This window comes from Cricetulus griseus (assembly GCF_003668045.3).
Source record: "Cricetulus griseus strain 17A/GY chromosome 1 unlocalized genomic scaffold, alternate assembly CriGri-PICRH-1.0 chr1_0, whole genome shotgun sequence".
Taxonomy (NCBI): domain Eukaryota; kingdom Metazoa; phylum Chordata; class Mammalia; order Rodentia; family Cricetidae; genus Cricetulus; species Cricetulus griseus.
This window is the reverse complement of record NW_023276806.1, coordinates 259,724,061-259,866,377: the sequence shown is the minus strand read 5'-3', so window position 1 is coordinate 259,866,377 and position 142,317 is coordinate 259,724,061. Positions and strand designations below refer to the sequence as shown.

The 142,317-nt window shown below is 49.1% G+C and overlaps 3 protein-coding genes across 8 annotated transcripts in view; 1 reads left to right on the top strand and 2 right to left on the bottom strand.

The window, feature by feature from the left end:
- Ndufv3 (NADH:ubiquinone oxidoreductase subunit V3) overlaps positions 1 to 9,219 on the bottom strand; it is a 10,200-nt gene extending 981 nt beyond the window's left edge. The window contains exons 1-3 of one of the 2 annotated variants that reach the window (XM_027394383.2): positions 9,066 to 9,219; positions 7,777 to 7,897; positions 1,616 to 2,710 (exon numbers count right to left, since the gene is read on the bottom strand). In XM_027394383.2, the coding sequence (XP_027250184.1) occupies positions 1,616 to 2,710; positions 7,777 to 7,897; positions 9,066 to 9,113 (1,264 nt within the window). In that variant the 5' untranslated portion in view covers positions 9,114 to 9,219. The remainder of the gene's footprint in view (positions 1 to 1,615; positions 2,711 to 7,776; positions 7,898 to 9,065) is intronic. The other variant, XM_027394384.2, reaches the window with a different exon arrangement.
- Positions 9,220 to 19,995: 10,776 nt separating this feature from the next.
- Positions 19,996 to 36,673, top strand: Wdr4 (WD repeat domain 4). 5 transcript variants are annotated; one of them, XM_027394386.2, is made up of 11 exons: positions 19,996 to 20,154; positions 21,567 to 21,635; positions 22,250 to 22,341; positions 28,986 to 29,158; positions 29,702 to 29,814; positions 31,565 to 31,625; positions 32,112 to 32,210; positions 32,952 to 33,016; positions 33,746 to 33,929; positions 34,508 to 34,577; positions 35,888 to 36,673. In XM_027394386.2, the coding sequence occupies exons 1-11, from the start codon at positions 20,066 to 20,068 to the stop codon at positions 36,076 to 36,078; spliced, it is 1,206 nt and encodes a 401-aa protein (XP_027250187.1). In that variant the 5' UTR covers positions 19,996 to 20,065; the 3' UTR covers positions 36,079 to 36,673. The 5 variants fall into 5 exon arrangements, with proteins under 5 accessions (XP_027250187.1, XP_027250186.1, XP_027250189.1 ...); XM_027394385.2 differs by having other exon boundaries at positions 22,250 to 22,393; positions 29,002 to 29,158; XM_027394388.2 differs by lacking the exon at positions 19,996 to 20,154 and adding an exon at positions 20,316 to 20,427 and having other exon boundaries at positions 29,002 to 29,158.
- Positions 36,674 to 57,193: 20,520 nt separating this feature from the next.
- Positions 57,194 to 121,553, bottom strand: Pde9a (phosphodiesterase 9A). Its single transcript, XM_035451713.1, has 18 exons — positions 118,414 to 121,553; positions 116,142 to 116,219; positions 112,663 to 112,706; positions 88,145 to 88,199; positions 87,442 to 87,512; positions 82,013 to 82,097; positions 77,499 to 77,577; positions 76,128 to 76,202; positions 73,100 to 73,186; positions 72,094 to 72,198; positions 71,824 to 71,906; positions 70,440 to 70,596; positions 66,752 to 66,865; positions 63,341 to 63,445; positions 62,258 to 62,386; positions 60,697 to 60,792; positions 59,174 to 59,291; positions 57,194 to 57,416 (listed from the first exon to the last, which is right to left on the bottom strand). The coding sequence occupies exons 1-17, from the start codon at positions 118,548 to 118,550 to the stop codon at positions 59,190 to 59,192; spliced, it is 1,602 nt and encodes a 533-aa protein (XP_035307604.1). The 5' UTR covers positions 118,551 to 121,553; the 3' UTR covers positions 57,194 to 57,416; positions 59,174 to 59,189.
- Positions 121,554 to 142,317: the final 20,764 nt, after the last annotated feature.

Sequence of the window (142,317 nt, the reverse complement as noted above, 5' to 3'; positions counted from 1 at the left end):
TTCGAAGTGTGGGACTGAAGCAAAAGGACATGGCTCTTCTGCAGCACAAATACAACAAAACAGGAGATGAGACAAAGCCAGCAAGGGCCACAGGACAAGGTCTGGGCTAAGACTTCCTAACATTCTGGAATCAAGTCAGTAGAGCTGCCTCAGTTTCTAGTCACGCTGCACAAAAAACACCAAAAAACAAAACAAAACAAAAAACCACCCCGACAACATAAATATATATGTGTCTGTTCCAAATCCAAAAGCTAATTCTCATTATTTAATTTAGGAAGGAAGGAAGGAAGGAAGGAAGGAAGGAAGGATAGATGGATGAATGGATGTCTTATAGAGCTGGCCTCTTCTGAACCTTGGCAAGCTGATCTTCAGCGTGGTGAAGGCGTTACCTTCAAAGCCATGGATTACATAGTCATTATAGGGGAGGCAGCAACAGATGGCGCTGGGGGATTATAAACTATCCAAGCAGCTCACCTGGAAGCAAGGAACATCGGGCAAGGACCACTTTGTGAGCTTTAGCTGCCAGCAAAAAGGGTTTGGGTGGGGGGTTGGGGGGGTAGCAAGTTTGCTTCTGCAGTGCTGGAAACTGAACCTAGGCCCTTACTCACTGACTAAGCACCACACTAAGTTATATTGGCAGCTCTGGGAGGACTTGTTCCCTCCAGAAACAACCTAGAAATCCTGGGTTTGAGGCACTCCTCTCCAGTTGAGATCAAATCTGAAAACTGCAACAGAAAGGCAGGTCCTGAGGTCTCAGGAAGTCTGGCGAGCACTGGTACCTGGCACATTAGTGAAAGAAGGGAGACGGAGACGGCAGAACACATAAATGCTGTCAGCATCCTGGAAGAGCAATAGTTAGCGCACAAGGTGATGCACATTAGGCAAGGGAGGGCTCCAAATGACATGCAGGTGCAGGAAGAAGGCCTTGTTAGCGATGCTCCATCTTAAGAAACTCTCCAGAACTGCAGATTCTAAAAATCAAAGAATTCCTGTTTCCCAATGAGCTGCCCATAGGATGTCATACGTGTGCAAGACCACGGCAGTATGTCAGGAGTATACCCCTCTTGAATAACTCATCAGAAACTCACTGTAGAAGGTTAAACAGCCCATTGTGTTGCATCTGTGAAAAGTCTATGGCTGCCTACCTGCTAACACTTGCTTCACTTCACTGTGCACAGAGCTGCTAAGGCGCCTCTCTAGTTCAGCCCACCCAACAGCTATCTCTGCCAAGAGTGACTGCTGCTCCTGACCCATGCAAGTTCTACAGAAGACTGATTTCCACTCAGCAGGATGTTGGGCAAGTTCATAAACTATGGTGCCTGGGCATCCTCCAAGGCTAAGTGTGGTGATGCTAGACTACCAGTTTCCATAAATTACACTGCCTAAGAAATAGTTAAACAAGATGAAGTGGTGCACATCTGCACCCAGCACCTGGGAGTTGAAGGCAGAGTGCAAAGCCAGAGTCAGCTACGGAGCAAGTTTGAAAGATAAAATAGATAAAAATAACAGATATTCCTTTCTAAGCACACAGAAACTCCGGGGGGGGGGCGGGGAGGTCCCTTAGAATCTATACACCCTAAAGGACAAGCAGAGTCTAAACCAAGACAAGGTGTACCCTGTGTGTCGTCTGGGGCTTCCTGGGGTGGGCCTGCATCAGTGGGCGGGGCTTCACCGACTGCCTCCTGGAACCTCCCCTCCAGCTGTGGTCCTGCTCTCTCTTCAAGGGTATCTTGCTTCTCAACAGGAACTGTCTTCGAATATCTCACTGGTTTCTGGTCTTCCAAGGTCTCCCCCTTGGCCTTTGAGCATCCTTCTGGCACCTGCTTCTCCAGGTTTTCTTTTCCGACCAGGACCTGGGGAGCAGCTGCCTTCCATTCAGGCTCTGGCTCTTTTGGTTCCGGATGTCTGGCTTTGGCCCGGGATGTGGCAGCTGGCAGCTGTTCTCCTGCACTGGCCTCTGTTGTTCTGGGTGTGGGCACTGGACCACCAGTGAGCCGTGCAGATGGGTGGATGGGTAAGATTCCTTCAGCTTCAAATGGCTTTGGGCTTTCCTTCCTTGTCTTACTCGGCCTCGGTTTCCCCTGTGGGAGTTCTTCCTTTGAGTTTGTTCCCAACATCCCACTGGATTGTGATCTGGATGTCATGGGCTTGGATCTGGTTTCTTTGCTGTCCTCTACAGGCTTGGTGACAGCCCCTTTCTTCTTTGGCTGCTGGGATCGCTCTGGGTAGGTGACATCTGTGCGCGGCTTTTGCACCTTGGCTTTCTCTTTTGCAGGTACTGTGATTTTAGGGGCTCTGGGACCAGAGGCCTCTGGTTTGTAAAGCCCTGCCTTGCCTTTGCTCGCCACTTGGGGATCAATGTTTGAGTCATGTCCCTCCCCGTCAGAGTCTGAATCTGAGGAGGTGGATGAGGAAGATGATGAGGATGAACCATTTGTCTCTTTCTGCACATGCTGCTGAGCCTCTGATACAGAACCCTGTCCTTGGGGTGGAGATGGAACTTTCTGAGGAAACTCTACCAAAGTCTTTGTTGACCAACGCTTCGGAAGCCCTTCATCTGTGAGTGGCAGGCTGCCACCAGGGTGTGGGCCGGCTACAGCCCTACCCGTGCTCTCCACTGCTGTGTAAGAACTGGGTGGAGATGTACTTTTGGACAGTGCCGCTGCTGTGTGGGTGGCTAGGAGCTTGCCCCTCTCTGCTCCCACCACATCTGGGAAATGGCACAAAGAGGAACATTTATTATTTAATGAACAACCCAAAGCCATAGACATTGCATTGCATACCAGCGTGTCATGATGTTGTCCAGGTAACTGACCCAAGGTAGGGTTCCAGGAACCTCCCCACATGTTGGGTTAGCAGTAGGAGTGGGCAGACTTGACTCTGACCAAACTCCTTAAGTAGGGGCCTTACTCACCAACAAGAGCCACAAACCGATTCCAGTTCTCACACACACGACTTCCCAGGTGACAATCTTAAAACCATCTCACTCCAATTTAAGACAGCTAAACTCTAATGCAAATATTTTCAGTTCTCCAAAGGTATAATTTCTTGAAGCACTAAGACCACTCAAGTATGTGGTGCTTTCTAATATTAAAAAGTTCAGAGTTTGACCTTTCTAAACAAAAAAGCAGCAGAGGTGCAGGCAAGTCTGTCTGGAGTGTGGGTAAGTGCACCCCTGTGAGGAGGAGTGTGGTGAAGGGAGTGGCAACAGCTTTTCAAGTAAAGTTGCCCTAAAAAGGAAGAAAAGTCCTCAAAATCCCACAGGTCACATGGGGATTTCCTCAGCCAAGAAAACAAGTTTTGCAAAGCCAGAAAGTCCAAAATAATTTAATACTATACCTATCACTGGAAACAGATGTAAAACTACAGAAAAAGCAGGACAAATTCTAACAGAAAAAAAAAAAAACTTACATTTCATAGTCATTTATGAAAGAACAAACAAACAAACAAAACCACATCCATTGGAGCTAATTTCATTCAGTTTGCTCAAGTGTCAATCTTTCTAACCATAGGGATCAGAAGAAAAGCACAGGGCAAGCTATTAATATAGGAAATTACCTCCGCACCTGAATGGAACCAAACATTCTCCAGATAAACAAATCTACCAAGTTCTTCAGACAGGGCCACATCTAGGCTAAAACTGCCTGTTTCCTCCTCTGTGGTAGAACCAGGACCCCCTTACCCATCTCATCACGGTGGTACCCTCACAAGAGTAGGACCAAAGGAAGGTGAAGTCTCCAAGCCAGAGAAAGTGTGACAGGGCTGTGAAAGGAAATGACCAAAACCGGAGCAGTGGGTGACAGCTGAAATCAGCCCTGTTCATAGACAGCCTATGTCTGTCTTGGCCCTGGCCACCTAGAGTAGGGACTGACAGTGTGACCCAAAGAACACACAGTTCCAGGCCATGCTTTCAGCAGAGCATGGAAGCACATACTTGCTCTCACCGAGCTTCAACAGCACAGCTCAGAATTCCCAATGGCCACACAGATGATTTCCTGACTCCTAGACCAGCTAGCCCACTTACCTACACCACTGGTATTTTTCTGAGCTTGCCTTTTACAAATAGGAGATGACCTTAGGGCTGGGGTGTGGCTCAGCTGGCATAGTGCTAGCTCAACATGCACAAGGTCCAGGGTTCTAACCCAGCACTCCAATAAAGCAGGGGTGGTGGTACATGACTGTGATCTAGGATTCTGGAGATAGAGGCAGGGGGATCATAGGTTCAAGATCACCCTCAGCTACAAAGCAAGCTTGAAGCTAGCCTGGTCTACACAAGGCTCTGTCTCAATGTAAAACTAAAAAATTAATAAAGCTCTCAGATGGCCAGTTTTGAACAGAAAAATAATGGACTAACTCTTTCAAAATATGTTAAGGACTTGGGGAGTTTGTTTTTATGCGCTTGATTGGGCCCAGGGGCTCAGGCACACTAGGCAAACTGCCACTGAGCAATACTCTCCTTAGCCCTTGGAGATTTTGAAAATTGTAATGAGTTATAAAACTACACTATTGGGGCTGAGGTGTAGCTCAGTGAGATGGCATGTGCTGGGCACACGCAAGGCCCTGAGTTCAATCCATAGCTTCCCACCTCCCAATACAGACACAGACAGACAGTCACACACACACACACACACACACACACACACACACACACACACACAGAGAGAGAGAGAGACAGAGACAGAGAAGAAAATTGTACATTACAGCTATTTACCTACAAAAACAGAAAGAGCATTCCAGATCTGCTTAACAAGGAGATTGTGCACTGTATGGAATGAAAAGGCCTGAACAGTTTCTCTTCTCATTGGCCACAGGAAGAAGTCCGAGAAAGGCTAAAGGATGCAGGGACTGGTTTTGCTTTAGGTGGAGGGTCAGTTTACGGCCTGCCCAACCCAGCCCTGGCCTCATCTTCGAGCCTCAGAGGGAAGCCTGTCTGTCACATGGACCTACAGTTGCCACCAATAACCAGCATCCATACCACGTCTGCATGTACCAGTGCGATAGATGACAGAAGGTGAACGTGCCGTCCGAGAAGCACACTTGGTGTGTGGACACGGGAGGCGGCACCCTCTCGTGGCTATCTAGCCAGGGACTGGCTTTCCCCAACAAACCGCCTGACAGGACACCTGCTGCCCTCAGACTCCTCCTGCAGGCTCCTCTCAGAGCACAGAAGGGGCCATGCAGGGGCTTCTAGTTCTACAGAGACCACAGCAGCCTACACACGGCCAGGGCTCCAAATACAAACAGCGCCTATCAGTTCTACCTGCTGCTGCCCCATCTTCGTGAAAGACCCAGGTCAAGTTTCTGGATCTCTTTTCTGTTTGGCTGAAAATGAAGAACACCATCTTCAAGCTTTCAGCCAAAGAAAAGAGGGCTGCTGTGCATTAGCGGGGCTGGAGAGACAGCCTGGCAGTTAAGAGTACCCAATTCAGTTTCCTGTGCCCGTGTTGGGTGGCTCACAACAGCTGGGAACTCCAGCTCTAGGGGATCCAATGCCTGCTCTGCCCTCTGTGGGTGCTGCACTCACACACACATATCCACACAATGACACACATACATATCCACATAAATAAATGAGTGTGTCTATAAATAATAAAAGGAATTAGCTACCCTAAAATGCTCCTATGTAGTGTCGATGGTTTATAAAACTAAACCGGGAAACAAGGCACACTTACTTACAAAGGTACTTTAAACATGGCTGGTAGAGTGAAGTCACCCAGATTTTGTAGGTTTAGGATTATGTGTGTGCAAAGACTTAAAAAAAAAAAAAATGATGCAGGAGAATCCAGATTTTCCCCCCAAAGTAAGACAGTACAGTGATTAGAATACAGACAGTGGCCAGAAATGTCAGAGTACAAAGCAGATTTAACTGGTGCACAGACAGACAGACAGACATATACACACACACTCACCACATCTCCATCAGCCCCCACAGCACCTAGGGAGGTGGCAAAGCTGCGGGCTCAGATGGCTGCAGAGCCAGTTGCAGGATCTCCATGGGAATCCAAGTTTCCCTTCCCAAACCTTCCCAGGACAACAACACTTCTACTTGCACAAACACTTATCTTACATAGAGGGTTCTTGGGTCCTAAAACCCATTAGTCTAAAATCGTGTATCTAGAAAATAGGGTTATAGACATAACTTAGAACTCCATTGGAGAAGAGGACATAGTTCTGAAATCCAAGACACTCAGCAGTAAGTGGTCATAAGCATTCCAGGGTATGAAAAGCCCTGGATTGAAATCTACAGCATGCAAAAATAAACAAAAGACCATGCCACATGTGGTCCACGACTTAACATTCTTGCTGCAGACGTTTCTTAGGAATACTGGGATTCTATGCTTTCTTGTTTTAAATAGTCCTCATGTTTAAGGTTTCTATTTTTCAATGTATCTAAATGGGAAAAAAAAAAGTACTGTATTTTAAAACCAGGCAGGTTTGGGCAGAACTGAATCATGTCCTTCTGGAATTCAGGCCAGGACACCTTTGCCACATCTCTGGGAGCTGTGGAGCCAGTGGAGACTTGGGGGATGGATGTGTGTGGAGAGCTTGAAAGACTATGGACAGGCACTCTCTAAAAGCACAAACATTTAACACCAGCTGATGGTCAGTATTTGGATGAGGAGAAAACAAAGGAATCTGTATTGCTTCACAAGTGTAAGTCAAGGAAATGCTGTTTTAGTGGAACTAAGACCAAACTTATTTAGTACTCCACCATCCAAGATGAAGATGGAAGATTTGCCAAAGGGCAGTTTTGCATAGTCCTTCAAGGGCTGATCAGAGCTTCGTGAACTAAGAAACTAAATTCAATGGTTCTAGTTCGTGATCCATCATCAAAAATGGGCAAGGCATAGGAAATAAAATTATCCTCAGAAGAGAAGCATTTAAAACGCACCACACTTCTGCTTGCCTGGTGTGAGGCTACCCTACACTGGCATTCAGAGAGTGGAAAAGGTTAAAACTTGTGACAGAAATCAAAATGATTTGGAAAAGAGCTGGAAACCGACCAGGCACCAGTTGAATGCAGTACAACAGAAATGCTGGCTCCTAATTCCCTCCCTGAGGTCCTAATCATGTCCCCCAGATGGTGATGGGCACACCAGGAAAACCTCACTAGTCTTGGGGAGACAGGGAAAGCCAGAAACCAGGGATAGGAAAGTAGGGCAGGGGTCTCACTACTTCACCCAAGCATGAAACCCTGAGAGCCCCAGAAATGCCGGTGCCCTCTGCTCTCCCTGCTGAGCAGTTTTCAGAAAGCACCATGCTCCATCTAGAGCAGTGGTTCTCAACATGTGGGTCATGACCATCAGAAAACACAGATTTTTACATTAGGTTTCATAACAGTAGCAAAATTACAGTCATGAAATAGCAACAAGAATAATTTTATGATTGAGGAAACTGTATTAAAGGGTCGAAGCATTAGAAAAGTTGAGAACCACTGATCCAGAGCAAGAGAGTCAAAGACTTTGATACCACTGATGTGTTGCTGATCTTAGATTATAATATGGAAGATTAAGAACCTTAGGTTAAACTGGGCGTTGGTGGTGAATGCCTTTAATCTCAGCACTCGGGAGGCAGAGGCAGGCGAATCTCTGTGAGTTCAAGGCCACCCTGGTCTCCAGAGTGAGTTCCAGGGCAGCCTACAAAGCAATACAGAGAAACCCTGTCTCAAAGAAAAAGGAAAAGAAAAAAAGAATCTTAGGTTATATGGCTGGTCAAACTCATTTCATGCTAATGACTGCATTCTTTGCCCCTCTGAGAACATCTTTAAAATCTCACCTTTTGGTGCACTTTGCTCCTTGGGACTTGACTGTATCCCCCCTTCACTCTTCTTTGACTCTGTAGAGAGGAGCACGGTAGAAGACAGTTCTCGGAACACCCTTGCCTCCAGGAACACAGCCTGGGGAGAGTCAACAGGAAGGATACTCACCTTGATGACAGCCCATATAATGTGAGTGCTATATATTAATATTCATGAGGCACATTTATTACAATGTTCATAACACGTGGGAAGTATGAAAGGCACAAAAAGAAAAAAAGCTGCAAGAAAAATAAACCCAAGTTCCAGGGCAACCACCATTAGCATCTAGGTAAAGGAAAACATCTTCATTTCCTTATTCTCTGCAAAAATTTCCCAAAATGGAAACTTAGAAACATTTTATTAAAAATACTTTGCCAGCTTCTTTATACAAAGCTTCAGGGGATCTTGGTGAAGAGCCTGGTCTAGCAGAAACCAGGGGGTAAGAGGCAGATGAGAGGCAGGTGCTGCTGGGAGAAGTCCTAGTTGCCACTTGTCCTGCAAAGTCCCGGTTAGGAAGAACTGTACTGACATCGGGGAGAGGAGGGAGGTGCTGGCCTCTGGGCCTCTGTCATCGCCTAGACATCTAGCTGCACCCCTCTCTCACCGCCAGGATCCTGGACTCAAGGCCCAGCTGGCCCTCGGTCCAGTTTATTCCACCGCTTATTTTGATACTCCATAAAATACTATGTTTCTTTTTGCAAAATTATCTCTTTACACTTAGTAACACTATCTGCTAGTAAATACAATGTAAATAGTTGCTTCAGAAATGTTATAAGGTAAATTTCCCAGGCAACCACTAAGGCGTGTGCTAGATCCTAGGATGCTTCACGGCGGGCCCAGAAAAGAACGAGAAAACTTCTATTTATATTTGATTCTCCGTGTGTGTACACATTACGTGTACCGTTACACGCTGGGAACAAGATGCCCGCAGGAGTAATTAAACAGTGCCCATCTGACAGCGGGAACCCTGTCAGTTGTATTTTATTTTGCTGTGAGCACTTCCTGCTTTGGGGCCGGTCCAGCGACCGCTCTAGGCTCCATCCCCAGAACCCAACCCCAACAAATCCCAACACTGGTTTTGCAGAGAAAGCCAGGTTTAGTTTTCAAAAGAGCGGAAGAGCCTCAGCTTGGCTCTTGCTTTGAGAAAGACCTTCTCTCCAGGTCAGGTGAGCACAGGCCCTGGGACCCCTCGCCGTGACAGCAAGCCCACGGGTCCAGGTGAGGGTCAGGCTACGGACCGGGGAGGTCGCACCGGTTCGCCCTTTACCTTCAGCGCCGGGATTCGTCCTCCCCGAAGCAGGAGGGGGACCGCCATGGCACAGACGCAGCTCGCCGAGGTCGCACCGAGGTTCGTGACCTGCGCGCGCACACGCACCACTCGAGGCTCCGCCCTGCGTTCACGTTCGCCAATCGCAGGCCAGGGCGGGCACAGGCGTCTGAGCGCGCATTTCCGGAGGACACCCCTGAAGGAGTTCACCAATCCCGGGTGGGAGCGCGCGGGGTCCGCCCCCGAGCAGGCCGCTGGGAATCCGGATCCTCAGTCTAGGGCTTGCCCACCTTGTCCTGATCTCAGCCTAAACTCTGCAGCCTGCCAAAGTTGGACAACTGGAGTCATGCTCTTAGCGTTTCTGTTTCGACTTGAGAGTCTTCTGTGTTTGCTGAGGTTTTGTTTTGTTTTTTGATTTTTCGAGACAGGGCTTCTCTGTGTAGCCCTTGCTGTCCTGCAACTTGCGTTGTAGACCAGGGTGGCCTCGAACTCACTGAGATCTGTCTGTCTCAACCTCCCAAGTGCTGGGGTTAAAGGCATGCGCCACCACTGCCCAGCTTGGTGAGGTTTTTGTGAGCTTGTTGTTTGTTGGAGATACAGCTCGGTGGCAGTACGTTTGCCCCTTAGGGGCGTGGCCTTGTAAAAACAAATCAGAAGCTGGGCATAGTGGTAAGCACCTTCCATCCCAGCAGTAGGCTAGTTCAAAGCCAGCCTGTACTTTATAGATCAACTTTAAGAATTATAATCAGCCGGGCGGTGGTGGCACACGCCTTTAATCCCAGCACTCGGGAGGCAGAGGCAGGTGGATCTCTGTGAGTTCGAGGCCAGCCTGGTCTACAGAGCGAGTTCCAAGACAGCCTCCAAAGCTACCGAGAAACCCTGTCTCGAAAAAAACCAAAACCAAAAAAGAAAGAAAGAAAGAAAGGAAAGAAAGAAAGAAAAGAATTATAACCAACAGATTAACTCTTCGTTAATGAAGGCAGAACACTGCCTCCCCTCAGTAACCTCACCAGTTGGGGGCCAAGCCTTTCACACGCAAGGCTTTACAAATAACCTTCATATCACAGGAATAGCTGTGGAATATGGTTATTGGTTAAAACTTTCTCCTTCCGGTTGTTGATTGATGCCCCCTCACACATGGTGCCCAGTGCACTGTTAAGTATTTCAGGCAGACGAATGCATCCACACCTCCAGTTTCCATGAAGGAAAACTTCTTTTCACAAGCTGTTAGACTTTGGGTGATAATGGAAGGGTTCAGGACACTAAAATTAATTATTGGAGGGAAAGGGTTTATTAGATCTATTAATGTCATGTATGGGCAGACGGGAGGCAACAGCGTGGTGGGAGGTCTGAGCATCGTTCAGGTCCTCTGGAGACTGAGGGCGTGGCCAGGTCTCTGAAGGGTGAAGCCAGTCGGTGTGGGAGCCTCGGGGAACGAGAGAGACTTTTGTGAGATGGGGAGATTGCTACAGATACTGTGGGCCGTGCAGAAACTAGATTCTAATGTTACACCTTACAGTATCCTTTGAGATCGACTGGAAACTGGCTTCTGAACAACATCTGGAAACTCATTCAGGTGACAGGATAAACTGGCAGAGTCACAAGTCCCCTAACCTTGGCAGAGCACAGGAAGGCAGAAAGAACAAATGCAGATCTAGACAACAATGAGGATACAACCAGTTGCCTCTAAAGGAAGAAGAGGCAAACATCGTGCTAACAGAAGAACTATCCCTGTTCACCCAACTCTGGTCTTCAGGGGACCTTCTCATTCAACTTCCTGATGTGAGCTTACTTTACAGGAGAGTAAATACAATCAGAAGGGAACAGGTCCTACCTGTCTTTTGGGCTACTGGAACTGGAATTGTAAGATCATGGGACCCAGAGCCTCCACTTCTCACAGCCAACCAGTTAGACATTGGAGGAACTGGGGGACTCAAGAACAAACAAAAGGGAAGACTCCCCAGTGGGAGGGTTGCATGCATTTGTCCCCCATGAGGGCTCATGAGTTGGAAGCTCATGGTCTCCAGGATGGTGATGCGGGAATAGAACCAGTAAGGGTGGAGCCCGTGGGAAGTAATTAATCCTAAGGGGTGCAGCTTTTGCTAGGAACTAATAGGTCTTCCCCCACCCCATAATAGGTTTCTCCGCTGATGCAGTAAGCCAAATCAAGCCAAATTGAAAAAGTTTGACAGGTATATTTGAGCAGAGCAACTGCTGGGCAGGTTCTGTGGTCCCAGAGACTGATGCCAGAGAAGTTGTGCCCCGAACTAAAGCACAGAGACTTTATAGGTTGTAGGGGAAGGGGTGATGCTGTGTCCACCACAAGCTGAGTTTGCTCCCAAGTATGGTCAAAAGCTGAGCTTTTAGGTGGGGCATTGGGATGCTGGTGGCAACAGGGAAAGAAGTTGCAATTGTCACCAAGAATGCAGAACTGGGCTTTTTGACTCCTTTTCTTTGTTTGGAGACTCTCTGAGTGGGTGGGGTTTGGAGGTGGGAGAGGGAGGGAGAGGTGAGGCTTTCTGGATTGTGCAGGGGCAAGCTGGAGGTGCCAAACCGAACTGGAATTAATGTTGCTCATGTGGAAACCTGGCAGTTCTCTTAGGAGTGGTGTTTTGGGAGTGATATGACTTGGTTGATTTGTGTTTCTTTGAGACAAGGTCTCCCTGTGTAGCCCAGACTGACCTTGAACTCACTCTCCTCCTGACTCTGACTTCCTTGTGTTGGGTTATAGTCATGATGTCAGGCTTGAGATGGCTTTGTACAGGAGCAAGCCTGGCTCTTCTTGCCCTGTGTTTCATCAGGTGGTCTCTCCTCCTATCTGAGGAGCCAGCACCATGTTGTCTGGATTTTAACCTTGACACTAGACTAAAGAAATTTTTCCCCTTTCTCATGTGTGTTCATACCTTGAGTGTCATTCCTCTGAATGAAGTCCACTTTGTTTTGCCAGACAGAATGTCTCATTAGCCTGAAACTTGCTACATCTGCTAGTCTGGTTGGCTAGCAAGCCCCAGGGATCTGCTTGTCTCTCTCTCCTGAACATGGATTTAGAAACGTGTGCCATCATGCCTGCCTTTTTAATGTGGGTTCCTGGGGATCAAATGCAGATCCTCATTCTTTCAAGGCAAGCCTTTTATTGACTGAACTATCTCCCTAGCCTAATAGGATTATGATTATGATGATTATGATAATTATGATTATGATTATTATTTTGATTTTTTTTTGGAGACAGGGTTCCTCTTCATTGCCCTGACTGTCCTGGAACTTGCTTTGTACACCAGACTGATCTCAAACTCAGAGATCTGCCTGCCTCTGTCTCCCAAGTGCTGGGATTAAAGGTGTGTGCCACCACTGCCCAGCCCATTATTTTCTTTATAAGCTACTCACAACTATTTTGTTACAGCAACAGCAAATGGACTAATGCAGACAGGGTGTAGCTACAAACCAGGTTGTTAGTGGAGGGGATAGGTAGCTGGGGGTGAGTGTAGGGGAGAAAGAACAAGAGTGGGTGGTGGGGAGCTTTGGGGATATTTTGTGTGGAGGGAACATGAGTGCAATATGGTTGTTTCCTCAGGGCTGGACATGAGCCCTGCTTGGAATTAGAGTAGATGAAGCTCCATGGAGCTTCCTCACAAGTCTGGACCATTGGCATTTCCTCCTAGAGGGAGCATGAGGCTCATGAGGCCTCCCTCAAGACTATGGAAGAGGTAAAGAATTCATTAGGGGTGGGAGTTTTGAGTGACGCAGCTCTTTGTGAGTCCTCCAAGGGAGATGGATGTGCTTGGTGGTAAGGCTGCCTGTGAGGTGTTCAGAGGACTTCCAATTAGTGTAGATGCCTCTAGTCATGCTCTGTAAACAGCCAAAAATAAATTCATTGGTTCACCAGACTGGACTTGGATGTATGAAGAATTCCTGGAAGGCCGCTGTCTGCAGAGGCTGAGTGACTAGTTAGAACTGCACTAACTAGTGGTGAGGTTGGAATGTTGCAGGGCCAGAGCCTGATTACACTTTACCTTGGGCTATCTTTAGCCTCCTAAGTAGTCATTTCTTGTGTTCCTCTGTGTGTGACCTAACATACTGACAAATAGATAAAATCCTTGGGATGTATTAACTTAACCAAACCTCCTTCTCCACTAATCAAAGGGCTAAGAGTTATGAGGTGGCAGCTCAGACTTCCAGCTGAGATTTCTCCACATTGCTGAAACTGCCATTCAACATCCCCACCAATGTATTTAAGTGGTGCCTTGGTTTGTAATTCCTCTTTGTTCTGTTACCATAAAAACTTCATGAAACCGCTTCCACATTGGAATATGGAACCTAAATCTGTGCTCGCTCAGAACAAATGATCTCTCATTCTCCTTGAGATGAAAGTTGGAGTGGTTTATTTATTTGTGGAACAGATTGAATCCTTTGGTCTGTCAGTGCCCTCTCCATCAGGCTTGCATAAATGTTTCATATCTTTGGGAAAGATCACACGATGGGGATTGTGACTGGAAAAGTTACAGTGCAGTGTCTATACATCAGTGCTTAAGCCTATCAGGGACAGAACCTATCAGGAAGCTTACACAGCACAGTGGGGGAAGCCAGAACCTAAATAGCATTTGGTCAAAGAGGGGGAAAAGGCTGAGTTTTGTGGCTCACACCTTTAATCTCAGCACTTGTTGGAGGCAGAGGCAGTCAGATCTCCATGAGTTCAAGAGAAACCTGGTCTATATAGTAAGACCCTGCCACAAAAATAAAAAACAAAAACAAAACAAAACAACAACAAAATAACTGTTGGGTGGTGGTGCACACCTTTAATTCCAGCACTTGAGAGGCAGAGGATCTCGAGTTTGAGGCTGATCTGGTATACAGAGTGAGTTCCAGAACAGCCAGGGCTATTATACAGAACACACAATACCAGAAGTACAGGTGGGGGAGTGTGGCAGAGGGTTGGGGGACAAGTACAAGATATAAATTTTTAAAGGTTTATTTATTTATCTTGGGTTTTTGTTTGTTTGTTTTGTGAGACAGAGGCTCTCTTTGTAGCCCTGGTTATCCTAGAACTCATGACCAGGGTGCCCATGAACTCACAGAGATCCACCTGCCTCTGCCTTCCAAGTGCTAGGATTAAAGGTGTGCCCCACCACACCTGGCTAAGATTTAGGTTTTTTTATTATTATTATTTTCTGTTATGTATACAAGAACGCTTCTGTGTGTGTTTGTACATGTGTGTGCAGTGCCTGTGTAGACCAGAAGAGGATGCTGGGTCACAGATCTTCCTGGAACTGGAGTTACAGGTAATTGTAATCCCATAGAGGTCAATGTTGGTGCTGGAAACCAAAGTTGGGTCCTCTCAAAGTGCAGAATGCATGAACGCCTACCCCCACCCCCTCCAGCCATCTCTCTAGCTCTGCAAGAAGTAAAGTTTAAAGTGCTGCTGAACCTGAAGTAGAAGCCAGATCAAGATTTCAGGAGATTCTGGAGGGACCATTGCTCTGACATGTCCCAGTCAGCAAAGTGCTGTGGCCTAGATTGTGCTGGTGGCTGAGGCTGCTCCTCTGTTCTTAGCTCTATCCAAGGTTCCACAGCACGTGTCCTCTACCTCTAGAAAGCAGCAACTAGCAGCTTTAGACCAGGGTTGGGGATGGGGTGCTGGTGGTGGCTGTCATTTTTCTATAGGTCACACAGAATTCTGTCTCCTAAAGGTTAATTAAACTCTATTTGAAGAATACTGGGGGTGAGCCGGGCATTGGTGGCGCACGCCTTTAATCCCAGTACTCGGAAGGCAGAGGCAGGCGAGTCTCTGTGAGTTCGAGGCCAGCCTGGTCTACTGAGTGAGTGCCAGGATAGGCTCCAAAGCTATACAGAGAAACCCTGTCTTGAAAAGAATACTGGGAGTGGGGGGGGGGTGGATTATTTTTGTCCATAGTCTGACACTTAACTCCTATTTTCTGTTGTTGAAATGCATGACCGAACACTGGATAATTCATAAAGAACAAAGGTTCATTTGGTTTAAGGTTCTGGAGGCTTGGAGTCTAAGGTGGACTGTATTTGCTGACGGCCTTCATGAGGTAGGGGACAATCTGCAGAGGTTTTAGGCAGTGCAGAGCATCACATGACTGGATGGGGCCCATCCAACCTGGCCTTCCTAACAGACCCACTCCTGAGATAGCTCTTTGGCCTGTTGATGATGGATGGATGATCTGTCCCCTGTGACCTAGTTACTTCTTAACTATCCCATCTGGCCTGATTACTTAATACCTCAAAGTGGAGACTGGATTCTTTTTTTCATATGAAGACTAATTATTTAGCAGGGAAGACGGCTCCGTGGGTAAGGGCACTTGCTATGTAGTCATGAGGACCTGAGTTTGAGTCTCCAGCATGCATGTAAAATGCACACACAAAAAGAAGAGTTATTTAGGGGTTGGAGAGATGCTCAGTGGTTAAGAGCACTGGCTGCACTTCCAGAGGACCCGGGTTCAATTCCCAGCAATCACATGGCAGCTCACAGCTGTCTGAAACTCCAGTTCCTGTGGATCTGACACCTTCACACCAATACAAATAAAATAAAGTTAAAATAAATTTTAAAATGCCCTCTTCTAGTGTGCAGACATACATGAAGACAAAGCACTTGTATACATAAAATACATGAATAAATAAATCTTCAAAAAATATTTATTTTTGAGACAAGGTCTCTCTACATAGCCCTGGCTGTCCTGCAACTCACGATGTAGACTAGGATGGCTTTCAACTCACAGAAATCTGCTTGCCTCTGCCTTTTGAGGGCTAGGATTAGAGGTGTGTGCCACCACACTAGGTTGTGATTTCTTTCTTTCTTTCTTTCTTTCTTTCTTTCTTTCTTTCTTTTTTTGTTTGTTTGGTTTTTCGAGACAGGGTTTCCCTGTGTCTTTGGAGGCTGTCCTGGAACTAGCTCTTGTAGACCAGGCTGGTCTCGAACTCACAGAGATCCGCCTGCCTCTGCCTTCCAAGTGCTGGGATTAAAGGCATGCGCCACCACCGCCTGGTGGTTGTGATTTCTTTATTTTTGTTTTATGTGAATGGGTGTGTGGCCTGAATGTATGCCCATGAACCATGTGCATACATTACCCCCCAAAGCCAGAAAAGGGCGATAGATCCCCTGGAACTGGAGTTGCAGATAATTGTGAGCCACCATGTGGATCCTGGGAATTGCACCTGGATTCTCTGAAAGAGCAGCTCTTAACCCCTGTGCCTCTTAACCCACAATGAACTTCAATGTGAATTTTGGCGGGGACATTTAAGGACAGTGCACCATGATGGAAGTGCTGAAGAGATTCACCACAGCAGGAAGCCACCATCTCCTCTGGGATGGAGATTAGGTGGCACTGCAAAGCCTGAGTGGGGTCACATGTGGGACCACATGGGCTTGTCCAACAGTGGTGAGTGCTGTTCAGGAGAACACATTTTTTTGTCTGGGTGTTCTGGAGAAACTCATCTGGCACAGTGTCGGGAGCCGAGAAAAATTCCATTAGAGGATTTCTCAGGGTCCAAACCTCTGGAGCTCAGGAGCTCTGTCTGCATTATATTGTGGACACTAGCTGATTTGCTGTTGAATGGCATAGCCTCAGTGGAGAATGTCCCACAGAACTAAGCATTTGAATAGGCCTGCACCTGGGCAGAGGGCCAAGTCTACGTGGGTAGAGACTGTTTGGGGGTTTCTGTTGAGAGGGCCTAGAGAGAGAGGTTCGGGGAATAGTCTCTGCTGAAGGGACCAGCTTCCCTTTTGGCAGCCATAACAGCCGAACACGTGCTTCTATGACCTTGTCCCAGACACTAGAAAGTTAGATGCCTGCCTGGTGACAAGGAACCAATCGGAAGTTAGCTGGTGGCGCTATGCTTTAGGACCCTGGGTGTGCTTTACGGACAAAGCACAGCAATGACGTAGAGAGCATAGCAACCACCCTGGGAGGGCCTATGGGCCATAACAACCAGTTGACCAATCAACACAGGGCAAGCCCTCTAAGCCTGGAGGCACACCAATCGTGAGCCTGTGCGTACCCCTAGACACTCCCCTTACGCTGCCCTATAAAGATCTGTACGCAGCGGCTTCGAACCGTCTTTTCTAGCCATCTGCCATGGCGGGTGGGTAAAAGACCCGAACTAACATGGGGTTAGCTCGTTAAATTACAATAAAGCCTCGTGCAGTTTGCAGCAAGCTCTCGAATCCGCCTGGTGATTGGGGTGACCGAGAACGTGGCCTGGGACCCTGGATACTTGAGTTTTTGGGGGTCTAACACTGCTATCACTGGATAATGGTTAGAAAGCAGTTGAGGAAAATCCTAGAATAAATGGCAGTTCGCAGCATGGAACTGAGAGCTCTCCAAAGATGACAAGATGCCTGTGTCTGGTCTTTATCACCATTGGGTTACTAGGAATTTCCAAGTCCATGCTCCCCCACTCAGGCCGGACCTCGTGACTTCTGTGGTTTGGGGCTGAGAAAGGCCGGGCCACAACAGCACAGAGCTGACCTGAAGACCTAGGTAGCCTGCAATGGCCCCTCCCTCTGCAAGGGCAGATGGCTACATTCCAGGACAGCTGGCAATGTCTGCTAGCAAGTCCCATGAGATAGTGAGAAACATGGTGAGAATCAGAAAAACTGCTGGGTGAAAGAGCAATTTGCAAAAATACAAACTGCATCTCTAGACAGCAGGAACAAATACCAAATATAATTTTAAAAGATCTCATTATGTGAGCAAAACCCCATATATTTTGGTAAGGGTATATTTAAATATTTCGTCTATGCCTTTAAAGGATAATGTCAGATAATACTATAAGAGAAGCTATTAGAGGAAGAGAAAAGGTGTTTCTACACACTATAAACATGCTAATTTTCTTTTCTTTTTTTTAAACATGCTAATTTTCTTCCAAACAGTTTAATACATTCAATTATTTCCTAATTAGTATCCCAGCAGGGTCCAGGGGGGAATTTGACAATTTAATTGTAGCAATTATTTGAAAGTGGGGGGAAGAAACCTAAGTAGTTAGCAGTGAGGGGGGAGGGGGAGAGGAGGTGTAGGAGGAAGAAGAAAGAGGGCGGAGGGGGAGACACAGAGGCAAAGTGAATTGCCTAGTAAATTCTAAAACTGAACCTGGCCAGGTGGTGGTGTGTTACAGGATTTTGATCTGTTTAGCCAATGGCTTTTGGGGCAGCAAGCATGGTCTTGTCCGCCTTCAATCCCAGCACTCTGGAGGCAGAGGCAGGCAGATCTCTGTGAGTTTGAGGCCAGCCTAGTCTACAGAGTGGATTCCAGGACAGCCTCCAAAGCCACAGAGAAACCCTGTCTCGAAAAACCAACACAAACAAACAAACAAAAGCCCCCAAAACAACAACAAACAAAACAACAAAAACTGAACCTGCTGCCAGAGTGATTATTTCTGGGTAGCATTTGCTCAGGGATTTGAAATTTGGCAACAGCACATAACAGGAACCCGGAGGAAGCCAAATTTGTTATTTGTGTGTGTGCTCGTGATTCACTCATTGCTGCTAGTACACATGGGTATGGAACCATCTACTAGATTATGGGTCATATGACTTCTCAGAGCCATATTCTTGAAGAAAGTTGACCACCCCCTCACTTCCAGAAGCCATCAATTGCCAGTAACTTCCCAGCTATGTTTAAATTGGAGCCCACCTATTTTTTGGGGGGGCATTAATACTGAATAACCTTCCAGGAACCTGGACTTAAGCACCACCAACGGGTGCAAGATAAAATGGGTAGTTTAACAGGAACAGAGGCCTCTGGGCTCCAGATTTCCCAAGGGCAGGAAGGGGGAAAGTCACTCAAAGGGCTCTTTCATCAAAGTAGCCAAGAAAGTTCTGGAAAAGGAGAGGCACCTAAGAGGGTAGATCTCAGGCCCAGTCAAGGCATAACCTGCTCCAATGGATACTAAAAACTCTGCCCAGTGAGCTTCAGAATTGTGATCGACCAAAGATCCTGTCATGTGTGGGTCCCTCCCCCGAGTCACATGTTAGGTTTTGAGTAAGCTGTTACATAAATGGACATGCTTGTGCCTTTCCACATTGTCAGCACTGTGCAGAAGGGCTTGATGACAGGTGGGTTTTTGTTTTTTTGACAGGTGTGTTCTGTGGTACCTTAGCATTAGGTACAACTTTCTCTTTAGGGCCCAGACAAAGGGCTTGCATTATTTATTGGTGTTTGATAAGCTCAGGATTTTGATTCACCCCTGATTTAACTTATTTAGTTTGTAGGTGGTGATTTAATTTGCACAAGTGATTTTTATCAGTCTCTGCTCTGCATTAGAGTTGGTGAGTGTTTACTTGCACAAGTAAAATGAAGAGTCACTCTGTCTGAGGGAAAAATGGAGCTTTATAAAATGGACTCGCTCGGGGATCCGCACAGCGTTAAGACGGCAATTCTACACAGCATTAGTGACTGATTTTGCTGCGAGTCACAGACTAGGATGTGATGGGGGTCGATAAACCATCTTTTTAGGAGCTGCCTCGGGGGCCCACATCCAACCAGTAAGATAGCACCGCATTCTGGGCCTTTTAGAGCCACTGGGACGGGACGAGTCTTTTGTGGACCTGGGGAGGCACACCATTAAACACGTTTAGACAGGGGGGATCGAGGCGACTTTGTCGTACACGAAGAGGGTGCGTAGCACAGTTCCAGCGGCCTTGCCTGAATTGAGACAGACTGGGCCTGGCCATCCAGCACTGACGCCATTCGGCAGCTTTTTACCGGCACCCTCTGGGTACCAGGCTCCGTCCAAGAGGAAGCCCTAGAACTTAGAAGCACCGAACCTGACGGACCAGAAAGCCAGTCAATAGGAAAGGTGCATGGGGAGGACCCAGCTCTGGAGCAGCAGCACCCTCGGGTACTCAGAAACAAAGGCGACCACTCCCTGTGCGCATGCTCCAAGCCGGCTCGCCCATGGCGCGGCGCTGAGTGACGTCACTGGCGGGCGCCAGCAGGGAGGGCGCGGTGCGTCGCACGTGTGCGGAGGCCGCGGGCGGGCCCATGGCGAGCTCCGCGGGGCTGGCGCTGTGCGGCCAAACGCTCGTGGTGCGGGGCGGCAGCAGGTTCCTGGCCATCTCCACTACAAGCAGGTAAGAGGCCCGGGCCGGTGGCGGGGCCTCACCGCGGGGCCTCACCGCCGCTGTCCCGAATGAGGCCTCCTCCTCCTCCTCCCTGTTCCCCGACCTCGGAGTCCCCACGACCTGCACGGCGGGTCTGGGGCGCACGCTCCGTTGGGGTGGAGTCCGGGCACTTCCGGACTTTGCGGCGCCTGCGCGTCGTGGGGAGGGCCGAGTCACGTGCGTGTCGCGGAGGCCAGACTTGGGGTCTGGGTGCTCCAGACTGACCTGCCCGGAACCTCACTGGTGAGCCTGGTGTATTGCGAACTCTGCTGGCTCTCACCGAGCACAGGCGTGCTTCCCGCCCCTTGTCTGTGTCCAGCAACCCGGCTCTAGCTGCTGTGCGGGGTTTTTAGGTTTATACCCCGACACCTCCCAGTCCCAGGATGCACGCAGAGCCTGAAGCGGGCATCTCCCTCTTAGTCCTTCCCAATAGTGGTTTTGCTTTACGTTATTCCCGTAGTGGTGGGTCAAGGGATGCTTGACTCAAGTGAATGGTGGAGCAAGTAGTGACCCAGGAACCGAAGGACTTAGTGGCAGTCCGTTTTGGCTTCTTTTCCTTTTCCCATTTAGTTTCCGTACTCTGACATTTGAAGATTAGGAATGTTCCTCAGTTTGTGTCGTCGAGGGACTGCTATTGGCCAGCAAGGTTTCAGACTTGGAAAATGACTTTTCTTTCTGCAGCTCAGTGTTTAATTGGAAAAGTCTTTGGTGCGGCTGTCAATAGTACAAGGTGCTTTAAACCGGGCCAGAGCACCCAAGGGAGCTTAGGTTCTAATAGGGAGAGTGGGCGATTCCTATATGAGTAGGTGCCTGAGGCTTGTGGGGGCTTTCTCCCCAGCAGGTGAGACATGCTTCTGAACCATGTAAGGACAGCCTCGACTGTTTTAAATTTGCGAGCAGAGCTCAGTTGAAAATAACATCAGAACATGGGCTGGAGAGATGCCTCAGTGGTTAAGAGCACTGATTACTCTTCCAGAGGTCCCGAGTTCAATTCCCAGCAACCACAAGGTGGCTCACAGCCATCTATAATGAGATCTGGTGCCCTCTTCTGATGTGCAGGCATATATGGGGGCAGATTGTTGTGTACATAATAAATAAATCTTAAAAAAAATAACATCAGAATATAATCTCTTAGAATCAACAGTTTGGTGCCTGGAAGAGTCCACTGATTCCAGGTGTGCCCCACTGTGCCAGGTGGAACTGATTTAGAACAGAAACATGCTGGCTGTTCATGATACAGCCTATTAGGGGGTTAAGCAGATGACAATTCTTGGCTCTTCTGTCCTGGAGAAGGCCCCAATTCAATGATGATGAAATGTCCTAGAGTGACAAGAAGCAGTTCTGTGTGTTGATAAGCTCTCATTCTGGTTTCTTCCCTATAGTGACGATGACTGCGTCTTCACATACGACTGCAGTGCTGCGGAGAAAAAGTCAGTGCCAGGAGATAAAGGGTGAGATGGTGGGGAATCGTGCTCACTTGTGGTTTGAATGGTGAGACCAGTAAGCCGAGGCAGGAATTTCTAGTTGTGGGGCGAGGCTAAGTTCCATCTCAGAAAGAAACATGGAAATAATTTTAAGGGCCTTCCCAAATACTTTTAGTGTCCTTAGTAACCATTTTTTGTCACTGGTCCCTTAAATTAATAAGGAGCATATCAAATGCATTGAGAGCAGGTGTGGGGAATTAACTAATTGAAAGGGACACAGCAGTGTGTGATTGTTTTGAGTGGTAGCTTGGTCTTGTGACTCAGTTTGTTAGCGATATTATTGGTCCCTGCTTCTAGCCTTGGATTAGTCCATATCTAGGAGGGTTAGGCCATGTGATTGCTGAGAGTGCTTCCAGCGCACACTGGATGTTAGTGTGTTTGCAGAGGGCTCCTGTTGGTTTAGGTTTCACGCTTGTAAAATCAGAGCTGTTCTCTGAACTTCCCCTTAAGTTTCGTCACTATGCTTTGGCTACATGACCTGCTTGACCAAGCGTCTTCTGCCTTCCCTGTGTTAGAATGGACAAGCTTGGCAACTCAGGTGAGGCCTAACTGTTTTCCTTTCTTCCTCTGCCCTTCTTCAGGGAGGACGGACAGCCCATCGACAAGGGGAGTGACACGATTCTGGCGTCCACCTTCTCCAAGTCTGGCAGCTATTTTGCTTTAACTGATGACAGTAAGCGTCTGATTCTTTTCCGTACAAAACCATGGCAATGTCTGAGTGTCAGGTATGAAATGCTAACATTGAGTCATTAAGATGTCCTATGCACTCCTTGTCCTTGCATGTCATACATCAGCAGTGGTGACAGGGACCATTGTAATAGCAGCTAACATGAAGTGCCAGCTATGTGTGAGACACTGATTTCAGAGCTGTACATGCACTAACTGACTGAATCCTAATAGCACGGGAGGGTGGCCTGGCCCTGCTCCTCCACATGGGGTGGCGTAGGGTTAAGTAGCCGTTTCAGGACATGGAGCTGGGAAAGGCAGAGCCAGGCTGTGTAGCTGCTCCTCTGGCTGCAGTGTCAGTACCCTGTATGCCATATGTCTTCCTGCATTCCCCGTTGCTGTGGCCTCATATACCTGACAGGATTAGGACTGTTAGCTCACACTCAAGATGCCAGGGCTTTGGATAAGTGGCAGTGGCTGTTGCACATTTGTAAGCTAGGTGGTGGGCTACATCCTTTTGTGTCTGAGGAGAAGATAAAAGACGAGGTAGGTGTAGGGTGAGACAACTGGGCAGGACTGCAGGTGGGTATTCTAGTCATTTCTCCCAATAGGTACATAAATACGCTGCATCACTTACTCTTCCTCTCAAACTGTAACTGTCATTTCTGAAGGCAAGGTTCAGGGAGAGAAATGGGCCTGTGGTTATGGGGGAAGTTACGGTGGTGATGTTGAGGAGGCGGCTGTGAATCTGTGTTTCTGGAGATGCTGTTTTTCTCAGTGCCACCTTGTCCTCGAGAGTGGAGGTGGGTGTCACTGTGGACAGGATTGCATTTTGTTGGCTCGAACAACCTTGTAATACAGATGCTTTGGGGTTCCTGAGCCCGAGTCTTCTGCGGCAGTAGCACATGGAGTGAAGTCAGCCGGGCCTTACTTTTCCTGTGGCCCCCAAAACCCCTCTCCCACGCTCCCCTCGACCCAGCTGCTAGTGGAGCTGTGCTTGATTTTATCCATCAGTTTTCTAGTTGCTGTTTCAGATTCCCCAACAGAAGCAACTTAAGGAAGGAGGGTTTATTCTGGCTGGCTTTTCGGGGATGTGCCGTCATGACAGGCATGGTGCTGGTAATGTCAGGGGTGTGTTGATTGGGACAGGGAAGGCATGTGGGCAGAGTTCATAGTGTTGTTCACTCACCTGCTGGTATGTTAGGATTCGGAAAGCAGGGATGGATAGTCTCTCGAGGTCTGCCCTGGGGCCTTATGTTTGCCAGCTAGGCCCTCTCTTAAAGGTTCCATGGCTTCCAGAGCCACACCATTGCTATGGATAAAGTGCTCAAGCAGAGGAGCCTGAGGGGACCTGTGTGTTCATCCCGTCAGGTAAACTGCGGTAGCAGTGTTTGATTGAACTATTGGTATTCAGGGACTTCAGCTGAACATTTAGATTTTTAGTTCGTCCTATTTTCTAAGAGGTGAGTAAAAAACCAGCATTCTAGGTGGCATCAAAAGCAAGAACATTCCGGTGGTGGTGGTGGCGGCGGCGGCGGCGCACACCTTTAATTCCAGCACTTGGGAGGCAGAGGCAGGTGGATCTCTGAGTTCAAGACCAGCTTGGTCTACAGAGTGAGTTCAGGACAGCCAGGTCTACACAGAGAAACTGTCTTGAAAAACCAACCAACCAACCCCCCAAAATACCCCCCCTCCAAGCAAAAAACAAGAACACCCATTCTGCCCTTTTCCCATCGGCTTAAAAATAGAAGCCTACATCACTGCCTATCTTAGGATGGCAGTGTGTGTGTGCTTTTGCTTCTCAGATGGATAATAGATGTGCACTGTTTAGAAACAGAGCAGAACAAATTAAACAAAAGGACACTCATGGACCAGGCTTCCTCAGGCCCTCCCACAGAGGGATGATTCACCAGCAGGAAGTTGTCTGTCTTTTTTAAAATTTACTTATTTGTGTGTGTACATATATATATATGTATGTATGTATGTATGTATGTGTATGTATGTATGTATGTATGTATGTATGTAGGCAGATGTACACACACACACATATATACACACTTGGGTAGTTTGTCCTTCTACCATGGGATCCTGGGTTAGAAGTCAGGTCATCTGGCTTGGCAGCAAGTGTCTTTATCCTGGAACCCACTTAAGGCTGACATAGAGGGCATGCATCTGTAATCACAGCCCTCCAGCAAGCCAACCTGGTATACACAGTGGCAAACAATAGGAGATCCTGTTCAAACAAAGTGAAGAAGGCCAGGAGTGCTACCAGAGCTTGTCCTCTGACCTTCACATGTGTGCTGTGGCACACACATGCTTATATTCACACACAGGAACCCACACATATGCACATAAGATTTTTAAAAGAATGTGATGGTGACTCTCCTGTAGAGTAAAGGCTCTGGTTGTACAGATGTAGGCATGAGAATCACCTGATCACCATGACAGCACAGGTTCTAATGTGCCAGCCTTGGTTGGGATGGTCTGCCATGTGTTTGTTAGGTGCTGTGACTAGAGCCTGGTGCTCAGCATGTGTTCCACTGCTGGCCCCCAGTGTGCGATCCATTCAGATAAGCTTACTTGGTTATAGTGCTTCTGGGCTGTGTGGACTGCACGTGGAGCAGGAGATGTAAGCTTGGAGAGCTCTCTGACCTTCCCTTTAGATCCTGCATCAGGCCAACAGCACAGCTAGGGGACATGACAAGGAGACTCTGGTGCCTTCAAGGATAAAGGTGTGTGGAAGAATGCTATCTATGGCTTAGAAGGTAGCATCTGGAAGTGCAGGTTCTGAGAGCTGCTGTGCTGTATAGAGCTCCACTGGTTGGGCTCACAGTAATGTTATCCTGCTTTAAAAATGTCTCTTAGGGCTAGTGTGTGCCTCACTGGCATGTGTAAGGCATTAGATCTCATCTCCAGCCTGTGTAAGAATCTTTTTGAAAATGCTGTTTTTATTTTTACCTGTATGTGTGTGTGTCTGCTTGTCTGTCTGAACAATGAGTATGTGAGTGGTACCTGAAGAGGCCAAAAGAGAAAGTTAGACCCATTGGAACTGGAGTTAGAAATGGTTGTGGGCTACCATGTGGATGCTGGGAACCCAGGTCCTTTGCATGAGCAGCCAGTGTCTCTAATAGCAGAACTGTTTTCCATGTTTGCATGTGTTTTCTCATGCAGTATTCTCAGATCTTTAATTCTGATAGAAAGATCTCTATCCATTCTGCACACTGCCTTTGGAATTTGAGTTCATGCAGTTAGTGGGGCAAGGTAAAGTCCTTACTTTTTCTGTCTGGTGGGAGGTCTGACAGCAGGGTTTGTGGGGTAAGAGAGTAGGGGAGGTTGGTATGTCCAGGGTGGCAGGAGGTATGTGGGAGTGGGGGTTGCTCACTCCCCTTCACACTGGAGGCTGCCACACTCCACGGTCTGGTGGTTTTTTTACTTTGTGGACAGAGATCTTGGGATCTGATGCACCTGCTCCCTTGAGGAACACCACCTTTTATACCTGTGACATGCAACCTGGTTCCAGCAGTTGCCTGTATTGGACTTTGTGTATATCACATACCACTGGGACCCCAGGCTTCTCTGGGACTCCCTGGCTGAGACCAGCTTGGAGACTGTCCAGCTGCTGCCTTCATTTTTTTTTTTTTTTTTTTTTTTTAGAGACAGGGTTTCTCTGTGTAGCTCTGGCTGTCCTGGAACTTATCTGTAGACGAGGCTGGCATCAAACTCATAGATCGCCTGCCTCTGCCTCCAGTCTTAATGTGGAAGAATTAATGTGGATGGCCCTGAATCCTTTTCAGATGTAGTTCAGAGTAGTAGGGCCACAGAAACCACCACTTGGGTGGGTTACCGGGTCCTTATTGGCCTTTTGTGCTGGAGGTCATGGTTGCCAGCTAACTGCGAAGGGACAGATGGCACCTTTTAGCTTTGACGTGTGGTGTTATGAATGAGAAATCTTGAATGTGAAGTCGCACTGTTCCGGAAAGTGTTCTGCAGAAAGCAGTAGCAGCTCACAGAGAGTGGCTGAGTCTGCTCTGCTGTAGGCTGCCTGCCAGGGATGTGAATTTGGTAGAGCTTCCGCCAGACAGCTGTGGGACCCTTGATCCCTGGCAGGACCTGAGCAGTGTGGCTCTGAAGGCTGGCTTGGGACAGTGACCTATGTAAATGGGAGCTTCCAGGTTCAGCAGTGAGATGCTTTGGCAGAGACCAGCTTGTTCCCCCTTCTCTGGAACCCACCAGAGAGGAGAGTGCTCATGTTCTGTGGGGGTCAGTGGGGCTACTGCCTCAGTTCCTGGAGTGACCTGCCCTGCACACTGTCCGGTCTGGTGACCTGACATGGGCCCTGATTCCAAAATTGCTACCCACATCTCACACCTTCCCAGAGCTGCCTCTATGGTACAGTCCCAGGCTGGTGTTAACAGCATGGACATTCCTGCCTGGAGCTGAGTAGCAGCCATGGGCATGGGAAGACTCATACAGGAATCTGGTTCAGGGATTTTAGGATCCTGGAGTCCTCGTGGTTTGTTGGTGGTTTGTCTTGACCGCTGGGCAGAGCTTGTGCTTGGCACAGTTGCTCATTGAGTTCATTAGCACAGTCTCAGCTGCCAGGCGGCTCAGGCCATTTGTTTTGAGTCATTGGCCCCAGAGCCTAATTGCCTTTGTCTTGTTCTCCATTGCTCCCCTCTGGAGCAGCCACTGTGCAGCTGCACTGCTGAGAGGAGGAGCAGGGTGCAGCCACATCTTCCCTTTCTTCTTGTCTATGTGGAGCACTGCCCTCATGTTTCAGGTTCTGTTTCAGACCCACATATGGCCAACCTTCTGCTGTGCGTGTGTTGGTGCTGTTCTGCCCCAGCAGTGGCTCGGGAGAGCAGGGCTGCTGTGATGAGGGTCCTGGCACTGCAGAGTGTTAGGGTGTGTGTCCTAGAGAGTAAGTGGCGGGTGCAGAAGGATATGGTATACAGTTATGGGGTGGGGGTTTGGGTGCCCTCTCCTGGTATGGGAGAGGAGGAAACTAACCACTGCCACTTAACTGAATCAGCTTACAGATGGCATTTACTGTGGGACCTGGGCCAAGGATTGCTGTGAATCAGTTGAATTTGACAGACTTCGGTAGTCTAGGTGTCTGCCATGCTGTCCCTGTACCTTCTACCTGGGATGCAGGTTGGCCCATGGCTACCCTGTATTGCCTGTGGCCCACATTCTTCTGGGTATGAGGGGAGCGACAGTCTGATGGTACTTGGGAGCTTCCTGCCTCTAGGCACAGGCCTAGCAGCAGAGTCACAGGTGGTGGGATGGGTCAGGTAGAGCCAGATGGTGCTGCTGGCTGGGAAGACTCAAAGACTGGACTCTAGAGAGCATATGCTTTGTAGTATAGCTGGCCCTTGTCTCCTTCATCTGAGCAACAAAGGTTCTGGGGAAGGGCCGATTTCCTCAGCATTTTATCATGGGCCTTTCAAATGTACAATAAAACTGGGGTGTTTTCTATTAAGTACTCACAAGACCAGGCCTGGAACTTCAGTCCTCCTTCCTCAGCCTCCTGGGTGCTGGGATTACAATGTGTGTCATCATGCCTGCCTGTCTTTTTACTTTTACAGTTTAGTTTTGTTTTTGAGACAGTTTTTCTGTGTAGCCCTGGCTGTCCTGAAACTCACTAACCTCAAACTTAGAGATCTACCTGCTTCTGCCTCCAGAGTGCTAGGATTAAAGGTGTGCGCCACTCAGGTGGATCTCTGTGAGTTCGAGACCAGCCTGGTCTACAAGAGCTAGTTCCAGGACAGCCTCTAAAGCCACAGAGAAACCCTGCCTCAAAAAAACCAACAAAAAAAAAGTTGTGTTCCACCATGTCTCTGTGTCTGTCTTTTTGTTTTTATGTTTTTTTCCTGAGGGAGGATTATAGTATAGTTTAATAGGTTAAAAGCATTGGCTTTCTTTCGGTTCCTTTGTGCTGCTTTATGTTTGTGGCACCACCTTCTGCAGTGCAAGATACTGATTCTGCACGTACAATAGGTGCTTCCAACCTGGAACAGGTTGTGCCAGCTCTTCCTGAATTAGAGTTACTTTTAGGTTAAAAATGCATTGACTAGGATCTGGAGTGATGGCTCGGTGGGTTAAGAGCACTGGCTGCTGTTCCAGAGGACCTGGGTTTGATTCTCAGAACCCACATGGTGACTCACAACAGTCTGTTACTCTAGTAACAGGAGATCTGACGCCCTCTTCTGGCCTTTGCAGGCACCACGAATGTATGTGCACAGACATACATGCAAGTAAAAAAATTCATACACATAATAATAAAATGAAATCTATTTAATTTTTACAAAAATTATAATTTCACATATCAATCCCTTTCCCTCTTCCTCCCTCCCCCAATAAAATGAAATCTTAGATAAATGCATTGACCACCCCAGAGTGGAGCATCTGAGACTAGCCTCATCTTTGAAATGTGATCAGAATCACAGCTGAGCAAAGCTATGTAAGAGAAGGCCTTACACAGTTTGGTTGGTTACTTGGAGTCGGTGATTACTAAAAGTGAGAGCTGGGTGTAGGGATACACCTTTGTGCTATGGTAAAGTCAGAGTATTTTACGTCTAACTATTTTAAGTCGGGGACTGTCTCTCTGGCTGGAGGGCCTGTGTGGACTTGGGACACTAACCAGCTCAGCTCTCTGGTTCTGCAGGACTGTGGTGCGGAGGTGCACTGCCCTGGTTTTCACAGCCTCAGAAGATCAGGTCTTGGTGGCGGACAAATCTGGAGATGTCTACTCCTTCTCGGTGCTGGAGCCTGATGGATGTGGCAAGTTGGAACTTGGGCACCTCTCCATGCTGCTAGATGTGGTATGTGGGGGACACACAACACTGTCTGCTCAGCCAGGGCTTAAGAGGGGGCAAAGTGGGGGCAGGGACAGAGAGAGAGGAAACACGGGGCTCTTCCAGAGCAGCAGACTGTAGAATAGCATTGGCAGGTGAAGTGGGGTCCACTTTTCCCTTCCTAGGATTCAGCCAGGGCCCTAGCTTCCAGTCTGTAGAATGGGACAGACTGAGGTGGGGTAAGATCAAGGGCTGTGTGCAGTGTGCTGGGTGCAGTGCCTAGCTTGGCTTGGCTGCCGCTGTACAGTGGAGGATGGGGGGAGTGCAGCAGGTATGCCTGGGTGGCATTGGAGTTTGGTCTCAGTGTATAGAAGTGTGGCTCTGGCTCTCATTGAAGCTGGAGACCCTCCACAGTAGGGGACACTCCCTCCGTCCCCTGCCAGCTCCCATTGCTCTTCCAAGCTGCACTGCAGCTCCTCGAGAGAGTCCTTCAAAATCCAAGCGTTCTTGTGGTACTTTGCAAGGCCATCCAGTGAGTGGCTCTCCTTCTACTGACCCCTGGTGATGTAGGCTGTGAGTCCTGATGACCAGTTTGTGCTCACTGCGGACCGGGATGAGAAGATCCGGGTCAGCTGGGCTGCTGCTCCGCACAGCATCGAGGCTTTCTGCTTGGGACACACAGAGTAAGTGCAATCCTGTTTCCTCCTCAGTCAGGGAAGTCTAATGGATGAGGGTGGGTCAGGGCCCTGATAGCATGCAGCCCCTACTAGTCTACCAACAGCTAAGAGCTGCTTAGGCTCGGAAGGCCCTGCCAGGCCTGTGGTTCCCCCAGGTGTGACAGCTGCAGGGCTGTCGGCCATGTGAAGCAGTTGCTTTGAGCTTACCTCCTGGGCTGTTGCTCCTCAGCCCAGCTGAAAGTAGTCAGGAGACTGAGGAGCGTCCTTTAGCCACTTGGGCTGTTGGGAGTTAAGTGACTGGGTCCCCAGGTTCGTCTCCGCCTGAGCTCTGCTAGCAGGTGGCTCTAGATGAGAGGCATTGACGAATAGGGTGCTGTTCAGAAGGGAAAGGGCGTTATTGTAGATGGTGGAGAACCTGAAGGACTTCAGTTCTGAGCTGGCTCTGGTTTCTTGAGTGGGATGCAGAAGTTCGCCTTGGAGAGAAGGCTGGTGTCACTCAGCTTGTACCTTGCCATAGCTTAGTTGGCTTCCATCCTCCAGGGCTTGAGTGTTTGTTACCCTCAGTCATGTCCTCATCACTGTGTCTCGGTCACTCGATGAATTCTGAGCCTCGGCCCGGCTGGCACACACTCCTGGCTCAGGATCTTGACACGTGCTGATTCATGGGACAGGAGGGTGTGTGGGAGGCAGCCCTCTGCTCCTGTTCCCTACTTTCTTCTGGATGCTGCCTGCTTCCTTGGGGGGAGGGGGAAAGCTCCTCCTCCACCCTCTGCAGGAATCTGTCACTTGAATACTGTGACTTCAGTAAGAACTGGTCCTATTAGCCTTTTGGGTTTCTGCAGGGCCAGAGATGGAAGGAATTTTTTTTTTTTTTTTTTTTTTTTTTTTTGGTTTTTCGAGACAGGGTTTCTCTGTGTAGCTTTGAAGCCTATCCTGGCAAGAAGGAACCCTTCTGTGGCCTTTTCTATGATGGTTGTTCAGGCTTATGGAGACTAGTTCCCACTTACCTGCTGAAAACTTGGGGTGACTTGGGCCTGTAGAGTCCTCACAGGTTATTCCTCTTAGATGGCCTAAGACTAGAACTAAGCACCCTAAGAGATGGCAACTGTTGGTCAAAGACCAGCTGCAGAACAGGCCTGGGTCAGGGTGGTGGGGATGAAGGGAGCCATCGGGCCAACATATTGTACGAGTCCTGGGTCTTGTGAATGATACCTTGAGGTCTCTATAAAGAGCTGGTACAAGAGCAGTCTTGCTGCCTGGCAGGTGCTCCAGACATGTTTATGGCCAGAAGGACTGCAGGGTAGGTGTGGAAATTCCTGGAGAGCCAGCTTGCTCAGGTGCACTTCTGGTAGGGGTGGCGGAGTGGTTGTCGCTGTACTGTACAGTTAGAGGCCACGGAGCTAGGCTGAGATAGCTGGATCTTCAGGCGGGTTCCTTGGGACGCTAGTACTAGACTGGCTACATAGAGTGTAGCAGACCTTAGGGTCTGCTTTGACTGAAGTGTGCTCTTCCTCCTCCCTGTGCTGACCTTGAGTGTAGGCATCTTGGGTGGATGCAGGTGTGTGGGGCTGCATGTCCCTACAGTGCTCCAGCAGAACTGGGCCCTGCCACCCTTGGTCCAGATGTAATGTTGGGGCCTCGAAAGTGCCCAGCCGTGTTCTCAGACCTATGGGTCAGGTCTGCAGGATTTTCCTTTTCTGAGCAGGGTGAGGGACTCCCTCCTGTGTTCCTGGTGACTTATCTCCACTCCCCACAGGTTTGTGAGCCGCATCTTGGTTGTGCCCAGTCATCCTGAGCTGCTGCTTTCCTCCTCTGGGGTAAGTGTTGTGCTTGCTGGAGTGGTCACTGCTGGGCAGAAGACAGTAACCACCTCTTGTCCCCAGCGAGGGTGCCAAGTATTTCAGTGGGTGGCCGCTAGAGGGAGCTTCTTTCTGGCTCTTAGAGAGTGGCCACTTTCTTCATGGCTGTGTATATGGTTTGTGTGTGCATGGGTGTTCACTTGCCTGGTCCGGGCACAGCAGGCATTGTAAGTGGATTAACAGGGGAGTCTGGCCATCTTGGTGCCTTTGTCCGCTGTGCCATGGGCCGTGTGTCTTGGTTGGCCTGTCTTCTCGGAGGCTTTTCTAGGTGCTCCATGACATAATTGGTTAGCTCTCAGATATAAGGGAGCCCTAGATGTCAGTGGGGGCACTGGCCACACCCAGCCATGCCCTGTGTTTCCACTCCCCTCCCTTCCCACAGCCTTTTTTGCTTCTGGGACAGGCCTCTTGAGCCCACATGCTAACTCATCTGTGTGTGCACAGGATGGTACCTTGAGACTTTGGGAGTACAGGAGTGGCTGCCAGCTGCAGTGTTGTGACCTGGCTAGCCTTCGGGAGCCTGCAGACCATCAAGACCACAAGGTAACTTCATGCTTGCCTCTGGGGAAGTCATCTGTGAGAAACATTCTCAGTTTCTCACAGAAACATGTCAGTGTCTGATTTCTTCCTGTGCGGGAGAAACACACAGGATTTGTAGTTTTGAAGATGCCTGATCACCTGTTGGAAAATAATTCACATCTCTCAGAGAGGCCTCCGGGCACACATGGGCATGAGAAAATGATGTTGGCCGAGAGCCTTGCCTGTGCTTTGTCAGTGTGGACAGCGGGGGAGGACCCCCCCCCCAGCATTCTCTGTGCTCGTGGAGTGCCTCTCTTGGCACCTGCTGTACCCATGCTTCCTCTGGCAGCAGGGATGTTCCCAGATTTCTCAGCTATCTGTCTTAAAATTGGGTGGCATGGTGTCTGCCCTCTGCCAGGACAATGAGCAACAGGTGTTGTTTTCACACATCATGAAATTTGGGACTTACAGAAGCTGCTTCTGGGAAGCATGGAAGCCCACAGGACAGTTACCTGATTACAGTCCCTCTTGCCACATGTCCCTGCTTTCCTGACTATTCTGTTGCTTTGGCTGTGGGTCACACACACACTTCTGTCGTGTGAGGACAGGGACATTAGCTGCTATCCTCCTCCTCCTACTGATTCCAGAATGTTGTTGTGTCCTCTGTGCCCTGCTTTGGCATTATGAGGGATTTGTGATGCCTGTGTTCTTCCCCTATGGTGACCAGCCAGCAGAGCCTGGTTAAATAGCTGCTTTTTCTTGCAGGGGTTGGCTGCATCCAGGATTGCATTCTGGGGACAAGAGAGCTGCGTAGTGCTTCTGTGTGAGTGGTAAGACAGCAGGCTTCACTGGCAGCGGCCTGTGGCTGTGTCTTCTGTTAACTCCGCTGATTACTCTTCAGGGAGGGGGCTGGGGCCCTCTAATTAAGTAGAGGCATCTTCTACTTAATTGGTTTTGAAGTGTAGTTGCAGGAGATTCCATAGGCCAATTCCACTCAGAACTGATCTTGCTGGAATATGCCCAAGAGTTAGCACCATCTGGCAGATTGAGGGGCAAGGTGTAATTGAGGGGTTCTTTCTGCCCTTTCTCAATACCAGGGTAGATCTCTGGTGCTCTGCATTTTCTCCTAAGATAGCTCCTAGCTCTCCTTATGAATGAGAATATAGGTTTGGAGAAGAGAGAGAAGCTCCTCAGAGGCTGACCTCTTTACCAGTGGTTCTCGACCTTCCTAATGCTACTTCATAACTACAGTTTTGTTACTGTTATAAATCATTATGTAAAGAAACATGTGTTTTGAAAGGGTCCTTTGAACCCCAAAGGGGTCATTGGTCTATACACTTAGGGTGGGGTGGCCGTTTCACTTTGTCCTGTATTGGTTAGTTCTTGGGGTAGGATTCAAGACAGCAAACAAATACCATCTCACAGGGTTTGGGTGATTCATTTGGCTTCTGGCTCAGGGTCCAGGGTGGTAGAAGCAGGCCTGGTGCTAAGCTGTGTTGTATGGAATGCCTCCATGGGCCTGCGGTTGCAGTGGTGACCAGTCTCTCTCTCCTGCAAAGCGTTCCTGTGGTCTTCATCTTCCAGCTTGATGCCAGCAAACAGCAGCTGGTGTTCAGACAGCAGCTGACTTTCCCTCATCGAGTGTGGGATATCGTCTTTGAGGATTCGCAGGGGCTGTGGGTTCTGCAGGACTGTCGTGACGCTCCCCTAGTGCTCTGGAGGCCTGTGGGTGGTCAGTGGCAGGTGAGTATGTGCAGCATCGCCGTGTACCGAGCCTGTTGTTCTGATGGGGTGGGGTGGAGGTGGAGGTGTGGCAGGGTTTGGCAGGTGGATAGCTGTGGTTCCCTTACAATCCTGAACCTCAGATTGATCACATCTAGGTCCTGAGGCAGCTGGGACTGGAGGCCTCATGTAGGGAAGTGACCTGGGTGCTCGTCAGCATGTCCGGGCCCTGGTTTGGGCAGTTTTTCCTGTGTGCAGGGGTGTTCATTTGCCTGACACCCCATCCCATACTGGTGAAGCCAGCACTAGGCCTGATGAGGGCTGCTCTTCTGTTGTGCAGGGACTTTGCTGAGTACTGATGCGATGGCGCAGTGTGGGGACATCCTTGCCAATCGCATGAGGCTGTGGGTGAGAGGGGACAGCACCAGGAGCTCCTAGTCAGCTTCGGCTTCCTGTGCTGAGCTGCTGGGGCTGAAGGCTTTTATCTGACTAGCCTTAAGAGATAGTGAGCCTGTGCCTTAGGATGGGCCCTGCTAGGTCTCTGCCTGCCATCTCTGGGCTCTGGTTTGGTCCTGACCCTGCTTACTTGTCACTTGCAGGCTGTTCCTGAAGGTGCTGTGTCCAGGAGACTCTGCAGCCATCTTCGTGAGAGCTGGGCCATGCTAGAAGGTGAGAACTGTTAGTCTGTGGTACAGAGACGACATAGCAGAATGTGCAGGTGCAGGAAGGTGTGTCTACAGGCCACCAGCGTGTGTTGCTGCTGCAAGTGCAGTGAGAAGCAAGTGAGGACTTGGGGCCCTGTGTCCTGGTTGGTGTGGAGCTTGCAGGTGACCACTGTTGGATTTACTGGACAGAGAATGGTCATCCAGGCAGGAGCACCCAGACCTGGTCTTTTATGAAACAATTACTCAGAAAAAAAAAAAATTGTGCAAAACCAATTCTCTGTAGAAGTTAGGGTTCCTAAAGTCTACAGGATCTGATTTGAAACTTGCTTTCAGGGGTGTTTGCCCTCTGAAGCCTGCAGGCTCACTCGCCACAGAGCAGTCTGGTGGGGCACTTTCTTAGTTGAGATTTCCTTCTTTCAGAATGACTCCAGCTAGTGTTGAGTGGACATAAAAGTAGCCAGGACAAAGTAAGGAAGGGTTTGCATCTTCTGGCCCAGACTAAATCTGCATCAGTCCTTTGGGTGGACCTGGGCTGCTCACCCTAGGAACTCCTGACTAGCTTTTTAAGTGTAATCGTTATGTGTCTCAGACAACCTCTTCAGAATCTTTTCCCATGTGGGATGAAACTCAGATTGTCAGGTGGTGGCTGGTGCCTTCCTGCTGAACCATTTGCTGGCTTCCCACTGCTCAGTCTGGTTCTGTTGAGGGTTACCTGGTGTAGACTCAGGCCAAAGCCTGGCTTTGCTTCTGAGATAGTGCACACACAGTTGGGGGCACGTGAGCATAGGGCAGGGAGGGGGACCATGCTACCCTGAGCAGTGGCCTTGGCTGCGAGAGGTCAGGGACCCACACCCGGCACAGGGCCACTGTCTCTGGCGTGTGCCTCACCAGAGGGAGACTGGCTGAGAGGCTGTGCCAGTACACATCAGATTAACAATAGAGGAAGTCTGCTGCCTGCTGTCACTACCCAGAGCCATACGCACTGCTGTGGTTCCTGTGGGTGCTGTAGGGTGCCTACCTGCTGTTGACTGACACTGGCTGGTCTCAGGTTCCCCTTGGGCAGGCTCTGTCCCTGTTCAGTCGATGGTTGGACAGGATGTCAGCCAAGACCTTGTCCCTCCTTCCACCTCTACTCTTTCCCTTCACCACAGTCTGTGGGCCAGCCTGAATATGGATTCCAGGTGGTAAGGTCACATGAGCCTCAAGGTCTGTGAGGTGTCAGGAAGTTAGAATTCCCAAGGCCATACTGTGAGAGGAAATATGTTGGACCATGTTCCAAGTCACTTCACCTGGCATCTCTTGTCCTTGTCACAGGCTCTGTGGGTGCAGATGATGGCTTCCGCAGTCTTTACAAGGCCACCTTTGACAACATGACCTCTTACCTGAAGAAGAAAGAAGAGAGACTACAGCAGCAGCTGAAGAAGAAGCGACAAAGGAGCCCCCTCCCACAGTCCCCAGAACAGACCAAAAAGGCATGCTCCGAGCAGTCAGCCCTTGGTTGCTGACCCTGAGCTTGGCAGCAGCTCTCAGCCCTGAGGCCTCATGGGCCACTCTCCCTCCTCCCTCCTGCCTGGTTCATCCACAAGGAGAGAGGGAGGTCATGGCAGCTCAGTCCCCACTACTAGCTCCACAACTGTCTTTGTCACGGAGGACAGCCTCCCGCTTACCTGCCTCCCAGTGGCAGGAAGGACGTGGTGTGTTAGCCTAGCTAATGATTCTGCATAGCGCTGTGGAAGCACCTTCACATTGAAGGATACACTGACCTGCAGCACCACATACATCTGTCTGTCTGCCCGCAGATCGTCTCTAGGAGTCCTGCGAGCAGGACCTGTGTCCACGCCATTGGTGTGCACAGAATGGCTCACATGGAGCTGCTTGCTGTTGCTCTGTACTCACGAAGCCACACATGGTGAGGGCCTCAGTCTCAAGCAGGCCTGGCATCGGTGCTGGAGCAGGCCTGCTACAGGGCACACGTATAAAGATGTGACCTTGGCCAGACCTTGATGTCCAGGGAATGACTGGTGATGGGGTCCATCGCTTTGAACTCTGCACACTGCAGAACACAAACACAGAATCAATAAAGACAAACTTTGCATAGCTTTCTGCATCAGCGGCCTCCAAAGCTCACCCCCCCCCGCCCCCCGCCAGGGTTCTCTGTAGTTTTGTAGACCAGGCTGGCCTTGAACTCAGAGATTAGTCTACCTCTTTCTCCCTAGTACTGGGATTAAAGGTGTGCCCCACCACCAACCAGCTCCAAAGCTGGTCTTAAGACTCAGCATGAGTTTGCTGTTCAGATGACACGGCTCATGATGGTTAGAGAGAGGTGTCACAGCTCTCTCTACTACTTTCTATCCTGTGTCCCAGACCAGCTCCAGTAGAAACAGTCCTGAGCTGGGGGATGCTTGGTGAGTAAGAGCAGCTGTGAAGACAGAAGACCTCCACCCCACATGACTATGGCACTTCCACTGGACACACCCAGACACAGATCACTGGGGCCAGGGACAATTGCAGATGTAATGGTGTCGCTGTGGAGTAGGAAAGTCCTGAACGCCACGACCTTAGGGAGAGAAGTGGAGCACGGTAACAGAACATGCCATCAACTGTTACTGCTGCTTGGCTCTGTGACACATCAGAGCCATAAGGAAACAGTCACCAGGCTCCCCAGTCTCATCTCTTTGACACAAGGACTCCCCATCACTCTATGTGGCTGTTTCAGAGCCTACAAGGCACACCAGGGACCTTGGATGTCTCTCAGCAGCATACCTGTTGGGTCTAGGAACACAGCAGCTGAGAGCGCACATCTCCATCCACAAGTGGGAGGCAGAGAGCCCACTGGGAGTGACACAAGCCTTTTGAACCCTCAAAGCCCACACCCAATGACACCTCCAACAAGACCACATGTCTTAGTCCTTCCCAAGCATTTCTTCTACCAGGGACCAAGTATTCAAAGGTGAGCCTGTGGGGGCATTCTCATTCAAACCACAGCACAGTCTATTCGTTTGTCAGTTCTGACCTGGTGTCTGTACTCCCCCACCCGTTAGAATTTTTCTTCATTCCTTACTTCCACACTCGTTTCTATGGCATGCTTGAGAGGTGTTCCTTGTACTTTGCCCCACCTGTTGTTGATTAAATACATGTGGTGGTATTCATAGTTCTATTTTCATTATAATGGAAGGTCGTGTGAGCATAGCTGAAGTTCATGTGGAATGTACATGCTAGAGTTTCACCTCTTGGACTCACATATGTGCAGACACGTGTCCTCAGGAATAGGGCACATGCCAGCTGCTGAGACGCCACATCCCCTTGCCCCACTACCTATTCACACTGGTGGCGGGACTGACTTCCGATTACTCTCCGAAGCCTGAGATGTACACATGGCACAGCTTGGCTGCTCCACCTATGAAAACACTAGACTACTCTATCCACAGGCACTGGCTGGTTTAAAATGGCGGCTAATAGGGCCGGGCATTGGTGGCTCGAGCCTTTAATCCCAGCACTTGGGAGCACAGAGGCAGGCGGATCTCTGAGTTCGAGACCAGCCTGGTCTACAAGAGCTAGTTCCAGAACAGCCTTTAAGCTACAGAGAAAGCCTGTCTCAAAAAACAAATAATGTTGGCCAGTAAGAAAGATCTGTTGTGAGTATCCAAGTTCCTCCTGTTGGTCCACAGGGAAGACTTTCTGTGGACTGCAGAATTATCCATCAGTGTCTGCAGGAGATTGATTCCAGCGCTTCCATGACAGCAAGACACCCAATTCTGTAGATGCTGAAGTCTCTTGTATAAGTCGCCGTGCCATCTCTCTACACCCTGACCTTGCTTTTGATGCTCAGTGTGAGAATTCTTCATCCAATCCCAGATCCTGGAGATTTTTCTCTGGTTTCATTTCTCCTGTAACTCCACAGTCCCCTCTGATCATATGGCTGTGTGAGCTGAGCCTCTGCTGTCATGACTTTGGACATCCCATTGTTGAATGGCTTCTGTAGCTCCTCTTTCCTTAGATACAGTTCTAGATTGGGAGTTGACAGTCACTTCTTTCCTCAGGCTTCACTACCTTGCTTCTGGCCTGTAGGTGTCATCTCTCCTGACTTTGTTCTCTCAGTGTCTCCGCCCTCAGCTCCTGGGCACCAGTCCTGCTGTGCTGTTACCCTGGAGACTGCCCCTCAAGGTTTGTCCTTTCTTGCAAGCACAGTGCTGAGCTCTGCCACTAGGAGGAACTAGAGGCACGCCAGGGATGAGGGGGCTCCAGCTCCCAAGTGCTACCTTTTCTGGACTTCTGTGGTATATGTTTGCCTGCATGTGGGGACATTCAGTGACACTCTTCTACGGTCAAGCAGCACCTAGTCGGTGGCTTCCTGGTGACTTTTACAGCTTTCAGTAGGGAATGGTTCCAGTGTGGACCTTAGTTGCCAGCACTTTGACAACCCACTGTGCTGTGTGACATGGTCACTTCCAGCAAACAGGATCGACATCTTAGACACAGTAGGTGCTCAGGCTACTCAGCATCCAGGGTCTTTGTGCCTGTCACCTGCCCCGTGGTGGTGGCTACCGATGAAAATACACACAATTGGGAACTGGAGAGACGGCTCAGCAGTTAAGAGCACTGCCTGTTCTTCCAAAGGCTCTGAGTTCAAGTCACAGCAACCACATGATGTCTCACAACCATATGTAATGAGATCTGCTGCCCTCTTCTGGCCTACAGGCATACATGCAGGCAGAACTCTATACATAATAATAATAATAAAAAAAAAGAATACACAGTTTCTACTGGGCACAGGGAGGACTCTCCCTTGCAGCTTTTTGAGGCTTTTTTTTTTAAATCTTTAAATTATTTGTTTTTTATGATTGTGTATGCATTTGTGTGTTTGTTCTATTTGGGGCTTCTTGATTGTTGAACTTAACTTTTGTGTGTGTGTGTGTGTGTGTGTGTGTGTGTGTGTGTGTGTGTGTGTGTGACAAATGGGACATCCCCAGCTCCTACCCTCTTCTGCAGTTCTGACTCTGGTGTGACTAGCTTGGCCTGCTGGAGCCCAGGTCGCTGCTCTCTGCTCGTCTTCAGGCTTCTTCCCTGCCCTGCTTAGGCTTGGGCAGATCTCAGTTGATTAAATCTTCCCTGTGGTGTCCAAAATGCTGATGCTTAAGGTCAAGGATTCTCTTTATTTCGGTTTTCGCCCAAGCCTCCCGTTTCTCTGACAGTCGTAATCTTATGCTTTAAATTCATCCACGGGCGCCAGGGTGCGCACAGGCTTCTGCCTGCTCTGTTACCTGTGTCTTTTCTACATCTGGTTCTGGAGATTGGTTGCATGTGTTCAGGTGTGCTTGTGCGTGTACATGCATGTGTGTTACTGTGCACATGTTGGAGGTCAGAGGACAGTGCGTAGGAACTGCTTCTCTCCTTCCACTGTGTGAAGTGGAAGTCAGACATGGCAGTCAGACTTTCCCCACTGAGCCATCTATTGCCCTGACCAGTTTATCCTGTGCTTAGGGGACACCTTTTCCTGGGACAAGAATGTTGCAGGTTGGGGGGACACCGAGTGTGTCCTTGCTCACGTGAGCATCATTCTGTTCCTTCTGAGGATGTTTTGTTCTTCCTTCCATACAGGGCTGTGCCTGTGGGTTTATCTGACCTTCACAATCATGAGGTGGGACCAAGGTAGGGCTGAGTCTATTTCTCAGGTGTGGCTGCACTGGGTTCCCGTTCAATGTCCCATGTGCCCAGAGCCTTATCCCTGTTCAATGTTCTGTGTGACCAGAGCATGGTCCCTGTTCAATGTTCTGTGTGCCCAGAGCATGACCACAAAGTTCTAGGGAAACCAGAGTGGCTCCCAGTTTGGTGTGAGGTGTAGGCTGTGAATCTTTCCTTCTCAAAAGTTGCTCTTTCTGGAGTCAGGGTTTCGTAGCTGGGTTTGGTATTTAGACATAGACCTGAGAGGACACCGCCCACCATTGCCTTACCTCCATATCCGTCTCCCTGTAGGTGCTCTGCCTGTCTAGGAGATTCTGTCCTTGGGGTCATTGCTCTGTCAGGGCTCCTTCTTGGGGTGTTGCAGTCAGAATTGCTTCCAGGTATACAGCCTAGAGGCTGTGCTCTTTAGGGTTGGGACAAGGCTTGCACTGTTGGTTCTCCTGTAGGAATGCAAAAGGGTCATTCTAGGCCACATTGCTCCATCCTAACCAGTCAGGGGATAGCCTGTGATCTTGAATTTGAATTTTCACTCACTCTGGGCTGTTTCCTTTGAATTCCTGGGGGGACCCCTTTTGCTCTATTGTTCATGAGTTGTTTTGTCTAAGTCTGAAGGCTCATTTGAAGGTGACTTTTTAATGAATTGCTGCCCCCAATTTTAACTTTTGATTTTAAATGTTTTTGTTTTGAAAACTGCTAGCACTTCACCCATCAAACCTCCCAGAACTGCCACACCTTTTTTAATTTTTAAGGTTTTTTTTTGTTTTTTTTTTTTGGTTTTGATTTTGGTTTTTTAATACACGGTTTCTCTGTGTAACAGTCCTGGCTGTCCTGGAACCCACTTTGTATACCATGCCAGCCTCGAACTAACAGAGATCCACCTGCTTCTGCCTCCCAAATGCTGGGGCTAAAGGCTTATACCACTATGACCCGCCCCCAGAGCTGCTTTTAATGCAGATATTTACAGTCACATTGTCAGCATTTGCTCTTGGTTTCTCAGAACGACATTATGAAAGCTAGCTCCTACCACTCTTGCTTTAAAGTGGCCTGTTGGTAAGCAGAGGACCAGAATGAGGGATCCATGCTGGGAATACCTAGAGAAGGATGGAAGGGAGGATCAGGTTTTCACAGTGGCATCCTGTGAAAGCCACTGAGCACATGCATGTTTTCCAACCTGTGAAATGAAAGCCAAGTGGCTCTCAGTGGCTCACTGTAAGCTTTGTCAGTTTTTGAAGCAGAAAATTAGAAGCCCTACATTGCAATTACGATTTCTGGCTAGAGTCACAGAGAAGAAGTAAAAATGGAAAAGTGGGTTCCTTAGACACAGTGCTCAGTGGGAAGAGGGAAATGCTGGAGGCGGGGGAGCTGGGAGCCAGAGCAAAGCTCTGCCAGGATAGGACACTGGGGATGCGCTTCCCAGAGAGTCCCCGTGGGTCAGCTTGGGCAAGGACAATGGCGGAGGTAAGAACTCTGGGAGTCTCTGGGATTAGATTTATTTATCATATATACAGTGTTCTGCCTACATGTATCCCTGCAGGCCAGAAGAGGGCACCAGATCTCATTATAGATGGTTGTGAGCTACCATGTGGTTGCTGGGGGATTGAACTGGGGACCTCTGGAAGAGCAACCAGTGCTCTTAACCTCTAAGCCATCTCTCTAGCTCCTTAGCCTGCTTTCTCATAGAACCCAGGCTCAGCTGCTCAGGGGTGGCACTGCTCCGCTCACTGGAACACACTTGCTTTTACACCAGTGAGGCACTGGTTGATTCCCAAATAAAAGCCATTTTAGAACTGGGGTGTGGCTCAGTGGCAGTCAGTGTGCGCTGTGCATAACACAAGGCCTGGATTCCCCATCTCCAGATCTACAGGCTACATGTGTCATATTCTGTCTGTTGATCATGTGCACATGACAAATAGCAGGACACACTTTGTGGGCAACCTGACCATCCCAGGTGCACTTGGCCTGGGATAGCAGACCCACAGGGCAGCCCTCTTCCAGGCCCAAGTCCAGGAGGAGAGGTTACTCCCTGTCATTGGCAGTAGGCTCTGCCCCTCCTTCCGAGAACTGGAGCCTTGCTCTTGTCCTAGGAATAAAGGTTGGAGACTCTTCCTCAGCAGCCAGGACACAGAACTTGAAGGGCTTGTGCTTGCCCAGTGGCCACTGGTCTCTTCTGGCACACTCACATGACCAAAAAAGACTCTCTGGTCACCATCCCTGTCACTTGTCAGCAGCCGGGAAGGCTCCTGCCCAGTGGGTCAAGTTCCCTTTATGTGTGTGTTGTGGTGTATGTTTGTGTGTTTATGTGGTGGAGGAGGGTGGGGGGGTTCTTCTCAACCGCCCAGCAAATGACCTTTAAGAATGGTTTAATGTTTAGCAGAATCTTCCTCATCTGTCCATACTGTAACCACTGTGCTCTCTGACAAAGATTCTTTTCTTGGCCAAACTTTAGTTAGGCTCGTGAGCCTTCTCCTAGGCCCCACTGGTGAACGTCTTTTTAAATCCACTTAGCAAGAACTCTAAGTTGGTTTATCAAGAACTCCCCACCCTCAGATCTGACCCCTAATTTCTTTCCTTTTGTGGTGTGTGTGTGTGTGTGTGTGTGTGTGTGTGTGTGTGTGTGTGTGTGTCCCCAGGGGGTGGGTAGTGGCAGGGTCTTCTGTAGCCTAGGCAGCTCTCTATTTTTTTTTGTAGCTGAGGCTAGCCTTTAACTCCTGATCCTTTTGCATCCACAGCACAAGTGCTAGAATTACAGGTGTATGCCTCTACACTTAGCCTGATTGCTATTAATTTCTGAGGCATTCCTTGTCCTCTTTGTCCTCAGGAGGTATCTGGTGACCCTGCCTGTCAGAAGCCAGCCTTGGCGACCCTCCCCCATGCCTAGCTAGCCGCCAGCCAGTCTAGCATCCCACCCCTCAGGTTCCGGGACCTGGCCTGAGAAGCAATTAATACTCATTCCTCCCCCCACCTCCTTTTCTCTGCTTCCTCCTTTCTCTTTAAAAAGCCCCTTGGTTTCAATAAAGTTAGACCTTGACAATGATCCTGCTTGGTCTGGCTCTTCTTTCCCGCCCATTATATTCAGGCTTGATCCACCTTGGACTCACGAATTACCGGAGCCCCTCTGGATGGGGCAGGTGGCGCCAAACGTGCGGCCCAAGGTACGGATTCTTCGCCGAATGGAGACCCCCACCCCCAAGGAAACCTCGGTAGTGCACACTGACAAGGAAGTTCTGCTCGCTGGATTGCGACGGACGCTGGTCTGGGAAAAGCTCTCACCACTCATGAGTGACTGATTCCCTGGTAAGTCACCCCTCATTCCGTTCGATAATATGGGCCAAAAATTGTCTAAGGAAGTCAAATTCATTAGGGATTTTAAGACTTCTTTTTGGGAAAGAGGAGTTCGAGTAAAATGTAAGGACTTGATTCAGTTTTTTGCCTTTTTGTCAAAAACATGTCCATGGGTCATTTTAGAAAGCCCAGATATTCATCCCCTAACTTGGGAAAAAGTCGGACAGGATCTTAATAGATTACTCAAAGAAAAGGGACTTGAGGCAATTCCCTCACAGACTTTTAGTTATTGGACTCTTATTAACTCCCCTGGCTCTGTTCACCTTACTTCTGCAATTAAAAACTTTCTCGAGCCCCTCTCTTGCGCTCATTCTCTTGTTTCTGACTGCCCCATAGACAAACCTCCATCTTCTCCCTGTCCTTCGATCTCCATCCCTATGCCCCCTGAAGAGACCCAAAAGCCCCTGTCACATCTTACAGACAAACCTCCGTTAAAACCTTCCCATAATCTTTATCCCTCTTTACAGGGCCTCGAGCCTCATTCCCCTAAAAATCTTAAAAATTACCCTATTTTTAATTTAAACCCCAAACCAGAAACTGACCACCTAAGTCACTCAGACAAGGAGGATCTAAAAGAAGGGGCAGCTGATTATTACAACCCCAACTGGCCTCCCTTCGCGGGCTTTACTGCCCCTACAGGACCTCCACCCTATGCCTCGGCTCCCCTTCTCCCATCTTCCACAGAGGCCTTAATTCAAGCTAAAAAACATCTCACCCAACAGATATCAGAACTTAAAGAGGTCTTACAATTACAGCAGGAGTTGTCACAACTCTCCCTAGAACTCACATCCCTCCAGACCACAGTTGGCTGATCAATCTTCGGATTCCCCACTCAGCCCATTACAGCCCCTAAAACCTCCCTTCCACCAGGCACCAGTCCAAAAATCTCCAAATCCACTAAGCTGGCCTTTCCTGTCCTAATCGCCAGGGCCCCAGATACACACCATCCTCCTCTGACCAAGACCCCTCCTCTACTCATACAACTAGAGAGGAGGACGAGGAGGAAAACTCAGAGGATAAAATTTATGAGAGGGATAGGGATGACTCTGAGTCAGATAATGAGGACCAAGATAAACAAACAGAAATAACCAAAAAAAAAACCTTTAAAAAATTAAAATTTAAAGCCCTTAAGAAACTTAATTCAGGTCAAAAATTACAGTCCCACTGCATCTTTCATCCTTGCCTTGCTAGAGGCCCTCTCAGGAGAGGGATACCTCACCCCAGCCGAATGGCACCGTGTTGCACAGGCAGTCCTTAGCCACGGGCAATACTTATCTTGGAAATCTAAATTTTATGACCATTGCTGAGACCTAGCGACCAAAAACCAACAAAGACCCTCCACCCAAAAATGGACCCTTGATAAACTCACTGGCCAAGGAAAATTTCTCTCTGAGAATCTCCAGATTAAGCTTCCCATAGGTCTCTTAGGACAAACCTCTCAGGCTGCTACTGGTGCTTGGTGGGCTCTCCCAGGCAGAGGGTCCATGTTTACACCCCTCACCAAGATCATTCAGGGAGCTAATGAACCTTATACAGAATTTGTAGGGAGGCTTACAGAGGCCGCAGAACGGGTTTTGGGCACAGAAGAAACTGACAACAGACTCCTTAAACAACTAGCTTTCGAGAACGCTAACAGCATCTGCCTCAATATCCTCAGAGGCATCTTTAAAAACAAGTCCCTTGAGGAAATGATTCGGGCATGCAATGATGTTGACCCCTTTTCTCATAAACTCTCACATAGCATTTCCCAGGGGGTCACTATGGCTATTGGTGCAGCTCTACAAACAACAGGTAACAACAGAGCTTGCTTTAAATGCCACCAAACCGGACATTTTGCTAAACAATGTTCCCCAAAAATGACACCCCAACCTTCAGAGGGCATCCCGACACCTCGATCCCAAGAGGGCATCTAGACCCCTGCCCCTTCACCCCTGCCAAAAATTAAAATATATACATGTGACTATTGACACTTACAGTGGTTTCATTTACGCCACGTTCCAGGCGGGCGAGGCCACCAAAAATGTCATAAATCATGTTCTTTCCTGCCTAATGGCCCTACCCCAATCCAAGACTATTAAAACAGATAACGGCCCTGGATATACCAGTCTAGCCTTCAAGCAATTTTGTTCTCATTTAAATATCAGTCATATTACTGGTATTCCCTACAACCCCCAGGGCCAGGGGATTGTTGAAAGAGCTCACCAAACACTTAAAAACATGCTATTTAAACTATATTTGGGAGGAGGAATTTTATACCCCACTAAAGGCAATCATAAGAACCATCAACGGCTCAAAATTATGCTCAAGCCTAATGGAAAGATCCCCTAACTCACAAATGGCACGGACCAGATCCGGTCCTCATTTGGGGAAAAGGACATGCATGTATTTTTGATACTCAGGCCAATAATGCTAGATGGTTGCCTGAACGCCTTTTAAAACTATATAATCCACCCAGGGAAGCCCCTGAGAAGTCTTCTAATTCTGTTTAATTTTAGATAAAAGATGCTGTCTTTCAGGCTACTTGCGTGTTTCCCACCTTTGATTGCCGCTGCTGCAAGCCCTTATCAGATCTACAACTACACCTGGGTGATCATCAACCAAGCCGGTGACGTTGCCAATGCCTCTACATACATTGGACCTCAGCCCTCTTATTCCCCCCTGATAGTAGATCTTTGTGCCTTGGCTAGGGGAGCCAACCCTCTCTGGGGAACTCACTCCCATTTTATGCCACAACCTAGACCTGTTAATACCTCCACTCGGTATGCAACCACCCCTAATTGCTATAATCTGTTCACTAGAACTTATCTTTCAAGGGCACCTATATACATCTGTCCTGGGTCTCACAGAGATCGCTCTCTAGAGGCTCGCTGTGGATTTGAGAATGATCACTTCTGTGCCTCTTGGGGGTGTGAGACCACCGGGGATACATACTGGAAACCTTCTTCCAGCTGGGACCTTATTACAGTTAAGAAACTAGACCACCCCCCCCACCACACCCCCATTCCAACAACTTAATTCAGGGCCAGCCCACTTTAACTCCCGCTGTGGATCCCATTGGTGTAACCCCATACAAATTACCTTTACCGATAAGGGGAAAGCATCCTCCCTTTGGCAAGGGAGAGGTGCCCAATGGGGACTTTGCCTCTATATTTCAGGCCGTGACATTGGCCTTACCTTTAAGATCCAGTTGCTAAAAAACCTTCCTTTCACGGAGAAGGTAGCCATTGGACCCAACCCAGAGTTACATCCCAATAAGGGCACTAAGGGCAAACTTCCTCCACAGATACCCCCTGCTACTAGCTCTGTAGCCCATCCCCCTATTGTGTTTCAGCCAATCATCCCTCTGGGCCCTCCCTCCTCCGCTGACCTTATACTTTCACTAGTTAATTCTACGGTTCAGGCCATCCACCAGGCCAACCAGTCCCTCATAGAGGACTGTTGGGTCGGCTACTCTTCCACCCCTCCCTTTTATGAGGGCATTGCAGGTTTTTGGGATCTACACCCCACTAACGATACCTCCTCCCTACGCTGGAATCCAACTGATGGCCAAGGACTAACACTTGGACAAGTGTCAGGTTTAGGCCTATGCCTTCTTGGGACAGATATGCTTCCCCCAACCCCCCTTTCTCAAACTTGCAATCAAACCCTTATAGTTAATTCCTCTTTTCTTTATATCTCAACTTTTAATAATTCTTATCTCGCCTGCTCCTCAGGATTAACCACCTACATTGTTACCTCGATATTTTTGTCTAAAAGAGATTATTGTGTCCTGGTTCAACTATTGCCCCGCCTGGCCATCCATGATCCAGACACCTTTTTGAATTTCTGGGACTGAGGCGCTGCCCTCCAGTCCAGACCCAAAAGGGAGCCCATTACTGCTATCACCTTGGCTGTTATCTTAGGCCTGGGAGCCACAGGAGCAAGAACCGGCATAGCCTCGTTAGTCACCTCCAATAAACAATACACACAATTAAGCACAACTATAAATAAAGACATACAGGAACTACAGAGAGGACTAAAAAATCTCAAAGATTCTGTTGTCTCCCTCTCTGAAGTTGTATTACAAAACAGGAGAGGCCTCGACCTCCTTTTCCTACAGCAGGGGGGCCTATGTGCTGCCCTTAAGGAGGAATGCTGCTTCTACTCAGATAAGATAGGCCTAGTCGAAGATAGCCTAAAAAAGGTTCAGGATAGCATAGAAGAACGTAAGAGACTAAGAGAATAAGCTGAATCTTGGTACGAAAATTGGTTCTCCACCTCTCCATGGCTTTCCACCCTGTCACCTTCCATCCTTGGTCCTATGGTTGGGTTTTTCATTTTAATCTCCTTCGGGCCCTGGTCTTTTCAAAAACTAACCAGATTCATTAAGTCTCAGATTGATGCCATCCTCGAAAAACTGGTTTTGGTCCACTACCATTACCTGGAGGCATTAGATTCTGAGCTGCCTGATGACAATAAAAACCCCCACAGTCCTAAAAGACTGGATTTTTCAGGCCTTGAACATCGAACCTCCCGATTTCCTTGGCCTTGGAGCCGTCTGTGATGGGAATATCGTGGTGCCACAAGTCAGATGCCGAACCTTCCCAATGGCTGTAGCGTCCTCCATGACGGGTTTAGCGTGAGACTGACCCCCAGATGCCCACTCCAAAGCACTCCCGAGCTGCTAGCCTTATGAAGGGTCATCGGAGTGCTGGGAACAGATGCATCTCACGTAACCTAAGACAGAGGCACTACCCCTCACTGTCATATAAATGACAATATCATAAAACATAGGGTCCTGGATGCAGGTGCCCATCACGTAGCCTAAGCCAGACGCTCCATTTTATTATACTTAGTAGGGGAAGATGTCAGAAGCCAGCCTTGGCGACCCCCCAGGCCTAGCTAGCCGCCAGCTAGCCTAGCATCCCACCCCTCAGGTTCCGGGACCTGGCCTGAGAAGCAACTAACACCTGTTCCTTCCTCCACACAGGAGATTCCGGATACCTGCCTGAGAGCAATTAACACTCATTCCTCCCCCCACCTCCTTTTTCTCTGCTTCCTCCTTTCTCTTTAAAAAGCCCCTTGGTTTCAATAAAGTTAGACCTTGACAATGATCCTGCTTGGTCTGGCTCTTCTTTCCTGCCCATTATTTTCAGGCTTGATCCACCTTGGACTCATGAATTACCGGAGCCCCGAGGGACGGGGCACCTGCCCTGCCTTCAGCAGAAAGCCTGTCAGGTCAACTAGTTAGATCTCCTTCACTGATGTCACCTCATAGTCATTCTCCAGCCATCCTCCGCTCCGGGGCTGTAAATCCCTGCACTGTGAGGTGGGCCAGTCTCTCCCCCACTACAAAGCTCCCTGCCTGGTCCCTGCACCTGCTGAGTTGTTGAGTGAGTCTGCCTAGATGAACTTTGACAATTCCCCCCCACCCCCCCTTAGCTTTTCCTTTCACCACTCAGAGGGAACGCCTGTATGCTCACTTGGTTTCTTTGTCCTCGTGACTCAGCTCTCTGCTGGTTTTTAAGATGATCTGACACTTCTCATGGCCTGTGTGGGAATGATGTTCTTTGAGGCTCTCTAAGTTCTAAGAGGAGACAGAAGCCATTTTTGTGCCTTTTACTGTAGCTAGAACCTAATGAGGTCCCTCTGTGAGCTCATCTCCTGGGGGATCCTGGGCATTGGCGGTACAGCACATCTTGCATTAAGACCCAGGCAGAAGAGAGAAGGCACAGAAAACTGGGGTATCCAGAGGGGTTCATGAGTCTAGCTATGAAGATGAGGAGGTTAGTGAAAGGTTCAGGCATTATGCTGGCCTGCCCCTGTTACCTGGTGGAATCCACTCAGGCAATACCCTGGTCAGCCCGAGGTTCCATGGGAAAGAAGTCTGCACGCAGGTGCAGAGGACCCCTTTAAAAGATAGGCCCCTGCCCCTTTACGCTCTCTCTCTCTCTCTCTCTCTCTCTCTCTCTCTCTCTCTCTCTCTCTCTCTGTCTCCCTCTCTCTCTCTCTCTCTCTCTCTCTCTCTCTCTCTCTCTCTCTCTCTCTCTCTCTCTCTCTCGTTCTCTCTCTGTGCTCTCTATTTCCCCCGCTCTGTCTCTCTATGGCGACCGGCCATGGCGGTCAGCCATTACCCCTGTTCCTCTTCTTAGTCTCCCCATTCTACCGGGCCTTATAATAAACGTATAGTCAATATGTCTGTCTCAGCAATCTCTCTTTTCTTCTTTTTAAACAAAAGAATAACAGTTAGAAAACTCTACATTCTGATGCAAAGGGGGAGGGCAGCTGGTGTTTACTTTAGGCCTGAAAGGTCAAAGAGGACCTTACTGAGGATGCGGCTGTGCTGTGGAGAGGACTGGCCAGTGGGAGCTGTGGCCCTCAGCAAAGGCTGTAGCCAAGCAAGGACACAGAGGACCTCAGTGACTACCAGCCAGCCTGGTGACACAACACACAGACACCCACCTATGGCACTAGACACACTGGTTTCCAGGGCAGCGAAATGGGTACCAAGACACAGAGTGTGACAGTCCATCAAAGCAAGCTCAAGGCACTTGAAGGTCCCGACTGAAATGCTACAGTTTATCAATAATACCAGACGGCAGGAAGCCCTTCAAACAATTAGGGCCAAAGTAACCTAGTTTTAAATGATCCATGGATAAGAAAGAGTCTCAGGGGAAATTTAAAGAGACAGTGAACTGAGGGAAAGTGAAAATACAATGTATCCAATTAAGCCCTGGGGCACAGCTGAAGCCTGACTGGGAAGGAGATTTACAATGCTAATACTAGAAGGCAGACAACAAGATCAAGTCCCTTATCTAGACTTCTACCTCAATAAAAAGGACCAAATAAACCCAAACAAATCAGAAGGAATATAAAAGACAAATTAAAAACAATGCAGTCAGTCCGCTCTTTGAAAAGATCTGTGAACTTCTAGCAGAAGAGAACAGCTGCTAATAGTGGGGATGGAAGAAAGAGTGTCACTAGACTCTGCAAAGGTGTCACCAAGGGACACTGCAAAGCACACACACACACAAGCATTGGCAGCTTGTGTGGGAGGGACCAACAGTTTGAACAGCAAAGGAGCAAACACATCTCCCACCAGATAATCATTAGGGAAGCTCCATTACTAGAAAGGAAATGGGACCAGTGATTAAAATACATGGTCATGAGAAATATGACTCTCACTCAAAGGGAAGAGGAGACAGTTTCTTCTGCAGCTAAATATGAATGGCCATGGTCCAGGAACACAGACTCAATTTACCTGAATACTATGCTCCAGCATCATATCAGTTTCATGAAGTTTTTATAGTAACAGAATAAAGACATCCATAAATCAAGGCATGTTTAGAACACATTAGAGCACATCAGGGAGGCAGGTGGGGTTCGGCAAAGCAGGGGACCTCTGCCATAACCTCCAATGTGTTGGAGGCCACTCTCCGCCATTGAGCTGGTAGGAGGTAGGGGTCTGTTTGTATGTTCCAAAAAGAGTTACCTAACAGTCACAGGATAGGATGTCATACAGAGAAGTGGCTGACAAATGGCTGCGAAGGGGCTAAGATAACCCAGGATAATTTGGCTCTGGGCCTGCAACACTCCAGCTCCCCCAAATCACACAGTGAATGAATCATCCCTGTAGAATCTTTACATGGGTGTGGCTTTTCTGGGACCTTGTCTCAAAAAAAAAAAAAAAAAAACAAAAAAAAAAAACAAGGTAGAAGAAACCTGCAAAGTAACTCCCAAGGTTGACCTCTGAGCTCCACCTATGCAAGCACACACGTGTGCATTTACACATACAAACACAAAACAGAATCTTTGGCTAGAAAATTTCCTAGTGGCATCCCTGCTTTCAAAGTGATGGATGACCTTGTCAGTTTTTGAAAACTGAACCATTCTTGCATCCCAAAATAAACAAATAAACCTCAGGTTCTCTCTACCTTGTTTTTTGTTTTTGTTTTTTTTTGTTGTTGTTTTTGTTTTTGTTTTTGAGACATGGTCCCTCTTTCCCACTGGCCTAGATCTTGCCAGGCTGGCTACACTGACTGGAGTTGCAGGGATCTGCCTGCCTGTCTTCACACCACTGGAATCACACACATGTGTCACTAAGCCTACTCTTTTTTTTTTTTTTTTTTTTTTTGGTTTTTTGAGACAGAGGTTTCTCTGTGGCTTTGGAGGCTGTCCTGGAAATAGCTGTTGTAGATCAGGATGGCCTTGAACTCACAGAGATTCGCCTGCCTCTCGAGTGCTGGGATTGCCAGCCCGGTCAAGCCTACTCTTTATGTAAGTTCTTGGCCTGAACTCAGGTCCTCATGCTTGTGTGGTTTATAAGGGGTGGTGGTGGAAATCACACAGTCATAGCAACCAACACAGTGTCGTTAAAAGGGGGAAAATCAAACGGTCACAGCAATCATCACAGAGTGTTTGACAAAATATACCCAGTCATGACACGGACGCCCTGAAAAATACCAGTAGAAGGGAACTTCCTTGATCTGCAGACATATCATTCATGTCCCCACCATCACCACTGAAGAGGGGAAACAAGGCTCTCAGCCTTTACTCACAGTGCTGGGAGAGCCTGTGCAACAAAGGACAAACAGGACAGGGAGGCACACGGGTCAGGGGTGAGGTTAATCTTCACCGGCAGCCTGACAAGGTTTAGAATCACCTAGGAAACAAATCCTGAATGAGTCTTTGAGGACTGAGCTGGGAAGATCTATCCTGAATGTGGGCAGCACCATTTGGGGTCTTGGACAAAGACAGAGACAGAGAGCTAAGCAGCCACATTCATCTCTCTGCTTCCCGACTGTGGCTGCACTGTGACTGTGACCAGCTGCCTCAGGCTCCTGCTGACATGCCTTCCCTGCCATGGCACTGTGTCCTCAGACTGTAAGCCCAAGTAAACCCTTCTTCTTTGAATTGTTTTTCTGGGTTATTTTGTCAGAGCAGTGACCAATACAATGATTTGATCACCTGCATTGGAAGTCCCAAAGAATCTACAAGCCCTATGAAACAGGACAACATGACAAAGGCAACCCCCACCCCCCACCAACCAAACAAGTCAGCTCAGGGAAGTCATGGGACACCAGATAAATGCACGCACATCAGTTATGTTTCTAGCAATGAGCATGCAGACAATTGCCTTAATCACTCAGGAAACATAAGTATGTAAGTATAAATCACAGAGCAAGCCTCACATACTGAAGACTAGAAATATCAACAAAAGAAAGACACATCCTAACAAATGCAGAGACATAACCTTGTTCGCAGCTCGGGAGATCCAGTATTGCAAAGTTGTCAAATCGCTCTGCATTTAATTCAATTTCTATGAATACATACAACAAAATTTTGTAAAGAGGGTAAGATAATTCTGAAATCTAGGAAGATTGCAATGGTCAATACTGACTGTTACCCTGATAGGGTAGACTAGCATCGCACATCAAACTCCCAGGTTTGCCTGGGAGGGGCTATATTGATTATATTCACTGAGGTGGGAAGTGCCACCGTACCAAGTGCCACCGTGAGCTGGGGGCCTGGACTGAATGAATAGGAGGCTGGACTGAGCATAGTATCCGTCACCCTCTGTTCCCCGACTGCCTCTGCAGTATGACCAGCTGCCTCAGCTTTCTGTTGCCTTGACCTACTTACTGTGAGTGTCATTATAAAATTCACTGTGTAGTAGTCAGTATAAAATCTAAAGTTGCTTTTGTTAAAACATTTTATCACAGAGACAACAGTAAAGAAGCTAAAATAGGGACTGGAGAGATGGCTTGGAGGTTAAGAGCACTGACAGCAATTCCATAGGATCTGGGTTTGATTTGCAACATTCATCTGAAAGCTCACAAGTCTCTAACTCCAGTTCCACAAGATCTAGCACCCTCTTCTGGCTTTTTTAGTCACTGCACTCATGTGGTACACTGATATACATGCAGGCAAAACACCCTGTCTTAGGGTTACTCCTGCTGTGATGAAACACCATGACCAAAAGCAACTTGGGGAGGAAAGGATGTATTTGGCTTTCACTTCCACATCACTGTTCATCACTGAAGGAAATCAGGACAAGAACTCAAACTGGGCAGAACCTGGAGGCAGGAGCTGATGCAAGGGCCATGGAGGGACTGCTCACTGGCGTGTTGTACATGGCTTGGCTCAACCTGCTTTTTTTTTTTTTAATGGTTTTTCGAGACAGGGTTTCTCTGTGTAGCTTTGGAGCCCGACCTGGAACTCACTCTGGAGACCAGGCTGGCTTCAAACTCACAGAGATCTGCCTGCCTCTGTCTCCCGAGTGCTGGGATTAAAGGCGTGTGCCACCAATGCCCAACTAGGCTACCTAATTGGAGCTGTTGTAGTGCTATAATTAAAGCTCTGTGACACTGGTAGAGGGTAGACAGATCAACCGAATAGAGCCAAAAAAATCAAAACCAAAACCAACCAAACAAACAAAACCAATCCAGAAGCAGACACCACAGTTATGTTCCACTCCCTTCTCAGAATGGCATAAAGGCAGTTCCTGGAGGAAGAGTTTGTCTTTTCTTCCCCTCCCCTCACTCCCCCCTCCCCCAACAGGGTTTCTCTGTGTACCCCTGGCTGTCCTAGAACTCTCTCTGTAGACCAGGCAGGCCTCAAATTCTGAGATCTGCCTGACTCTGCTGGATTAAACGCATATCCTTCAGGCTGAAAGATAGCTTTTCAAAGAAAGATACCGAAGCCACTGTCAGACACAAGCTGGATCTCGATGTCTAAGCACAAGCTGACTCTAAAGGATCATAGACTAAAATCTAAATCCATGAAACTCTTAGGAAAAAGACAAAAGAAATACTCAGCATTGAGGGATAGGCAGAGAATGTGTAGGCCCGACAAGAAAAGTAAGCTTGGGGAAAGAAAACCTGACAAAATTGTACTTGGTCAAAAATCAAAATATTTGCTATTTGAAGAATACTGCTTAGAAGATCAAAAGAAGGTGGGACCACTCCACGGAAAGACTGGGTCTTGCCCAGGAGCATATGCGATGCCCTGGGTTCCATCCCCGTCTTAGTCAGCTTCCTACTGCTGTGATAAGCCCTGTGACAAAAGCAACTTGGGGATAAAGGCTTACATTTCCAGGTCACACTCCATCACTGAGGTGGACAGGACAGGAACTCAAGGCAGGAACCTGGAGGCAGGAGCTGAAGGGGAAGCCATGGAGGAGCACTGCTCACTGGCTTGTTCCCCGAGGTTTGCTCAGCCTGTTTTCTTGTATTACCCAGGCCCACGTGCCCAGGTGTAGCACAGCCCACACTGAGCTGAGCCCTCCCACAGGGGTCATTAATCAAGTAAATGCCCCACACACTTGCCTACAGCCAATCTAATGGAGGCAGGTTTTGTTTTGTTTTCCTCAGTTGAGGATTCCTCTTCCCAAATGATCCTAGTTTGTATCAAATCAACAAAAAACCAAGCCACACAATCCCCAGGGCCACACGGGATCACACACTCACTCATTTTTATTTTGAGGTTGCAAGGCAGCAGAGGACTAGCGGTAATAAAAGGCTCAGCAGTAAAGTGCTTGCCCTATCAGCACAAAGTTCTGAGTTCGATCCCCAGAACACACAGGAAAGCTGGGTGTGGAGGCCTTACTTATAATCCCAGCACCGAGGAGGCAGAGAAACAGGCAGATCCCTGGGGCTCTGTCTCTGAGCTGCTGGCTAGCCAACTTGGAAAGTTCTAGGGTGATTTAAGACACTGTTTCAAAAAACAAGGTGGACAGGCTCCTGAGAAATGACTCCCAAGATTGATGTATGTCTTACGCACGATTCTATTGCAGTGATAAAACACCATGAACAAATTAATTTACAAAAGAAAGCATTTACTTGTGGTCATAGTTTCAGAGGGTTCGAGTCCATGGCTGTCATGGCAGGGAGGGAACATGGCAACATGCAGGCAGGCATGGCACTGGGGTATATCTTCATCCCCGGGGCAGAGAGAACTTACTGGGAATGGCGTAGGGTTCTTTTGAAACCTCAGAACCCCTCCCCCCCAGTGACACACCTTCTCCAACAAGATCCACTCATCCTTATTATCCTCAGACTATTTCACTAAGTATTCAAATAGATGATTCGGGGGGCAGGGCATCCTTATTCAAAGCACCGAAGTGGACATGGACATGGGCACACCCCGTCTGTCCCCACCCACAAGAAGAACAACATCAACCTAACAGAAGGCTCACACTTTCCTGAGCTTTCCTCCAGGAGAAGTCAATGCACAGCCATACAAACACGTGATGCTTGATTACTCACTATTACCCAAACCAGGGACCAGCCCAGGTGCCTGTTTACTAGTAACCCTAGTAGCATGGCACACCCCAAGGATTCCCAAGAGACAATGGGGAGGCATGTAAAGTTGCACTGGTCTGGAAGTCCTGATTCTTCCCCCAGATGTAGTTAGTGTTCGGAGATGTCCCCCTCCCTAAAGTGTTGGCCTTGGAGCATTACCATGGGAACAAGGAGGCCATCTCAGGCTTCTGTGATTCCCTGTTGACCAGGCTTTGGGCAGAGGAAATCTGGATTCCCAGGTAGCAGGAAGAGAGAGTTAGCCCTTAGGTCTGGTTTGAGCTTCTGAAACTTTAAAGCCCACTCTGCGGTGACATGCTTCCTCCAACAAGGCCACACAGCCCTCCAACAAGGCCACACCTCCAATAATGCGGGAGGCAGTTGCCACCTGTAGCAGCAGCCACCTCCACAGGCTAAGTCAGCAATCAGCTGCTGCTCGACACATCCATCCCCCTTCCGCACGCTCCCTGGAACATCTGGTGCATTTTGGATTTTTGTTGTTAAGTCAGTTTAAAGAAAAAAGCCCAAACAGGAAGCCTTGAGTTCTCATGAACACAAATCCTTATCAACTATTGCATGAGGCTTTGTGTTCAGCCCTCGCTGTTTGCCTCTGCTGCCCGCCTCAGAAGTCACCCCCCTGCTCCTGAAGGAAGCTGCCAGGTCTATAAAACTGCTGAATGCTGGACGTCTTTTCTCTCTTAACTTCCTTGCTATCAGCTGGGAGCCAGGCCAGAGGTACATGTGCACCCATGTATGGCTTTTCCCGTGTTTGATGCATACCCGTGGGAACAGTCTCTTCTACCCAGCAAGATTTGCAATTGTGTGGGTGAGGAATCTCAGATGTACTCCTTCCTTCCTTCCTTCCTTCCTTCCTTCCTTCCTTCCTTCCTTCCTTCCTTCCTTCCTTCCTTCCTTCCTTCCTTCCGTGGATGATTATTGAGTGCCTAAAGACTTACCCATCAAAACCAGCCCAAAACCATGCCCCACTGGTCAGGGGGGCATCTGCCTCTCATGTCACCTCTCAAGGGTAGTCTCCCAGCTTGCCTCATTCCCCAGCCCCTGTAGACATCACTGATGCCTTCCCTGTCATAAACACACTAATGCGCATGTCCCCAAGTGTCCCCCACCCTTTGTTCATAAACACAGGACACACGCACGCCCCTGCACCCGGGCACCATTCTGATGTTTAATGTGTATTGTACATGAACCCTTGGGTCACATTACTGTTCAACCATTTGAAGACACATCCCAGGGAAAGCCAGAGAGTCCTTGAAAGCCCGAGTGCAAAACCCAAAGAAAAAGTACAGACCCATTTCTGTATAAGAATATATTATTTAAAAGACAGTTTAAAAATAAAAATTCTGTACAGCATCATGAGTTCCTGTTTTTGTATCAGTGAACAAAACGGTTCTTAGAAAACATGGTCTGTGGCAGGTCATCCGGGGTCGTCTGGGTGTGACCGTCCTTGTGTGGAGAATCCTGTGAGGTCCCCAGCCCTGTCCGCTCAGAGGCCACAGCTCAGCTGCTTTAACTAGTACAGTCTGCTGGGAAAAGAGAAAGAAGGCATGTCGTCTCTGTGGGGACTGGAGATGGCACAGCCACAGGACCAAGTGGGAAGTCGAGGTGGTGACAGAATGCATGTGACCTGGGCTGGGGAGTGGTAGAGCCAGCAATGTTGTTGCAGAGTACCCAAGTTTGAATCTCAGGGTCCACAACCACCTGCAACTCCAGGGGCACTGTGTCTAGTGCCCTCTTCTGTTCTCTATGGCACCTGCACTCATGTACACACACACACACACACACACACAACACACATATACAAAATTAAAAATTATATATGCAAAAGGGCTAGAGAGGTAATTCAGTGGTTAAGAGCAATGACTGCTCTTCCAGAGGACCCAGGTTCAATTCCCAGTATCCAAGCCGTGGTTCACAACTGTCTGTAACTCCAGTTCCAAGTGATCAGCTGCCTCTTCGAGTCTCTATAGGCACCAGACATGCAAGTGGTGCACAGACACACAAGCAGGCAAACACACACACACACACACACACACACACACACACACACACACACGGTGTACTGAATGGGAATGAGGGGACCAAGCCTGATAGGACAAATGGATGTGGGGAAGGGCAGGAATGGATGAGAATGGACAAAAGACACCAGGGTGCAAACCATTACTTCGTATACTAGTTTAAAAATTTGATAAAATATAAAAGAATAAGGTTGGAGCTGTAGAGATGGCTCAGTAATTAAGAGCACTGGCTGCTCTTGCAGAGGACATGAGTTCAGTTTCCAGAACCCACAAGGAGGCTCACGACCATCTGTAACTCTAGTTCCAGAGGATCTGATGCCCTCTTCTGGCCTTTGTGGACTTCAGCACACATGTGGTGCACATACTCATGCAGGCAAACACACACACACACACACACACACACACACACACAAAGAATGAGGCCATGACCTTCAAGATTTCCTGGATGCCCCAATATGGAACAGCAGTTCACACAACTGTTCAAGTCCCAATAATGACACTGTGACCTTGGTCTTACAGACGAGAGGCCTGGGGGTTCCCAGAGGTGGGGACACATGGACGTCACTTGCAAAAGTTTTACTAAAGGCATGTCTTGGGCTGAGGTCTTTTCTGTTTCCCCTTCAAACTCAGCTTCTCCGACTCCACACATGAACCCTGGGCTCACACGAAGGACACTCATTAGCCATGTGCTTAGTTAGCAGTTAGCATGTACCATAGCATGCACTGTAGCATGTGCTGGCTGAGTGGCTATGCTGGCTGAGGGGCTGTGTCAGCAGGAGTCAGGGGACATGCTTGTGGTGACAGGGAACAAGTGCTTTTTAAAAGCCTCTGTACTCTAGATGCACTTCACAGAATTTTTCATCTCATGGGTGGCGCACATTCTAATAATTAATCCTTTCTGTAAACCAAGTGTGAACCTTTCCAAATCAGAGCCCAGATTCTAATTAGGATACACAGATTAAAGTCGCTCAGATTGGAAAGCAGGCTGCATGCTGTGTTTGACACTGCTCTCATCCTGTCAGTGTAGCAGGCAAAGGATAGTTTGTAAATGCTCGTGTGCTGATGTTCAATCCGCTGTGAGGGTTAAAGGTGAAAGCACCCAGCTGTGGTGTTTGTGGGAAGGCTGTGGGAGGCCTTCAGGGTAGAAAAAGATATCAGGGTGGACAGTCCATGACTGAGTTTCTGGTGGGGGACTGAACACACACACACACACACAGAGTCTGCCCTCCCCGCATACAGCACTCCAGGGCTCTCCCACTCACCGTACACATTGAGACATCAGTTTGGAGGAGAATGGCCTTCACTGTTTTTCACATCTCTGTTCTTCTCTGTGGCAGTTTCAGTGCCCCCAGATGTCAAGCTGTCTGTCTTCTTCTGTAACTAAGGGAGCAAAGGCCAAAGTCAGTCCTAGAGGCGGTGGACCAATGCAGGCAGCTTCTTGTCTCAGGAGGTGTCCGCTGCCTGAAGACACTCAGATGTGAAACACAGCTGCCCACACATACATGGGCTTTCCACATTTTCCAGATATAGCCTGGGTGCTTGTGACCTGCTCATGACCCATGACATCATCCTGATCACCAATGTCTGGATCAAGTTGGCCACAGCCCACAGCCCCAGGCCTGGGGGCTGAGTTCCTGTTTCAGGCTCAGGGCTATCACTTCTTTTTCATGCCTCCTTCTCTAGTATGATGACATCCTGCAGAGCCTAGCATTCCCACTGGGCAGTGGAATGTAGGATTGCAGACTCAGGTCCCCCAGAGTGATGGCTACTGGGATGGTCATGGTGACAAGAGGTTCCCAAAGTCTTCCCATTGGAGTCTGGGCTGGGAATGCCCTTTGGTATGTACAGTTTTGCCTTTTAGATTTCAGAGCTGTCTTCTTATGACTTCCCAGCAGCAGTACCAGGATTTGCTGGTCTGTGCTTCCGGTCAACCTACATGCTTTCACCATAGGTCTGTGACACTGTACACTGGGGGTGTGCATGGCAGATGTGGCTGAGAGAGATGTGACCAATACCAGGCCACAACTGGGAAAGAAGGCTGAAAAGATGAATGTAGAGCCCTTTGTTACTGGGGAGCTTGGGCACATGGGTACTGAGTAGGAACTGAGAGGCATCACAGGTTGGGTGGTGAGGTCACAGAGGCCAAGGAGAGGTCTAGAGTATACAAGGAGTGGGGAAACTTTTCTGGGTACATGGGTGTCCTGGTAGGAGCAGGGGGTGTTGTGGGTAGAGCCTATACCCGGCAGCCACAACAGGCAGGAGATATGGGCTGAGTCCCTAGCGCTTCTGGAAAAAGAGATGTTTACACAGGGGTTCCTGCACTAAGACTGTAGAGGCTCCTATCCTCTCCTGGGATCCAGCATCCCCAGCTCCCTAAAGCATCCCCATCTCCTGAACCACAAGAGTAGCCGAGTTGCCCTGTGCACTCTGTGTCTGAAAGCAGGGACTTGGAAGCTTGCTTTGTTCTCACGTCTTTTTCAATGCAGCCCTCACAGAGCCCGCACACTGGCCTGGAGGTGCCAGGGAGGTGCTAAGAGACACTGCAGAGGCTGTGGTGCATGGTGGTGCTGTGCTCCAGGCTCACACAGTCGTGTGCTGGCTCTCATTGGCCAGCAGACTCTAAGGAAAGCATAGCCCACCACAGTCCCTGGGAAGAGACTCTGTTGTTTGAGAGCATAGCATCTAGACCCCTTGTCTCATTGAGCTTGGCTCTTGTGCCCATCCTTTGTACTGCCTGGCTGCAAGTCCCTGGCTCTCCTGCCTGTGTCCCCTGCCCTGCCTTTACCTCCTTCATGGCGTCATCCAGCTGCTTCAGCTCCTCATAGTGTTCTCGAGACTCCCAGAGGGGCCGTAGCATGGTCTCCTCGACAATGGGGAAGAGCTGGGGAGCAGAGGGTCCAACATCAGCCCACCATTGTTAAGCTGCAATGAACACTGGAGGAGAGCTGTCAGGCCCTTGGGGTACCTGTGAGCTCCAGGGGCTTCATTTCCCAGTGGCCTCAAATCAAGGCCTTCAGAGAAACCCAAGGTGATGGGGTGTGAAATTCCTGGCCAGTTCCAAGTCCCGGAGATCCTGGCACAGCCCCCCCCCCCCCCCCCCCCCGCCATCTCTGTCTCTGGAACAGATTCCCACTCCTGTCATTTCTCAGAGGACTCCAGACAACCTACTAACTTCTCCCAACCCCACTCCTTCCAGTAAGACAAGGGTAGGTCTGGCCTCAGAAGATCTTATGCAGGGGACAAATCTGACAAAATTCCTGCTGGAGGTCACAGGAACGAAAAGGATGTGTGATGGGGGAAGTCCTTCTGTGTATATGTTTGTCTTATTGGTTGATAAATAAGGCACCGTCGGCCAATAGGAAAGCAAGTTAGGTGGGACTAGGAGAAAAGGATGATTCTGGGAAATGTAGTAAAGATGGGAGTTGCCATGTGATCGCCAGGAAGAGAGGACGCATAAGGCCAGCGTCGTCAGTAAGATAAGTCCTTAAAAAATATAGATTAGTAGTTATGGTTGATAGTTAAGGCTGAGCTAGCATATAAGAAATCCTAGTCAGGCTGGAGAGATGGCTCAGAGGTTAAGAGCACTGGCTGCTCTTCCAGAGGCCCTGAGTTCAATTCCCAGCAACCACATGATGGCTCATAACTATCTATGATGATATCTAGTGCCCTCTTCTGGCCTGCAGGGATACATGCAGGCAGAACACTATATATATCTTAAAAAAAGAAATCCTAATCATTGGCCAGCAGCACCTGTAACTAATATTAATCTCTCTGTGTTATTTGGGGGCCCTAACGTGGCGGCGGAACTCAGGCAGCTGGCGGGAAGAGTTATCATTACAGATGTGGGTTGCTCTGAGACACCCAGAGAATGATGGCCAGGAGGTGGGGTGGAACACATTGGCTGGCAAGAGGTAAGTGGGTGTGTTTGGTATCCAGGGGGCTGGAAGTGGTGGCCACAGGCAGGACTCGTAGGCAGCTCTGGGGCTTGGGAGGTGGAGGTGCAGGGGTGGGACAAGACTAGGACTTGGTTGTGAGGGTTTCCCAGCCCAAGGGCACCAATTCCAAGAGGTCCTTTAAGGTGGGGCCTGGAAGGACAGGAGAGCCAACAGCTGGCTGGGTCTTAAGGCTAGCAGAAATAGGAGGGGGCAAAGTGGGCACAGAGGGCCTGACAGTCACACATGGAGCTCTTTGAAGAGCACCGGTGGGGGTGGCACTGGACATAGCAGAAGGAATAGCTGCCAGGCAACCATCACCATGACAACAGATGATGAAGCTGTAGAGGGTCCATGTGTGTGCATGTGCACATGTATGTTTATTGCTGGGGTACCACCGGCACGATCACTCACCTTGGTCACCGTTTCAAACATTGGAATCAGGACAAACTTGATGAACCCAATTTGGGCTGTTGCTTTGGTCACTTTGTCTCTGTCCATGAATGGGGCCACAGGAAGACCTTCTGATTTCTCACGGTCACTCTGCAGGGAACACAGTGACATTAAAGGCACAAAGGCCCAATGGACTCGGGTACAGAGAGCAGCCCTGTTCTTAGAGGAAGAACAGGGCATTCTGCCCAGCTGTGATTCCCATGCTCGCACAAAAGCAGTACAATGGTGAGCACACAGAGAAGCCTGCAGTGAATGGGCTACATATGAGCCAAGGCCAGGTGAGCAGGTTGGAGTCATAGGGACTAAGTTTAGAGACAGGATGAGTGTCTCAAGGGCATGGCAGGACAGTTTACAAGGCTCAGCTCCACAGCTGCTTGTCTGCATTATTTCATGCCTGCAACTCCCTGTAGCTACCCTATGAACCGTCTTGCTTGCCCTTCCCGCTCCACAGGGCTGGCCCTCCCCTAGGGTCTTGCTTCTTGGCTCATGACCACTTTTCTTGAGTCTGCTTCTAAAAGTGACTCTGTGAGCGGCAATAGGTGGCAGTTTCATCACACTTTTTTTCTGGTGGTCACTGTCCCACAACTATAATACAGCCTAGGTCGTTTCTGCTATATGTCTACACAGACAGTTGTGGAGGCTGCTGGGGTGGGGGATGGATATGTCAGTCACTCTGGTCTGCTCCTCCTTTCCTCCTTTCCTTCCTTCCTTCCTTCCTTCCTTCCTTCCTTCCTTCCTTCCTTCCTTGTTTCCTTTCTTTCTTCCTTCCTTCCTTTTATTTTAGATTTATTTATTTATTTATTATGTGTTCAGTGTTCTGTCTGCATGTATGTCTGCAGGCCAGAGAAGGGCACCAGATCTCATTACAGATGGCTGTGAGCCACCAGGTGGTTATTGGGAATGGAACTCAGGACTTCTGGAGGACCAGCTAGTGTTCTTAACCACTGAGACATCTCTCTAGCCCCTGGTCTGCTCTTTTCAATGCAGCCCCTGCTCAGGGAGCTGGAAGGTGTGCTCATAATTTGACGGCTCGGTATCTCTTACCTGCATAAAATATTCTTCCAGCAAACAATCCACCCACGGTTCTGCCACCTCCATGGGACGAACTTCATTGGAGATATCACAGCATTTTATGAGAATCATCTTTAGCTGAAAGAGACACGGCATTTAGGGCGATGGCAGACACAGCCCAACCACTGCTACTGTGGGTTAACTGGATTCACCATCGTAGCACAGGGTGTGGTGGGGAGGAACGCTGGCCATCGATGACAATGGAGCTTTTCTACCTGGAAGGGTACTCTGCTGCAGTGCTCTGCACTGGGATCCTTGTAGTCTGGATCTCTCAGCTTCCCCGGGGAAGGATGGGGACCCATCGCATCCACAGAGCATCAGATACACAGGCTTTTAGAATACCAACTGTAAACTGTTGAGTTACAATCTGAGCACATGCGTAGGGTCTCCCATGCTGAAACTGTCTCACTCTGCAGCTCGGGCCGGCCTTTAGGACTCAAGGCTGGCCTTGAACTCCTCCTACTCCTCCTGCCTCCCAGCAGCTAGGGTTACAGGCATGAGTCACCATGCCTGGTTCTCAAAACAATGTCTTCGAAAGGCCAAGATAAGAAGATGCAAATTCAAGGTCTGCCTAGGCTACCCTGAGTTTGTGGCCTTGCTGGACAGCTTAATGAGACGCTTGTCTCGAACCGCCAAGTAAAATCAGGGCTGGGGACATGGCTGAGGGGTACAGTATTTGCCTGTCATACATGAAGTTCATCACCTTGACAAATAAAATATAGGTCCACTCCCACAGTCTTCATGCCACCCCAGAGCACATGTCTCTTGTAGCACTGTCTTATGCCCATTGCATCCTCTTGGGTGTGGTCTCCCAGGAGGGTGTACTTCCTTCCAGGCAGGAAGCTAGCCACTCCCCTGGAGTCCAGCAGGACTGGGTTAGGACAGTGAAAGGATTCTGCCCAAGTGTTTCTCCTGAGCCAGCTAGTCTATCATTTCTGTCTGCTGTGGGGGCTGGTGTCTGGTGCTCTGGTCTTGTGCCAGGTACAAATATCAATCAATACTGTGACCTTTCTGGATAAAAGTGGAGGCAACTGTCCAGGTCTGAGGGTGACCAGGCAGAAATGTCAGTTGGAGGCACACAACCTTAAGCCATGATCTGCCTGCTTTGTTGCCTTTTCCATGTAGGAGAGGGAACGTGGTCTGGCTATGCACAGGCTTCAGGTCTGCATAGCAGGGTGGATCAACCCTTCCCCTCTGGCTGGGCCTTGAAAGACTTGTGGATATTTGCTGCAAGGCCCCATTTCTGCTTTCTGGGCAGGAGACCTTCTTTGCTGCTGTGTGTTGGAACTGGCTCCAGCCCAGAGCAGTTACAATCTTAGTCTGGTTGGCCTCGTGGGGGAACTGCCCCAGACTAGACACGGTGGCCCCGGTCGTGGCTGGGTCAGGCATGTTGACACATCTTCAGGCTTCATCATTCTGGGTATTTCCACTTCCTCGGCCCAGAACCTCCTCCCCCCCTTCCAGGCTTGGACTATGAACTCTTTCTCCCAATGCTTTATCAGTCCTTTCCCTCAGCCTTTGGGGGCCCTGCATTGATGCAAGTGCGGTCAGTCTGATCCTGGCCCAGGGGAGAAGCGGAGCCCTGGATGGCAGACAGTTACCCGGGTACATCCTGATCAGTGGGTGGAGACCAAGGCAGGCAGGTGTGCCTTTGGTCTGGCTTATGGTCCTATCAAACCACCTTCACACTGGGCAGACCCCTTGACCTCCGGCCTGTCATGCAACCTAGAAGCTGGTTTTCTTCATATCACAGACAGAAGTAAGGCATGCAAGGTATAGACTGCTGGCTTTCCTTAGTCACTTCTGGTTGTCATCGGCTTCGTTCTTTATATCTTTCCCCACACCTTAGCCCATCTTGTCATGGATCCCATGTGGTGGAACAGTGGCCCCCTTTGTCCCTGCTTTTGCTTCTTATGCTTTTAGTTACCCAAATAATTTTAAGTAGAAAGTCCCAGAAATAAATAGCCCACCAGTTCTAACCTCCATGCTGTTCTGAGCAACACAGAAAGATCTCATGCCATCTTCATCCCACCCAGGAAGGGAGTCTTCTTTGGGACTTAGGTCCATTTTGGGCATGCTGTCTGCCCATTATTTACTGTGGTGTCTTCTTGTTATCCTGCCTTATTTTGGTGCTGGGCTCTTCTGTGCCTGGTTTGTAAGTTTATTGCAGAGATGTGTGATTAGGAAAAAGCAGGATACACAAGGTTTGGCCTCCCCTAAGGACTGGGAGACAACTGTGCCTCTCTTCTTTCCCTAGAAAGGGGGTGCTCTTAGAGGCCCTGACCTGGGGAAGACACATCCTCCCATCATTCAGGTGTTAGCCACAAGGGCCCTTCCTTCTCTGCTCCTCTGTGTGCTCGCTGCCATTCAGCCTTTTGCAGTAATGGATCCTGATGGCTCAGCGTCATGGGATGGGAAGCCACAGGTTCAGCCTGACCTAAGAAAGGCATCCTCGTTTACTGTCTGTCAATTGGTTTTAAAGACTTATTTATTTTTATTTTATGAGTGGTTTGCCTTCAGGCATGTATACGTACTATATGTATGCAATACCTGCAGAGGCCAGAAGAAGGCAGTGAATTCCCTGGATCTGGATTACAGGTGGTTGTAAACTGCCATGTGGGTGTTGGGAACTGAACCCAGGTCCCCTGCAGCAGCAGCAAGACCTCTTAACTGCCATTTCTCCAGCCCCAAGGTTTTAGTTTTAAAGAGACAAACAGCTTTAAAAGAGACTATGGTGCATGTTTCCAAAGTAAGGCACAGAGCAATTAATGTCTGAATGCTGGGATGCAGATGGTTAATTATTTTGTTAATGTATTTTGCTCATTTTGTAGTTAATTGATTTGTTTTTGTTTTTTGATACAGGGTTTCTCCGTGTAACAGCTCTGGCGGTCCTGGAACTCACTTTGTAGACCAGGCTGGTCTCGAACTCACAGAGATCTGTCTGCCTCTGCTTCGAGAGTGTTGGGATTAAAGGTGTGCACCACCACCACCCTGTCAAAGTTAATTTTTGAGATTAGGGTCTTACACTATAGCCTAGGCTGGCTTGGAATTCATTATATGTAGTCCAGGTGAGTCTGAAGTCTCTGCAATCTTCCTGCCTCAGCCTCTCTAGTGCTGGGATGACAGGGATGAACCAGCATGCTGAGTTTGTATTTTGCTTTTAAGAAGGGACAGACACCATGCACTCTTAGGCCACCTCCTTAAAGGAGAAGGTTGTCCTTGACCCATGTAGTACACTTCAGGAGGCAGCCTTGTCTTCTGCTGGCCCAGGAGGAATTGTGATGCTGAAATCAGGCACTCCAGCACTCCATGGCCAGGTAAGAGACACCTGGGCTCCTGGCTTTCCCAACTGAGCTTTCCAAAGACACAAAAGACACAACCTACCAGGGTCAGGTGCTCCTCATTGCTGTAGTCAAAATTCTCCATTTTTTCTTTGAATGAATCCATGATTTCAGCATGCCTTGCCATGTCGGTGGCCAATATCAACGTGATCATCCCCTGGATGGTAAGAGGACATGGTGTCACCACATACCAGAACCTTAGCAAGTGCTTCTCACCTCAGTGAGTGCTCCTCACCTCAGCAAGTGCTCCTGAGGCTGTGCTCTGAGCTCCTGTGTGACCATTGCCCACACGTGTGCTCTGTCTGTCCCTGTGCCATGTCCACAGGCTGCGATCACAGGCTGACAGGGTAACAGATGGGTTGCTATGCTGACTTGGAAAACCAAGCAGATCTTAGCTAAGGCTCAGGCCCACATTTAGTCACCAGAACATACTTGGTAACATCCCCACTATCGAGCTTATAAATGAGGATCCACCGGGCTTTGGTGGAGCACGCCTTTAATCCCAGCACTCGGGAGGCAGAAGCAGGCGGATCTCTGTGAGTTCGAGGCCAGCCTGGTCTCCAGAGCGAGTGCCAGGATAGGCTCCAAAGCTGCACAGAGAAACCCTGTCTCAAACCCCCCCCCCCAAAAAAATGAGGATCCAATGGGCTTGTAAACTATAGCTATGCTATGGTTTAAACATGGCTGATGCCCTCCTGAACTCAGGTTCAAGTCTGGTCCCTAGAGTAACTGTGTTAAGCAGAAGTGGGATCCTTAAGGAGTGTTTGGGTTCAATCCTCATGCAGCAATTCATATTCTCCCTCAACCCACCTGGCACTGGGTTAAATCCACAGGGAGTGAATTCTCACTCCTGCCCTTTAACTTTCTGCCCATATCCCTCACCAGAAACAGAGCAGATGTGGACGCCAAACTCTTAGGCTTCCCAACCTCCAGAACTGTGAGTGAACGCAAACCTCTTCCCTTTTAAAATCACCCAGTCTGTGGTATTTTATTACAGCAGCTGAATAATACTAAGGCAGTTAACTAAATACTGGTTTAGGAAAAGTAGCGCAACCCAAAACTATAATCACGTGCCCATTCTTTCTTTTCCCCTCTGTCCATCTAGCTTTTCATGCATCTGTTGTATTCTACTTGTCTAGATGTCTACCCATCCTTCCATCCATCATCCATTTACCATCCAACCGTTTGTCATCCACCCACCCATCCTTCCTTCCATCCTTCATCAACCATCTGCTATCCACTCCCCCACTCACCCATCTGCATTCAATCCATCCATCCATCCATCCATCCATCCATCCATCCATCCATCTTTTCATTCATCCACCCACCCACCATCTCTCCAACTGCCTGCCATCCAACTGCCTACCCATCCACCCATTCATCCATCATCTATCTATCCATCCATCCATCCATCCATCCATCCATCCATCCATCCATCCCACAAAACATTTATATAGCATCTCTGTACCAGGGGTAGAGCTTCACATTTCCAAGAAAATAAGACCTCCAGCCTCAAATGGCAAAGTCAAACAGTCAATACGAAGAATTTCAATGTATATTTGTGTGTGTATGACATCACCTTGCATTTTGAATTATGAACTTTTTTTTCCTGTAAAGACTGTTATTAACAGAACATTCAGTTATTCCTTGACATCTTCAATGACAAAATTGTTTTGTATGTGTGAGTGTGGGGACACACATGCCATAATTAGCACACGTGGAGTGCGGGGGACAACCTTGGTTGTTGGTCCTTGCTTTCTGCCCCGTTTGAGGCAGGGTCTCCTGGTGTTCACTGAAGTGTACACAAGACCAGTGAATTCTGTCTCCACCTCTCATTTCTCTGTTGGTGTGCACTGCAATTATAGACACAAGTTCTACTGTGTCTAGCTTTGATTACGGTTCTGGGGAATCTGAACTCAAGTTGTCTGGCTTGTGTGGCAAGTGCTTTACCTACTGAGCCATCTCATTATTTAAAATAAAATACTTTAACAATTGGGTAAGTGATTTTTGTTTCCAGAAAAAGTCTTATTTTAAAACTCATAAACTTCTGGAATAGGACAAGTCCTTGTTACCCCCATGGTGGCCAGCGTGAAGAAGATCCTGTTTGTGGGGACTTATTGTCTACTCATCCAATTAGATGACTATCTTTCTCTTCTGGGGTGCTGCTTGGTGTACCTTGCTGGAGAAAGCCACACACTAAGGGATACTGCATCAGGCCCTCTGGGTAGTTCACTGGGTGGTACTGGCATGCCTTTTACCCACTACAGAAAAAGATGGTTGTAGTTTGTTGTAACAGTCTATGGCACACACGTAGAGGGTGGAGCTGTGAACATGAAAGAAAGGCAGAAGCGTACAGATAGAAGAGAGAGCTTCACCACAAATCGGTGATTTGATATTGACTGTCGCCAAGCCCTGCAGTTAGCTTTGAACTTCTCCGGGAACAGACAAATAAGGAAATAATGGTTTATCCGGTGGCTGCTCTTTGAAAAAGCCAAGCTTGTAGGTTCTCCAGGAAGGAGGCATCAATTTAGTTCTGTGGGGAAGGATGCCGGCTGAGACCTAAAGGGCATGATCCCCAAGAGATGGCAGCATGTGACCCTCAGAGAGCCCGGGGATGTTCCTTATGTGCATGTAGCCTGGGTGGCCTGGCTGGGTGTTGCTGGCTTTGGGGATATATAATCCCTCATAGTTCCGGGCTCTGGAAGGCCAAGATGTTCTTGTCCCTCCCGAGGCTTGAGAGAAGGCTCCTTCCTGCTCCCTTGGCTTTGTCTACACCAATATCTATATGCCTCTGTTGTCCCACAGTCTTTTACTGTCTTCATGTCTCTTTCTCCTCTGTCCCTCGGAAGGACACCTGTTATAGGTGTAGGACCCAATCCATAGAGCACCTGGAGGTCTTACTCAAGTAGGTATGCCAAGACGCCTGCCCCCCTTCCCAAATAAGGTTGAAGGTCAGCTACCTTGAGCCACTACAGGAGTCAGGAGTCACCCTGGGACTTTCCATCCCCTGTAAATAGCACTAATGGCTCATTCAGTTATGATTCAGACAGGACCTTTTGTGTGGGGAGGGCAATTTTTTTTTTAATTTATTAATCCTGTTTATTATTTTCTCAGTGCTGGGTGTTGAATCTAGGCCTGCAGGCCAGAAGAGGGCACCAGGTCTTATTACAAATGGTTTATAAGCCACCATGTGGTTGCTGGGAATTGAACTCAAAACCTCTGGAAGAGCTGCCTGTGCTCTTAACCACTGAGCTATCTCTCGAGCCCAGGAGGGCAATGTTTTAAGTGACTAAAAGTGATTGTCTCAGGGCAGGGGTGACTAGGCAGGATAATCAGCTGGTACAGGTCATGATGGAAATGAGTGACAAGGCCCTATGTGACAGGTGATAGTAGCTGAAGTTCCAAGGTGGATATCAGCTCTACTAGGCTGCAGACGCGGTAGGTGCCTGTCCAGGCCCACTTACTTCTCTTTCTTTCCTAAGTTTCTTCCCTGATTGCAGGGACACGGGAGCCATCTCAAAGGGAGTCATTAGGGTTGTATTAATGGCAATGACATGCAGGTGACATCAGGTGTATACAGCAAAGGCCCCTCTCCTTAGAGACCACTCTGGGCCCTGGAGGAAGCAGGTAAGGTGGGCCGGTTTCAGGGTCCCTGATGGGTACTGCTGTAACCAAGAGCCTCCAAAGAGTGGGGCTCTGCTCTGACCCCACAAAACCCTGGCCCCACACACCTGCCTGATCTGCCTGAAGCCCTCAGGTGGCACACTGGAGAAGATGTTGCATTCAGGCCTCGCCAGGATCTGGAAGGCAATGGCGCAGTGGTGGTTCTCCAGCGGTGAGATGTCATTGTAGCGCACAGCCAGTTCCGTGCGGGCGTTGATCTGGTATCTAAGATGTGTGGAGAGAGCAGGAAGCTCAGACACCCTGCCACCGGCATTTGCATACCATGGTATACATGGTTCCTGCAGAAGCTGGAAGCGCCCAAGGGCTAGTAACCAGATACCAACTGATCACACTAGAAACTCGCTTCAGTTGAACCCCTGACTCTCATGCTCCTGTAATTAGATATCCCACACCTTTAAATCCAACCCATGACCTCAGCTCTCTCCCTGGGGTGATGCCTTGAAGGCACTGAGGCTCCAAAAACTGCTGGATTTTCAGTATATGTGAAGACAGGATTTCAGGAAAGAGGAAACAGGTTTGTTTTTTCATCTCCCCATGTATATGTGAATATGAATATGAATGTATAACAGGATCTCATTCTGTAGCCCAGGGTGGTCTGGGTCCTGGGATCTTTTTTGCCTCACTCAGCCTCCAAGAACTGGGGTTACAGGAAGAGCCTCATTGTGCCATTCTGAGGGTTGAATTTTGAGGTTAATGCTAAAGCGAACTTTTTGCTGATCTGTTGTTGGCAGCTGTGGTGAGCAATAAACGTGCAGAAAGGTAATAGATGAGTTATTGGGACCACCTCTGAGGAGTGCTCATGGCCATACCTGTTATCTATTCTGTCCTGACTGCCTCTGATGAGCTAGACCTGGGACCCATTCTGTCCTGACAAACGGTGGTGGTAGCGTGGCCCCAAGGACATCTGATGTCACTGCACAGCCACAAAGGTACATTAGGAAAAAACCTGTGTCCCTGAATGCAAGCCTACATCACGAGGGGTAGCATTCTACCTAATGGAGACAGAAGGTGCTTAGTGTCCCTAGACCTGGGCCATCCTATTGGCCCCATCACCTGCACTCCCCCAGGCCTGCCCCCACTCATTCTAGCCCTGGTTCTCTGCCTATGCCTTTGGCAGTAGCCTGGAGAGGGAGCATCCTGGCAGAGAATGGTGTGGGGTCCCACTTTCCCCCCTCTCTGGGAGGGAGCAGGCTAGTGCTGCCATGCACCTTCAGAAACTGGGGCTCCCTGTGCTTCTTGGTAGCCTTGGAGGTACCCTTCCAGGGGAGGCCTGGGACTCTGTACAAAGTCCAAAAGTTGGGAACAGCATCCTGTAGGGTTAGGGATCTAGGCTGGCAACTCCTTCTGAGAGCTGTGGAAGGGTAAGCTATGTTACCCCTGAGAGAAGGGGCACTTTTCAAAGTAGAAACGAGAAAGAAATCCCAAACGTACGTGTTGTTGTACCCTGGGTGGTCCAGGTCATGGCAGATGGCTGAGGTCATCAGGACCAAGATGTCCATCTGGGAAAACTTCTCCTGGATTAGGTGAGAGTCAGGCATCTGTCCTCCTCATGGGAGGGCAGGAGGGGTGGGGACAGACTGGGCTGCAGTGACAGGAGAGGACACAGTCCCTGCAGAGGTTATATGCCCCCTGGGCTGTGGGAGCGGAGGGCTCAGGCACTCAGCAGGGTTAGGGATGGAGGGTGGGGCTGGCAGGACCCACCTGGAGGCCACAGAGCCAGACCATGCTGTACATCATCTGCGTCACACAGAAGCAGTGGCGGAAGTTGTGGAAGGGGTTGTTCCTGTAGTTGTCGTGCACACAGAGCTGCGGGGAGGAAAGGGTTACCTCACGGCCCTACTCCCATAAGGCTCCCAGGGCTTTGCATGCTGGAGCCCAAGGCCTCTGGTGTTCCCAAGTTCACCATCTGAGGACAATGTGGCCCAGCAGCCCTGCAACGTCCCACCACAGTACAACCTGGTGACAGGGTCTAAGGTATCCCCCAGGCGTCTGCTGAGCCACAACGGCATAGAAAGTTGGGAGTGGGACAGGAAGCATTCCACAAGGGGCTCTAGGTTCTCAGGGCTGTGGGACAATTAACAGCCTTTCAGTTCTTGATTCACGGTAACATTTTATCCCTTAGCAAAAGTTCAGCTACTAAGCACCCATACCTACACAAACACACACACACACACACACACACACACACACACACACACACACACACACACGCACACACACACACACACGCACACGTGTGTATAACCACCCACACCACACACAACCCAGATGCATATACTCTCACAAACTCCCAGAGGCACCCTCTCGTTCCCACACTGCCACAGAGACACACACTCACAGTCACACACAGACCCACATGCACAGACCAGAGACACACATACACACACAGAGATTTATATACTCAAGACAACCCCACACACTCATATAACCCCATTACCCACCCACCCCCAGGTACTCATGACACCACCAACTCTACACACCCCTGTTTTAGTGTGCTGCCTTGTGACTCTCTCCCTGATTGTTGTACTATTTCCTCACTCCTCTGAGGAATGGCTTGGGAGGACAGATGGGACAAATCACCTCACAGAACTCCCCTGGCACTGACGCCCACTTTGCAGAAACCCACTGCCACCAGGAAATGTAGGGCAGGCCATTCCGATGTGGCAGGGAGGAAGTGACAGATCTGAGGCTGGGGCTCGCCACTTACCAGCCACCTGCGGAGTGTGATGGGGTTGATGTTGAAGTCCCTGACCAGGCCGAGGTCATGGTACATATGCTCTAAGCAGCTCAGCATCTGTGGGAATAGGGTCAGGGGTCAGAGGTCAGAGGTCAGGGGGAGCAGGCAGGCCAAGTGACCCTCCTTCCCATGCGCTGTCTTGAATATTGACATGAGGGGTGACTGGGGAGAGGGGCAGGCCAATTGTAGGATCACCCAGATGGGTTGTGGATCTGTGACAGCCTGCAGGCCTCCTGGGACCGAAGTGACAAGGCAGAAAACCTCTTGAGCAGTCTAGGAATGCTAACAACTGGTGTAGGGAAACAGGACTTGAGAGGGTGACAGCAAAGTCACCATAACCCAAGTAGAGGGTTAAGGGTTTGGAGGAAGTTCATCCACAACACATGTGGGAAGGGGGGGGTCACTGAGGGCCACCCTTTCTTGCTCAAGGCTAGAGGTGGGAAGGGCTTTGATGAGCTGGAGCCGGCTCTCTTGTTGGCACTGGAGATGTTTTCTGCTGTCTTAGTCTTGACCTGGACGGTGGACCTCTTGTCCGGAGAAATCTTATTTCTGGGAATTCTGTCATCTGTGGACACTTGGTGTAGGGTGAGGTACACGTAGTGTTTAATTCTGCTGTCTTTTTTCCAGGTCTCTACAAACATCTCCTAGGGTTTTGACACTAAGCCAATGAGGAATAGAAGAGAAATTTGTAACTAGGCCTGGCTAGAGTGACTTTGCATTTGGGAGAGGCAGGTCTCAGGGAGACAGGAGATCTGCAATAGAGAACGGAGTGAGTCAGCCTTGTGGACACATGGCATGACCCCAGCAGAGAGCACTTCCCCCTAGGCTACACATCAGCGCCTGCCTGATCCTGGGCATCAGGGTCCTAGTACCTGCACAGGGCAACAGTTGTCAGTGCTGTAGCCTGGCCTGTGTCCCTTGCATCTGGGCGCCAAGTGGCAAATCCATGTAAGTGACTGAATTGTGTTCCATCAACATTGTATTTGGAGGCTCCACTGTGATACTCCCACCAACATGACCATATTGGGGACTGGGTTTTTACAGAGGCAACTAAGATAAATGTGGTCATCAGGAGGGGCTCAATTCAATTTGACCATGACTCTGTAGTGACAGGTCAGGACACAAACACACAAAGATGACTAAGAGAAGATGTCATCTGCAAACTAAGGGGACAGCACAGGAATGACCAACCCAAGACACCTTGACCTTGACCTCCTGGCTCCGGGACAATGAGACAATAACACATTGCTGTTGTTGAAGCCACCCAGTCTCTGGTAGTCTGACATAGCCGACAGTCAAAGGAAGTGTGGGCATGCCATCGAGTTCTTTTCTTTTTTGTTATGTGATATGTATGGGCTGTGACGTTCAGGTGAAGTTTTGTGACTACCATATTTTAACTCTGTTGGCAGCGGAGAACTCTATGGTATGGCAGAGAGTTCATCTGGGAAACAGAAAACAATCTCTCACCCAGACCTCTTAGGGAGACTTAGATTGTCACAGAACATCCTGAGAGCACAATGGCCATGCACTCATCTTTCAGGAGAAGCCAATGGCTTTGAAGGGGACAACCCTGAAAGGCACTTCCTGCAGAGTGGCAGGTGTTCTGACCCTGGCTTGAGGATGGCTGACTCCTGGTGCTGGCAGTTACTGTTCATCCAGAGCCACCAGCCCTCCCACCATCCTGGATGCCAGCCCTCAGGACCCTTGGGCTACAGCCCCAAACCATTGTTTTGGTCCCAGAGGCCCAGACAGTGTTCTGAGCAACCCCGGAGAGATGAAATATTTGCTGTGAAATCACAGTTGAGAGATGCTGAGAACCGCCAGACGCAGCCATCTGCTGCCCCTTCTGTGACAGATATGGTGGCTTTCAGAGAAGGAGGGATGATGGTCTGTTCCCTTGACAGTCCTCAACTCCAGCCGAGTAAGTGAACGAGTGGTGGTTTCTGGAGATGATGATGAGTACTGATCAAGAGGAGAGGGCTTCCAAGGTAACAGTGTGTGGTCCTTCAGTGTGGCAGAGCAGCCAGCCACCTTACTGTCTGCAGCCTCAGGATGAATCCCCAAGGCATCAGAGCAGCAGACCAACAACAGGTCACACCCTGAAGTAGGTTTGTGGAGGGTACTGGATAGATAGAGCTGTGGGTGGATGTGTCATTGATCTCAATGGAAAGGAGAAGTGATTTGGAAGAGCTGGGAAGAGTCCTTAGGTTTTGGGGAGTTGTCCTTGAGGAGGGGACTTGTTCTTTCAATTTCCACTTTGATATTTCTTAGCCAATGAGAAATTTTGAGGAAATTTCTTCCTGTCAAAAGCGACTCCTCTCTCTGCAGACCTCACAAATCCACTATCTTGTGTCCAGCTGCCTGGGGGCCTCTGCTGGCAACTCTTCCCAGCAGGTTGCTCCTTTGGAGGCCCCTCCCTACAGGAAACAGCTGTTCCAAGCAGCAGCTCTACCTTCATGGGGCTCTAACTTCCCATGTCTCCTAGCCTGGGGCATGCATTCAGCTGGTTGCCCAGGGGCATTCAGCACCATCAGAAGGCCAAGGGCTTGCTGTTTGTTTTTTTGTTTTGTTTTAAGCTCCAGTAAAGCCCTTTGCCTTGGGCGCTGTCTCTTGCAGCCCTCTAAACCCATCAAGTGTCATTTTGAATTAAAATCTAATTCAGGGGAGTTTAACTTAAAAAAAAAAAAAAAAGACAGGAAGGCTGGAGAGATGGTTCAGTGGTTAAGAGCACTTCTTCCAAAGGAGCCCAGTTGAGCAGGGTTCAATTCCCTGTACCCACATGGTGGTTACTCACAACTCTCTAACTGCAGTTCAGACAGTATCATACACGCAGGCAAAACACCAGTGTACATAAAAAAATTAATAAAATAAAATTTGTTTAAAAAAAGACAGGAAAAGAAATACACAGGATGAGTAGCCTGGGCACAGTCCCCATTCTGAATTTGCAGTCCTGTGCAGCTATCCCCAGTGACTGAGAACCCAGAAGTCCTTCACCTACCTCATTGGGTTCCCATAGCCAGACGTCGAAGGTTGGCTTCCGTAGAGCTTCAATGGTCTCTGGGGAGAGCAGGTACTAGAAAGATGGGAGTGGTGTATTAGCCAGACAGTAGGGCATTGTGAGTAAGAACTGCCAGTGAGCATTTTCTCCATTCTCCAGTCCCCCTCACAGACACTGTGTACACATTCAGGGCTGCCTTTCTCTGGAAACTGACTCCCATCTGTAGTGGCCTGGGCTGCTAGGGACTCCTAGTACTAGGGACTACTAAGGGGTTACTAGGGGCTCCGAATACTAGGGGCTCCTAATACTAGGGGCTCCTAGGAACGCTTGAGTGATAGAAATGTTCCCTATATTTATCATGGTGGTAATTTTATGACTACAAGTGTCAGAATTTAAGAAGATGAGCTCCACAGCTGTCAAACAAATCTCAACAGTAAAAGCTATACAAAGTGAAGAGAAGGGACAATAAGCCACTAGGCATATGTTCAAATCCCTACCAAGGAGCTCTGCTGGGTTTGTCTTGCGGGAGAACCACCACAATCAGCCTCGAGCTAAGACACACACTGGCTGATGAAGGGGTGTCAGAATCAAGGATGATGTTCCAGATGTGGGGCAACAGTAGGGCTGCCATTCAGGTTAGCCTTCTTCATTTTCTTAAGAAGGGTCTGGTGTGGAGGATGACTCAATTTGTTCCAGGTCTGGGCTGTGTAATCCCTGGACAGGATCGCAAATGATGTGGAAAGGGGCTGGTCTTTTGGATAATACACAGTGCATGTTTGGACCGATGTGGGGCAAATCACTGACTAGTGGGCCCCAGGGACCTATGGGGGCTTCCAGGAGAACCTATGGGTGGTCAGCCTAAACTCAGAGCAAAAGTGTGAGCCAGGGTTTAAGTGGAGGCCACCTCTGCGAAGGTGTTGATCTCTGTAGGCATTTAAAACAACTTTAACTCCAGGCCATAGCTACTTGACATGAGGCTTGGCTGCTTTTAAAACTCAGAAAACTTATGTGCAGAGATTTCCATAAAAACTGTGTTGTTCAGGGACAGGGGAGCCAGTGATGTAGGTTTTTAAGAACCTTGTTAAAGTTCTTTAGTGGAATGTTTGCATGCAGATGTCTTTTACCATCAGCTGTAGGCCCGGGAGGGAGCCAGAATGGCTATTACCTCCCCTGCTCAGGAATTGCTTCTCTAAACAAATGTCCAAGAGAAAAATATCCTGCCTGACAACCTCCCATCCTTCCTCAGCCCAAGACAGGGTTAGAGAGAGGCTGTTGTCACTGTGCAGAGTGAGGGGCCAGCCATGGGTTCTCGTGTCCTGGGTCTGGGGGACACAGAACTAGAATTGTCCCTGGGCCAGAAATCCATCTCACCTTGGGATAAGTGGGGACATCGCGTCGGGGTGTCAACTTCTTATTATCCAAAAAACTGTATTTACAGGGACAGTTGGTCCTGGAGAGGAGAGGAAGAACTTAGTTATGGCAGTGTGCTCTGGCTTGGAGGCGCTCTGTGTACTGCTCAGGGCAGCAGAGCAAACAGAACACACAGCCCCAGACCTGTGTAGCCCCAGTCCATTGGACTTGTCAAAGGAGTATATCCATCATGGAAGCTGTGAGATGCTTGGCTCTCAGTCTGCAAGCTGGGGACATCCTGAAAGCCGGGTGATAATGCAGCCAGAGTTCCCTTTTAGTTCAGTTTATTAATTATAGATTTATTGTCAACATATAATTAACAAACTTAAAATTTAGAAATAAATTAAATTTATTATAATTTATTAGTTTATTATTTAAAAGATATCTACAAAATCTTTTAACATGGCAAAGCAAACTTTTTTCTTTTCCTTTTTATCTGAGACAGGATCTCTTGTAGCCCAGGTTGGCCTCAAACTTGCTATATAGCCAAGGATGACCTTGAACTTCTGAGCCCCCCTACATGCTAGGATTACAGAGGTACCTTACGAGCCCTAGTTTATGTGGCGCTGGAGATGGAAGCCAGGGTGCCATGCATAGCAGGCAAGCACTACACACAGCAGAACATTCTTATTCTCAAAGGTTCAGCTGGGTGTGGTGGTACACTGTGCCTGTGTGCCAGCGCCCAGCCCATGATGCTGAAGGATCTTGTGTTTGCAGCCAGCCTGGGCTATAGATGCAGATCCCATCTCAAAACAAACAAAACCCAACAAACACAGGAGAAAAACAAAAAGAAACCCTCCAGTCCTCACTCATCCATTTTCACTCTCAGCCCCATCCTGGTGAGAAGAGTTTGGGGTGTCCTTTCAGAAAGCGAGGCACAGAAACACATGGCTAAGACACATGAGCTTTCCAGCTCCACCTGCTGTGGGGAAATCTACGACCTGTACAGTTACAATTTAATCTACTCATTTTTCATAACATTACAAGTAAAAAAGGTCACAAAACAGTATTTTAAAGTTTTGTCTTTTTTTTTTTTGTTTGTTTGGTTTTTTTTCATCAAAACGAGTTGAACACACCCAGGGAAACACCAGGGAGGGAGACTTTGCAATGAATTCAAATTGAAGGCATGCCTGGATGTTGTCACTACCAGTGACCCCCTTGACTCTATCTGGGTTGTCTGGAGTCTTCTCTGAACCTGTGATGTTTCCAAGACCAGAATCATAAATCTATTCCTTTTGAAACACAGCCTTTGGTGGCCTCCCTCCCAACTGCACACTTGTAAAAATTATCAGGTTGTTGTGATGGTCACTGTATCAAACATAGATTTGGTAAATTTATAGCAGAAGGAACCAATCTATAGCTCAGTGAATCCATTCCACCCCTGCCTTGTCCGCAAGCCACCCCCTCTGATTTCAGATCAGCTCCTCTTGGCTGTGTAGGGTACATTGCTCCCTTTCTCCCTCTGCCTCTCTGTGTAAACATTTACACATGTGTTCTGGCCTGTGTATCTTCTGCATTCTCCCAGAGCATATGGAAGCCCTCACCAGGCATGATGCTGACTGCTGGAATCTGGTCCTGTCCTGCTAACTGAGGCCTTGGGGGCAGACCAGGATGCTGGTGCCTGTTGACCTTGCCTTGGCCAGCCACTTCTCACTCTGGGCCTCGTTTCCACAGGAACCAGCATCTTCCAGCTGGCCAAGCAACTGGCATGGTGCCTCTTCTTTTTGTTCTGTCTGGAGCTCATTTTTGCCTCATTTCCTGGGCTTCCCATCCTCCCCTCCCCTGAGACTCAGTTCATGGTCAAGGCTATTTGTCTGGGACAAAGGAGGTGATTATAGACCCCAAGCCTCAGTTACCGTCCCATGCTTCTGCTCTGGATAATGCCAGGGACCACAGTAGCCACGGTCCTCAGTAGGATTCACTTCTGCCCTGAATGTGAGCTGGCCATTGGGATTCTTTCTTTTCAGGGAAACAGAAGAACCTGAGGGGGTCCAAGGAGAAGATATTCTGCCAAGGGTGTTGGCAGGCTGTGTCTGTGCCCCCTGCTGTCTCCAGGTAGGTTATGGTGGATTCAGACCCCTGTCAGGGTGTGTTTACAAGTGGGTTAATGTCGGTCTGTTCTCTAGGCTCATGAGTGTGGGGCTACCTGTGCCCCCTTCTACCCCCACCATCTCCTATTCTCTATGCTCCCTGAGAAAGGCGGGAATGTGGCACTTGCACCCGTCAAGGGTGCAATCTTTCTTCACAATCTAGGTGAAGCTACACAGCCTCATCCTGGGGGGAGGGGACTTGATTTCTGGGTGTGCGTCTGTATTTAAAATGGGCTTTTTCCATCAACAACACCGAAGGGGCAGCGCAAACACCACATTCTCCATTCTGCATCCAGAACACTAAAGCCCTGGGTTGGGTAGAAAAGTGGTCCCAGGAACCAGAGCCAGGCGTGGACTAGACCACAGCCCAGTGCTCCAGATGTGTCTGCTCATAGGGAGGTGAAGCCTGAGCATTTCACCCACTTGTGGAGACTGAAGCATCCCACTGATCTGTCTCTCCCTTACAAGGAATGCCCAGCACTGTCTGCAGAGAATGCCGCCTCTGCAAGCCTGCTGGGGGTGCTGAAGGGCTCTGGCTTATGTCTCTGTGAGCTCTAACCTGTACCTGTTGGGTACAGAGGTATACTTGTTACTGAGCCAAGCCAAAGAACCTTTCCAGGCAGACTACCAGAGCTGGCACAGAGCACTTGCCCCCACAGGCTCAGAGGTCCTGGGAGGCATACCTCTCGGGATGCTAGCAGGCTGAGTGAGATCTCGGGTCAGAGGCTGTTGGGTTGGCTCCCAGCCAATGTTTTCTGCCCCCATGTGACCCCGTGTTCTTCTCGGAGGCTACACCTAAGGGACTGTCTTAACCCCTGAAAAGTTACTTCCAAAAGGACAATGGGAGTGAACTGTTCATTCTGTTTCCTATGGCTGCAAAATTCTTTGCCCTGCCTTCACCCAAGTGAAACGGAACAAGAGCTTCCAGCTATACCAGCTGGCCAGTCCATGTGGCATTGAATGTGACATGGTCCCCATAAGATACCATGGTTTATCTCTCTTCCCTGTGCCATGCCCCCGCCCCCACCCCAGACAACCAGGATAGTCACGGTGGGACTCCGTGGGGACCACCAGCTCTCCCTCTACCTCCTACCTGCAGACAAAAACCACACCCCACCCTTAGCAGGCAGCCTGGCTTTGTTGAATTCAGGCAGTGGTCTCCAGTAGAGGCTGGGATTCTAAGACAACTGAGGTCATTTGTTCAGAGCTGGTCCTTGCTCAGGAGGTTGCTCTATAGCCGTGCACTCTGGCTTTAGTGGGTAGTCCTGCTGACCAACCATTCAGAAGGCATGTTTTACTTGGATTATTTATTGGTCACCAGCCTCTGAGGACATCACCTTTAACAGGCTGTGTGTTCCAAGTTCATGATAATGGGAACACTCACTGTACTCCTCTGCCAGAGGGGGCTCCCCATGGAAACTGGGAGACCCAGGGATGAAAACTGGGTACTTGCTCCTATAAGTCAAACACCTTTGTCTTCTTACCATTCTCTCTAAAGATAGCTAACAGTTGGGTGTGGTGGCACCTGTCTTAAATCCCAGCACTCAGGGGACAGAGGCAGGTGGATGAATCTTTGTGAGTTCAAGGCCAGCCTGGTCTACAGAGTGAGTTCCAAGACAACCAGAACTAAACAAACAAAAAACAACCTCCCCAATAAAATAACCAAAAAAAGCAAACATTAACTTCCTTCAAATGGGGAATTACCATAGCACAGTTCTGGGGGGAAGTTGTTTTCCTCTCATGTTTGGACATTTCTGGCTCACACCTGCCACAAAACCCCTTTTTAAGAAAACATAGGGGGCTGGAGAGATGGCTCAGAGGTTAAGAGCACTGGCTACTCTTCCAGAGGTCATGATTTCAATTCCCAGCAACCACATGGTGGCTCACAACCATCTGTAATAAGATCTGCAGACTTGCAGGAAGAACACTCTATATATAATAAATAAACAAATCTTTAAAAAAAAAAACAGAAAGAAATGTAGGGGTCTGGGAAGATGGCTTAGCAGTTAAGAGCACTGAATCTACTTGCAGAGGACCTAGGTTCTATTCCCAGCACCCACAGGGCAGCTCACAACTGCCTGTAACTCCAGTTCCGGAGGGTCTGACACCTTCTTTTGGCCACCATGGGCACCAGACACCCAAATGCTGCACAGACACACATACGGCAAACACCCATGCACATAAAATCAAAATAAATCTTAAAAAAATGAAACAAAACTCTTAAGAAAATGGGATGGAATTGTTTTGATACAACAGGCCTACTCTAGCTTGGGTCAACCGTGTTGGAACCAGAACAGCCAAGTCCCATTAGCTTTACTATTTGGGGAAACAAAGCCACATTCCATCCCATGGTTCCCCCAACACAGAGCCCGGGCACAGACTCACCTGCTATTTCTAGCTGCCAGCTCCTCCCGCATCTTCTTAATGTCACTCTTGCATTTTTCGATCTCCACCACTTTAAGTCCTTCCACTGGTGACAAAGAGACACAGATGGCGTCACCAGAAACAATAGCAGAGATCTAGCGAGGCTGGTAGCCGAGGGTCTCAGGAGGATGCTGGCTCACAGCAGGGGCTTCCATGCCTTCCCATGCTACTGAAATGTGGGGTTCTTTCACCTCCCCAGCAGTCAAGAAACAAACAGGCAATGTCAGGGAAGAGCAGGGTAAAACTCAGTCACATTCTCAGGGTCCCAGCTAACTGGTGAGTGTACCTGCCAACAAGTTACTATCCAAGATGTTCCCTTGGAAATTCTGGGAATGCCTGGAAATGCTGCCCGGAGCTGGGTTCTTAAATGACTTGTTTTTATTTTATGTACATTGGTGTTTTGTCTGCATGTATGTCTGTGTGAGGGTGCCAGATTTGCTGGAATTGGAGTTACAGACAGTTGTGAGCTGTCATGTGGGTGCTGGGAATTGAACCCTGGTTCTCTGGAAGAGCAGCCAGTGCTTTTAACCTCTGAGCCATCTCTCCAGCCCCTCAAATCTGGGTTCTTGAGGAGGAAAAGAAATTATATCTTTTATTTTATGACCACACCTCAGTTTTTGGTCAAAGGACGGTGCCCACCATGTCAGTGTTGTCCCTTTCTCACTGAGCTGGGCTCTGAATAACTGTTAAACACACAGCATGATCCGTTCTAGAGGAAAAACGGCGATTCTGGGAGTTGGTGGGTTCCTAACAATTCCTCCCACCCAGAAAGAGGAGCCACAGCTCAGGTGTCTGTGCAAAGGCACCTGGTGTGACACAGCCTCCTTCTGGACATTCCAGAACTTTCCCAAGTAGTAGCCAAGCTGGGATAGGGCTCCACAGGGACACTGCCTATTCAGCTTTGGTGACTTATTTCTGGGCCAGGGAAACTTCTGCCCCTCCCATATGAGGTTGGTAGGAGGCTGTGCAGACCAAAATGAAGGCCTCTGGTATCAGTGGTTGGGTTCAGGTTGGTAGCAGCCTGGGAACAAGTCTGGGTAGCAGATGTGGGGGTGGCAAGGCACACAGAGGTTAGGCACGTTCCACTCAAGTCACCCCTCCTTTGGAGTGAGGTTCTTCACACTTTCTTGTATCACTGGTACCCAAAGATGTTGATGAAGGCCATGGAGCAATGTTCTAAGGACAGGTGCTCAGGCATCCCTGGGGTTCCCTAGGGATGGGTTCAGTGTGGCCACTGCGGCCTTGTTTAGACATCCTGGTTGCATTTTGCATTTTGCAGGCTGAGAGCATGCCCCTGGAACATAGGTCCAAGGAGAGATGTCCCATAGTCCCAACTTGCCATGTGGGTTTGAGACAAAGCTACCACAGACTAGCTCAAACGTGCAATCCCCCTGCACGTTTGTAAGTTGGTTTGTAAGTAGTTGGGGTTACAGGTGTGACCTACTCCTGGGATTCTGCAGTGCACTGCAGGCCCTATTCCAGTCTTTCCATCACCGCATTCTGGAGAATGAAGCCTATTCCAGAGGGCAGGTGCTCCACACTGAGAGGCCTTCACAGACAATGGTGGGAGCCTGCTGGACTCTAGCCTGGCCCAATTTTCATCTATTAGGGACCCCTTGTCCCCTCCCAAACTTGACATACAGGTAGGTACAAATACCCCAAGCTGAAGCAGAGGTCCCTCTGAACCATTTAACCTTGCCAGGGTCCCTGTGACACAATCAACATAGACTTGCTGACATGCAGAGTTACCTTGCTTTGAAACCTTGGGAAGTGTATGTGGATTTCCAAAAACAAAAAACAAAAAAAGTTATGTGTATGCATGTTTTGTCTGCATGGGTGTCTCTGCATCACCTAAGTGCAATGCCTGAGGAGGCGGAAGAGAATGCTGAATCCCCCTGGAACTGGAGTTAAGGCAGTTGTGCGCGGCCATGGGGGTGGGTGCTGGGAATCAAACCCAGATCCACTGGAATTGCAAGCAGTGCCCTTAATCACTGAGGCCTCTTTGCAGCTCCAACTTCAGAAGGGGTTTCTGTGGGCTCTATACCTTGTTGCCTCCCAGTGAAAAGATGCAAGAGTGACTTCCTGAGAGAGGCGGCGGCTCTGGCTCTAGAAAAGAGCCAAAGCAGTAGCCAAGGTGGTTTTCACCTTCTTCCACATTAAGACCCCACAGGATGGGGGTGGGGTGGGGTACATGTTCTCTCCTGGCTGCCAAGGGAAGACTTCCCCACTCAAAGGCAGGGGGCAGAGAGTTGCTTCTCAGTGCTTTTTCCTGAGGCTGCTCTGAAGGTTTGCCTTAGGCACACTTCCTGAGCCACAAGGGAAGGCTGGCTTGGTTCAGTTCAGTATGGAAATTCGGGATTGTTTGCATGCCTGTGCTCAACTCTGCCCCTGGGGGGTCAACTCTGGCTGTGGCCCACACTAGTGTTTAGGTCTTGGTTCAGGTCCAGGGCACGGGTACAAAGGGTGAAAGGAGCAAGGCTGCCCTGTGCCCCCACCCCCAGCACACACACCAGGAAGGAAGTGAACAGCTCCAGGCAGGATAGGAGGCAAGGGCCAGGCTGTTCCATGGCTACGAAATCACCTTTGACCCACCAGTAATCCCAGACTCCTTTTAAAAGCTAAACATTGACACAGAAAGGGAGAAAAGCACTGGAAGTCACGGAGGAGAAACGTGTATTTGGTTTAAGGTCAAAGGGCAAGCAGGAAATTCCATTCATGGCCAGGTCAGCACAGTGTGGGGGTTTACAGGTGGCCATGCTAGCTGGAAGTCCCTCACCCCGAGACACAGGTAACAGCTAATGACAGCCAAATGAAGCTTCCCGTGTAAACATGCCCGTGAGTGCGTTTGTCCGTGTCTTTATGTACATGTTTGTGCATGGTTCTGTGTCTGTATGGAGCAGTGACTTGAGTTGTGCTCCTGACAGCCACCCAGGGCCAGGACCATCTGGGTTGGACAATTCCCTGTGTCCTGTTCAGGACGGAGGTCTGACTGTAGGCCCCTGCTCAAACCTTCCACCCTGTCTCCCCTATTTGCATCTTCAGAATGAGGAACTAAGTATGTGCACTTGAAATTCAAAGTCCCTGGGGATCAGCATGGGTGACATTCCTGGCTACGCCCATGCTAGGTCTCTTGAGACTCGGAAGTGGTCAGCTAAGAGGGCCAGGAATAGATGAGGCCAGAGCCAGCTGGATTGCAATGGCAGAGAGCCTGGGCATACAAGGCCACTCCTGGGGATGGGGTACAAGAAGACACGGGGCTGCCAGGAAGTGAGACCTACAGTTGGGGACCTGGGACGGAAGAGGCAACAGAAAGAAGAGGATGTTGCTAGATGAGTGGAAGACGAGGAGGCACCTGCTGTGTGTGGCAGTCATAAGCCAAATGGTGCTTTCTGTATCTGTTGATGTGGATGGTGGCCTGGCAGCAAACTCCTTCCATGGTCTGCTGCTAAAGCCCTTCTCATTGTTTAGGGAGTCCAGTACTCCACACGTCTTGGCAGGAGACTAAGCTGGTCTCCCATGACAAAGATGGGAACGATGAATGTTCACTGTAGTGGGTTGAACTGTGTGTTGCAGATCATGTGTTCCCACCCTAAACCCTGGATCCTGTGAGTGGGGCTTGATTTAGACGAAAGAACCTCGACAGATATTAGATAGAGAACTTGAGACGGGACCATCTTTGATTCAAATAGAGGTGTTTTCACGAGAAACAGACAGGGTGTACTGAGATATGGTGGCTGTCAGGAGGGAACCACATGAAGGCAGAGGCAGGCTGCAGCCACAGAGTAATCCCAGCCGAGGAGCGGCAAGGGTGGCTGCTAACCACCAGCCTCCAGAGTCAGCCTGGAGCTGACTCTCCCTCAGATCCCAGAGGAGCCAACCCTGCTGACACTTTCTGAGCCAGAGCTTCCAGCTCCCAGAAGGCGCTGCTGTGATTTACACCTTCAGTGTGCAAAACTTGGTTGAGGTGGCCACGGGAGTACACTCTCCTACTCTGGCTGTCCTTCGGGAGCCTTTGGACCAGCTCCACGCAGGTTTTGAACCTGGTGCCAGTGGTAGCAATGGCAGTGAGGACAGTGGAGATCCAAATGGGAGAGATGCCAGAGAGGTGAAGAGGATGGTGATGGCGGTGGCAGTATCAGGCTGCACCACACCACACGCTCTAGGAGAGTGGTGGGCTCCACAAGGCCCCTACGGGGGAAAACCGTCTTCTGTTCGGAGCAGCCACGGTGGCAAGAAGAAGCTTTCCAGGGAGCTGCCCCATCCCCACCCCCAGACAGGTGTGCAGGAGGACCATGCCTCCCTAACAGAAGGTGGCAAGGACTCCAGACACTGGTCTTTTGTGTGTGTGTGTGTGTGTGTGTGTGTGTGTGTGTGTGTGTGTGTGTGTGTGTCTCATTTGCTGAATGAACTGGAGTGATCATTAACTGTTCCATGGCTCCTTGTCATGCCAGGCAAGACAAGATAGTCTTGAGGACTCAGAGACCAGTTCACTTGGGAAAAGCCAACACACTCTGAGAAGTACACATGAGATGGTGGGACTGTGTCCCAGCTTATCCCAGTGAGCCAGGTCTTGCAATGATAAGAAATTTTTTCTTGAAAAATGAGAAGCAATTAAAAAGCAAGCTACAAAAATAAATAAATAAATAAAAGACATCCACTCAATCTTCCCAAACAGACTCTGCCACATATTCTTTGGGGCTGCTTGCCTCTTAATGGCTTTCTGTTTGGATTTTGTTTACTCTGTCCAAGTTAATAAATTAGGTGCCCATGTATTGCCAGGCTGGGCCTGACAGTGACAGAGAGCCTGGCTGTGAGGCTGAGGGTGGAATGCAGGATCTGCAGGCCTATGGCATGTAAGCATTGATCCTGCCATCGATCCCTTCACTACAGGTGAGGTGACTCAAAGCTATTTGCCTCCCCAAATCTGGCTTCTTGGAAACTGAATGGAGACTGGACCGGGCTCTTGCTCACAGGCAGAGTTTCTGCTTTCCTTTAGTAGAGGCTAAACACAGACATCCAGATGTCATACACATCACATATTCCAAACTCTGCAGAAGCAAGCTGCATAGAGGTCGGTGTCAAGAGACGATTCCTCCCCCATGTAGTCAGGCACAGAGCTGGAGCCCTGGCAGAGGCTCTGCTGGGCCAGACGGAGACCATGTGGGTTTTTACTCTGTGTTCTGTGCACAGGCAAAGCTTTGTACAAGCTGCTTTTCATAGAAATGTGTGCTTAGATCTGTCCTTGTCTAGCCTTTGTCAGTATCAAAGTGGCACACAAAGAAAGGATGCGTTTGCCATTGGTACTAACCTGCTTGAGATTTTAAGCAGCTAATTCTGACGGAGGTTAAAAGGCATAAGTGGAAAGAGGGAAAGAAACAAAATCCACTCACGTTCCACTCGTTTCTCCAGCACGGCTAGGTGGTTTGCAACTTCTGCTTTCAACTCGTTGATCTTAAATGCTCTGGGGGGAAATGTGGGGAGAAAAGATAAAACATGACCCGGGCCAGCAAACATTTATGGGTCTCTACCTGAGGTGAAGTCTCCAAGGAGGCTAGAGGGGAGAGCAAGATGACAGGAGGTGCTTTTAAAGAAGGAATACTGTCTCTGGGTCTAGCATCTTTACTACTCTGGGATCTCTCTGCAGACTTAAGTTAGGTTGACCAAAGTCTGCACCCAGTCCTGCCCAGCACGGGCAGTTCTGGAGTGTTGTCATGCTCCCTGGTGGTTCAAAGGTGGTATAAGATACTATACAGAAATCACTTTGGGAAAATGACAATACTCACATAGAATTAGTAGGGTGTCAATGAGTGAAAAGGAAGACCCCTCACCCCCACCCACAGGGCATATTAGTGGAAAGCACTCATTTGTAAAAGGGTGTTTTGCAGGCATCTCCAAGTCTTGGAAGAATAAGGGGCAGGTGGATCCACCACCCCCAGAACTCATAATCCACAAGCAGCCACTGGACACAGTTTTGGGGATAAGATGAAGGTTTGCTAGAATGTGCCGGGCTACCTACAGAAGCTACAGAGAGCTGACTATGGCTAGGGCCAGCTCCCACAAGCCTGGAAAGTGCATACACAGAGGATACGGTACCTGGAGAACTGCTCTGCCACCTGGGCCAGCACACCCTGGATGAGTTCTTCTCTTTCTATAAACCAAAGAAGAGAGAGCGATGCAGTACAGGCTGGGAGGAAGGACAAACGGAGGCAGGCAGGTCACCAAGGGTACAATCTCTGTGTGAGCTGCAGGTATTACCACGAAGGATGCTTGGCCTGTCAGTCATGGGGAGCAGGGCCTCCCTGAAGGTTTTTCCTCTTCTGTGCTGCCTGTTCTTACTGGTTCCTTGTCAGTGCCCAGGCTGATGTTCTCCAGGTATCGCCACAGCTAGATAAGGCAGGCCGGCCTGGGGGCTCTAAATATGGGTAGCTTTCTCTTAGTGCTCATTTTATGGAGACAATTACAATGACAGAGTGGGGTCAATGCACTGCTGGAGAGAAAACATAGTGTTCTCAGGATGGGCCCGTGGAGAGGAAGCAGGCTGGGTGGAGCAGGCCTGGCCTCTTGTTGCCTGCCCTGTAAAACTGGGTTGGGTGGCTGGTTTTACAAGGTCCAGGTCCCAGGATGATCATAACTTGCTTCTTTCCTATTTCCTGACCAGCCCAAATGCTGAGACTTATGGGAGGGTGCAGATGGCCATGCCACTATCCTCAATAGTGATTCTGTCTGTGCTCTTGAGAAAGGGGAGACCTTTTTGTCCCAGTTAACCATTCGTCCATGACCCCCAAATCAGAGACCCTATAAAGGAATTCATAGACTATTCTACAGTGGCCCGGTGCTTAACTAGCCCCAGCAACCAAAACAAAGCAAACCAAACCAGCACAGCCAGGAAAATACTTCAGTTATTTAGTCCGTCGACAGAACTCAAAAGCTAAGGATGTCCCCATGTTTCCATCCAGCATCTGTTTTCCAGTAAGTGATCGAGAACACACACAAAAGATAGGTGCCGCAGTGTCATTTAACATGGTGAGAATCAGCACAGCCTGTCTGTGTGTGGTGGCGACACATGCTTATGGAAGTCAGAGGACAGTTTGTGGGAGTGAGGTCTCTCATTCCATTGTGTGGATTTGGGGGGACCAAACTCAGGTGGCCAGGCTTGGCAGCAAACACCTTTAACTGCTGAGCCATCTTGTGGACCTCAGGATCTGTTAGGTTAAATATGATGAATCTGTAATGTAGATTCATATTCTACTATGGATAATAATTTCAGCTCAGCGTGACTTTATATCTATGCACATGGGAGGTGGGGCAGAAGTTAGAGGGTCAGGCGGTCAAGAAGAACAAGCTCAAGGTCAGCTTTAAACTGTACAGAGAGATCCTGTCTAAAGTGGAAAAAAGAGGAGTAAAGAAATAGTCTCTTAAAATGCTCATGTCTGGGAGGCAGAGGCAGGAGGATCTCTGTGAGTTCAAGACCAGCTTGGTCTACAAGAACGAGTGCCAGGCCAGGCTCCAAAGCTACACAGCGAAACCCTGCCTCGAAAAAACCAAAATAAACGAATAAATAAATAGATAGATCAATAAGTATTTTTTAAAAATTCAAATCAAAACAAAACCCAAGCAGAGAAGTTAACATCTGTTGTTAGACATTAAAAATGACTTTTGAGAGGCTGAAGAAATCTCTCAGTGTAAAGAGTACTGGCTGCTTTTGCAGAGGACCTGGGTTTGATTCCCAGCACCCATACAGAGGTTCACAGTCCCAAGGGATCCAGTGTCCCTTCTGACCTCCATGGGTACCAGGTATGTACACAGTACACAGTACACCGTACACAGACATATGTTCAAGTCAAACACACGTATGCGTAAAATATATAAATCTAAAAAGCTCTTTTTCAAATGGTGTTTCAAACAGTAACACAGAATGATCCTAATTTTCCAACATGTCGGGAGGGAACCTTCCAGAACACCAACAGCAGTTATCTTTTGCCTGTAAGATTCCATTTCCCTATTTTTGCTTCCTCAGAGGATCTTCATTTTCTACCATGAACATATTTTAATTATGTAATGGTAAAAACGTTGTTCTGCTCCCCCCACCCCGCCCCCACTTCCGTCACATCTTGGTCACTTGTACTCAGCCCAAGAAACAGAACATTGCTGGTACCCTAGAAGTCTCCTTGGCCTCCCTTGATTCCCTTCCCTCCACAGGCCACTTGAGCTCGAAGCAGATGCCAGCTCACAGGCTTCCAACTTCACAGGATGCAGGTGTGCTGGGTGCGTCCTGTATCTAACTCCCGTGATAGTCTACAGGTAAGATTGGTTTGCAGCGGTGCCTGTATCTCAGACCTGTGATGCTAGGGCACTGTTACCAGGCTAAAGCCACTGAAAACTCCAAAATTAGCAATTTAGTTCATCAGCGGTGTGAGTACTGTTTCAAGCAGCATGTGGCTAGGTGACCCTGTGCTGGTACAGACAGATGGCACTCAGGTCACTTAAGGAAGTCCTGAGGTTGGTACTGGGTGGTGTCGCCCACTGTGTGAGCCCAGGAGGATGTGTTCAAGTTTGGACATAGCGTGTCATCTCTTCGTCTTCAACAACAAGCTGCTTTAACACTCCTTGTGGATGTTCAACATGGCAGGAACAGTAGCCTGATTCACTTTACTTCCTGGCGTTTCTGCTCCTTTCTCCCTTTCTTTGGGCAGGATTTTGCTATGGAGCCCAGGTTGGCCTCTAACTTGGGTTATCTTTATGGTTCAGCCTCCTACATGCCTAGCCTGGGTTTGATTCCCAGCATCCATTTGGAGGCTAACAGTCCCAGGGGACCCAATGCCTCTCTGACCTCCATGGGTACTGGATATGCACACAGTACACAGACATATGTTCAAGTCAAACACTCATACACATTAAATAAATAAATCTTCCCTCCCTCCTTCCTAAAATATACTTGCTAGTGTTTGTTCACTGTACACAATAAAAAACAACAACAACAACAATAAAAAAAAAAAACCAAAAAAGAATGAATCAATTTGGATCAACCTCTTAAGCCCTTGATGCTTCCCTACCTGTAGGAAATCCTTCTGGTTTCACGTGACCTTACACTCACTGCAAATTCACTCCTGAGCAGGTTCAGTCACCCCAACCCAGCTTCCGGTTGTCTGATTCCCATGTACCCAGGTGTCGGTCCAGATGTCTGCCTTCAACCACTTCCTCCTGGTGACCACCTCCCTATGGACAGCTGGATACAGCCTCTCCCTGACTCACCCTGCTGTCCTCACACCCTGCACCCGGCAGCCCTATGCCACAGTAACCATCTCACCATCACCAATTAAAGCTCCCCCTGAGGAACCTCACAGGGTAATTCTCAGGACACAATAAAGGCATTAGCCTACTGGTCACCTTCTGTCTTTGCCCTTGTGCTCCTGGCCTCTCTGTGTGGCCTACAGGCCACCTGTCTATCACCAGGCCTATAAGAAATGACATCTTTATTTCAAGCTTGTGTCTCCTAATCACTCAAAGGGTGAACTCTACCTAAGACCCCGAACTACCACACTTTCAAATAAATGGGTGGAGATAACATACGGCCGCCTGACTTCACGTCCTGTAAGGAGAAAAGTCACTTTTCATGGTATGTCTTAGAAGTCCAACTCAAAGTGTCAGTCACAGAGTCACAGTTGAATGGCTCGTGGGTCTAACGACTGGCCTTCTGAGAGGCCTGCACCCACCAGGGAAGAGAAATGGCCTCCACTGGCAGGGCCTTGGGGAGCTTTCAGCTTTGTGCAGTGTGTTCTTAGTTTACTTATCATAAAATATTTAGAAAAAGTAATAGTTTGGATTAACTCAAGTTGCTGATCTCTAAGTAGTCATATAAATTCAGAAGTCATCAAACAATCAGTATTGTGTGTGTGTGTGTGAGTGTGCGTGAGTGTATGTGTGAATGTGTGTGTGAGTGTGTGTGTGTGTCTCTGTGTGTGGTGTGTGTTAGTATATGCACGTGTGTGAGTGTGTGTATATGTGAGTGTGTGAGTGTGTGCGTATGTGTGTGTGGGTGTGCACCCCCATGAATGCCATGTTACACCTGTGTAGATTAGAGGACAACATGCAGGAGTTAGTTCTTGCCTTCTACTGTGTGGGTCCTGGGTTTCCAACTTAGGTGGCAGCAAGAGCTCTAACCTGCTGAGCCACTGTGCACATTTCTAATCAACTCATGGGCAAAAGAGGAAGTTTCAAGAAAAAAAAAGTTAAAAAGATGTTGAATTTCATGCAAACGAAAACAAGGTTCTGCTGTGGGACACAGCTGAGAAGGAAATGGAGCGCTGCATGCTGTCAGAGGGAAAAACTCCACAGGATAACTAGCCTGGGATCCCATTGTGAGGACTCACAGACAAAGCAAAGCCACAGCAGAAGGAAGGGAGGAAACAGGAAAGAGTAGGAAACAGAAACAACGAGAAGAGAAAGCAGAGAGATAGAAAGCCAACCACACAGACAAATTAATGAAAGACCTAGCTCTTTGAGAAGGCCAACAAACATCCGGATGGTGGTGGCGCACGCCTTTAATCCGAGCACTCGGGAGGCAGAGGCAGGAGGATCTCTGTGAGTTCGAGACCAGCCTGGTCTACAGAGAGAGTTCTAGGATAGCTCCGAAGCTACAGAGAAACCCTGTCTCAAAAAACTGGAAAACAAAAACTGAACCACAACTCATCCAGGATGAAGCAATTTGAACAGCTTATAACTATAAAGGAAAGTGGATTTAAAATTTAAAAGCCCCCACTCCCAATAAATCTCCAGTTCTGAATGGTTTCCCTACAGAATTCACTCAGGTAGTTATAGAGTCCACACGATTCTAAATTTCTCTTGCGAAAACAGAAGGAAGGGAACAGCTCTCTATCATTTTGCAGAGCTGCCATCAGAGTCTGATACCAAATTCCACAAAGGCAACAGCAGCAGAGACAGCCATAACCAACAACATCCTTCGTGAACACTGACACAAACTCAGTCAGAAACAAACAAACAAACAAACAAAAAAGTTTAAAAACACATTCGGCAATATAGAAAAGAGAACCTTATGTTAGGGCCAAATGGGATTTGCTCCAGGAATGTAAGTTTGGTCCAATGTTTAAGAACCAGTCAATGTAATCTACATTGGAAGCACACAGAAGAAAAATCCTGCAATCCTGTCAATTAAGTCACAGAAACCATCTGACAAAAATCAACACACATTTAAGATGAAATTCTCAGAAAAACAGAAGTAGAGAGGAACTTCTTTAAGCATTAATAGGGACTGGACAGATGGCTCTGCAGGTAAGAGCACTGGCTGCTTGTCCAAAGGATGTGGATTTGGTTCCTGCATGGAGGCCTACAATCAACGGTAACTTTAGTCCCATGAGATCTAATGCCCCCTTCTGGCCTCTGTGAGCACTGCATGTACATGGTGTATACTCATGAATGCAGCTACAGCACCCTTACACACAAAATGATAAAAGCATTAACATTATAAAAGCATTAACAAACTCTCCAGTTACAGGTGTGACAAGGCAGGATAGACTTCTCATTGACTTAATGCTGGAAGCTCAAGCTAGTGCAATAAGGCAAGGCTAAGAAACAAAAAAGGACACAGGTCAGAACGGAAGAAATAAATCAGCAGCCCTGATTATGTTTGGCAAGACTGTCTACACAGAACATTCCAAGGAATCTACAAATAAACACCCTCTCCTAGAGCTAACAAGTGAATTTAACAAGGTCATAAGATACACACACAGGGGCTGGAGAGATGGCTCAGAGGTTAAGAGCACTGACTGCTCTTCCAGAGGACCTGGGTTCAATTCCCAGCAGCCACGTGGTGGCTCACAACCATCTACAATTCAGTCTGGTGCCCTCTTCTGGCACATAGGCAGAATGCTGTATATGTGATAAATAAATAAATCTTAAAAAAAGATACACACATAATAACATGTAATAGTCATGTTAAAAATGCAATGCCATTGATAGTCACCCAGAAATGTCCCACAGCTCAGGTAGAAACTTAAGAAAAACATATGCAGAATTTGTATGCTCAAAACTCCAAAATGTTACTGAAAAAAATATGTAAATAAATAGTAGGTAGCTCATGTTGATGACTTAGTGAATTTGACACAGCAAAGATGCCAATTCTCCCTAAACTGCTCTACAGGCTTAAGGAGATTCCTGTCAAAAATCACTGCAAACTCTTTTGTAGCAATAGACAAGATTATTCCACAGGTGAAAAACTAATGCAAAACAAGCAGCCATGCTATAAACCATAACACACAGGGGCAAAACCAGCAGAGTGCCGGGGAAGTCAGAGAGTTCTTAGATGTGACGCCCAAACACACAGGGGAAACTGCTAAGCCATTTGTCAAAATGAATCATTGCTGTAAGAAGACCCATGTTAAGGGGATAAAAAGGCAGCCTGAAGCCACACTCCAGGCGGCTACATGCTCAGGGGAGATTGGCCAACACAAATCTGCGCGCGCGTGTGTGTGTGTGTGTGTGTGTGTGTGTGTGTGTGTGTGTGTGTGTATGTATGTGTGTTTTAAGAGAGAAAGAACACGAAGTTGAGTGGGTGGCTGGGGATCTGGAAATAGCTAGTGGAAGGGAAACAATAAGATCAGGATATATTTTATAAAAAAAATTAAAAAATAAAAAATCATTAATGTAGCCAGGCGTTGGTGGCACACACCTTTAATCCCAGCACATGGGAGGCAGAGGCAGGCAGATCTCTGTGAGTTTGAGGCCAGCCTGGTCTCCAGAGCTACACAGAGAAACCCTGTCTCAAAAAACAAAAAAACAACAACAAAAAAATCATTAATGTAAGTTTAAATAAGTCATGCCACCTGCCCCCCCCAAAAAAAAGAGAAAAGACAAACTGTAGCTCAGGAGAAAATATTTGCTAATGGTGTACCTGACAATGATCTGCATATAATGTGTGCAGAAAAGCTGTCAAAACCCAACAGCAGAAAACAACTCAATTTGAAAACAGGCAAGAGGTGACCCACGACTGACTGTGTGCAGATGAGTGTGAGCATGAGAACTATCCGCCATTCAGTCACTAGGAAACACAAATCAAAATGCTTATCCTAGGATCAAAAAGACTGACCACACCCATGGCTGGGGAGGACCAACCCTGGGCCACTCACGGCCATGGAGATTCTGTGGAAAAGGTTGGCAGCAGCTGACCTTCCAGACACAAGGAGCAAAGTCTACGTTCCCATAATCACCTGTGCGCTAACAGCATGACTGGAAATGGTCCCAATATGGAAACAAGCCAGACATCCTCAAGGGTGGATGGATAAATGAACCACGCTCTTCCAATGACCGGCAGCACTAGGCGGCCATAAAAAGAGCCACTTGGATGGACCACCAGGAACCCTGGTACCCAGTGAAGCAGTTAATCCCCCAAATTGCTTGTATGACAGCGTTTATTCAATCCTCTAAGGGACAAAATTAGAATTCTGATGATCTCAGATTAATGTCAGGCAGGGGTCAAGGAGGGTTGAGTTCAGAAGGGGTAGGATGGAGGAGGGGCCCGTAGCTGGCTGGTCACTGTGCTGCAGTTATGTGAGCTGCCCCTGAATCTGAACTGACCTCCGAGCCAGTTCAGAGTGAATAAAAAAAAAAAAAAAGGAAGGCAGGAGAGATGGCTCAGAGAGAAAGAAAACATAGCGGTCTGGGATTTGGTTCCCAGCTCCCACAAGGTAGCTCACAACTACACTAACACCAGTTCCAGGGGGATCTGATGCCCTCTTCTGGCCTTCTTGGGCATAGCGCATACATGTGGCACATAGATAGTCATGCAGGCCATAGTCACACACATAATAGAAAGATAAGTAACTTGAAAAAGTTAAGGAAGAGCTGTCCTTTGGATTTGGGGGATGGAATTTCTTGGGTCTCCAAGCATACTTGAATTTGATTCCCAGGAGAATCAAATCAGGACACAGTGGCATGGGTCAAGGCTAAACCTTAGCCCATGTATATATAATCCATGCCAGTGTCTCTGGGGTTCTTAGAAATGGCTCAGAAACAAAGTGAGTGGCACACCCGCTGGGGCCACGGTCAGGCCGTGGCATTCACTCTGTACATACAACTCAGCACAAAGAGCTCACTGGAACATTTATATGGAGTGCAAAGAATGAATTCTTTTCCAAGAAAAAGGAAAAAAAAAATCCTGTGTAATACAGCCAGCCACCTACGTGTCCGTAAACACAACCCTGGTCTGGAAGCTGTGAGTGCTTTTTCAGGGATCCCTGCATCGCGCTGTTTTCTCCCAGTGCACTGCAGAACTTGAAAGCAATCAGAGAACATGTGCAGAATCCTCGGGCAGTGTGTGGCCTGTGGTGAAAGCCACTGCCTTTGCTCCTGTCCCTGCTGCAGCCTTACTGTCCCTCGGTCACTAAGGCTGGCTGGCAGCCAAGGTTTGTCCCAAACATTGCTTGTGCCTTGCGCTTCCCTGATACGTCACAATCTTTGGGACAACGAGATGCTTAGGAAACCCCCATCAACCTGGGCAGCCTGGGTCTGCCTGCCATGTCTTCAAAGAGCTCTTTCCCATCGTAATTACAGGTGCAGCTCAGCACAGATTAAGGGTGCGACATTTCCACATTGTCACACATCACGATTTGGTCACACTCATCCCTCTTGTCTCCACCCCATCCCTTCTGTTTCCCCTAATAATACTTTCTTTTACTGCCCTGTCATCTTTTGAAAAGATTTTTGGTTCCCATGTGAGAAGAAGCATTTATTATTTCTCTTTATCCCCCAGGGGGCAACAGTGTCCATGTGTCAAGTGTCTGTCATTCCCAACCCGGGAGCAAAGCCATGCTCACCCTGCCAGAGAAATTCAGTACCACAGGTGACACCTATCGCCATTTCCTAGGCCGCATGGCGCACACACACTGACTGTTAGAAGGTTAAGCACACCAAGCATTTTGTTTTGAAGATGTCTTAGTAGCTCCGAGTAAAGTCAGCAGTAGCCAAGAATGCTCCTAAATCAGAGCTTCAGGCACCCGTCATCTCTTTGGTGTTCCTCTGGACCTCAAGGTTTTAAGGAGAGTCTGAGGGGAGGAAACAGTTTCACCAGTGCTTCCCCACGCTGACGGGACCTGCAGGAGAGCAAGCTGACATTCCCAGGCCATTTGTTTTCTAGGGAAACTCCAGGAGCTGAGCAGCATGCTATGCAGAGCACCCACTGGCCCTGTGAGTGTAGGAGAGCTGGTGGGAGCACAGCAGGGAGGACTCCCAGGTACTGACTGCAGCAAAGGTAGCTGCCTTGTATATTTCAAAGACAAGCTTCCTCTAGGCTGAGGAGGCTTATGTGCAGTCTCAGTGGGCCACGAGCTTCCTGCTCGTTGAAGCTTCTGCAGGCTGCTGTGTCTGTAGACTTCCCGAGGCAAGCACCCACAGTAGATGCTGCCGGGATCTGGGGGATCTCACATACAGCGTAGGAGAGCTGAGTTTCATTTTAGGACAGTCTGAGAGGGCCAGCAGGGGTCCAGCTTCAAGAGCACTGGGAAAACACAGAAGTGTCACACCACTGATTTGGATCAGGGAACCCTAGCTCATGCCTGCTTAGCTAGAACAGGGAGGGATTTGGAATAAACCAAACCTCTGTCAATTCTGGAGGAAGTTACTGAGGTGTCAGCTCGAGGTCTCTGGACAGAATTCAGCTGATAGGTACATAGATGCTAGTGGGATGCACGTCCTGCTTGGGTTTCCCCAAGCAGCAGCCCATGCAGAGTCTTAAGTCTGACTCCAAGTTGGGCTACAGGGGGCATTCAAGGAACCTGCCCCTGCCCTGCCCACTTCTTCCAGGAATTGTTTCTGTTTCAGACAATTCCCGACCCTGCCCAGGACTCCTGTCATCCAATGGCAGAAGAACACAAGGATTTGGTTAAAGGGACAGACAGGAAAGTCTGTCCTTCTGTTGTAAGGAGCAATTGCATACTACATGTCCAGGGCTAGCAGGCTGGTGAGACTGGAAGTTCTTCATATAGTAAGCTGAAGAGGGCAGCAGCTCTATCAGGCTTTCCATCCCCCAGTGCCTGAGCTGGTTTGGGCATGGCCCCCCTTCCCTGTCCCAGGCTCCCACATGGCGGTAGAAGGCTGGAGGTGCCAGTATGAGCACCTACGTCTTAGTTCTCATGCTGTAGAAACAGCCTTAGAGCTGGAGGGGCATGAAGAGTGCTGTCACACCCTGTTGGGGAGGCTGAGGCAGGAGGATGGAGAATGGGAGTCTAGCCTGGGTTACTACATAGTGAGAGCCTTTCCAGAACAGAGAGTCAAGCACACACGGCCAAGCCTCACCTCAATGGCTCACACCTCCACTGGGCTAGCCGCTACTCTATTCAGATGGTGCAGTGAGCCATGGGCCACCCTCTGAACCTGAGGCAGCAGATGGGGGGTTCTGAGCCTTCTCCCAGCTGCACCCAGACACTCCCCACTCCCCACAGCTCTGAAAAACTGAAACCAAACTAAGGAACACCTAAACAACAATGACAATTTCTACCACTTTGGGTGGTGGCATCATCGTTGTCAGCACTGCCACCACCACTATCATCACCACATCAGGGAGAAAATAAGCCCTATTCCTTAGACTCAAAGAGGCCACCCTCCCAGAGGCCCCCAAAGACAACGGAATGTGTAGCTATTCTCCCTCTCAGCGCTCCACCCCAACAGAGAGGGCACCGACACACACTCCGCCCTTGCCCTGGGAACCAAGAGGGACTAGACTCACCTCCTGCCCCACTTTTGCTCTCTTTCAGTCACCCTCCAGCCAGTCTGTCTTCAAAACAGCCTGTGAGGACAATCTAAGGCTGGAAGGGTCACTGGGCATTCATTGTTTATGGCCACTATAAAACTGACATTCAGAAGGAGGGGGAGGAGGGGGGAAGACACACTTCCTTTATGACCCGGGAGGACAATAAAGTTATATGATTAACAGTGACCTTGCCTGGCGCTTCTTAAAGTCACAGGTTCTCTGGTTGACCTGCTGGGAAATCACACACTCTCTCAGCAGCTGAAGGGCTGGTAGAGAGCATTTCAGTAATAAGTAAGCAAAAGGTGCCAAGGACTCTGATGGCCTCGAGCCAAACTGCTACGTCTGGTGGTTTGGATCCACAGGCATGGGGTGTGTTCAGAGCGTCGTTCTTGGGGTGGGGATATGGGCCTGTCATGCTCTGTGTGGTCTGTCTGATTTCGGGTGCACAGCCCACTTTCTTTCCCCTGCCCCCCTTCCTTAAGAAGCTGTGCAGAAATGTACACAGTGTTAGCATTCGTAACTGCCAATGCTGGAAGCCACCAAGGTGCTTGCAGCAGGTAGCTGAGGAAGAAACACTGGTATACATGGCTATTGGATGATGCTGAAGAGCCAGGGAAAGGCAGAGAAGGGGCCCCAACTATACAGCGGCAAGTCAAAGGAGCTGGTCTGAAAGGCTATGCTCTATGAGGTTCCAACTACAGAACACTCTAGAAAAGGAAAAACCATGGAGTCAGGAAAGAGGGCTGTGGAGGGATGGAAGGGGCAGTGGAAACGTCACCCTTACTCCTGTTACACCTGTGCTCCCTCCCCCGCCCCCGCCCCTGCTGGCCAGGCTGACTTTGACTCTCAAATGCTAATCTCAGTGATCCCTCTACCTTCAGCTTTCTGAGTAGCTGGGACTACAGGTGCCATCGAACTTCTGGAAGCCTAGGAAGTTAAAGGTATTCCTTAGGAGGCTTTGCTGGGGGTGTGGGGGGCACACGGCGTCATGCATTTACACAGACCAGAGAATGTGCCAAGCCAAGAGGAACCCGTAGTGAACTGTGGACTCTAGTGAGTACCACGTGTCCATCACCGAGCGTGCGGGGAGGGAGTGGGTAGGAACTCTGTGCTTGCATTCAACTTTGTATCAATCTGAAATGTCGTCTGTTTCTTTAAAATAAGTTGAAGGTGTAAATTGCACTGCCTAAAGCAGCGGCTAAAAGCAATAAGGGAAGGAAACAGAGTCTGTCCAGCCAACACGGACAGCAGCAGAAAAGGAAAACCACAAAACCTGAGATCAGCAAAACACAAGCAGCCTCAAGGCCAAGCCTGTATAACTTGTCCGTATGACCACTCCATGGTATGGTTCACTGGAAGGTTTTTATTGCACATACGAGGGAGAGAACTGTCAGAGGCATCTGGAAGAGTCCAGAGCAGGGAGAGAAAGCAGTAGACAGAACATGGCCAGCAGAAGGGGATGAGGGGCGATAAAGACGAAGAGAGAGACCAAGAGAGAGCATAGCTGGAATAGCAGGATTATAAGGAGAGGTGACAAGTTTGCATGAAGTGGAGGAGTTTAGGGTAGGAAACAGGGAGAGAAGAACTGAGAGGAGCCAGGATGCCAGCGTGGACTCTGAAATGTGTAACAGGTCCTTGTGATACTGGGGAAGCTGGGGTTCAGCATGCATTTTGTTAATCTAGCAGGCACCACACCCAGCCATTTGTCCCTTCTGCCAGGGACAAGGGAACTGGCTCCTTTGGTAAAGGAGCAGGGCTTCACAGGTTTCTGAGGAGTGCTGGCTTTTATCTAACTGCCAAAATAAAGGGAAATGGCATTTCCTTTGGACCTGACAAAGTCAACCCTAGCCTCATCAGTGGATGCATAAAATGGAAGTTCAGGACTTCCTGGTCTACAAAGCAAGTTCCAGGCCAACCAGGGCTACACAGTGAGGCCCTCAGCCAGCCAGCCAGTCAGCCAGCAAAGTAACCTTCCCAGTATATATATTTTTAAAAATTATTTTGTTGGGCTGGAGAGATGGCTCAGACGTTAAGAGCACTGGCTGCTCTTCCAGAGGTCCTGAGTTCAATTCCCAGCAACCACATGGTGGCTCACAACCATCTATGAGATCTGGTGTCCTCTTCTGTCATGCAGGCATATTGTGCAAGCAGAACACTGTGTACATAATAAATAAATCTTTAAAAATTATTTTGTTATTTTGTATGTACGGGTGCTTTACCTGCATGTGTATCTATGCACCCAATGCAAGCAGTACCTCTAGAGGCCAGAAGAGGGCACCACACCCTCTGGGACTGGAGTTAGAGGTGGCTGTGAGCTGATATGTGGATGCTGGGAATTGTACGCAGGTCCTCTCGAAGAACAGCCAGGACTCTTAACCACCGAGCTGTCTCTCCAGCCCCAACAAGACAGATATTAAGGGGTCAAAATTATTGGAATACAAGACCTAAAAGTATTATCTCCCAATACGTGACTGTCTCCATGGCAAATCCGAGACTTTTATTACAAAACAATTACTAAAGAATCAAGCAGTATTCACAAGATATTTCAACATGCATATGTTGTGATTGGGTGTGCAACCAATTATAAATCTTAAAATCTCATTTATAGTAAAACCTAGGAACAAAAAAAAAACATTTAGGAATAATTTTTAAAAAAGATATGCAGAATACCTGTCTTGGAAAAACTTGTCGAGACTACCCAAGGGGAGGGTATCTCACGTTCATGGGTGGGAAGCCTCAATATGTTAGAGTGTCCCCAAAATCTACCAATATGGTGAAAGTATTCATAATCAATGACATAGATCCTTTCTTACATTTTTTTTTGAAATTGATAATGGAGATAATATTCCAGTTACCTAAATCAATCCAAAAGGAAGAGTAAATGTATGAGATTCACCCAGCCTGGTATTGACAGCCCATACTATGTGGCTTGGTACTAGGGTTGATGCTAGGACCACGGGGAAAGGAAAGCTTAGAAAAGGAGCAGATGTGAGGATATGCTTCAGAAGTGAGCCATATTAGAGAGAGAGAGAGAGAGAGAGAGAGAGAGAGAGAGAGAGAGAGAGAGAGACTCATGACCATGGGGGAAAGCAAGATCTGACAGTCTTTGGGGGAGAAGTAGACTTCCCTTTGAAACCTGAGAGGACATGCATAAGGAGAGACAGCTGTCAGTCATAGCACAGGGGAGGGCCTGAAAGGAGCAATGTAATCTTAAGTTCCCCAGAAACAACAAACTTTCTTTACTTTTGCAGGTTTTCAGTCAGTGGCAGGAAGTTCCCTACCTCATGATGTAGCCTGGCCTAGTCACCATTGCCAAGGGGCAGGGGCAGGCACTGGGTAGGATTGTAAACTTACCTTACCGTTACAAGGGAAGAGGGGTTAGGCTTGTTTTTCCCACTAATACCAGAGTGTCCTCCCTAACCAGTGCCAGCAGGGGCTTGCCAGGCCTTTCTCACAAGGGATGGGGCAACACCACACCTGAGTGTCTTAAAGCAACAGGTCAGATCTAACTAATGGTCTAACTAACAGATGAACAGAGCAAGTGCAGAGCCAAGTTTAGAAGGAGATTTGTGCTGAGTAGAAGTCTGTCTCCACAACAGCACCAATGGGTCCCGAGAGGCAGCTGGCTCTCAAGTCTGTCCGTGACAGCCCAGGGGGGGAGGATGAGCGGTGAGCCCTGTGTAAACTGATTTGAAACGGATCACAGCTTAAAACAAAAGCTGAGGCTATCCCTTCTGAAAATGCATCTTGAGAGAAGATGAAGGACGTACTAAACATTTAAAAAAAAAAATGTGTCACTTCCAGTGTCATCCAATTCATCACTGACCTCATTAAGAACATGAAAAGGGTGGTGGTGGTGGCGGGTGGGGTGGAAAATAGAAGCCAGGATCTGAGAAAAAATAGTTACGTGTGACAAATGAAAACCACCCAGATTATAGTTTCCTACAGCAAGCCATAATAAAGCAATAACACAAGCGAGCTCAGAAAGTGGCAAAAGTGCTTAGAACACATTTAACCAAATGTAAAATACATAGAATATATAGATGTAAATATGTAAATATATAAAACATCTATACCACCGAATAGCCTGGGAAACACAAATGGAAACTGCACTGAGAGGCAATGGATCTCATACCTACTTCAGGGTTTCAAAGTTTGAGACCCACAGTGCTGGGTGGCTGTGAGAGGAGGGGCTGATCACGGGTGCTATTGTGACAACAAACAACTGAGCTGCATCTGCCCAGAGAGGTCACTTCCTCATGCGCTCACCTCCCTTCTTTGCCTCAGTTTCCCCTCCCTCCAAGGACTTCAGATAATGCTATGGAGCCCAGTTCCATCTCCAGGCACATGGGAGGATAACCCACTTATGGGGCACACACTCTTGCTCCCAGGCTGTACCCAGGATGCAACGTTAGCAAGCAAGTCCACAGTAAGGCCTTCACAGTGATAACAGTGGCTGAACCCCACATTAGAACTGACCCCACGTCCACCCACAGGGACTTAGAGAGCAAGCATCAAAGGCCTTCGAATCGGACAGGCCTGTAACACTGAGCCAGAGAGTACACACACCAAGGTGGGTGGCACATGGTAAGACTGTGTGCCAGTGGCACCAGGGAGCTGGCAATGCAACCTGGTGACACAGGCAGAGATGGTGTATTCTTATGGTGTGTGTGTGGGTTGACCTGGAGGCAGCACCCAGGGAGTTTTCAAGATTGATGGGAGTATCTGTCTTGACTGGGTGATGGCTGTCATACGGCACCTGTCCAGCCTTTACCTAATTCCTCACACGACAGGCACCTTTTGAAACTGCGCAGTCAGGTTAGACCTGGCTGAGCTCTGTGTTCTGCTGGACCTCAGGAGCATCTTGGTTGGCACAGAGGATGGTTGGACCATGCATGGCCCCGAAGCACTGAGCAGTGTTCAGATGCCAGTGCTGCTGTTCTTCACCAAAGGAAACCCTGCTGTCAGGGCACGAATTCTGGAGGCCTCTGCCCTGCTGCGTGCCACCCACGTCCCTGGCAGTGGCATGCTGCTAGCAGCCCTAGCTGGCTAGGCTGCCCGAGGAGAAGTGTGAGCATGCAATTCCAGGGACAGTTATTTTGCATTTTATACTCTGTACCCCATTTGTCTTCAAAAATAATGCAGGCGAAGATGACTAAAGCTTTGCTTATGAAGCTTAAAAGCCTTAATGCTTTGGGCTGAAGCTGCACTAAATATAGAAAATATTATCAAGAAGCATTATTACTGCTCACAAACAACACATCTGTGCTCAAACTCTAAGCAGTAAACTTGGCTTCCGAGCGAAATCAGAGCCCACACAACATGTGTTGGTTTGGCCCCGAGGGAGCGTCCCTGATCCATTAAAATCCTGCCTTTTTGTAGAGACAAGGTTTTGCCCATTGGACAATGCCCTTGGGGTTACTTAAAATGATAGCTACCATTTATTGAGCATTGCTAAGTGGCAGGCCCTGGCTAAGAAGCATTTTGCATAAATTACATCATTTACCCTCCGAAGAACCCTGCTGAGGTGTCTATTTTAATTCCTATTCTGCACAGGAAATGGAGGCTCACAGGGCGAGGTAGCTTTCCTAAGGCCACTTCACCCAGGTCGCAGATGACTGCAGCTTTGTTGGATGGGCTCTTCATTCTTGGATTCCTATTTTCAAGCCTGAAGCTCTAAGTCAGGGCTCCACAAAAGTGGTCCACAGATCACTGAGGGAGGTTATCCAGGAAGTCCTGGGGTCGGGGGAGGCATATCCATGAGGAAGTGACCACCGTGGAGAGGTGAAGATCAGTGCCCCGGGGTCCCTTTGGGCAACTGCACTGGTGATATCAGAAGACTGTCCTCTGTGAGACAGCTGTCTGGAGTGGTGGCTTTTCCAGCATTCCTGGTCTTCTCTGAACAGAGGAAGCCCTCAGTCAGGGAGGGGGACACAGGGCTGGAGAAGGATGCCACTGGTAAGAACTGCCCGCTGAAGTACAGGCACTTTAAGGTTAGGCCAGCCCTTCACACCAGCATAGCTGCTATGCTTTGTGAACCTTGAGTACCGCTTGCTCTCAGGCCCGGCCCCGCGGGGTTATTAGACGTCTAAAAGGACTGACTGGTTTACTCACTGTATCTCCTAACAGTTCAATGTAGCGTCCACACAAAAATATGCATGAAAATTCATAGCAGTATCTCTCATAATAGATATAAACCCCCAGGTGTGTCCCCTGATGAAAGGGGTCAAAATGTGGCCCACCCGCATGAGGCAGCATCACTCACCCCTAAAAGGCATGGAAGCAGCTTCATGCCACACACACGGCATGTGTGGAACCCAAGCTAACGCAGGACATGCAACCCAAATGCCTGCAGGGGCATACTGAAACACTGGGAATGGCAAATCTGTAGACGAAATGCAGACCAGAGGCTGCCAGGGCCTGGGAAGGGAGGGAGGGGTTCAGAAATGGAGATTCCAGTCCCACAGGCATGGGGCTTCTGTCTGGGGTGATGGAAACATTTGGGGATAAACAGTTGCAATGGATGCACAATGAAACACATGTACGCTGAGCTGCAGGGTTGCTACAGGAAAGCACAATGCAAATCCCTGAGGGTCTCCCTCACCCTGTCTTCTAGGACAGGCATGCACACCGAGCTGGCAGGGTTGCTTCCTTTGGTCCATGTGGGCCTGGCAGAATGCTTGGTCTGGCAGTGCCTGGGGTTCCACGGACAGTCCTGACATCTTCTTGGTGGTACCTTGTGGGCTCTGAGACCTCTGTGAGGTCACTCAGACACTAGGCTAGGCACACCGTGTGTGAGAGTAGGTGCAGGGTGCAGTGTCACTCTCAAGGACACCCACAACACATGTGGCAAGGCACTCATGGACCATTTGACCTGGTCTCCCTGGGTCTCCAGCAAAGGCCTGCCTCTACTCTCCACAAGGAGACAAGTGTGTGCCCATGGTCAGGCTGCCTGTCCCCAGCGGGAATTCTGAGCACTGTCTACCGCTGGCCACCTGTCTCCCAAGCTCTGCCTTCTGTCCTGCTGTATAAACAAGGCCTGGCCTCCCTGTACTCTATCTAGGAGGCAGAGCATTCCAGCCATACCCAGTGGAGCTGGTGGCATGTGCTGATGTAAAGGACTCCATGGGACCTGCCTCAGACAGCTGGACAGCAGGCTGGCAGAGTGTGGCTGCACAGGCCTGTCCTAGGCTCTAGGGGAATGCTGGGAAATGGAGGAGGCCGTGCAGAACCCATGAGCACTCAGCAGGGCCATTTCTGGTTCAGAAATTGACAGACAGTGCCATTCCCAGGTTCAGTATGACTCAATGGTCAACAGCTGCTGTCTTGAGAAGGCTGTGGGCACACAGCTCTTCCAGGGGACACAGCCACTGCAGGACCCATCAGCTTGAGGAAGCCAGGCACATTTTGCTCTGCATCTGGCTCTGGGCAGGAAGTGAAGCAGGACTTTAGCCCCGTGTGACCACTGTGCAGTGGGTATGGTAGCCACAGCTTTGACCTTCATCTGAGGGCAGCTCAGACTATAGGGGAACTGCTTTTCATGGGACCCTATAGTGGTCCTTTCTCTACTGGTCTGAGGTTGCAGGATTGACTGACTATTCTTCTGACATGCATGTCTCTTTTAGACACCAATGTAGCTATTATTCCAACAGGCATGCTGCAATGGGCAGTCAACGGCAACAGTGTGTGTGTGTGTGTGTGTGTGTGTGTGTGTGTGTGTGTGTGTTGCTTCAATAAAACAAAATTGACTGACAATGGAAGGTCTCCCAAAAGAATGGTCACCATGGACATCAAACGGATGAATGAGAGAGCCTGTCCCGCGGCTTCTGTCATAGCTAGTAAAATAACTTTATTTCCCTCATAAAAGGAGATGCCATCTAGAAGCAGGGCTGTCCTCCAGGGCTAGGCCAAAGGATTTCCTCCTTTTCTCTCTTCTTCCTGCCTTCCTTTCTTATTCTCTGGAAGGTCTGTGTGGCCAAGCCTCATCTCATGTTCAAACCATCTCCTTTTCAGCTTCCGGAGCAGCCGGGGAAGCACCAACTTCCATGTTCACAGAGGTTGCCACATCTGCAGAGAGAAGCCCATGAGGCTTCCCTGACTCAACCCTGCAGGGGCTGTTTATGGCTCTAAAGAAGTAAGTCTCTGGGCTCCTGTGGTCAAGACTGGCCTGCTCTTTCTTCTGAAGTCTTGCTAGCTTTTGAGGATGCTCCTCTCTGGGCTGTCTCCTGGGTATTAAAGGATCAAATAGCAGAGCTGGTGTCTCTTTGCAAGGTGCAGCCCTGCAGGTCCAGTGGGGGTATTCTCTGACACTTGGCAGGAGGGCCTCCCAGGGAGGGCAGTAGGGGCCATGCTGCTGCAGGCCAGAGATGGAACCAGAATTCCACTTCCTCTCCTGAGAATGGATTGGCTGACGGCCACAGCCCCAAGGCTGTCTGGCTGAACTACTGGCCTCAGGCAAAGGCTTGGCTAGAGTAGAGGTGGGAGTGGGAGCTGGTTTGGGGGCATAGAAGAGTCAAGAATGCCTGAGAGCCAGCTCCAAGGGTCTTCCAAGTCCCTTTTCTGCCCTTAGGTTTCAGATGTCTCTGGGACCAGCTTTGCCCTCAAAGGGAAAGTGGAATACGGATACATCAGAAGAGAATGGGTACCTAGCACCCAGTGTCTGTTATCCTGACCAGGAACATGACTGAGGAGAGGATGCCAACCCACGAGGGAGGTGCTGACATCTCTGCAAGGGGGTGGGGGGAGCAGACAGTGCCTTCTCACTGCAGAGTTCACACGGCACTCCCAGACTGGTCTAGAGTGTAGAACAGACCCAAAAGTGGTCCAGATTTCCCCTGGTTGCTTCTGTCCAGGAGCAGAGTCCTGTCCTTTTGTGTGAAGCAGAAGTCTATGCAGGGCTCTGCAGTGGCATCCTGGCTGCTGGCCGCCCCCACCCTGCTGGAATCCTCGGAGAAGCCACACTCCCAGGCTGCTCTCTCACTTAAAGAGTGCTCACACTCATGGCGTCCGGCCAGCAGGCGTTTCCTGGTTCTGTCTCACCCTGGCCCAGCCCGTGGAGAGGATGCACCCTTCACTGTGCGTTCACTCTGACATCATGAAGCAAGGATGCACAGACAGGCCTTGGTCCTCTGCAGCACTGTCTGTTCCTCCAAGTCCTTTGTCACTCCTGTGACCCCCAATGTGGGAAGAGCTTTACAGCACTGGCCCAGCTGCTCACATGTGCCTTCCACACTGGCCCTCCACAAACCCTCCAGGGAGCTCAGCTCTTAATCCCAGGGGCTCTGCTTACCCTCAGCCCTAATGTTTGTTAGTGAGTCAGAGCCCAACTCCTGCTTTGGCTCCAAAGTTACACAAAACTCTGATTTTTTGAGTAACTATCAGGAATGGCTTTTCCAGCACAAAAACATTTATATTTGTTTACAAAATAAAAGATCCTGGAAAACTGAGATTTAAAAATGTTTGTATTGGTAGGAATTGAACCCAGGAACTGATGCATGCTATACACCAAACTATAACCTCTCACACACGAAATCCATTTCTATTGCACTAGGAGGAAATAGTGATGAGGTTACCAAGCAACATTCAAAAGCCCCCCACCAGCAGCTACAACCTCGATAGACACTCCAGGAAACCCACTAAGTGCAGAAATTCACTCGTAAAAGAGACCACGAACCATTAGCAACATGTTAATTCTTCCCAAATTATTCAGTGTATTTAATGGGATTGCAATAAAATTCTGAACAGCCTTTTTTTTTTTGTCAGCAATTGACAGGCTTACTCCAAAAATTACTTGAAAATACACTCAGTGTCCATTTTGGAAAAGATGAAACAAAAAAAAGAGGGCTTTGTCCACCTGTCTGCAAGACTGTGTCACCAGTCCACAGGCAATGGCCTACATCCTTGTTCAGCACGGATGTGTGTGCTAATGGACCAGGGGGCTGCTGGGTCCAGGTAAAGACTCAGACATGTAGCCGACTGGTTTTGCACAAAGGGGCCATGGTGACAGCATGGGGACATCTTTTCATCAAATGGTGCTGGACCAAATAAATCCTCATACGGAAAAAACAAGCCTCAATTCTCTCTTCTACTTGTCAGACGAGACTAAGCAACCACTGCCCAAGGAGAGAAACAGACAGAGGAACAGTGTGGTGTGGCGGAGGAGCCATGAGGACACAGTGCCCCACGATCCCTTTCCTCCTCCACCTTGATAGCTGATCATGAGAAAGACACCTACTCTTAATCCTAGCACTTGGCAAGCTGAAGCTGGAGGATTGCCATGAGTTCGAGGCCAGTCTGGTGCTCTGTAGTGAGTTCCAGGCTAGCCTGGGCTATAAAGACTCTGCCTCAAACAAACAAACAAAAATAAACAAATAAATGGGAAACACACACACACACACACACACACACACACACACACACACTCACACACACACTCACTCTCACACACATACTCACACACACTCACACTCATACACACTCACACTCACACACACACTCTCTCTCACACACACTCACACACACTCTTTCACACACACACTCACACACACTCACACACACACACACACACAAACACACACACGGGATACTAAGCAGATGATTCACAACTTTGCCATGAAAGTCTGAGAACTGGGAGTCCCCAGGCCTCAGTGCAGTGTGGGACAGTGGTTAGCTCCTGGTACAGATAAAGGACACCAGGGGAAGTCATGCTGAAATCCAAGCAGAGAATGGGGTTTGTTAGTAATATCAAAATAAAATAGCTTTCTGCTCAGAGAAGGCCTGATAAGCTTCTTATAATAAAAATATTTATGCTCCAAGAAGTTAGGCCCACATCTACTGTCAAGAGAACTTATGACAGTTTATATAAGGAATGCCTCAAACAGAATACTGGCTAAAGCAACTGGTGCCTCCTCTGACGTCACACCACCGACAAGAATGAGACTCGGACACATTGTCACACACACCACTGGCCCTCTGTGAACAATTCAAAATTCACCCTGTCGCATCAATCTTCCCAACACCCAAACTGAATTTCACAAAGGCAAGCTGACCTCAACTCTATCTCATGTCATACACAAAGGTCAAGTTCAAATCTGTCACATGGACTTGGATGCAGCTTGGTGGCAGGATGCTTGCCTGCCATGCACAAGGCCCTGAGTTTCATAGTATGCTGCAGAAAAATAAAACAAGAACAAAATCCAAGCAAGCAAACAAATCCCTATGGAGCTAAGTATACGAACTAAAACAATGAAACTTCTAGAAAAAAGTATATGAGAAAACTTCCCGGGTAGGAGGTAAAATCAGGGATGGGGGGGAAAGAGCTCTATAGCTAAGAGAATCCTGGTTCAATTCCCAGACCCACATGGTGGCTCACACTGTCTGTAACTCCAGTTCCAGGGGATCTGATGCCCTCTTCTGGTTACTGAGGGCACTGCATGCATGTGATACACATACAAGCACACAGGCAAGACACCCATATATATATATATACACATTAGAAACTAAAAATCAAACTAGACTTTTTTGGGGGCTGGAGAGATAGCTCAGTGGTTAAGAACACTGGCTGCTCTTCCATAGGTTCTGAGTTTGATTCCCAGCAACCACATGGTGGCTCACAACCATCTGTAAGGAGATCTAGTGCCCTCTTCTGACCTGCAGGAAAATATGTTGCAGATAGAACACTGTATACATAATAAATAAATAAATCTTTTTAAAAAACAAAACAAAAAAACCAAACTAGACTTTTTCAAAATTTAAAGCTCTTAGAGGGTGCAAGTCTGTGACTCCAGCACTGGAGAAGTGAAAAAAGCAAGTCTCTGAGATCAAGGCCCTTGTGGATGATATAGTAAGACCCTGACTCAAAAGACCATGATCCAGAAATGTGTTTCAGCTGTGGGGTGCTGGCTTAGCCTGCATGTGTCCCTGGGATTGACTCCCAGCACCAAAAGTAGCAACAACAAAATCAAAACAAACAAACGAGCCCATCTGATCCCTGAAATCCACCAATCAGGAGATGAGAAGGGTGCTTTGGATAAAGAGAGCATTTGTTGTGTTTCCAACAAAGGTGTGTGTGTGTGTGTGTGTGTGTGTGTGTGTGTGTGTGTTGGTGTGTTAACTGCCAAGCTGACAGAATCTAGAGTCACCAGGGACATAGATCTCTTGGTTACATAAATTAAGGTAGGAAGACTCATTTTAATTGTGGGCAGGAACCATTCCCTGGGCAAGAGATTCTGAGCCCCGGAGAAACTGAGGCACGCACTGGCAAGCATGAATTCATCACTCCCTCCATCCCCAGCGGTGGATGTGAAGCTACTTTAAGCTCCCGCTGCCTTGACATCCCCACCATGACAGACTGTGTGACCTTGAACTGTGAGCTAAAAGAAACCCTTTCTCCTGCAATTGCTTTCATCAGAGTGGTTTATCACGTGAACAGGAATAGACACTTAGTGTGAATCTTCATTGCTTCACAACTCAGCAAGTGCAGGAGTGGAAACTAGGAGTTACCGAAGAACGGACCAGAGGTGGTGTAAAATAAATATAAAATGGACACTCAAAGACACTCACGATCAGTAATAGGGAATCCGCAAATTAAAAGGGAAAATGCTGATGGTACAGAGTGCTGAGAAGGGAGCCAGCTGCAGTAGGGACCAGGACATCCAAGATGGCATAGCCACGTCAGAGAAGGGAAGCAGCAGGCTTTGATAGAGCTAAACTTACACTTTACCTCACGACCCCACAGTCTCACTCAAGCCCCACCCATAGTCTTTCAGTCACAGCAGCTTGGCTCATAGAAAAATGACCCAAAGGTCCATTCTGAAATGAATGAAAAGCATAGTGTTCAGGGTGACCGTCAGTAGCTAATAGGCTCGATGGCCGGTGGTCACACCAAGGGGTCTCAAAGGCATCATGCTGAGTCACATCCTGGGTCATTTTTTTCCTGTGTGAAACTCTGGAAAGGGGCTGGGGAGATGGCTGAGTTGGTGAAGTACTTGCTGGGAAGAAGCAGGAAGACCAGAATCTTATTCCCAGAACCTACATAAACAGCTGGGCATGGTGGCATGTAATCCATGGAGAGACAAGAAGACCCCTGGGGTCACCGGCCAGTCAGTCTAGCCTAGCCAGTAAAACCCAGGAGAATGAGAGACCCTGTCTCGAAAAGCAGTATGGACGCTCCCGAGGAAGGACATGACTCAAGATTGATGTCTGGTTTCACATCTTCACGAATAAGAAGCATTTCCACCCCTCCCCCTAATGCCTCACAGAAACTCTGGGAAACATCTACTGGACGGTCCCCAAAAGTAAGCCAGCTGTTGACCAAGACAGCAAAGCAACAGGAGAGAGTGAGTGTTCATGGAAACCTCGATTTCATCGACAGTGACAGCAGTGTGCGGATTCTTCGGAATGCATCCAGGGGCACGCTTAAATGGGAGCATTTTATTACGCACAAATCACATACAAATAGAAGTGATTTTAAAAACCCCAAAGGAGACTGGATTCTCACAAAATCCAACGCCTGGCTGAAGCACCTTGGGACACGGGGTGGGCTGGGGGCCTGACTGGGCAGCTCCCAGGAATGGAGAGGGGTGTGGGCCTAGGGATTGAGGTGGAATGACACCCAGTATCTAGCATGTTCTTTGGGTCAGGGTGGGAACTCAGGGGCCACCAGGATAAGAACACAAGGTTTCAGATTTTGCAGTAGGAGCAGGCTGCAGACTCAAACACTTAATCCACATACATTCCATCGTGGGAGAAGGTTGGAACTCTGTCTCTATCTCTGTCTCTCTCTATCTGTCTCTGTCTCTGTCTCTGTCTCTATCTCTCTCTCATTATTTAAAATGTGATAACAGGGCCTTACCAGAGAGTTGCTTGACAGCCACAGGTCTCACCTTGTAGGGAGTTCTGCAAGAGAAGAGGAGGTCGCAGTGAGTGGTTGCCAGAGGCAGCTGGCTGCTGCCAGCGATAAGCCATCCTCGGGGAGCATTACAATTCAGCTTGGTGATTTGTTTTCTTTTTCCAGACAGAACCCCAGGCCCTGCACATCCTGCACAGCTCAGCCCCTGAGCTGCACCCCAACACCCCACCCCCCACCTGGCTGTTCTAAAGTTCTCTCGTTCAGGTCCATCTCATTTTAAAAATCACATTAACAAGTTCCTTTATAATGTTCATTGTAGTGAGATATCCACCCCATCCGCACCTGCATCACTGACCATGCCCAAATGGGCGTGGTCACAGGTGCGGACCTGACAGAGAGTGATTTTAGGTCTGGGGTCGGGGCACAGGAGGCTCTCTTCTTGCCTCCAGTTGGGTGGCAGAGAGCAGCCTGGATCCTTGGAGCGGGAACTTGCCGCAGTCATGTTTCCTGTGTAAGAGCCTTCTCCCGAATAAAATTATATTAACTTATATTGAGCCTAGTCCAAATGAAGCAAATTTCTGTCATTGGTATTACTAAGAACCAAAGACACAGTATCAGGTGGGACAAAGGACTCTGACATCCTTTGCTTAATTCTATCCCAAACCAGGGCACACCAGCTCCTCTCTTTTCTATTGAAGCTCTCGGGTCACTACAGGAGTCACCAACCCTGTCCAAAAACACACCCTATTATTAAACCAGGCTGTCTGAAGCTGTGCAGAGGACACTGGTTATTTGGATGGCAGGGAAAGTTCACCCACTGATGGGAGGACCTGTAGCTATGGTAGGGACAGGCTTCTGAGACCAGTGGAAACCAGGAAAAGGTGGGCAATGTCCAATGCTAAGGGCTAACCCCAGCAGAGTCTGGTTTTTGTTTTTTTTAGCCCAGCAGTTTAGCAGAAGTTGTAACCTGATAGCAAGAGCACTAGAAGGCTAGGGAGACAGCCCTCTGAGGGGCTGCTGGCTGGCTGTGCACTAGCAACACAGGTGAAAGTTTAAACTTTAGGAAGTCACGTGTCAAGATGAGGCATCAGAGTCCAGGGACCCTCACTCAGACCTGCACTGGCTCATTCACTCCTGCTGTTCTGAGAGCCACTGTGTTAGGAGTGGCAGTGAACAAGACCAAAACGCGCCTGTTACGGGCAATGACGCCCCATGTCCAAGCGTGGGTTTCTGAAGGGGGATGTATTCTGTGACAGAAACACTGTTACGTTGTCTTCGGGATGGGCCACCCATTTGTCATCCACAGTGTTCTCTGGTCTGAATGGAACCTGCAAGCAGATGCCACTGGCCAGTGAGGAGGAGGGCCTGGACAGACAGACACTCAGACCACAGCAGAACTCCCTGGCTACATTCCATAGCCTCTTGCTTAGTCTTGGCTCCTGGTTCCCAAACCCTCTCAGCTCAATTCCGTGGAGCTAGTGACGTGTCTTCCGGGGCTGAATAAACTCTTGGCTCCATGTGAATTGAGTTATAGCTTCCTCGCCGCCACTGTTAATATAATGTAAATGACATAACCCCTCCCCCCTCTGGAGATGGTAAATGGCCTTGGACTTTCATTGCATGTCTGTTCTGCAATCTAACTGCCCTGGGCACTGGTCTTCTTTTATGACACTTGGGGAGGCAGCAGCCTGGCGCCAGCTGGGCATCCACAGGGCATGTGTGCTGAGCAGAGGGACGGCTGTGCAGCCCTCCTTGATGGGGCCAGGTTGCTTTACCCAGCAGAAAGCTGCACGGCTCACAACTTGGCTAAAATCGGAAACCCACAATGTGTTTGTGTTATGTCAGAAATGTGCGGTGTCAATTCTGGGCCTCTCCATATGCTGCGCCATATGCCCCCCTCTCCTTAAGCCACTAAAGCATCTGTTCCCTTTCCCCAGCAAGAGAGTAAGGGCAGGGTCCAAGACACAGCAGCGAGAGCTGGACACTGCCAAACCTAGAACATTCCTTGGTCAGAGAAAGGGGCCAGATGGGAAAAGGCCCTCTGAGGGCAAACCTGTAGCTCCATTTGGCCAGGCTCCAATACGTCTGTTCTTACTTATTGGTCCTGAGGAAAAGGCCACTCATCATGTCTTGCCAACTCCAAATGAGAGCAGAAGCCGTCTGGCCTTCCACCTTGCTGCTGTGACCTGGGGTTTTGAAGCAGGTGTAGAGAAAACAGCAGGAAAGCGTGGAGGCGTGAGAGATGGAGACAGACGCCCATTTGACCGGGATGGAGATGGCTGGTTAGAGACCTCAGAGATGTGGGGAGTCACGGAAAATCCATGCTGTGAACCGGAAACAGGAAGGTTCCAAGTGTGGGGATGAGACCTGGCACCTACAGCCAAGTCCCTTCTATCTGTGGGAGGCTGGGACAGGAGGAGGTGACCATGTCCAAGCTGAACAGTTGCATGGTCTTCAGAGGTGGGGAAGTTAAAAACATAGACACGCCGGGCGTTGGTGGCGCATGCCTTTAATCCCAGCACTCGGGAGGCAGAGGCAGGTGGATCTCTGTGAGTTCAAGGCCAGCTGAGCAAGTGCCAGGATAGTCCAAAGCTACACAGAGAAACCCTGTCTCGAAAAACCAAAAAAAAGAAAACCAAACCAAACCAAACCAAAACAAACAAACAAACAAACAAACAAAAAACATAGATCTGGTGTAATAGCAATGTGGCAATCTGGAACAGCAGGTCAGGGGTGGGCCTGTGCTTTCAGGGCGGGGGGAGTGTGTGTGTGTGTGTGTGTGTGTGTGTGTGTGTGTGTGTGTGTGTGTGTGATATGTAGAAATCAGAGGACAAAGTTGGTTTTCTCCTTACATCCTCACACGGGTGCTGGGCTTGAACTCATGCCATTAAGTTTTCGTGCAAATGCTTCACCTGCTGGATCATCCCAACAGCCCCAGAGGCTGCATTTTAAGTTGTTTAGCCTAACTGCCCATACGACATGGAGACTACTAGAGACTTTCTGGGCCACCTGAGATAATGGCATCACTGGCTCAAAGGATCTGTTCCATGTCCTCCCTGAGGGAACAGACAACTGGCTCCCGCTATCCCGCTCGTTTTCATTGGTAGCCACTGGCCATTCTACCCTCGACCCTCTGTGCCTCAGCCTCCTTCGTCCTATGCACAGAATATTCCAGCAAGGGCTTAAGTGGAGGAGACAAAGTCCCCAGGAAGCCCTAGTTCTCCCAGAAGGATCCCTCAGGCTACACTATGCTCCTATCTCCCTGTTTCTGCAAACGGCCTCCTCATAGGGCCCCTACTGAGAATGGAGCCTGGCTTCCCAAGAAGGAAGGAGTGAACCCAGCCTCCTCCTCCTGCTTCCCATCTGCCTCTTCCCCTCTCAGCTGAAACTTCACACTTTCCAGCAGTAGTAAACAAAACCAAATTGCAAACTCCCTGGCACATGGCATGGAAGCATAAGACACCCCAGGAAGAGACGCTTACCGCTCTGAGTTCGCAGGCATGGTGGGATCGATGGAGACCATCGCGTCGTCAGTGGTCAGAAGGGAGATGGTGGTGTTCCTGCAAAACACTCAAGTCAGTACCGCCCCCTCTACGCAGGCACTTGCACATGGGCCTCACCTGACGGAGCACAGAGAACCCAGGCCCTGAGAACTGGGGACCAGGTGTCCTTGGCTAAGGGCAGGCAAGGGCAGCATGCTATCCCCCACCCTTCCTTAGCAGACCAAATGTAAAGGGTAAATGTATTTTAAGATCCTGTCAATTTTTAAATAATTTAAAGTGGGAATTGGAGCAAGGCTAATTTATTGAGTTGGGAGATGGAGGAAGCTTCAGTGCCCAAAACTAACAAAAATCAGAGACAGGAACTACCGATTGCTTATCTTGCTGCTTCTGGGCCATTGGAAAGCTCCCAATGCTCTTCCATAAAGAGGACTTAAACGGTCAAAACCAATTTCTTCCCCAGCTTCTCATTTCTGGGGCTTCCGATCAGCTGTTACCCCTGCAACTGAACCTCTGATCCTCTGATCCTCAACTGTGAATTTTTATGACTGTATTTTAATTTGTGTGAATAAGGATGAGCGCATGACTGTGTGGGAGCCTGGGGCCAGAGGCCAATTTCCATGGCATTCCTCGGGCACCATACACCTTCAGTTTTGAGACAGAGTCTCTTACTGGGACTGGGGCTTGCAATTCAGCTAGCCTAGCTGGCTAGTGAACCCCCTGGATCTGGCTGTCCCCGCCTCCCTAGGACTGGGATTACAAGTGTGTGCCACCACACTGGCTTTTTATGTGTGTTTTGGGGATTGAATCGAACTCAGGTCCTCATGCTTGTACAGCAAGGACTTTACCTGTGGAACCAGCTCCCCAGGGGCCTGTGAAATTTTCAAATTAGTACGATAGAAACAAGACCCCAATCTCACAGTATAGTAAAGGCAGATGTGTGCACTGCGTATGTTTTACAGTTCTAAATATTTGCTGCCTAAAGCTGCCAGTGTGGCTTTTACTGCAGTTGGTCATCTGCTGTCGCCTCCAGAACACAACTGCATCACCTCAGTCCCTTTCCTCACTAGTTTGTAAGAAGCTTTTATCACCAGTTGTCCCATCCCTTTCACCTCCACTGATCCTGACCCTCACTTTAAAGTTATCTCCATCCAATGCCACAGCGGTCACCTTTCTTTTCTCTTATTTATTTCTTGAGTTGTCTGAGACAGGGTCTCACTGTGTAGTCCAGGCTGACCTCTAACTCACAATCCTCCTGCCTCAGCTCCCAAATACCAGCATTACAGGGATACACCATCATGCCTGGCCTTAGGTCACCCTTCCTAGTGAAAAATTATGTGCTAAAATGAGCCACGTGTGCCTTAACCAAAATGCTCAGGACCAGAATTGTATATGGGATTTCTTTCTTTCTTTCTTTCTTTCTTTCTTTCTTTCTTTCTTTCTTTCTTTCTCTTCCTTCCTTCCTTCCTTCCCTCCCTCCTTCCCTTCCTCTCTCCCTCCCTCCCTCCCTCCTTTCTTTCTTTCTTTCTTTCTTTCTTTCTTTCTTTCTTTCTTTCTTTCTTTTTGATTTTAGGCTACCTGAGTATATGGGATATGATATTACGGGGAGCAGACCCACGCTTAAACACACAATCCATGTCTTTCATGCTGTGTTTTGATTGACACATCACTCCAGCCAGGTCAAGGGCAGAATTTTCTACTTTTGATGTCAGGTCAGCGCTAAAACTGTTTCGGATTTTGGAGAACTTGGGGTCTGAGGACTAGCGAAGCTCAGCTTGTAATTAGAAAATCCCCATGCTAGTACAGACTGGATTTAGGAGGCTGTGTGTGTGTGGGGGGTGGATTGTGAGGATTCTGTAGGATAGGCAACAGCTTTTAACCCATCTCTGAAGCCAGTCGTGTGTCAAATGCTGATGACGGCAGTCTGAGAGCAAAGGCACTAGCAGTTATTGAGGCTGGAGCAACTCTGAAAACAGCCATCTACCTTCCTCCACAGAGAGTGAACCAGTGGAAGGGAAAACCCAGCAGTAGAGGGGGCTCTGCTGAGCTTAACCCAGCGGCTGAACGCTGCTGCTGGGGAGGTGGCAGAGCCGGGACTGAGCTTTCTGTGGGGTTTGTCTCACTGGTTTGAGGGAAATCACAGCAGATGCCTGGGGGACTCCTCTGGACTGACCCCCATTTACAGCTTCACCGTCCTCTGGCCCATTGTGGGGATGATACAGTCCCCATTACAGAGGGCACAGGGGACACTCACCGAGGCAGGCCGGTGGCGATACAGAACAGGTCCATGATGTCACTGGAGTTGCAGTACTTGCTGAAAACCACCTGCGGAAACACAGAAGGTAGCCTGGGGAGTTGGCTCGGTGACTCATGTGCCCATTGTCTAAGCATGAGGACGCAAGTTCAATCCCCAGAATCCATGTACAAGGCCAAGTGTCACATGCTCCTGACACCAACACCAGGGAGACAGAGACAGGAGGATCCCTAGGGCTCGCCGGTTACCCAGCCGGACCTACATGTGAGCTCCAGGCCATGAGAGATGCTACCTCAAAAACAAGATGCATAGCTACTGAGGGTGACTCTGGTTTCCCGTATGCATGCACACACATGTGCTTTAAACATGAACACACATGTGTACACATGCATTTACACAAAAAAGCACAAATCAGAGGCAGTGAGGAAGTAGAGCGGCCGTGGGTTTCCATGGAGACGCTTGGTTCCATGTACTACTTCCTTGCTCTTCAGAACGGATTACTTTTCAAAACTGTGGGCTCTACGATGTCACATGGGCATCTTTTCATTTGATCAGTGTATATGGATTGTGGAAAAGCTTAACTCCTTTGTTAGGTGAAAACAAACCCCTCGCCTGCTTCTCCAGGCCTGGGGTGACTGAGGCTGCGTGTGGTACAAAACTGAGGATGAAGTCTCAGGGTATCACAGCACAGCTAGTCTCCAGTCACCTCATAGAGTTATTATAGGGAAAGCAAATTTATGTTTATTGATTAAAAAAAAAAAGATTGCCTTTTAGTCTTTGGGGAATGAGGACCTGGGGCTGAAAGACTAGATTAAAGGGGACTCAAAATGACAAGGAAACAGCTGTGAATTGCTAGTGTCACAGCAAAATATAAACTGTATGCACCACGACTGGCTGCCACCCAACATCCAGCCCTGGCCCTGTGGGACAGAGAGGGCTTGTCTTGCATCGGTATGGTTTGTACCAGAGCCCTGATATAAGTGGGTCTCAGCTCTTTTTCACTGGCAATCATTCTATTATTGTTGCCATCTCTTCATGTACTTAATAATTAACAACTCTTATAATAATATATTATATGTATTGCATCATAGATATTAATATAATCACAGTAATCTCTTAAAATTAATAATTCAAACTTTATCATAGTTTTTCTTTTTCCCCTTCCTCGTCCCCTTCCTTCTTTTGTACTGAGGATCAAACCAAGGGCCTTGCACATCAAAGGAGTGTTTGTCTTTTCAAGACAGCATCACACTGTGTGGCCCAGGACTGAAATCCCCTTGCCCCAGTCTCCAGCTCTGGCCCCTTAAGCCCCACTTCCCTTGGAAGCTTCTTCTGGGCTACTGTGGTAAATGCCCTCAGGTTGATAAGACGGCTGTTACCTTTTGATGCCCAGCACAGTCTTTTTTAGCTGAGTTGATTCTTGTTCTACTTAGAAATGGTGAAATATAGCAAATTCAGATGACTCTCTACCATGAACTTGGCCTTTGTGTGACTGAGGTCATTGCCTGCATGTGCCAGACAGGCAATAATAAAAACAGCATTTGTTCATGCCTTGTGGATTCCATCCTTTCTATGAGCACCAGGGCTGACAGTTGTTAGTGTGGCCCGCGTCATCCATCTACACTGTTCCCGATGTCTTCAGCTCCCTCCTGAGGATGCATTTGAGCTCATCTCTGGCCACACCCTGATTTTTGTAGTAGCTTCCTCCCTGGCTCAATTCCTGTCTCATCCTATCTCTTCATACCCTTGCATGGTGTCACTTTTCTTTGCAGGGTCCCTGCTAGCTCCTGTTACCCACAGGAGAGATCCAACTTTTCTGGGCATGAGTGGTCCTAGGGCTTATCCCCTCCTCCCCTGTGTCCTGGCTAAGTGACCCTGCTCTGGTCTCTGGCTCTAGATTCATGGATGCCCCTCTCCTAGCCCTCCCGTTCTCTCTTATCCCTGCTGTTTACACTCAGTGGCAGCGTCTTTGGTCCCTGCTGTCAGCAGGACACACCTTTATCCAGTAGCAGCCTTGTTTCTACCATGACCACTCCTGGCATGGCCTCTGAGCCATGGTTTATGCTGCAAATTTGTTCTTATTTTACACTTATTTAGTTGTGTGTACATAGGCATATGCCATGGCTGCAAGTCAAGCCCCTTTATCTGCTGAGCCATCTCTCTGGGCCTCACCCACTTCATTGTGCCTCAATTCTAAGTTCTGAGGAATGGGCCCACAAAGGCACTGCTTAGTATTACCTCAGTGCTGGCTTAGCCCTGAGCGATACTCCTTAAGGTTCTACCCTCAAAGTTTTGTGATTCTGAAGAAGTTCAGAGGCCATGGTGAAGCTCCACAGCCTGTCCGGAACTTCCATTCACAGAGAAACAGCTTGTTGAGGCTGCCAAGCACACACAGTGTACTTCACCTCAGAGGACAGAGCAGGGCCCCAAGGATATCTCACTTGTGCACTCCTAGCTCCACGAAGAAGCCCTTTCATTTCTTCTTAAGCATTTTAACAAACTGGCAGGTTTTTTTTTTTTAACTGAAATGAAACATTTTAAAATAATATCTAGTTTTTCCTGCCATCTCTGCCTCCTCCCCAGATTCAGGAAGTTGTATTAAATAGTCTTTTCCTTTCCATGGCAACAGGGTTATCTGCAGAGGTTCCTTCAGAGCAGTGGGCGAAGCTCAAAGAGCCAGGGCTACCATTGTGGGGTCAGAGCTTTAAACTTCCTCTTGGGGGTGGGGAGTAGCCTGCTTCTTGGAGTCACAGTTGTCCCAGTGAAAAAGAAACACCTTAGTTTCTGGCAGGCTAAGAGCCTTGTGCTGTCCTGGTGATTTTGAGAAGAGGGGTGTTCGCCCAGATTTGTAAGGACTGTTGATGAACTGTGACGGAAAGAGAAATTTTTTATTTATGCTTGGGCTTCCAAAGATAGGACAGCAAAGCACTAAGACTTTTCACATTGGAAAGGTAAAGTCTCAGCCGCAGACTGCGGCATACACCTGTAAATTGGCACTTGAGAGGCTGAGGCATAAGAGTCATGAACTCGAGGCCAACCTGGGCCTTATGGTGAGTCTGAGACTCCCCTCAAAAGAAAAAGAAAAAAGAAAAGGCAAATGTTTTATTGATATTCACAGGAGACCTGCCCTTTCCTGGACGGAGACCGGAGAGGAGGAGGTTGGAGGGTTGGAGGAGGGATGGGGGAGGGGGGCTGAGAGGGGAGGATGGGGAGGCTGTGGCTGGGATGTAAAATAAATATATGAATAATAATAATAGAAAGGCAGGCTTTCTAGCCAATTAAATGGAAGGCCCGTAGTACCTGACATCCTTGCTGTTTCCATGCAAACAGCTGAGCTGGAGCTAGGGCACCCGCCGCCTTTGTTCTGGGACCAAGAACCTCCCTTGGATATCATTTCTGACAAAGGTCTAAGGAGGTTGTACAGAAATGTGAAATGCGGTAGAAAATGTAGAAAAGATTACATGGGCTGCCTCCAGCAGAAAGCATGTGTGAACCCACATTCCTCCACTCGGTGGCTATGTAAGCTTTTCTGAGGTCCTTTCTGAACTGGCTGCAACATCAGTTGAGCAAAAACCCTGTGACACACGGTCATCTCATGAGAAGGAGAGTCACGATTCTTTGTGGCTAATTAGTCTCCAGCAGAGCCAATGCCAGGAGAGTCTAAGTGGGAAGCGGCAAGAAGCCAGAGCTGACTGGACTCCAGCTGGGATGGCTGGAGTCAGGAAACACCCAGCTTGGACCACCTGTCACCGATTGCAAAAACCAACTGGCTGCCATATGTGGCCGTGAGACCCCAGGCAGCTTCACTGGGAAGGGCACAGGGCTGTCTGCCTACATGATGAATACTTTTGTAGATCCTGTGTCCATTTCCCAGAAGCAGACAGCACAAGAAAAAAGAAGCTGGAGTTAAATAAGATGCCAAAGCAGGCAGAGTCACAGGACTTTATCCTGCCATCCAGCATTCAGAGGCAGATAGGGGCTCATAAGCCCGCATGGAAAATTGCCCAATGTCTTTCCTGTGGCTTGACTGGTAGCACTGTGATATTAAAACACCAACAAGAGGAACACATGAGAGACTAGAACGCTTCTCTTCACCGGGAATTGGCCCTTTTCTTTCTCAGCTGAGACCCGTGAATGTCACAGAGCAGCTTCGCTTGGGAACCCGTCCCCATCCTGTCTCCACGCCACCCACGGAAAAGAACACTGACACTTGCCAAGAGTCGGCAGAACCAAGCACAATTCAAAGAAACAGAGGCACTCAGATGTGTGAGCCCCCATGGGGCCAGCCAGGATTGAGGCTTCATCTCAGGCCATCTGACTATGAGTTACACCCTGGCAACTACTGACCCTGGTTACTTAGTCTATATTCAAGTCAGCTCCCTGCTTCAGACCTTGTTATAGACACAGGGCCCAACTGGCTTCTGGGCCAGAGAAAAGGCAGGGTGGTTTCTGAAGCTGGAAAAAGCCATCTCGGTTTCTGAGTCCAGAGGCTTCCTTCTGCAGATGTGGCTCTGTCTAAAACGTATCAGGATGAGCGAGGCTTCCCCTTGCCCCTGAATGTCCCTCTCAGACGAGGGAAGAAGGTAAGAGGGGTCTCTCAGGTGCCTGGTTCAAACCCCACATTGTGCTGTCTGTGCAAATCAGAGCATTTTGGAGGGTCAAACCTGATCCCCAGACGACCGGCTGCCCCGTGGAACCCAATGGAGCAACGCTGACGCTGGCCGCATGTGGCAGTGATACCTTCTTATCTTCTAAAAACCAAAGCAAGGATGAAAGGGCTTCTCAGAACCCAGGAAGGGCATCTCGCCAGGCTTCACACTCCATTAATGCAACTGTGAATTTCAGTACAAAATGTAGCAGGGCTTGGAGGGGCACTGAGGAGAGGCGGATGAGTGGTGAGAGCTGGAAGGTTCTGGAGTGGAACCACCGACGTCTGATGGTTTGTTTCCCGACTGGAAAACAGGACTGATACCATGAAGCCACCCACAGCTGTATGCTACCATGGGTGCTGGGCAGTGGCTGCCCCTCCCCCAGAACAATGGGGGCCTGGGCTGAAGGATTATTTCAGCTGCCATGGGAAGAGGTAAGACTTATGCTGGTGTCTATACCCCATTCAGGGTGGGACTGTCTTCTAACTTGGCCTCTAAGGTCATGAGTGACTCTGTCCCTGTAGCTCACCTCTGTGGTATTGCAGGGATCTGGAGGTGCAATGTTAAGCCTGAAGATTCATTTGGAGCCTGGAAGGGACTGATCCAGTGAGGTTACTAGGATACCATCCTGCAGCTAGGCAGCCTGTTACACCACGGGGACTGGTGAACTAAACAGGTCCAGGTTCCAAGGATCGGAGGTCAGGCTGGATCCAACTCTGACCCTCCCAGCCCTCAGCCCACTGGAAGTGCCTCCAGACCCCACTCTTAACCCTCACCTGTGTCCTGGTCCAAAGTACCTATGATCAGACTCAGTGCCTTAACAATGGTAGTCAGATTGGAGGCCAAACCTTGTTCTAAGGTGTGTGCCAGGGAGGTGCTGGCTGGGCAGTAGGTGTGCTGTACCATTTTGCTTTGGCTCATTTTGGATTTTTGGAGCATGCATGTAAAAAAACATTTTCTTCCATACACACTAAAAATCCACATATGTGGAAAACCCTTTTTAAAAAGTTTTATGGAGCACTGGTTTTAATCTTCCCCCAACCCCCACTCTCAATTTTTGAAACAGGGTCTTGCTATGTAAGTTCTAGTTGGCCCAGAACTCACTATGCAGCCCAAACTGGCCCTTTGACCAGTAAGTGCTAGACAGAGATCTGCCTTAAGCTGAGACTTCTGGAAGCCAGCCTGGCTTCCAAGGAGGGCAGCTCACAGGCAGCTGTTTGTGCCACCGATGGGCCACACAGGTGCATGAGGAAGCTTCGTATGGCATCCTTGGATTTGGGTTCCAGGCACAAAGTGACTTCTCGTGGTCTCTACCCCATTTACTCTTGATATTCAGGTTCTATTAATTCTAAAAGTGGCTGGCCATGGCAGGCATGATTGTTCCCTCTCCCTGGCAATTCCTGTACAGAAGAGTCAGAATCCCACAGAGAGGGGACCGGAGCAAGGCTGCCAGCCTCTTGCCCTGCACACTTCTGCTGTGAACTCTCCCACACGGAGGGAGCATTCATCTCCATGCATCTGTCTGAAGCCCGAAGCGTTTCCTGCAGCCTCTAAGCACTTTTCGTGCTGGGGTTATGAGATGCTCCTTTGAATTGTGTTGGGTCCAAAGGGAACTCCAATTCCCCACACTCCAAAAGGCAGCCCAAATATCTAGCCATGAGCTCAACCCATGTAGGAAGATTTCTGGTGGTTAGATAAAAGCCAGCATTCCTCAGGAACGCTTCAAACTGGTTCCCATCTACAGAAAGGAGTCATTTTCCCTTACCTCCAGCAAAAGGGACCTATGGCTCTCCACTTAACATACACCTGTGGTGCCTATCAGCATATCAAGGTCCACGCTAGCCTCCAGGCTCCCTCAGTCCCCACTTGTTACACATGCTAATGCCCGCACACCAGTCTCCTGGCCCTACCCTCTCTGCAGCTACTCTCACTATGCTTTATCCTCTCTCTAACCTCTGCTGTTCCCTCTATCCCTTGCTGTTCCCCACTCTCACAGAGAGCCCTGGCCATGTCCAAGCTACTTCTAGACTCTTCCAGATGCTCTTGGTGCTCTCTATTTCTCTCTCTCTCTCTCTCTCTCTCTCTCTCTCTCTCTCTCTCTCTCTCTCTCTCTCTCATTAAAAACCTACCCCTTAACCATACCATGTTGTCAGTTGATACAGATTGGCCTTAAGCCAGTGACCACCAGAAACTGTGACTCTCTAACACAGGTCCGTGCGGTTCCACAGTTATGAAATTCTCCCAGGCCAAGGCAAATACGATAATCAAACAGCAATTGAGGTTTGGGTTGAGTTGATAGGCTGGGAAAAAAAACCCAAACCAAACTTAATCTTAGCGGTAGCCCAGCAAGCACCCTCGGGGGAGATGCAGTGCCTGGGAACTTCCTGTGGTCTAGATCCGATCCATCAAGACACACCATCCTGCAAGGCTGGGAACTGGGATGGCATGAGCTCCCTCTCCACGTTTCTGAAAGCCCAATAGTTTACCTTTCAAAACTATTTTTTAAAAAATCCATGGTGGGAAAATCGCACCGAGGAGTGGGCTGCTGTAAAACACCCAGCTTTTCATGTCTCGCAGCTACCTTGTTGCTCTGACAGTGGAATCTTTTAGTCTTGCCTTAGCAACAGTGTTCACTAAGTCTCTTTGAACTCAGAGTAACAAATCTCCAGTAAGATCTCCCTCCGAGGAATTATATAGTCTTTGCCCCGCCCTCCCCAGCAGTTTCTCAGCTACTGTGGAGGATGAGAGCCCAGAGTGCTGGGACCCTGCTGTGTTCTGAACTTCCTCCTGCTGTTGGATTCCCACAGTCCCCTAACTCAGACTCCAGTAACTGAAGACTCTGTTTACTTTCTTAACTTGACGATGGCATCCAGTAAGTGTCTGTGTCAAGCTAGCACCAGGAGCCTTCCATCTGAGATGAGGGGCAATGTCAGAAGTCAGTTACACAGGCTTCAAAGCATCAAAGCAAATTTTAATGATGATGAAACTGGTAAAACAAAAAGCAAAGGGAAGTCCCCAAGTGGGAAGAACCCAGTGCTTTCTGGGGTGACCAACCACACCCGTGTTCTCCAAGTATTTCATTAGCTCCTTGAAATCAGGGCAACTGTATTCATCAGGAATCCTCCAGATCTAGCCTGTTAAGACTCTCTTATGGAAAGGGAGAGGAGGAAAGGTTGTTAGACTCTGAGAGATCAGTCTGCCCCTCCTGCCCCAGGTCAGCTGTCAACAGAGGTGGGGGCTCCAACAGTGCAGCTATGGGGGAGTTGTCACATGCTAGGTGAGACTTCCAGTTATGTGGCTCTTTTGGGGTCACCCACATGCCTAAGGTAATGCCTACACATGCTATGTGAGTGAGCCCAATAACGGACTCACAGGATGGACTTGGATGGAATAGACTTGGATGGAATCGTTCCTTTGCCTGTCATCGGTGCCTATCTTGGGGGGCAGGGCAGACATTTGTTCAGGACTTGAATGGGAATGTGTGGGGTGAGGACAGCAAGGTGTGGGTGTGGTTAGGATAGGGAACCCCTGACATGTTGGGACATTATAGCGACTGAGAGAAGAACCTGTTTGGGAGATAATATGTGTAGAACAAAATGGGTCCAGGAATGATGAGGGCCTGAATCCCCTAGGTGAACCATGCCACCGGCGGCACCTAGGATGTGTTATGGGTGGTGTATGTAAGACACTGTGCTGAGAAACTGGGTTCAGGGAATTCTGATCTCACTGTGCTCTCTCTGCAGTTTCCTATAAAGCCACCATTGTCCTCAAGAATGGGGACAACACTAGGTGTGTGTTCTGAGGTGGTGTGGTAGATGCTAGCTAAGGAACAGGTCTCCACACAGCTACAGAGGAGGGCAGTTTGAAAAGGAATATTCCCTTCAACTTGGAATTTGCAGGGGTTGCTCTTGGAAAGTAACAGCAACTGGAGCTTTGACCACACCCTGGCCAGACACCATTGGGGTGCAGCCTATAGATGAGCTCATCCAATTGTCACAGCAAACTGGGTCACCTCTTGGATTCACGTTCACCCTACTGCTCAGCACAGCACCCCATCATGAGTTTCACAGTTGGAGGAGTTTCTCTTGTATAGTTTCCTGGGAAAACATGGACTGAAACCCTGGGTCTCATAAACACTGAGATGGTTACAGTTGAGTGCATCTCCAGACAGAGCACTACAAGCACACTGAGACAGTGCCTCTGAAGACCTTTTAATGCAACAGTGGGAAGGCTGCTGATGAGGAGCTGTGTAAAAAAAAAAAAAAAAAAAAAAAAAAAGAAAAGAAAATGACCAGGCCAACTGTGGGTGAGAAAGACACACATGCACACACAAGTGTGCACACACAGGCATGCACACATGGGCACACACATAAGTGCACACACATAGACATGGACGCACACACACAGGCATGCACACATGGACACACACATAAGTGCACACACACAGGCATGCACACACACACAGGCATGCACACATGGGCACACACATGCACATTTGCACGAGAACCCAGAAATGGGGCCCTGGCATGTCAACAGCAGCTTCTTGGGTAGGAAAATGGATGCTTTTACTTTCTTCCTGATGTTACACTGTACTCTCCCAGTCTTCTCCAATGAATTTCTGGGGCTTTTATAACCAAGGAAAAAGTTTCCTCATTCCCAAAGCTGGGGTTTGTTCCTGACAAAGGACCAGGTGTGAGCAAGAGGCGCTGCATATAAAAAAGTCTCAAGACAGGAGAAGAGGTCTTCTCCATTCTGAATAGGGAAGAACACTCTTTGGCCTAAAGCCAAGAACAAGAGAAAAATTAAGCAGTTAACCAGTGGATAGAAGTTGGAATTTACACAGCATATGGCTGGGGGTGGGGGCCGTATGAGCAGGGAGGACCCAGAGAAAATCAGAAGGGAAGAGGAGCCTTGCAGAGGCTCCAGGTAGAAGGCCAGGAATCCAGAGCAGGAATGGCAGTTCCTCCTGGAAGGCAGGCACAGGCTGAGCAGTTTTACAAAGACCGTGGGCCTGGAGACAGCCACATGCCTAGTGACCCCATGGGTGTGCAGGCCAAAGGGAAAGAGAAGATGTCCCTAATGGTCATGCTGAATTCAGAGAGGGAACCCTGGGGATCTAAGCCCCAGGTGCTCACTAGGACTCTGCAAGGTGGTCACACAAGTTTAATGTTCCGGAGATCTGAGTGTCCCATGTTAGACTCCTAGCAAGTCACAGGCTATAGTGCCCAGGCATTTAGGCCTCTCCAGGCTCAAAGAGCTAAGCAGTCAGGATTCTCTTTGTACAACTTAATGGGGCTTTATTGAGAGAGGCCAAGATACTCTGAGGCCAAGTGACCCTCCCTGAGACTGACTGAACCTGCAATTGCCACCTGGACCCCCAATTCCAAACACAAGGGCCACACATGCCCTTCTTCGTTGCTATTAATATTGTACTGAGTGCTATAAATATGGCTCATAAAATATGTGATATTATAGACCTGGTGCCTAATGGCATGTATCTGCTTTAAATATTAGGGTGGTGTACAAATCTATGAGAGGAAAACGGGTCAGCTGCGAAGACTGTACAAACTTCTGCCTTACACTTCTCAGCTTTTAGGGCTGCAAAGAGTGAGGACCTGGCAGCAAGGGTGATCTGCTAGCAAAAAGAGACTTGTGGGACTGAATGCATGTGGCAGGCTGTGCTCCACCTCAGAAGGCCCAGGGCTGGCCACAGCTTTGCTTTCCTTGCTGCCTCCTATCTCTACGATTGCTCTGCCCAGGTGCTGGGGTTGTGCACTGGTCCAGGTACATGTTGGCAGAGAAGCAGGTACAGGGAAATCGGGAATAAGGATTCAGGTCGGCTTGACTAGCACAGATTTCTGAGCCTTCTGAGGCTCTGATTCTTCACGTGAAGTGAAGACAGCCCTACTGGTCTACAGGCATGCTGTGAGGCTTCACCCTGGCAAGTGGGAGCTTCTCATTATCAATTGCTTGGCTGAATGGCAATTGTGATTACAGGATGGGTCATTTAAACCCAGGGGTCTTATCCCTTCAAAGACCATTTCACAAGCAAGAGACACCAAGTACATGCAGTCTCAGCATGCCAGCCAGAATTTCTGGGAGTTTCCATCGGTATGGGACAAATGGAGGCCAGTTCCAGAATTCTGTCATCAAGGCTGTGCCTGCTCTAGGTGGCCACTGACCTCTACTGGCAAGTCACTGTGTCCTAGTGTGTCATAAGGATGGCAGACACTGGAGGATGGAAGGGATCCTTGGTAAGAACCATCATGCAGAATCAGCAATATCCCGACCATGGCAGGTGAGCAACCAGTGTGCACTCCCTCCAGGAGGGTTGAGGTCTCCTTTAGCCCAGCAAGCCATCTCTAGATGGGGAGGGCCTTCCCACAGATCTGTATCAGCTCCTCTGAGCAGCCAGTCCATAACACATACACCAGGAACAGGTCCTGGGAGCCCCCAACCTCAACTTTCAGTGAGGACCACTAGGGCACATTTTGTGACGCATGGTTTTATGCAGTATCAACATCACCGCCACCACTATTATCAACAGTTACCAGGGGCAGAGCCAATCCTCAGGCCAGAGACAGAGCAAGCAGACCTCAGAAGCCTGGTGTCATCATCAACCCCACAGATACAGGCACAGAATGATGGCCTGGGTACTGGTCCTGATGCAAACTCAACTCGCATGACTCGGGGCCCAGGATGTCAGATCATGGGCTGTGACTGAAGCTGGTTTAGCTGCTTTCCATGGGGAAGAGGATGTCTCGAAGATTTGTGCTGTGTTGGCCCACCCATGGTGGATTCACAATTCAGGTCTGCCTGGCTCTCAACTGATGGTATCCAATGCTGCGTCCTAGGAGTGAGCATTGATTTAGCTCCTTCCTCCAAGGGGAATAAACCAATTCATGGTCCTTTTATTTTGTCCATCATAGACTGATTCATTCTCTAAAGCTTTTGCCAGCTATTAAGCTTTTACATAAGCCTCTGTGGGCTTGTCAGGCTCTGCCCATCCCCAAAGCTGCCCGAGCCTTTCAGGCTGACTGCTAGGTGAATGAAAACCAGCTGGGCCACTTTCCCGAACAGCCAACTCCAGAACAAGGGCATTGTCTTCACAATTTTGGAGGGGTTAAAAGGGTGAGGGTTCTACTGCCTTTCCAGTGCCTGAGAAACAAGTGTTTACTATGAGAATATCCAATATGAAAAAGAGACCAGGACCAAAATGCATAAAGACATGTTCACCAAAGAAAACATTGCAAGCTATCCATGTATTGTCTGTCTATCCATCTGTTCACCCACTGTCTTAATACCTATCTCTCCATAATCCACTCATCCATTACCCATATACCCACCCACTATCATGTATCCATCTACTCATTATCTATCCTAATACACACCTGTCAATCACCCATCTTACCTTTCTCTCCATCCATCCACTCATCTATCATCTACCCCTATCATTCATTCTATCACCCATCCAGCTACCCTCCCACTATCTGTACTAACACCTATAACTCCATCCACCGCCCATCTTATTATCTATCTCTCATCCACCCACTTAGCCATTACCCAGTCATCCAGCGTATCATCTATCTAGCCATCCATCCATCCATCCTTTAGCCTAACATAGGCCTATCTGTTCACCCACCCGTCAGCCATCTTACGTCTATCCATCCACCCACCACCCATCCACATCTGAATTTCACCCCAATTATAAATTTTACATATAAGTTTGAGCACACTGTTCATTCTGAGCTGTCTCTTGCTTTGGAGTGCTTAGCAATGACGTCACATTCAAGATGGTTACAGCTAACCAGCAGGCAATCATGCTGTTTTGTTTGCTAAAATAAAATCTGTATTAGTCCTCATTTCCCTTTCTAATGTAGGAGATGTTTTTCTGGTCGTTGCATTTGAAAAAAAGTATGAAATAATAACAGAAATTTCCACTTATTACTGTGTTCCAGACCTATTACTGAAATTATCTATTAAGAAGCGGGGGTGGGGGGTGGGGGGCACCTTGGTTCTAGGGGCATGACCACACATGTGCTGAGGTGAAAGGAAAGATAGCTGCAGCCTTAGCTCCCCACTCCTAGCCCCACGGGTCCCCAGCACCTGCCTTCTGGCCCCTCACTGCTCAGGCTGCTCCCCACTGACCTGACTTCCAAGCTCAAGGACAACATTACTGTTTCACGGTAGATTTCTAAATATAAAGGCTGCTTCTTAAGACAAACACAGTGTGATGAGTGCACAGGAGAAAATTAACAAAAGTCCCCTGGTCAGGTCCCAGTGTGGAAACAAGACATATCATGGGCAGGGGAGCCCTCTTCTCACCATTTACTCAAACTCATGGTACTTCTGATCCCAAAAGCATCCCTCCAGGCTGGGCACTCCAATTTTGTGGACTCTAAGGCTCAGAGAGTTAAGTAACCTCCCCAAAGCCCCACAGCAAGGGCTAGGGAAAGAAATGAAGGGCAATCTACAAGACAGAGTGACGCCCAGCAGGAGTGGCATTCAGTGACTCCTGCAAGGACAGCTATGAGCTAAGCAAGCCCGAGGCACACTGTGGGAGCACCAAAGTCCAGAGTTGTCTATATCAGGAGCTGATGTCCTGCACGTACAAAGAGTAGCACCCCCATCCTGTCCTGGAAACCCCTATCCCTGGAGAGGTCATGAGATCCAGCGAGGCCACTGTGTGAGCCAGCTTTCGCTTCCTGGAGCAACTGCCCAGGACAGCCAGCTTACAAAGGAGACATATGCTTTGGCTCATGGTTTTGAGGCTCTAGCCTGCAGCTGACCAGCAGTGAGGCCGCATGCTCACAGGGCAGACAGGCTTGTCACTGTTTACCTCGTGGATATGACATGAAAGGAAGAAAGACAAGGGTGCCAGGTTCCCAACATCTGTTTGAGAGTACACACACCCAGTGACTTAAATATCCCCATTAGACTCTGTCTCCTAATGACCACTCCACCTCCCAAGAGGTCGGAGACCAAGCCTCCAACACATGGCCTTTGGGGACTCATATCCAAACCACAAGACCCACCAATCCAGGTGATGGAAGACATAGTTCTCAGGTGGCTTCTCGAGACTTCCTGACATCAGGATGGGAGCAATGCCAACTCTACCTGCTTCCAAGTTCCTCCCTGAGCCCAGCATGTTGGATTCTGGCCCAGAGGGAACACGTCACCCTAAGAAGACCCGATTACACTGCAAAAGTAGCCTAGTATCAGGGTTCCCAGCCTCATGCCCTCAGCTTGGGAAAATGGGTGGATTTTTTTTCACCCTGCGGGGTGTATAATATGGGTGTGTACTCTCAAACACCCAGGAAACCATAGATGTTGGAAGCATTGGGCAATCCCAACAGGCAGACACTGTACCTCCCTCTCTCAGGGGATATAGAACCCCAAAACTCTCACCAGAAATTAGCACAGCTGGACTTCAGCCCTTTTGCTAACACAAGGCCCTAAGTGAACAGGGGACACACAGGTTGACTTTGAGACTGGTGCTGAAGCCCCCCATGGCCTCCTTGACATAGGTCTTCCTCACACACCCTCTCGGTGGCCAGGGGAAAGGACTAGGAGGCATATCTGCCTAGCCTGGCCTAGAGAAGCTTTATTTACCACAATGTGGAGTAAAACTGGGCAGGCAGACACCAGAGACCCAGGATCATGGGAGAAGATGGGCAAGAATTAACACAAAACCAAAGGTGGCCTGTGAGATGACTGAAGCTGGGGAGAAGAGGTTCAAGGAGTAAGCAGAGCTAGGCCAGAGGTGCCTTCCACGGCCCCTCAGGTAGCTGATTGGCTACAACAGGAACCCTTGCAGTCACTGGAAGTGGTAGAAGCCAAGCAGAGGTCAGTGTTTACAACCATATGCCCAAGGCCTGAGCCACACCCCCATCTGCACCAATGTCCTCCTTCTAATCCTAGCATCCAACAATGTTCCCTCCATAACCGGGTCTCTGCAGATGCATCTCTGAAATAAGGCAATCCTGGATTACTCAAGGGTTATCCCAAGAGTCCCTACATGGAGTGGTAGATGGAGATTGACACATGAGAAGAAGATGACATGAAGCGGTAGTTGAGAGTTTGAATGTGCTGGCTTTGAGGACAGGAGTCATGAAGCTATTGCAGAGGGGTGTCTAGCTTCCATGAGCTGGTGTCGTAGGAAAGGCTTTTGCAGAGCTTTTGGAGGGAGCACAGCTCTGCAGATACCTTGGCGCAGGCCCAGGGAGACTGAGAATTTCTATGGTACTAAAACCAGGGGGTCATGACCAGGACAACATGGATTAACTTCAAGTCCAGACTCTAAGGAGGCTAGAACCCTTTCTGAAGGTGACATCAAGTCCTGAGAATAAGTTGAGACAGGACTGTACTAAAGACAAGACCCAATGAGAGAGACACACAGGGGGCCTCCAGAGGGTCAGGAACCAGACCTGGCCACTCCCTCTGAGGGCTGCTATGAGCCTGGTGGGAACAGGGTGAGAAAAAGGAGGTAGATGAGATGGCATTTATGGGAATCCCTCCTTGGGCATCAGGGCAAGGTCACTCTGGACCCCCTGGAACCTCCTCCAGCTCCCCAGGTTGTCTGACTGCCAGCAGACTCCAGGATCTGTGTCCCTGCTGGTCCCAGACTCCTGTGCATGGGTTTGTCTGTCATGCTTGATATGCTCATCTTTCTTGTCAAAGTGCTGGGTTGCTTTGCTTTTTTTTTTTTAACACTTCTCATGTCTGAAGCCAATGTCACCGCTATAAATAATGGATCATAGGAGTTAAGTGGAGAGAGAGAAAAAGAGACCAAAAGACTTTTTTTTAAATGCCATGCAGAGCTCAGGGCAGAAGACTGGTTTGTGGGGAATATTTTTGGGGCTCCCACCAGGTAACCCCTATGATCCTGGCTTCAAGACAGCACCCAAGAATGGACAGTGTGAAGATGAGAAAAGAAAGAAATCTGAGGATGGAAAATGGAAGGTCTGACGAGGGTGGAGGCTCCCTTGTACAGCATGCCGCCTTCCTCCAGCAGACGCTCAACAGAGAGCTTTGAAATCTCGGGCCATGCTGCGGCTTTGAAGTGTTTTCCACAGGCTGAAGGCTTGTCCCCAGCTGACAAAGGCATCAGGAGGTGGCAGAACCTTCAGCAGACATGGCCTCATTGGTGGAAGGTTTTTGGGGGTATGCCCTTGATGGGGACCCTGGGACTCCAGCTTCTTCTCTGTCTGCTCTCTGCTTCCTGCCCTCCAGGAGGTGAGCAGCTCTGCCCTACCCTACCACGTGTCTCCCCATAAGCTCAAAGTGATGGGGTTCAGTGATGGAAACCTCCAGAAACTTTTCTCCTCAGAAGCTGATCTCAGACCATTTGTCACGATAGACACTGGGGATGACAGGAAGCCATGGATTCTGTCATTACCAGCTCCAGTGGGAATGACACAGAAGAGAGATTCCATTGGGACACAGTGGGAAGGGCTGTTAATTCAATGAGCCCCGGAGCAGAGGCAGACAGTCTTTATGATACCGGTGGGCTTCAGAGAAGGCCAGGATGCATGGAAGATGGTTAGAGAAGGGGAACCAGGAGGATTCATGGAGGTGGTGCCATCGAGGCTCTGAAGAAGGCTGGTATGGGAAACTTGCTGGGAGCTGAGCACCTAAGACCTCAAGCCAGAAACCTCCATGACCAGAGGTCCCAAGGCATTTAAGAAGCAGGAGAGGCTTTCCTTCCAGTGAGGGGCTGGTGATGGCTATGAGTGGAGTGGGTCCCTCCCACGCCACTCCATGTCAATATAGCTAGCATTACTCTATAATGCTTTCAGTATAATTTAAATCCCCTCAAAGAACTCCACCCACATGTCCAGCTGAAGGCTGTGTCCACACTGGTCTCTCCTTTCCCATTCCACCCACCAGGAGCTATGCCATTTCTCCCTTCTGATACCACAGGATGGCCCCCTTCTCTACAGATTTGACATCTGAATGGACAGACCCATAGGCTAGTCCGTACCTGGATGGGGTTCCCCAGAACTTTCTTGGCCTGTCTTGGTTGTAAAACATTCTAAGTATTTGCATTTTTCTTATTGGGCCCTCCCTGAGCCAAGAGGGTAGAGAGACCAAGTCTACATAGGGAGAGGCCCTGAGTAGGAAGGCATAGGTCCCAATATGGGGAGAAGCAGACACGAGCAACCTGGGCCACAGGACAGCAGGGTAGCCACCACGGATGGGGATGGGGGGCTTAGAGACACCATGAACCAATCAGACCATAATGGCCCTAGTGACTTGTGCCCTTTTCTTCCTCTTTGTCACTTATGATTCCAAACTCTGGAAGATGGAGAGGGAAAGGCTTGCTTCTACTTCTCTGAAGAGACAATGGGGGCTGAACTTTGTCCCCCTCAAACCCTTGGCTCCCACAGACAGGGACTCCCCACAGGTGACAGAATTAAAACGGCCATGGTGAGAATGCTGGAGAGATCCAACACAACTGGTACCCTTATATGAGGCAAGCAGGACACAGACACACACACAGGGAAGGACGTACATGTAAGGACACAGAGACATACTGCCTACAAACCAAGGAAAGAGGCCTCAGGAGGAGCTAACACTGAGACACGATGACCTTAGGCCTTTAACCTTTAGGACTCTACTTCTGTGCTGAAGCCCCCTGTTGGGGTCACGTTGTCATGGCAACTCACTCTGACTAAGTTTGGGGATAATGGACTCCGGAGGCTGAAGACAATCTAGGCCAATCCGTGTGCTTCCTAGAACCTGGTTTACAGTCCTGCTGGGCCAGCACTGCAGTTCCCCTCTACAGTCTGTGAGTTGGGTGGACTCTTGGAAAACCAGTGGGGCCCAAAGCAGCACCATCTTTCCTCCTCTCTCCCCACTTTGGAAAGACGTGGTCTAGACCCCTGAGCCTGGGGACCCCCATGGAAACTGTTTGTTGCCAGCCTCACAACTCCCCCGGTCTGATGGACTGTGTCCCCTCTGAAACTGTGAGCTAAGACAAGCCCTCTTCTTCTCTAAGCTGCTGTCGGTCATGGTGCTCTGACACAGAAGCCGAGAAGTAACTGATTCCCCTGTGCTGCCTCTGGGGGTCCCTACACTGCCCCATCTGTCCGCACCACGACAGCATAGACAACACCTTCCACACTGGCTTCATGGGGCTCAGACTAGACACAGGGCCCCAAGGGGAAACTTGTCCCATAGAATCTGTGGTGGTTTGAATGAGATGCCATCCATAGTCTTGGGTGTTTGAACACTTGGTCCCCAGTCAGTGGAGCTGTGTGGGGAGACTTAGGGGGTATGGCCTTGTTGGAGGAAGTATGCTGATAGGGTTTATGGTCCTGCACTATTACTAGCCTGTCTCTCCCCTTCATGCTTGCAGTTCAAGGTGCCTGCTGCTTGCTGCCATGCCTCTCCTACATAACGGACTCCTGGCTCTCTGGAACTGTACGTCAAATAAACCCTTCTTTGTATAAGTTGCCTTAGTGTTTTATCACAGCAACAGAAGGTAATTAATACAGACTCCCAGTGGCACAGTGGTCAATGGCTGTCTCCACAGCCACTGGCCCTAAGCTGTGGCTTTCCTGTCAGTGACGGTGACACCCTCGGCTCTCACAGTGAGTCTCGGATATATCCAAGCACACACAATCACTGATTTTGAGCCTTTAATCACAGCTTAAGCTTAATTTAGCCCTGAAGGACCTGTGTGACACTGCTCTGGGCAGCATGCTGGGGCTGTGTCCTGAAACCCAGCCTTCCTGGCCATGGGCTCACTAGGAATGTGAGTTCCAGGTTGAGAGACACTGGAGCTCCCTGCCTAGGCAGTAATGCCAATAGCCACCTTTCTTGCTGGGTGTGAGGTTAAAGGGGTTTGAAAAGACTCTGCAGGGAAAGATGTCAAGGGAGAAAGCTTGAGTGAGTGGTCACCATCAATGCACTCTCTCTCTCTCTCTCTCTCTCTCTCTCTCTCTCTCTGTGTGTGTGTGTGTGTGTGTGTGTGTGTGTAAAGAAAATAAATAAGTAAAATCAGCCATATGCAACTGGCCTGGTGACTTCTAGACTGTCAGCACAAACCATCTTGGAGGAGAAAGCAGCCTGTCCACCTGCCAGAGTCCTAAGCTAAAGAAACCTCCCAACCGTCACCACTCCACAGGTGGCTCTTGTTTTCCCAAGCCTTCCACAAAGCCCCTTTCATTGCCAGGCTGGCTTCGTCTTCAGCGCCACCACCCAGCCCTGGGCAGTGCTTCAGCCTGAGACACAAAGAAAGGAACCCGAAGCCCACGACCAGGGGCATGAGGTCGGTTCCACCCATGCCCATGGCTGAGCTGTTCTCCCTTCCATGTTCCTCAGTGTCATCTCTTCAAACAGAGTAACAGACCCCTATGGTGACACAGCCACCAACTGAGAAGAGGATGGTGACTAAGCCAGGACAGCTGTTACTGAACCAAAAGCACCTGTCAGGACAGCATTGGTCCTTCATTCCCCAGAGTGAGCCTGAACGTGTGGCCTGTTGTGGGAGCAAAAGGGACACAGGGGGTTGGGGGGGCAACCAATGACCCAGAGTGAGAGGACAGGGGTTGCTCTCAACAAGGCACAGAGACTGGATAGCTTTAAATGTATGGCACAGAAATAAGCAAACGACAAACAAAAATAGGGACACTTGCACACACATTCCAAGGGCTAACCATGAGTACACGCAACACAAATGAGCACATTTAATCTCCCCAGAGCACTGACAGGCGTTGCCCTCTCTCCCATTCACTCACTGTTGGAGATTCTCAGACATGGAGAGGGTAAAGCGTGCCCAGCAAAGCCACGAGGCAAAGGAAGTAAAGGGACATCTCCCTCTGGGCTCTCAGCTGTGATGTCAGAGTGCCGGGGGATGGGCTGTCATCTTTCCTCCCATCAGAGGCACCACCGCAGGCTTTCTCCATACCTAAGTCCCAGGCTGTCTCTGTGTATACTGGGAAGCCAATGTGGAATGGACAAGAGACTGAAGAACACCAGGCAGGGTCCCTGACTATCTGCTCCGGTGGGGACAATGGCACGCTGTGGTCTATCCATGCAGTAGATGTTACTTAGCCCTGAAGAGGAAGGCAGTCTTGATACCCACCATAGCGTGGCAGGACACGGTACCAAGTGAAAGAAGCCAGGAAAAGGACAGATACTGCAAGAATCACTTGGATAAGATCCCAACTGTGGCTAAATTCATGGAGACTGTAGGAAGAGGGAGGCAGGGCCCCGGGAGGGTGGAGAGTCCAGGTTTAGCAGAGACCAAGCTTCCTTTCTGCTAGAGAAAGTGCTAATGGTTCGTCGAAATTTTAAAACTTAAGACAGCCAGTCTGCAGGGCAAAATATAAAGCTACAGGGGGTTTCCATTTGGGACAAATGTTGCCGGTGTGTGACTGGAGAAGAGGCATAGAGGTGTGAAGGGTGAGATGGCGGGCAGTAAGTATACTCCCCATGCCTCCAATGTGAGCCCCAGCTGCCTGCACTCGGGGTAGGCAGGTGCACACCTCCAAGGCAGGAAGCATGATGCTGTGCCCTGTCAGAGGCACAGTCACATCTCAGGCCCTAGTATCAGTCAAGTCACAAGCTGTGCTTTCTGTGGATGGAGTTACCAGGCCATTCCTGTGAGGCTGGAGCCTGGTGCTCAGGGCACATCTTGAAACGAGGCAATACAAAGCAGTCTGTCTGGACAAGAACCCTGCAAGGAGGTGCTTCCCTGGTGACTCAGTCAGTCGCCCTTATCTAAAACAAGAGCCTGCCCCCCAATCAATCAGGGGTGTGGCTTACTGGGTTACTGGCAGCCTGGTGACGAGATGGGAGGGGGCTTTTTTGTGGAAGGAGAGGCCGTGGGGCATGCCTGCCATTCAGGCAGCAAGCCATATGAGCAGAGTCCAGCTGGGGTGCCCCGAGGTGCTCCCATTGCTGGCACTGAGACGGTACCCACATCATCTCTCATTTGCATGCCAGTTCCACGGGACTGCCAGGACTCATGCCCTTCCTGTGCTCTTGCTGGACTCTACCCATGACTAGAGCTGCATTGTATACATTTCTGAGGCCAGGTGGGCCATCACTCACAATGCACTCTGGTGAGGTCTCTGGTCCCTTGGCTCTGGGCATGAGTTGGTCCCAACAGGTGTGTCTTCTGTAAGTCAGAGATGGGAACATGTACAGTATAGGGTCTTTGGTCCTGTCCTCCTGCCCATGGCTGCTTTTGGTCAGACTCAGTGGATCTGGGAGAATTACAAGATGACTAACAAGGTGGCGCCTGTCACAGCTTCTTCTGGGACCTCAAAATTGTCAGGTCTGGGGGTGGGAAAGGTATTGAGGATCAAGGCCCCCCAGGCCTGAGGAGCAGCTGAACACCTCCAAGTTTCCCAAGTGCCCACCTGCCCCATGAGTCACCAGCCTCTGCAGAGTCCCTGGGTGGCAATGTCACCACCTCCCCCACTTCTCCAGAGGAGGAAGTGGCTTTCACATCTGCCCTGGTTGGTTTTCACTGTCAACCTGACACAACCAAGAGTCACCTGGGAAGAGTGAGTCAAGGGCAGCCAGATCATATTGGCCTGTAGCCACGTCTATGGGGAACTGTCTTGATTGTTGATTGATGTGGGAGGCATAGCCCACCGTGGGCAGTGACACCCTGGGCAGATGGGTCTGGATTGCATAAGAAAGCGGGCAGAGCTGTGTGATTGTGTGTGCCTTTAATCCCAGCACTTGGAAGGCGGGCACATGAGCCAAGGGAGGTGAACCAGTAAGATGCATTTCTCCCTTGTTTTCTGCTTCAGTTCCTGCCAAGACTTCCCTCAGGGATGGACTTCGACCTAAAGTATAAACCAAATGAATCCTTTCCTCTCTTTTGGTCATGGTGTTCATCCCAGCAGCAGAAAACAAACTAGGCCACCATCTTCCAGTCAGCAAGGACAGAATCAAACACTGCCGGGGGACCAGGGACAACACTCTGATCCACCAAGAGTGGAGCAGGCTGCTTGTACCTCTGGGCAGCACCAGGGTTTCCAAAGGACTGCAGGCCATCAGCAATCACTTCAAGACAGTGTCAAGCTGGGTTCAAGTTTACAGCATCCCCTCCAGGTCAAAGGTCACTGGGAATGTCTGGCTTACAGGAACCTCAGATCAAAGCTGGGCACAGAAGGAGTGGCCAGGGCCTGCTCCCTGATTTCTCAGTGATCTCCCAAGGCCCTCCTGGGATGCTCATACCATAGTGTCCCACCAGGCCCTTAACAATGGCTTGCTTGTTGCAAAAGAAACTGAAAGTTAAGGAGATCTTGCTTATCTTCACAACCAGCTCTGATCCTGGCAGAGACCCAGAGGCTATCTCAGGCCAGGGGGCAGGGTGAACATAGCCGCTCAAATGGCCCCTGCTCCCCATTCCTCCCTCCCTAGATCCACACTGGGCCCCTGGTGGAAAGGATGAGGACACCCTCTTCTTCTAGCTCACTGTACTCAGGATGCCATGCCCATATTTGTTTAAAGAGTCTAAGTTATAAACGTATCATGGGAAGACAAATGGATTGCTCTGGAACTGCTGAAGACAGCCAAGGGCAGCCGCTGAACCTGGTCTAATGAGGGAGGCGGCAGCGAAGCCAGAACCCACAGGACTGAACCAGATCATCCGGCCATAACAAGCATGCGGATGTGAGGGGTAGGAGACTACACGGTGGCAGGATAGCCACTGTGTGTCTGGATGGGCAGGCCCACCTGCTCCAAGGTCAAAGGGCAAGACAGACTATTCTAGGGGAGGATAAGGCAGTGGCACCAGGGGACACTGTAGGTGGCACCATGCTCATCACAGGACAAAGCTGAGGCAGGTGCATTCTTCAAACAGTAGAAGGTGGCACCACTGAAGAGACGGAGGCACAGGCTAGGAAAGAAGGCTGAGTTCTTGAGGGCCTTGGGCAGCAGTAAAAGGCATAGGCAGGGCAGAGGATGCCAGAGAAGCCGAGAGAAGGAAGTCATAGTCCCAGTGAGAAACCCAGCAGGGCATGCAAGGCCAAGGACTCTCAGTGCAGAGGGGCTGCACCAAAGAGGACATCTTCAGTGTGGACACAGCAGGTCGGAACCTGGCAGGCCCATAAAGGCACAGCAGGACCAGGCTGGGTAGAGCCCAGGAGTGTGGTGAGAAACCCCAAGCAGGCCTGGGTACCTTGAGCTCTGGGTTCCAGCAGGACCAGGGCCAGGCAGTCACATCCATAGAGACAAATCATTTCAAACAGGGATCCTGACCACTTTCCTCAAGCAGCTGTGCCCTGTGCCGTTTAGAACAGAACAGAAACAGCTCAGCAAAACTCAAGTGGCCATTTCCATAGTAAGACCCGGGTTCCAGCTGCGGGAGATGGGCTGGGACAAAGTCACAGGCAAGTTAGTGTGGCTGAGGGGCGCGTACCAGACCAGGGCCAGGCTCCAACAAAGGCTCCCAGGCTTCCCCCTTGCCCAGCTACTGGCTTTTCAACCAACCCAAGGCTGGCTGGCTTGAGGTCCCAAAGGCTTCTTATGCTTTCCTTACAAGTCTGCAAACCCAGGCCTGGCTGAGCTACTGGGGGCTGGGGGAGACCCTCTGGCTCCCTGATGAGAACAGCCTCATGCTCATCATCCCTAAGTGGGCAGGCTCAGAGCTCTCCTCCCCTGTAGATTAGATACAGGATCAAGTACTGAGGTCTGGGGGCATGTTCCCCCTCCGCCAGTGGGGAAGCTAAGAAAGGGCACAGGAAAGTCCTCCAAGCAAAGATGGAGTGGGGGGCTAGTTTCTAGATGGCAGCTCTAGCTCCCAACCCCTGACTTCTCTAACAGCCTACTTGAGGACCTCCTGGTCCCCATCTGTGCATCCAAGCAGGCCAAGGAACCATGGGACAGGAACGTAGAGACATGGCTGCTGGACAGGTAACACTGCCCCTTGGCCATTGGGAAAATCCTAACCCAGTATGTCCTAAAGGCTTTCAGGTCTTCAGGATGACTATAGGTCTTCCCTATAGTCACAGAGGAAGGAAGCCAATCCATCAGGTTCCACCGATAGCACAGACCCCACCATGTCCCTCTGTAACATGTCAACCAGCTGGAAATAACTTAGGGCACCTACCATTTGTGAGCTTCCTGTCCCCAGACCAAGGGGTTGTGATTGCTCACAGAGGCTAACGCAGTACCCTGAGTATCTCGGTCATGCTGGCACCTAGCCTCTAGCATACAACTTTAGGGCATGCGTGGCTCACTGGCTACCTGATTTGCCTCATTTGTCTACACCTCACCACAGCAAGCC

Bases quoted from the DNA above. Each gene is read 5' to 3' on its own strand.
- Wdr4 (XM_027394385.2), top strand. From the start codon at position 20,066: ATGGCGAGCTCCGCGGGGCTGGCGCTGTGCGGCCAAACGCTCGTGGTG. The intron at 22,394-29,001 runs GTATGAAATGCT...CTGGTTCTGCAG, and splicing joins TGGCAATGTCTGAGTGTCAG to GACTGTGGTGCGGAGGTGCA. The intron at 29,159-29,701 runs GTATGTGGGGGA...CTGGTGATGTAG, and splicing joins TCTCCATGCTGCTAGATGTG to GCTGTGAGTCCTGATGACCA.
- Pde9a (XM_035451713.1), bottom strand. From the start codon at position 118,550: ATGCTTAGACAATGGGCACATGAGTCACCGAGCCAACTCCCCAGGCTA. The intron at 77,578-82,012 runs GTGAGTCTGTGC...TCTCCTCTCCAG, and splicing joins CTGGCAGCTAGAAATAGCAG to GACCAACTGTCCCTGTAAAT. The intron at 60,793-62,257 runs GTGAGTGATCGT...TCTGCTCCCCAG, and splicing joins TGTTTGAAACGGTGACCAAG to CTCTTCCCCATTGTCGAGGA.